We start from the raw sequence: 144179 nt of genomic DNA, 5'->3' as shown, positions 1-144179 counted from the left end.
CTTTAAAACGGTCCCATCATAAACACGCGTAGGCCTATAGTTTGAGAAGCCACAAAGCCATGTTGTGCCTCACTGTTTACAAGGTTGATTATTTCACTCAATCTATCCCTATACATTCTTTAATTATTTTGACGAACTAATTCGACTGGCTCTTTCAGAAGAGAATGAAGATATTTCCCTGTCCCGTCTTCTGGGGTGAGGCAGGTTGTCTGTCAGTGAGGTATAGGCGACAGTCTGTCTGCAAGCCGTAAGCTGATCTCCAGAGTGCTAGAGGAAAACGGGCAAGATTCCTGGCCTGCAAGCCGAGATATTGATCTACCTCAGCCACCTAAACAATGCCTCACCTGTTTCCCTTGTCCATACTTTATTTTATGCAGTCTAATGCTTGTTTTGTTTGACATTTCTTTTATTTCCATGGATCCGAACTTTGATACACTTTTGGGAGTACTACATAAACACTGTTTTGTACCTGAACATCCAGATCTCACCAGCAGCATTAGAGACCACCCTTCTCTCCCGGTGCAGAAAATTACTCCCCGTTGTCTTTACAGTTAGGCCAGAAAAGAAAAGTTTTCATTCAGCGGCGCAGTGTCCAATAACATCCAACGTGAGATAAAACTAATTACTCCATTATGCCTCTAGGGTTAATGTTTCATAAATTGGATCCACTAAAAGCTCCTTTATTATTTATCTGGCTTCGCTTTGGGCTGCTTGTTAAACATATCAAGATTACTTTCTGATCTTGTAACAACTATTGGTCTGCAATGGTGTCGCACAGATTCATTCATACAGCCCTGCGCCCACCTCTTTTATCAGTATGTCTTGAACACGGTGCTGCTGCTGACAGACAGCCAACTTAACCAGAGAGGAAAACGTTGCCTCGGCTAATTTCATCCCTTTGTTAATTTCGGATGCAAATGCAAGCGGATTTGTTAGAGCCATAATATTTTACAACATTTGCGCGAGCGAGAACACATATGCGCACGTGCGTACGTGATGGTGAATAAATATTAACATAAACGTCACACGAATTACAGAGTAATGCAGAGTGTGAGACTTTATCCTGCCTTGTTGTGTATCATTTTAAAATCATAATTTAAAGAGTTTACGATCCGATTCGTGAAATGACGAAAGCGATTGTCGTGACGATCAAAACAGGGCAGATGGTCACCATATAAAATAAATGCTCTCTGTTGATAATTTTCTAACTATTTATTTGACGCTAAAACACGCAAACAGCAAACTTGTGTACTTTTGCACTTGCTGTCATTTATTTTCAGTAAACAGTGTGTGAGCTCCTGATTGAATGCTATGCAAAATGTGGTGGCTGTTACACTGCTCTTGATCGTCCTTACACCTGTGAAATATATGAATGGACAATACTCTAAATGGTGGCTGTGGCATCATTCCAAAGATAGCAGATAGATGTGGGTCATCTGTGCCCATGGAGTATCTTATCAGTGCATCGCTTTCTGAGGAGGGGACTCTTTATACTGATAGAAATGGTGCCTTACAGCCAGACTTTGGCTGCTCAACAAACAAGGCAAACTTCTCTATTGCCAGCCTGACGGAGATTGTATACAGGAAGATGTGTTAAGATGTCTGATTGTTTGAGAATGTTACAGAGACAGGCTCAAAGGATTTGGGCACAAGGACCTGTGAGATGAGGTTGCAAACCAATGGTGCTCTAATTTGTGAGGCATTGTTGACTAAGATCAAAGGGGTATTCCACAGGACGGATTGGGAGGAAAGATGCGGAGATCTGAGGGAGCATGCGTGTCTATATGGGTAGCTAGCTGAGCACACAGTGCTATCAACTACAAACTGGGGGTCTGTGGGTCTGATTCCCCAGTGGGGCACCAAAGAGAATGAATGGGTAACAGAAGGGTCCTAGTGTATAGTACTGCCGTTATGCACCTGAGCAAAGCACTTAACCCCAAGTTGAGTGCTGCATCATGTTACTCTGGTCCCCTTAACCCCTCCTCCATCCAGGGCACCTCCGCAAAAGAGAAACTGTTCTCCAAGAGTTTTCCCAGGTTAAATAAAGGTATAAGGGGGAAATGGGAGTATTGATATTGTGAGAAAATCTGGCTGTTTGCTTTGAGGTGCAAGAGATATTCCTCTGAAGAAACAATAATGCCGGTATTGAGTGGTGTGAGGTTCTTAAACACTGAGTAAATAAGGATTTGTGCTTTTGATTTAATGTTTTACAAAAAAGATGTACTTTATTTTAAGTTTAACTTTACATATAAAATGTGTACAAGTAAACCACATTGTGATGTATAAAGTTATATGAAGTGTTTATATAAATCATGTCCAAATAAAAGTACTTGAGTTTGGGACCCGGAGTCTGGGAGGAAATAAGGGTGTTTAAGGTGCCTCCTATTGACCTAAACTCTGTCCCTCTGATGCTTTGTGCACAAGCCCGTGACCCGTTGAATAGTTTTCACTATTCATCCTCGTCAGAGTGACCGCACTTCAAGGAGGACCAGAGGAAGGGAGGGAGGCAGAGAAAAAGAAGGAAGAGAGATTAAGTCACATATTATTTGGACGTGACTATTATGAAGATGGTGAAGGTGGAATGTTCATCTACATTGAACATAAATATAGAATTTAGTATTAGTATTATGAATTAGAGCAAAATTTCAATATAACCAGACATTAACCATGCACATAATATAAAACATATACACAGTAACTTGTGAAAAATGGTACAAGCTCCTGTATAAATATAAAATATTGGCTATAGAGATATAATGTACATAAAATGTACATTGTGGTCAGAAATAGTGAAGGATGCTTTAACATAGTATCAGGTTAAATATTATTGGTATCCTTGGCAGGAGATCCTCAGAAGTCGCCATCAATTGATGGAGAACAACAATGCTTTATTTGGCAATAAAACTCAGTATTACTAGCTAAATGTTCACTGAGCTGTAACATTTACAATGTTATTTTATTATGCAAGGCAGACTTCTGAAAACAATTAATATCTGTAAAGGTGGTGAGATGCCCATCACATGTTATCTGTTGCTTTCTGACAGAAAACTCATTTTCCATCAAAATAATAAAAAGGAAAGAAAGTGAATGCCCTTTTATTTATTTTAGTTAAAAAATGAATTTACACAGGGACAGAATAATGGCAACATTGAACTAATGTTCTGTTGCTCTTATTTTGCCATTATAACTGTACAATTTCTTTAATTCATCCATCCATCAATCGAACATGAATGTATTTTATTTTTGCTCTTTACAATAACAAAAAAATGTGTTGCATTAATAAAATTTTACTTATAATAGAATATGACTTGGATGTCCTATAAAATGTATGATTCAAAATATTTTGTGTATTTTAATAAATTCCTCATTTAATACAAAATCTGTTTAAAATTGTCCGTACATTTTGATCTTTATTTCAAATTTACAGGTTTTAAAAATGTTTTTCTGTGCTCACCCTGTTTCTATATTGTCAGTATTCTCTCAGTATCATTTTAGCAGCATATGTTTTTCTTTTCTTTTTTTAAAATATAAGGTAAATTTAGCTATATTACTCTTATGATGAATGATCTGGCATCTGTTAGTGTTACTGTGTCACCATTTCTCTTAGTGCCAAATAGGCAGGGAGGGGGGAGGGGGGACAGAGGGATGTGCATAAATTGAAAAGAGAAATAACAGTCTTAAATTTGTCATTGTCTTCCTCTAGATGTCTGGCAGTGTGTGCTGCAGTAGCCTGAATCCACCCTGTGATGCGTTACTCACCCATGCTGAGAATGTTTACAGTTGTAATCAAGGTCCATGTAACTTGTTTGTGAAATGTTTTGCCTTTATGTTTTAGAGGTGCTATACAATTTGCAAATAGTAGGGCATGAAGTCACAGTTTGATTAAATTGCTGTCAGTACAAAAAGGAAAGAAAAAGAAAACAGAAGCATTGTACAAAACCAGGACTATTATTTTGCATCCCCTTTATAGAAGGAGTTCAATTTTTCTGTCTTTAGACAATCTTTATTAAATTAATTTAAATAGAAAAGAAAAACATGGCATTGTGCAACGATTTGCTTTGCTTAAGAAGATCTGTATATTTTCTATTTTACAAGCAATGTTTTGTGATATTTTGTTTGTTGTCAAGACAGTATTCCCCTGTTGCTAATGTTTTTGCTGTAAAGAAGGAAACATGCTGATCTACTGTGACCCAGTAAATTGTTACTTTGGGAGATAAAAACATACCTGTTGTCATTGATTCCTTTGGAGAGAGGAGCCTTTGCATGACCACTCCTATGCATGAAGCTTCTTTCTATTACCTGAAATTCCCCAATATTTGGCAAGTTTACTGACAGAAATGAGAGTGACGCATAAATAATTTCATATTTGTGTGTGGCAGCTTAAGGAAACCTTGAACAAAGGTCTCCTTAGACACACACACACACACACACACACACACACACACACACACACACACACACACACACACACACACACACACACACACACACACACACACACACACACACACACACACACACACACACACACAGACACAGACACAGACAGAGGTTTAAGCTTGCACACTTTCAACACCCAAAGGCTTCACTCACTGCAGACATTACAGGTCTCCGGAGATATCATCTTGAGGGTTTCTTTTATTGTCTACAGTTTTGAAAGTAAACAACACATGTCTCATTCAAAGAAAACTAATACATCATGGAGGAGATAATGAGGGCTTTTCGTTGCTACCTAGGTGAGAAAACATCATAATGGAAAAGTGTGAAAAAAAAACATGCCTCAAAATGTACACACACACACACACACACACACACACACACACACACACACACACACACACACACACACACACACACACACACACACACACACACACACACATATATATATAAAGAGTGCTTAAGGTAGGGGAAGGGTCGTCAGTGTAATTATAGATGTAATAATCGAAAAACACAAGTAGGCCTATATAAATATATAGCACATATAAGTGCATTGTTGCTATCTAATGATTAATTTAGATTTTTTTTAAATAAAATGATGTATTATATATTTTATTATATATAGGGCCTACATTTATTTCCTCACCACAATATCTGATCTGTCCAGATCTGTCCTTATTTCTAATGCATTAACATCAATGCAAATGTCTAGATAATTGAAATAATGGCATCTATCTATCTATCTATCTATCTATCTATCTATCTATCTATCTATCTATCACAAAACAAAGAACAAAGAAAAAACATATTAAAGATCATTTCTAAAAAGGATCTCACTGCAGGTCATGCATGAATAATTAAAACACAATAAATCAACAATTTAACAAACGCTCTCGGAGGAGGGCAGCTATGCATATGTGTTGTTTCTATAAACACTTCGTCACAAAGACTCAACACGGATCAGAGCTCGAGCCTCAGTTTCAACACAACGGCCCGTGCACAGTCCTCTTTCTCGTGCAACAAATAAAAATACCTCTCTCCTCTACTCATGCTGCGATAGTTTCTGATCATCTGAGAAAATAAAGAGATGCAGACTTTCATTCGGCCCTGTAGGTGGGTGGAACACAGAACCCAAGCTGCCCTCGCCACCAATTTTACAGAGCAATTATCTACTTGGATTCATGGGAGTTTACTAAACAAACGGCAGCCCCGCTGCGCCCCTCTCAGGCTACGGCCCAGATCAATTCTGCATCACAAACCGCCATCGATGATCACCCTGCCTACACTCGAATCACCTATATGCATCGATTATTTTTGTCTTAAAACAGGTGTCCGTTTTATAAATGTGCTACCTCCATGCATCTTATTAGCCTTAATTATTCACCCGAACCGTTCTGTGCGCTGATCCATGGCCATGCTGCTGTTGTTTATAGCAATTATGATTCATATTCTTTTGCCTTGCTTTTAAATAAACAACACTAACAGTCTGTCATCCTCAGACCAGTCAATTGCACTTGTGCGACTATTAGAGCAGATATAGCTCCAGAGTCCCAAAAATCAATGCCACCGTGATTAGACCGATGACAGCAAATTCACAGTTTCAGCCGAGAGTGTTCAGGAAGAGACGAGGTGTATGGCAAATAAGTCGCACTTGTCTGCACACAAAGGAAAAATCCCCCCGTCTTTGTTTATAAGGTGTAAAAATCCGGAATGATTGCACACGGTACCGAGGACATTCGGCCTGTTTTGTCGCCAGCATTTTACGAAAAAATATTTTTGACAATTTTCAAAGCAGTTTTAGGTCATTTAGTCACTGAATAGCCCCACAATCGACAGGTTTGGTTTCATCGACCTCAGAGAACAAATAGCCTACAACAAAATAAAGACATGAAAAAAGAAAGGAAAGAAGATTGGACGGCTATTTTATCTCATGACAAAACAGAACATTCATAAAACAAGAATAATGTAAACGAAAACCTATTGAGAAAATACAACCGTCAAGATTCTGGGTAATCGCCAGTCTGCGAAGAATGACCATTTTTATTCACCTGCATTTTTATTCACCAGCCAAGCTACTTTACGCGCTAGACGCGACCTACAATATGACAATATGTCAGACACACGTCATTGTCACTTATTTTTTATTTAGCCTACTGATTTTACTTTTGAACTACTAATAAATAAATAAATAAATTATCTGCGTCATACATAGCTTCTTTGAGTCTACTACACTGTGAAAGATTAATGTTGGTTTAACATAAGTTTAACAAAAAAAGTAGCCTAACCTGGTGGCCTTAACATTTTAAGTTAATTGTTAATTGAATTAATTGAATTGTTAATACAACGAAGGAGATTGGTTTAATCAAAAGAAACTCAAAATATTAGGTTATCTGCACATACATTATCTAAGTTGATTTGACAAAAAAAAAATTGTGATAACAAACCATGAAAATATTTTTTTACAGTGTATGCCTACATCAATTGTGCGTAGCCTATACTGTCTCTTTGTGCAGCACTTCATAAAAACAAAGAAATAGGCTACTAGTGCTCTAAGCCATGACATGCGTTTTTTAGGCCAAAACATTTTTTGTCACATACAGCAAATGGTATGGAGGGAGGGTCTAGCTATAGCCTCCGTTTTGTTTGACAATACTTTAAACGTCAACAAGAAGTGACGTCACCCGACATCGCTCAGAGCACCTTTAACGGCAAAATGACATCCTGGGGGTGACCATGGAATGCACACTAGGCCTACAACGGATTGAAGGCCCCAATTGCGCACTTAATTCGGCTGGAAGGAGCCTCGGAATAGATTCCTCTTCGCGCCGTGCAAAATGCCGTTTGTAATTCACCCACAATCATAAGCATGGTCTAATAACAAATAATTAGGAAATAACGAACAATAATTAACAAATAACATTGCAACAGTCATTGTCAAGTGTTTGATGACGTTGCACTGTAAAAAAAGTTAACTTAAGTAGGCTACAATTAATCAACTTGGATGTTTAAGTTATTTAAACTTAAATTACACTAATCTGACTTAAAAATGAGTTTCATTTTGTAGAATTTATATAAAAAATGTTGAACATGGCTTAACTTAGGCTATTTTGATGAGTTAAAGCAATGTAAAAACATGTGTTGTCAACTTATTGATCATATATTTTTTTACAGGGTGCTGGTGGGCACGCCAAATTATTTTTTTCTATGGTGAACAACCAGATGCAGTGTGCAGGGAGTATAGTGAACACTGCATGAAAGGATCTTGAACTGGAAGGCAGAGAGTGTAGGCCACGTGGGCTAAGCCCTTTTTAAAACCGACAATTGATAATTTCGATCTGAAGTCGACAAAATAAACCGTTCTTGTTACCCCTAATATGTCAAACACAATTGCGGTTTTGCGCAGTTTTCAGCTCGTCACTCTACGCGGTGAAGACACACGCAGTTTTAAAAAAAAACCTTATAATTGTCTGTGCGTTTAAGCGTATAGCGGAGACAGACATTTGTTTACTAATTGCGGCAGCTATGTTTGTTTGGAGAGTTTTGTGGAAAGAAAATGGAAAGTCTCTGACTGCTGATCTTAACCACACAGTCCAAGATCAATCACTTTCTGCGAATGTATATTATTAAACAGCATGGGGTGGCTGAGGCGCGAGGCGCGAGGCACGGGGCCGTCAGGAGTCCAGGGCTCCGAAGCGGCTCCTCTCTGGCGCTGCAACAGGGCAATTGTTGACACGCTTTTTCCTGCCAATCTGCAGCTCTCCTCCGAACGCGGCTGCCATGGCAACCTGCTCTTACCCGTGGCGGCAGCTGGCAGCCCCTCACTTACGAAGTTGTGCACGCTTCCAATGATTGTCGACTCACGAAAACGAGGGAGAGCTGCTCTCCACTGAACTGGATTTTGTCGTGGTCGGCTGAAATAGAAATAGCCTTACACCACTGCTATTTCAGTTGGCGAGACGTACACTGACAAGAGTCGAACTCGGTTGCCGCATTGGGTGTTGCTGCATGGCTGTGGAATTTGTTTTGGGTGTTTCTTTGCGTCAGGTGTGCGTCCATTTTCTTGACTATGGAACATTTAAAATGACAGCAAAAACAGACATTAGTTTTGTAATATTCACGCTTAAAAATAAAGGTTCTTTACTGGCATTGAATGTTCCAGGAAGAACATTTAAGGAGATGGTTCACCCAAAACTGAAAAGTCTGTAAAAATGTACTCACCCTCAAGTTGTTCCAAACCTGTACAAGTTTTTTTTTCTTTTTTCTGTTGAACACAAAAGAAGATATTTTGAAAAATGTTGGTTACCAGACAGTTGAAGGCACACATTGAATTCCATAGTATTTTTCCCCCTGGAAGTCAATGGCTACCATCAACTGTCTGGTTACCAACATTCTTCAAAATATCTTCCTTTGTGTTTAACGGAACACAGAAACTCATACAGGTAATGAACAAAGAGACTGAGTAAATGATGACAGAGTCAGACAGACTTTTCATTTAACTATCCCTTTAAGGTCCGCTGCACAAAATGTTCTTTATTATGGAAAAATGTTCTGTAGATTATAGGCCTGTAATCTTCTTGACAATAAGGGGGGAAAAAATATTTTAAGAACTGTTCACTAAATGGTTCTTTAGGGATCCAAAAATTGTTCTTCTGCTTCATTGCTGCAAAAAATTTTTTTTTAAGAGTAGCCTATATGCATTTTTGAGATGATAAATGAGAATGAGTGTTTTAATGTTTACAAAGATCATGTATTAAACTCAATGTAATATTCATCTTTCCTTCCTTCACAGGGCCATTACCACCATAAACATTGAGGGGGATACATCCCCCAAAATTCATTTTGTGGTCAATCAACATGAGCTATTCTATGACAGCTTCTTGAACTTTTACCTTCGGTTCCATCGTTGGGTCTGAAGACACGCTTTTCCTTTTACAACAAATCTTTCCTGTCTTATTATCTGCCAATGTACACAATGGCCCCTTCCTATGGTACAATCTTTCTAACAGAACAGCTAAACTACATGTACGGTACCACTTTCTCACATGCTGAATGTGTGCAGGGGACACAAAGACTAGCCTCACTCGTCTCATTATCTTAATCTACTGCTTTCACCTGTGCCCAGCTCCAGCAGGAACACTCTCATATATCGACCCGCTGGCCACAAAGAGCCGCCGCTCCACCACTAAAGCCCGGTAAGCGATACCTCAGGGTGTCATACTGAAAATTAGACTTGGATTCAACCAGGGAGTCTTGCTAAGTAAGGGCAAGACCACAGGAGAAGTCTTTATTCAAAACAGATGTGCTGGAATACACAAGACCCATGCAATGTGTGTCTGTTTTCAGACAGCTAATCTGTGAGTAGGAGAGACAAATAATGAATCAAATGCGTTTGGAGTTTTTGTGAGGTCATGAGGGGGAGATCTGTTCAGTGGGGGTGTGGGTTTGGGGCGGATAGAAGACATGTGGCAAGTGGAAAAGAAGCTTTGTTTTAATATAATCCATACTGTATATTATCCATATGTGAACTGATGCCGTGTTGTCCGCAATTATTGCAAAGCCCTAGCTGATCTTTCCTCATGTTGCGAACACACGAGAAGCACCTGCACCGCAGTAACAAAGCACCTGTGCAGCGGTTATCATGCAATGACAATCATTTGGTACATGTAATGGAAGGAGGGACCAGTATGTCAGAAAGACCACTAATGGAATAACATCAGTAAGAATAGTGTACATCTGTCATTCAGCTACTGAAATACGTCTGATTAGAGAGTAATTAAGTGACCTTCAAAGCCCTGTGTGACAGATTAATATATACCTGACATCTCAGAGGTGTAACTGACATCGTGAGGGCAAAAGTTTTTGCATGGGTGTCTATACTGAGGAGAATATTTATGAAAACGGAAGACACCACAGACAGCCACAATTAGGCCTACCATTACCAACAGTATAAGAATATGAACAGACCAAACAAGCAACAATAGCCTGTAATTGAAAAGATTGTGCATCCCACCCGGACAAAACAAATGTTTTGTGCTTTCTTTTCAAAGCATTTTAAATCTCTTAAATCAGTTGAGTCAGGGCTGAGGAAATCTGGAAAACAACTGATATAACAGGCTACTTAAAAATAGCAGGCCTTGTCTGCAGTTTAATTGCTCTGCAGTCCGAGTACTTGAACAGTTGTCCAACATGTTTGAATTTCAAATAACTCACGTAAAAATGAAGGATTGCGAGGGTTCATGCATTGTTAATAACAGCTGTATCCTTTCAACATTTTCATACAACCATAACAGCTATTATTGTAATTTGCAGGGGTTATCAGTAGGTGATTTATCTGAATGAGTTTTGTATATTTGTTGCATACTTGCAGGGCGTACGGATATTAGGTTATCTATTTCCTTTGTAACCCTTTTCTTAATTCAGATTAAATATCAAAGAGCAAAAGCAAAAATAATTTTTAAATTGAACTAATAATTGTTTCAGTGGCTATAAAGCACACAAGGCATAGGCATAAATCAACTACATATCACAAGCCTGTATATTCAGTTAACAACAACAAAACAGATGTTTTAAAACTTACAAAATAAACCACACTCGCATCACCTAAATGCATCGATTATTTTGTGTGTCTTAAAACAGGTGTCCGTTTTATAAATGTGCTACCTCCATGCATCTTATTAGCCTTAATTATTCACCCGAACCGTTCTGTGCGCTGATCCATGGCCATGCTGCTGTTGTTTATAGCAATTATGATTCATATTCTTTTGCCTTGCTTTTAAATAAACAACACTAACAGTCTGTCATCTCAGACCAGTCAATTGCACTTGTGCGACTTTTGGAGCAGATTTAGCTCCAGAGTCCCAAAAATCAATGCCACCGTGAAACAAAAATAAAACTTATAAAACTTACAAATATAAAATTAGTCAAATAAAAATAATTGACCACACCTGCACAACTGTCCTTGTTTTGTTTATTTATTAAATGCATATTTCACCCCAACATCTCTTAAAAGATGTCATCATTTACACACCCTCTTGTTGTGACTTTCTTTTTTCAGTGGAAAATAAATAAAGATATTTTGAGAAATGTCTCGGTGTTGTTTTTTTTGTCCACAGAATGGAAGTCAATGGTAACCAGAACTGTGTTGTTGTAACCAAAACAACATTCTTCAAAATTTCTTCTTTTGTGCTTCACAGAAAAGAAAGCCATACAGGTTTGGAATGACACGATGAGTAAATGATGATATCATTTTTGGTAGCGCTTTATTTTACATTCCTGTTTTGCATATACATACTATGTACTTATTATAGTAATTACAATAATTGGGTAATAAGTAGGTACTAACCCTGAACCTACCCCTAAACCTGACCTTAACCCATGTAGTTACCAGTACTTTCTCAGGTAAGTTCACTGTAAGTACACGTAAGTGCAGCCGATTTACCCCTTTAATGTTCATTATTAGTCAGTATTAATCAAATCAACTCAGTTTACACTGAAGTGCATTGCAGATTAATATTTATTGCCTTTCAACAAACATTGCATGGTAAGAAAAATAATATTTATCCGTTTCAACCTCTGTGGAACTCATCTTGAAAGTATAAGATTCTTTGTAATAAAACAATCTTATGTAACAGCTGAATGTAGTGTTAATTTTCTTTTAATTATTTACATAGTCATACTGTAGTTCATGCACTTATTTTGATTCGTTAAATAAATATTGTGCATGATAACTGAGGAAATGCATTGCTTCAGTGATACCCCATACCTCAAACTGAAAAAGGACACAAAAACAAAAGTGCACACAAACTCTCCTGGCTCACAGATGTGCTTTTGGGTACTTGTCCAAATTCATCTTACACTTTTGCGACAGATAAGGTGGTTGGAAAGGTCGATATTCGAGCCTTATGCAGTTTTAGGGCTCATGTCCTGGGGCTCATGTCCCTTGCAGCGCGAATGAGTGGTGTATCGCTGACCACTCAACTGTGTGCCCTGACTGACCTGGGAACAGCTGTGAGATAAAGATATCACTGACAGATTGCTTTGTCCATTAGTGTAATCCAGCAGGTATCGAAGCAAACAATGCTTGAGAGAGATCGTAGATGAGATTATAGTGTGAGTCCTATTGAAGATTTATAATCTAAGTAAAAATACAAATTATTTGTTTCACAAGATTCTTGTCTTCTGCTTCTGCTTGTTTTACATATTCCAACAGCTCTGAAACATATGAATTTTGCTCCCGGTAGCTCGCTTCCCCTTTTTTATTCCCTGCATGATCCTTAGGAGACAAGAGTCACTTTTTACTTGGAAAAGTGTGATGCGAGGCACTATTCTTAATTCCGGAGAACCGTAAAGATCCTTTGTAAGAGGAATATATTTTGGTATTTTACAGGACTGTTAAAGACATTTTGCTTTGTTACACTCCATTTTACAGGTTTCACACGGTGAAGGAGGGCATACATTAGCATCTTTTAAGCCTTTGAAACTGTCATGAATTGCGGGAGAGTGATGAGAGTTTCTCTCGTGTTGAAAGATGTCATTTTACAATGTTTTAGAAGTCAAAGATCTGAAACGGTGCACTGTTAACCAGAGTGGAAATGAACTTACAAGTATTAGGACAATAGTACAGCTGAACAATCAAACAGTTTGTTAAGTGGAATAGATTTTCTTGCTCTCAAAGTGCCTTAGAATTGTTTGTGGTTGATATAGGCAATATATTTTCCTGGAGGAGATGGATGTGAGCAGTGAAACATACATAACATTATCATGCAGATATGATGTGGAAAGATAAAGTGTTTTGTAATGTTCAGTCGATTGTATAAAAGCATTTGAATCATTTCATATTGCTGTATAAAAAAAGACTGTAGCCATGCAACAGGTAATTTATGACTCTACTATTCAAGTTGTTCTGGTCAAATGATTTTACATTTCTCAAGCTACTCTTAAAGGTGAAATTCCTTCCTGATCAACACCCATATAAAGTGTATCATCGTGAAATGAGTGGTGAATATAAATAAAATAATTGCATGAATGAAATAAATAAATGATTATATTAAGTTACTTGACTGTTATGGTGAACACAAATAGATCTTCCATTGTGTATCCAATGCAAAACTGTTATTGTTACTATTTTGTCCTGAATCTGCGATTGACTCATGGCTAAAAACTGCATTGAAGGTTATGCTACCCAATTTGACATCTAATAGACTGGACCTCAGTGCAATGGATGAATGCAAATTTAGCCTTAGAAACCAGATGTTATATACAAGCCAATGAAGAATGAGGACCTTTTGGATAGGCTGATTGGGGAGGTGAAGAGTGTGAGGGTGACAAAGTCCAGCCAGAACACAGACGAGGCGAAAAATCCCAGCTGGATGACACCTTAATTGTCTTCTTTTTTCGTTGATTTTTTAGCAAAGAAACATATAGAAATCATTTTAGTTACATATTTAGGATGCTATGAGCTCTAATGCTTGGCAGTTGGACGTTTTGGGTTTAAACATCACAGAGAGGCCAGATACAGTGTTGTTAACAATCCTGTCCTCAATATGCACTTTTAGCATAAACACTGATGGAAAAAACACTGAAAGGGCACACCTGGGGCAACACAGGGTTTGGGCTTCAGGCTGACACTGAGCGACAGACTAAGGGAAGAAGTTTTGAAAGAAAGGGGGAGGAAAAGTGAGATATAGCTCTCTAATTATTTGAACAAGTGGCTGTTGATAGAGAAGAGCGGGCTGAGGCCTGGACTGTGCTTGAGAGTATTAGCTTGAAATCCCAGAGGAGGAATTTATCATGCAACAGAAGAAGGATGATACCAAACATTGCAAAACATTGTTACTTGTGATAAAGTATTGCATGAGGAAGACAGGGTCAAGAGAGTTAAGTCGCAGACTATTCTGAGATCAGGAGAAAAATATTTAGGTAATTATTTGTAATTATGATGACACCACTCCACACATATGCTTTAGCTTAATCTAGCTTAAAAATATGTATATGTTAAGAATCCAATCAAGTAATACATGCAATATCTATCTATCTATCTATCTATCTATCTATCTATCTATCTATCTATCTATCTATCTATCTATCTATCTATCTATCTATCTATCTATCTATCTATCTATCTATCTATCTATCTATCTATCTATCTATCTATCGATCAAAAAAAGAGCATAATGATTTCTGAAGGATCATGTGACACTGTAGAATGGAGTAAGGATGCTGAAAATTCAGCTTTGTCACCACAGAAATAATTTACAAGTTAAAATATTAAAATAGAAAACATTTATTTACAATTTAGTAATATTTCACAATGTTACTGCTTTACTGCAGGTTTGATCAAATAAATACAGCCTTGGTGAGCAGAAGACCAAAAACATTAATTTTGAATGGCATAACAACTAAAATGCTTATTAAATATATCTTATATATTATATATTCATAATTACATGCAAATGTGTAATTATATATTGTGCATTTTTGCAAAAATATACATAAATAATAGAAAAATAATTGTTAAAAAAGAAATCCAGCATTATATACGTATACCATATTTATCCTAATGACTAAACTGGCAGAAGAGGAGCAAAGACTGTAACCTGATCTGATAGCAAAACAAACTGTAAATGGACAAATGGCCATAATACTTGTATTAGACAGTGTCTTGGCCTTTTTATCAGGAGCTGAAATATTGCTAATGATTCCTCCTTATGTTTGTTTTCATTGATCAGAGCTCATTGGTCTGAGTGGTTTAATATGAATTCCAGCTCTATTTGCATTGCTTTCTCAGTGGTGGGCTTTGAGACACTGTGTTTATTAGGCTGTAATTAGATTCTCCACTACATTCTAAGAAACTCCTTTTATAAACTCTTTTTTCAAACGGTTTTGCATTGATTTCTCTCCCACTGTTTACCACTCACTGAGCAATCCTCGGGGACAGCTGAACTTGTGTTCTAAAGCAAACCAGTAAATTCATGAAATATGCCTTTATGGAGCCCACAAAACACCTTACGGCATATTATTCATCTCTTTGTATTCCTCTAAGACTGGCGTCTAAATGTAAAACATGGTAGCATACACTTTTAAGAGTATGGAGAATTAAGTCACATGTAATTAATGTTTCTCTGTTGCACTCTGTCTCTTTCCTCACAGCATTTCAGCAGCGTGAATCATCCTAATGAATCGAGGCAACAGAAGCATGGACTGCATAAATTGACACCAGAGTGGTGTGCCCAATATCACCCTGCCCCCGTGGGAGCTGGGAGGATGAGTGTGTGCTATTTTCCATTTTTAATATTTGCACACATTTTTTTATCCTGAAAATAACAATCCCCAGTTTGTGCGCACACATTCGGAATGACAGGGAAGAAACTGTTACCTAGTTGTTCGGAAGGTGATTCCCAGCAGAGTGCTTGAAAAGTTTTAATCACAGTTACGCCAGAATATTCAATTATCAACAATATCACTATTTTCAAGAGGTTTACACTTGTTGTAAAGTAGTATTCCTGATCCAAATGTTCAACATAGTTGCTCCAGGACAAGATAAAGCGGTCTCCAATGATTTATTTAATCAAAAAAAAAAAACTAAAAAACTAGCTACTCTTCATCAACATGTATCGAACTCCACGGGAAAAGTAACATTAATCTGAATGATGTTAATAAATCTAATAATTAGCCTTTTAACTCTTAAAAAGTGAACATTTCAGTTGCATATGCTATATTCAGCCCTGCTGACAGGGGAAACCAGGAGGTAAAAAAATTAATAGCCTCTCTTGAGATGTCCCCTCACCACAACAAGCTGGAGTTCTTTAGTGGTTAGCGTCTGAATATGACAGCAGTGAACTGCCTTCCAGCTTGAGCCAAGAACACATTCACACTTCAAATCTTACAAAATCAGGATCTATGCCTCTCCTCTCTATTTCCCACAGTCCGCACTCTTTCCTTTTGAAGACAAGACATCAGCCTTCAACACATCTTTCCGGTCACTGCATCACATCGCTTGCCTCACTTGTTTGACCTGTCAATCTAGATAGGTGTTTTGGCAACACTCCTGATGCTAGCCAGTATAGATCCCCCTCCTGGGATAGGGGACAAGACAAAAATTGTTCAATTAAAAGACAGTACAAAAAAATAACAAACACATTATACAACTCTGCAAAGAACCTGCAAGACGTGAATATTTATGATGAAAAGTGACAATTTAATTTATCTCAAGTGTCCAAATGTAAAGCAAAGCAAAGTGCGTTGAGAAAGTATGGGCTCTTATTAAATATGTGCATATCATAATCTTGATGTGTCAGTTTTCTCTGATTACATTACATTACATAATTGTTTTTATGATGTAGGCTTTGAAAAAGTAATTAAGTGCAGTTTTTGAAGTGATGTGACTTAATCATTGATGCTAAGGGTCAGGAATTCACCACATCGTCGGAGCTCATCACACACAGAAATGCTTGTGTGCTTTTTTTATGAAGTGAAGTAAAGTGACATGAAGGCCAATTATGGCAACCCATATTCGGAAGTTGTCCTCTGCATTTAAGCAGTCCAAGTAAGTGCTAGGAGCAAAAATGATTGTTATTAAAATAAAATTAGATTGAGAACATAAATCAAATGTAATACATTTGATTTATAACGGGTTTACTATTTTTAAATAGGCTTGTTAAATGACATATGTGTAATCAAAATGCAAGAAAATTTGTTTTTTTTTGTTACGCAGCACATGGCACCTTTACAGACTTAAAGAGCTTTGTATAGCCTGCCTCATTACAGGAGGAATGGGGTGAGAGGTGTTCTGTTGGCTTTTTAAAGCAACCAGGAAAGAGAAAGAGAAATCTAATTTACACTCTTCCACAGCTTGAGGATTCCTTTCTTTTCGGGGAGAGTGAGGGCAACGAGGTGGGATGGCGGCGTGATCCAAACTACCAACCCTTTGCACTTGTATACGACGCTTCCTATATGATCGGTCCATTTTGTTTGTAAATTGGTTCATTTCTAGTTAATTGCTGTTAACACAAGAGGAACGAGTGGCTTAAGAGGGCTTGACCTACGGGGGTAAAGGCTGGCCCGATGAATGTGTGACGTTTTCCTTACCTGCATTGTCTAGGTCAGGAGGGGTGGGAAGGGCAGACGGGAGCTTTGTTGGCTTTGTGCGAGTGAGAGGGACCCTGTCATTCAGGGCCACGGAGCAGCCAAGGTCTGAGCCCATCCACCCCGACTATGGAAGAAAAGGACAGAGAGAGAGCTGAGGATGGATCTACTCCAGTGAGCGCACACACTTCCCTCAAGGAGGCAGTCCCCCCCCCTCTCCATAATGCCTTGAGGGCACTAGTCATATCTATGGCTCTCACTTTTCAATTCCTTCTGTCCTCATTAAAAAAAAAAAGATGGCAAATCCCACAAATCCCTTCTTCAGGCATGTGATAGAATGGACAGCTCTCTCTCCAATATTAAGAATTAAATATATACATATAAGACCAAAGACCTGAGAAGATGCTAAAATAATCGCCATATCTGTGGGGGAACATCAGTGTGTCTGTCCACATACTGTGAGCGGCAGAGAGTGACACAACCTTCTCAGACATCACAAATCAGCACAATGAACACTGCACAGGTAAGATGTTGTACCCTCAGGAGAACATAACTGACGGCTCATTATAATTGTCCCAGTAGAGAGTCAAAGCCTTATTCCCTCAGGCCTCACAGAGAAATACAGTATCTGATCAGAAGAGAGCACCTGGTCCTCTCTGTATCCTCAGAGAAAAGAGTATTGCCCACAAAGTGGCGTTTTATGTTTAAGTGTCATTGTACATATGCTTAAAAGCTTGTATTTGCCGAAAATCTAGAAGAAGTTGCCATGCAATAGTTGAATATTTTTAACATGCATTTTACATAGAAAAGATGACAGTAAAAAGACACCAAAAGGAAATGCAAATGATCTTGAAAGTGCATTATGTGTTTTTGAATTGCTTCAAATCACAGCCAATAAGTGCATGCAAAATACGAGCTGTGGCAAAACACCTCACATTTAGTATTATAAAGATTAAGGGATTGTTCACACCCATCATGTTATCTTAGTTTTTGTTTTGAAAAGGGAAATGGTTTCACAGCTAAGGCTGGATTCAGAGCAGCCCAGATTACCGGCTTGAAATATAAACAAAAAATTCCTTTCAGTATTACTACAGTGTCCAACTGTTTGTGTTGAATACGTCTTAGTACAATTCAGTTTTCAGAAAAAAACACTGCCTCTTCAAGGTACAGACACTCTTGGCGGCACTAATCTTTAGCACCTGCCTTGGCACCACCAACTGAAACAACTTGACCATAGAACTGGCACAGGCACAGTCAATAAGTATAAGTGGCACCTCTATGGGGCCAAACAAGCCACTAATTGAACAGCACCTCTGCGAAATTAAATACCTAAATTGGTATGATTTAAAAAAATAACAGAAATATTTTGGTCTGCAGTTGGACACATGGGATCTAAAGCAATGCAGCATTGTACTGCTGCACTAAACACGAACAGAATTTATCTGAAAACATAGAAGTTTCCTGATGGGTATGTGGGTTATGGGACCTCCTGAATGGCTCCTATAACCTCCAATGGTTCCTGTAATGATAGTGTGCATGCCGTTGATTTTAAGTCCCAGAAAGGCATGTGAGGAAATGGAGTTCCTGGTAGTGACAACAAACACAAACAAACAGTTTTTTTTATGTGCATTAAAAAAGACTATGTGTGGTAATTTACAAAATATTTATTTACCTCAAAAAATGGACTTCCTTTAATTCCCATTCAAATTCTAATTCAGCTTTCTGTGGGGTGTGGCCAATTCAGTTCACATTCAAACTGAGGTATTGAAAGGGAGCCGATTCTTCACTTCTGAATCGTGCAAAATCCTGCAAAATGCTTATTTAGTTGGATTTGTGTAGTTTACACATACATACACGCACACACACACACACACACACACACACACACACACACACACACACACACACACACACACACACACACACACACACACACACGCACGCACGCACGCACGCACGCACGCACGCACGCACACAAACACACACACAAAGACAGTTTCATGAAACACCATCATCTCTGCTTTTGTCAAAAGGTTTCTGTGACGATTCTCAACGCTACACTGTTAATCAGTTAAGCGGATCACTCAAACACTGATATTGTTTCCTTATGTGGGTGGCATTTCAGAGGGTCGTATCAAACCTGATCTTAAAGACAAGCAACTATTTAAAAGATTAGCTGAGAAAGAGACCTTAGAATAACCCCTGCTATTGAATGAAAATAAACACTATGAGATGGTGTGGATGGCGAGACAGCATCTCATTTGCAGCATGTTTAATTTGTCTAGGTGTGATGGAGAGGAGAAGAACTGGGCTGTTGGAAAAACTAGCGAAGGTGAAACGTAATTTTAGAGGCTAATGATCTTTGCCTTTACAAATGGGCGGGAGAGAGAGCGCCGAGTGAAACTGGATACACCTAGAATCACCCTTGAAAGGTACAACAGTCTTTGTCCCCCCCCCCCCCCCCCCCCCAAAAAGACAAGATGGCAGTCAGCAGGGGCCATTTCTCCGACATGGCCATAGGCACTCATGTTGTCATGACAGTGATTTGCAGAGAACATTGGGATTTATTCTAGATTTATGGTATAGAAGCCACCATACTGATCTAACTAGTAGGCATAACACTTTTGACAATGCAATCTGTTTGAAATTCTCTGAGGGAGTGTCACAAATCTATAATAATGCTGTCAATTTAAACACCTTACATGTATTCGTCAACAATCAGTGAACATTATTATTAGCTGTGGCATTGTAATAACTGATTCCAAAAGATTTCCTCTCGGCAGAGGCGCAGCTACGATTCATCAGTTTTCTTATCACGTATGGCTAGTTTGGTGGGTGCGTGTGTTTTAAAACATAGTCTGTTTCTTTCCCAACCTGAGGCAAATTGTGTTTTAACACATCAGGGAGTTGTCACAGGGTAAATGCTATGTGCATATTCTAATGTGCACATTTCCTCCTCACATTCTTTTTGTAGTATTCAACGGATGTCAGTCACTGTGGCTTTTTACCGAGGAGATGCTGAGCAGTGGTTTCCATCACCATGGAAACTTTGCATGCTCTGTGGCATGAGAAAATCCATTTAAGGTTTAGATTAATTGAAAAAATGTCCGAGAGTGTTTGATGAATGCCATGCACCCTGGCGAAAAACACAGCACTAGCACTGATAGTACATCACTGTTAGAAGAAGATTACAAGTTTTGTCTTCCTGTTTTATCTCATTTAAAAAGAACATCACATAACAAACTGGAAGAAGATGAGAAAAGACTCAACTGTGTCTCTTCTAGAGGTCTCAAAAAAAATGTCAAACTCACATTTGTCTGAGCTCAAACATTTCTAATCAAATGCCCCAATGACTAACATTGTATTCATTTTATAACTCTATCTAATTTGTCACATTTGTGTTTATTTTTGTATTTCTCATTCTTAAAAAAGACTTAAATGAGATCTCTATTAACTCTATTAAAAGAGCAACCTCTACGCAGTAACCTTTTCCTCTGGGATATCAGTCAATGGTCAAACTTTAGTTTACTGTGCCTTTGCTACATATGTTACATTCAGTTACTATAGTAGGCTAATACATATAAATTGTGCATAATTACATGCAACTAAACTAAACCAAACCCTAATCCTAACCGTAAGTGCATGTAGTTATTTAATATTACTTCGTAATATTATAATAAATGTATAATTACAGTGTAACAAATACGCCTTAAAATAAAGTGTAACCAAAATCACAATTGGCCCCTGTTTCTGTATAGTTTCATAACATGGATTTTTGGCTCTGGGCTGCTTATGAGTTTGTATCAGACCTGTGTTTTCATCTGCATGCCTGGACAGGTATGGACCACCACAAAGAGTGGTATCAAGTGTGCTGCTTACTTATTAGAGCTTTGTTTTTGGCACTCTTTCCAAGAGGGGTGCAGTTTCACCAGAGACACTATCTCTGACCCCCGACAACCACGTTCTCCGCTATGGTTAACCTCTGGTCTATCTTCTCATAGGATGTGCTGTGCTGCAGAAGCACGAATCTGACCAGTTGCCCCCGCCTGCTGACAACCTCATGGGTTTCCTTAGTAACCAGTGACCCCACTAATGATCCTTATCAGCGGTTGCCACGGATACCAGTAGCCCCCACAGCCAACTGTCCTCCAAAGCACATATTAGAGGTGAGCTCTCACGACCTCAGTTTTTACCTCGACAGCATTTAGAGTCCACACCCCTTCTCTAAAAGAGGGAGACAAACACTCTTTAAAGTAATCCACTCAGTTAAATGTGTCATAGTATTGAGGTAGAATTAAACAAAACCGTCAAACTGTGATTATATTTAGATTGATTCAGAAAAAGAAAAAAAGTGTAAGGTTTCAGTATAAATCCAACTTTTGGTCCAGCAGATTTTTAGAAAATCTCTCTTAAAAACACACTTCTCACACTCTCAGTAGTTTCATTAAAGATGTCCAAATACGTTAAGTGATAATTCTGTCATTTCATTTTTTTTCATTTTGTATCTTCTGGAAGTAATTAAAATGTCCGACACATCTCAAAATATTTAATAATGGGATGGAAATTACATTTTTGGAAAATAATGACAGGCTCCTTTAAATTGCTAATTTCACATGTATCCTATAAATACACATAATTAAATATTTTTGCACAACTACAGGTTGCCTTGAAATTATATACAAAAAAATATTTAAGTGATATATACATTTATTCCTCTTGATAAGTACAATAGCTTTCAATAAAACTTAAGGGAAGCAAAATTGTTCAGTGTGTGGGACAGTTGTAATTAGTGAAACATAAATAATTTTCAGACAAAAAATATTGAAATGCTTTATAATGTTATTTTAAAAATGATATATATTTTTTTATGATTGATGTTCATAGACTATGGCCTGGTTTCACAGACTTGATTTAGATTAATCCAGGATTAGACCTTAGTTCAATTAGGATATTTACGTAGATTTTATAAACGTGTCTTAGAAAAAAAGAAACATTACTAATGTCCATCTTGAGACAAAACAATGGCACTGACATGTTTTAAGATATGCCAGTGCAAGTTGCTTTCAGTTAAAACATCTCAAACATGAATTAAAGTCTGGGACTAGCTTAAGCCTTGTCTATGAAACCAGGGATATGATAGTTACATTAATGAAATATAAACACAAAAACAAATAGTTTTAATGTGTCATTTATATACCAAGATTAAAAAAGATATCTGTCAAAGACATCAAATTGAAATCATCCCATGATTTCAGGCGTAACTGAGATCACGGCTGAACTTCTGACCTTGAGGCCTGTGGTTTGATTTATTCCCCCCAGGAGATGCTTACATGCATTCACAAACAAGACAAACAAAACACACATCTGTACTCACGCTGAAGCTAAAAGACTATGTTTGCACACTGGATAATTACCTTCACAAAAGACAAGCCCTCCTCGCATCAACAAACACACAACCTTTTCCTTTCCTGTAGGGATTTGGCAGCTCTGCCGAGTTCATTTCGAGTAAGCCACGTAGGGCATCCCCTGACATCTAAGATATCTACCCATCGGCACAATGACATGGGTGGGTGTCTGCTGAATGAGCGCCCTGCAAACTCCGGGTCTCTGTGCTTTATTGTGACTTTTAAAGACAAGCTCTCTTTGATGTTTATGAGGAAAAGTGAGACAAGCATTAGGTAGCAACCCTGAGGCCTGACACTAAATCTTTACATGAGGCAATGACTCCACACAGAACAATGGCTCTTTACATTCATTATTAGAAGCCATCAGTCACTTGTTTACATTGTGTTTCTCTAGGTGAAACACGGTTTGTTGGGGATCTTTGTCAGAGGAGGAGAAACAAAGACGATAACAAGGAGTGGGATCAGGTGAATAATGTGTGTGTGTGTGTGTGTGTGTGTGTGATGATACATGTGTTCTGTGGCCACACCCAAACACTTTAATACATCAAAATGATCATTACTGTGACGATTATTTTTATTTCTTTTTGTCGAAAAGTAAATGCCCCATCCTTTGACGTCACATGAAGGGTTCTGACTTTCCAAAACATGACAGGGAGTCTTGAAAACCTGTCAAGTTGAGGTATTAAACGACACCTGAGAGGATATAATTACTCTAAAGGTGCTAATGGGGTTTATTCTTGTGGAGAAAACACGACAGTGGACGAAAGAATGGGTGGTGTCTTTTGCTCGGAGCAGCTTTGTTGTCGTGAAGGTGTTCATAATGGAAAAGAGACGGAATAACAGGTGTGTACACCATGTCCGTGACAATCCTTCATCCGCCAAAACAGGGGCTTTTCATCCGTATCTATGCGCGGAACAAAAAGGTCCGCTCCCTCCCAGGCTGTTTGTTTTTCCTCTATAATTTGCACTGTTGGCTCAAGTCAAAAGGTGTTTTCACTAGAGAGGCAAGGAGGCAAATCTCTCTTTAAAGTGATGAAAACAGTTTACATCCAATTGTCACCAAACTTGGTGAATGAATCCAAAGTTTATTTGTAGTAGCAAATGGAGGGCGATTCCCAGGACGGAGCGGGGGAGGTCTTCCAGAGAAAAAGGTCCAAGATAGCCAAATATTATGACTGACTGCCTCCTAAATCCCAAGCCTAATTCTAAACAGATGGATATCACAGATGCATGGTATATTCAAACTGTTTCCTCTTCTCTTGCATGATCCTGACACGCATTGTTGCTAAACACACGTCCTTGAGATGACTACCAGAACTGATAAAACCGAGTTGTTTGCCATATTCAAGCATGTTCGAGACAATAGATTTCATTCATGCGCATTATGTCGTCTGTTATGAAACAGCTTGGCCTCGGAAATCAGATATTGCTTTTATCTTACTTTCCTTTTCCTCTTATTGTGATCACTACATTGGAACTGATTGAACTTTTGACTTTGTGTCATTATTCTGCACACTGCTCAGATCTGATTGTTGTATAAACAAGAAGGCAACAAGAGCTGTATGTATAATAAGCAACACAGCCTAAAGTTAAATGAAACATCATTGATTGAAAGCAAGGAGACTTTCTGGTATCTATAAACAATCTCCTCCAAGACAGACCGGTACACTGTAAAAAAACAAAAAACAATTGCTGATTTAAATTTTTTAAAGCACAATCAACTTGAATGTTTAAGTAATTTCAATTTAAATGACATTAAACTGACTTAAATGGCGTAACTTATTTTGATGAGTTAAAGCAACTTAAAAACATATGTTGTCAACTTATTTATCAACTTATTTTTTACAGTATTTATGAGAATGATATTTATGAGAGAAGATATCATTCAACATGTTGAGGACTGCAGACACAAACATTATTTTGGTATAATATGGTTTATCATAAAATGATTATTGTCAATACAAACAAACTATTTATTTTTCATTGGATAACAATCATCAGGTCATCATGTAAGTTTGAGTACTTCTGTGACTGTAAAAAACATTAAGTCTGAAAATCATCTAAACAAATGATTGAAAATAAAAAAATCTTAACAACTATTATAATATAATAATAATAGGTTTAAATATAATTTTTTATTTATTTTGTTATAATTATTACTTTATATTTATATATATAATAGCTCAAAGCTGGTTTCATAGAATAGTACATATGCATAAACACACACACACACACACACACACACACACACACACACACACACACACACACACACACACACACACACACACACACACACACACACACACACACACACACACACACACACACACACACACACACACACACACACACACACACATTCAATTATTATTGGTATTTTGTTGCCTGTGTTAGTTTGTTTGTTTTACCAGTATGTACTTCCACTTTTCAACAGAGTCATTAAGTCAGTGACAAACACCTGGAAAGCTGCAATGCTGCTCTGAGCCCTTTCCTCTGTTTAGAAAGAAAAACTCCTGTCCTCGGTAATGAGAGGGCTAATTCATCATGTGTCAGTGAACCGGTTCCTCACCACAAGGTGCAGGTAAGGAATGTGGGAGAGAATGTTCTCTCTCTCCGTCTTATCTCTCTTTTAGCACGTCTTCATTTCTGTTGAGTGCTACATGATAACCTAAACTTTGCCCAAAGTTTGTACACATTCCAAAGAGCTTTTTTGAGCACCATGACACCTCTATTGTACACAATCAGCAAAATAGGTGGTCAAATGTCAAACTGTTCTGATGGGATGTTTTGTAAATACTGTGCGATAATGACTTTAAATACTCGCAGACAACACTTTTACAAGGGGGGGTACTTTTTATGTGTAACGAGAGGCTTTCTGCAGACACCCGGGGGCTAAACTTGTCACAGAGGAGTAATAAGTCTCTTAGTTCAGCTTTGGCACTTGACAATGTTGCTGCTGCATTGAATTACAAACAGCCCATGGACAAGTCCATCTCCTCTTCAGGGATATTTAATCTGGTGATAAATTGTTTTGGAATTTGAGGCCTCATTGAACAGGCAGTTTTTTTTTTCTCAGGTTTTTTTTTTTCCCAGGCAGGTTCGTCTTCTTGTCTGCCCCGGTGGAGTATGCTGAATTGACAGTTTGCTCATCTTTCAACTTTTAACCTATTTAAAACAACAAAGCAGGAACTGAAATGAATTAATCTGGGTTCATAATTGAACGCAAAGAGACACCAGCCAAAAGCCTGGAAGAAAGGACTTAATGTGAAGGCTGTTGTGACAGTTTGCACCAAATGCAGCAAAAACAAAATATCGACAGAAGGGGAGTAAAGGCAAAACAGTTCTAGCTACGGTATATCTATTGTGTGAAGGTATTTCAAATGTACTATACAGTTATCTAAACGATAATATCCTGCTTCTGGAAGCTCATAGGTCAATTCAGCATTCCAGCCATGTCATACTCCGAAACACTGTAACGGGTTTTACCTGTTTACCATTTTTCACAATTTGAATTTGTTCATTTGAATGAAAATGTTAAAATAACATTTAAATTAACATTTATGTACTTAATATTTTTTAGTGCTTTCAAATCGATTAATCACATCTAACATAAGTTTTTGTTCACATAATATAGCTTATATATATATATATATATATATATATATATGCATACATATGTGTGTGTGTGTGTGTCTGTGTCTGTGTGTGTATATATATATATATATATATATATATATATATATATATATATATATATATATATATATACTATATTATTTGAACAAAAACTTATGCTAGATGTGATTAATCGATATATATATATATATATATATATATATATATATATATATGTGTGTGTGTGTGTGTGTGTGTGTGTGTGTGTGTATACAGTGTATATATATATAGTATATATATACTGTATATATATATATATATATATATATATATATATATATATATGTGCATACATATGTGTGTGTGTGTGTGTGTGTGTGTCTGTGTGTGTATAGTGTATATATATATCCTATATTATGTGAACAAAAACTTATGTTAGATGTGATTATTCGTTATATATGTGTGTGTGTGTGTGTGTATAGTGTATATATATATATATATATATGTGTGTGTGTGTATATATATATATATATATATATATATATGTACACTGTACACACACACACACACACACACACACACACACACACACACACACACACACACACACACACACACACACACACACACGCACACACATAGATTTATACATACACATAATATACTGAATATAAATATAACAATATATGCACACATATTATGTAAACAAAAACTTTTATGTTAGATGAGATTAATCACATTTTTTTTATAATGGTGTTGTTAGGCACGAGGCAAAGCAGACTGCATTGCTTAAATATATGCTGCAGAGTGAAATCTACCAATCTACAAATCCACAAATCTTCATGTAAATATGGGGTCAAATATGATAACATCACTATACTCACTACAAAGCTGAGGAAAAGCATTAGAATGTCACTCAGATTAGCTCTGAACAGATGGAATAGAGGAGTGATGCAGAGAGGAATTCATTAGGTGTGAATGGAGGGAGGGTCCTGTGGTTAAGGGTTTTTAATTGTACAGAAACTTATATGGGCTATTTACCAAATGTTAACCTATCTTATGCTTGCATTACAATTGCAGCAGTTTATTAATAATAGTGATCTATAATAATTTTATAAATTTTCAATTTAATAATATACAAAAATATTTAAAAATATAGTTAATTCAAAACGTCTCGGTTACGTATGTAACCCTAGTTCCCTGATAGGGAACGAGACGCTGCGTCAAACGCTGCGGGAACGCCCCTGCGTTGTGCGTCATGAAGCACGTATGGAATCAGCCCAATGGAGAGATGAAACGTCATAGGCGGGTGACGTCATCGACCAGGAAACTATAAAGCACCCCAAAAACACAAGCGCATTAGCTTCTGATAGGCTTGAAGGAAGCGCTAACGGGAGTGCCGGGAGTATGGCGGAGCGACGCAGCGTCTCGTTCCCTATCAGGGAACTAGGGTTACATACGTAACCGAGACGTTCCCTTTCAAGGGAACTTCGAGCTGCGTCAAACGCTGCGGGAACGCGAATACCCACGTCGCCATAGGACCAAATGACCGTCATGTGAGACTAGCGCACAGAGGACGAGAGCACCTGTGCCCCAGGGGTAGAGCTTAAGTCTAGGTCATAGAACTTAATAAAAGTATGCGGTGAAGACCATCCAGCCGCATCACAAACATCACTCAGGGAAACCCCCGACAAAAGAGCTTTAGAAGCAGCCATACTCCTGGTAGAGTGAGCTCGGACAACCAAAGGTGAAGGCTGGCCAGCCGACTCATAAGCAAGTGAGATAGCCTCAACCACCCACTTGCTCATTCTCTGTTTAGACGCCGGACACCCTTTCCTGGGTGGCCCGAAACATACAAAAAGTTGTTCTGATTTCCTCCACAGGGCAGCTCTGTGGACATAAGCGTCTAATGCCCTAACAGGGCAGAGTGAATTAAGTTTCTCCTGGTCCGATGACATAAATGGAGGAGGACAGAAAGCCTGCAGAACCGTAGGTCTAACAATATTAGTAGGAACCTTAGGAACGTAACCTGGTCTAGGATGCAGAAAAGCTTTAACCATGCCAGGTGCAAATTCCAGGCACGAGGGTGAAACCGACAGAGCCTGCAAATCTCCGATTCTTTTTAGTGAAGAGATAGCAAGCAAAAAGATAGTCTTAAAAGTGAGAAACTTCTCGGGAACTTCTTCGATAGGTTCAAAAGGAGCTAGGGAAAGACCTTCTAATACAATGGCCAGATCCCAAGTCGGCACCCTCGTACGAACTGCTGGCCTCAGCCTCAAAGTGCCACGGAGGAAACGAGTTATAAGCGGGTGTCTCCCAAGAGAAACTCCACTGAAAGGGACGTGGTAAGCAGCTAGTGCCGCCACATACACCTTTAGTGTGGAGGGGGATAACCCTGTGGAGAAGCGCTCCTGCAGGAATTCCAGCACTGCACCCACTGGGCAGTTAACTGGGTCCTGCAGGTGTTCTCCACACCAAGAAGTGAAAAGTTTCCACTTCAAGGCATAAAGCTTCCTCGTGGATGGAGCTCTGGAGTTAAGAATGGTCTCAACAACCTCGGTTGAGAGACCGGAGTCTATGAGCTGGGCCCCCTCAGAGGCCAAGCCCACAGTTTCCACAATTCTGGGCGGGGGTGAAGTATCGTGCCCCCCGCCTGGGAGAGTAGATCCCTCCTGACCGGGAGCTCCAAAGGAGAACCGTCCAGGAGAGAAATCAGGTCCGCAAACCATACTCGGGCCGGCCAGAACGGGGCTACTAGTAGTAGACTGACCCCGTCCCGGCGGACCCTCTCCAGAACTCCTGGTAACAGAGCAATCGGGGGAAAGGCGTACAGACGTGACCTCGGCCACGGCTGCACCATAGCATCCAACCCCAGGGGGGCTGGAAGAGTGATGGAGAACCACCGATGACAATGAGTGGTCTCCTTGGAAGCGAATAGGTCCACCTCGGCGCGACCGAAACTCAACCAAAGGAGCTCCACCACCTCGGGGTGGAGTCTCCATTCCCCTGGCCTCGGCCCCTGCCTCGACAGGGAGTCTGCTACCACATTCAAATACCCAGGGAGATACATTGCTCTCAGAGATAGTAGCTTCCCTTGGGACCACAGGAGGATCTGACGGGCCAACTTGTAAAGCCGGCGAGACCGCAGGCCCCCCTGATGATTTATATAAGAGACCACCGACGTGTTGTCTGATTGAACTAACACATGATGGCCTCTCAGGTCTGTTAGGAAGTGTTTCAGAGCCTGAAACACAGCCAACATCTCTAGACAATTTATGTGCCACGAAAGATGATGATCCTGCCACAGACCTTGGGCTGGGCGACCACTCATGACCGCCCCCCACCCTGTGAGGGAAGCATCCGTCGTTAGCGTTATGCGACGACAAAGAGCCCCCAGCACAGGACCTTTGGATAGGAACCAAGTTTCTCTCCACATGACCAGAGCACGAAGGCAGCGCCGCGTGACTTTGAACGTGCGGAGCGGATTTCCCCTCGGGGAGAATCCCTTGGTCCTGAGCCACCACTGTAGCGGTCTCATGTACAACAGGCCGCAAGGTATAACGTTGGACGCTGCTGCCATCAGACCCAACAGTCTCTGAAACTGCTTGACAGTGAGTAGCTGGCCTAGCTTCACTTGTTTCACAGCTGAGAGAATCGAAGCGATGCGGGTCGGAGAGAGTCGCGCCCGCATCGATACCGAATCCCAAACGACACCCAGAAAAGTGGTCTTCTGGGAAGGAGATAATACACTTTTCTTTGCGTTCAGCCTCAACCCCAACTTTCTGATATGAGCGAGGACGACATCTCGATGCCGAACCGCCATCTGCTCGGTCTGAGCTAAAATCAACCAATCGTCGATGTAATTGAGAATACGAATGCCCTGAAGCCTCAGAGGCACTAGTGCTGCATCCATGCATTTCGTGAAAGTGCGGGGAGATAAAGCTAGGCCAAACGGAAGAACCCTGTACTGGTACGCCTCGCCCCCGAAGGCGAACCTCAGGAACTTCCTGTGTTGTGGAAGGATGGACACATGGAAGTATGCGTCCTTCAGATCTATCGTGACAAACCAGTCCTCGGACCTGATTTGAGACACGATCTGCTTGATAGTGAGCATCTTGAATTTTAGCTTCCCTACCGAGCGATTCAATATGCGCAGGTCTAAAATTGGACGCAACCCCCCATCCTTCTTTGGAACGATGAAATATCGGCTGTAATAACCTGACTCCAAACTGGGAGGAGGAACCCGTTCTATAGCCTCTTTTTGAAGGAGCGTTTTCACCTCTTGTTCCAATACCAGAGCCTGCTCGGGGCCCACCACTGTGTGCAGAACCCCTCTGAATTTTGGTGGACGACACCTGAACTGGATAGCATAACCCTTTTCTACTGTCTGCAGGACCCAATGAGATATTTTTGGAAGGCTTTTCCACTCTGCCAGAAATTCTACTAAGGGTACCAGCCTCTCGAGACTGGCCTCTGGTGTAACTTGAGCAGCAGACGCAGCGCCCTGTAACGGCGCACCGGCAGGGAACAACTGGTCTGACCGCTCTGAGACCCTCCTCAGAGGGAGCGAGCGTCCCTCGGGAAAGCGCTCGCTGGGATCGTCTGTGCCCCGGCATAAAGGCGGGGTTGGCAGAACGAGCCCCTGAGGGCACCGAGGAGGAATGGGCACCGTAAAAAGAGGTGAACACCTTTCCGCCTCGGTGGGGACCACCCTCAGCATCCTGAACGGCTTGGCGTCAGGACTTCTTCTTAGCCGAAGCCTTCTTAGCCAATATAACTGTCCTCAGATCAGTTCTACTGGGAGAAGGCTTCGGCTGAGAGTGTCGCGGCTGAGCCCACTGTCCAGCAGGGGGAGCACGAGACGCGACACTCTGCCTCTGCTGCGCTCTATGTGATGAGCTCGAAGACGGCCGGGGCTGCTCCCGCCCAGCAGCCCCAGGGACATGAACTTTAAGGGGAAGAAACTTTTTAAAAGCTGCAGTTTGTTTCTTTTCTTCTTGGAATTTATCGATAACTGAATTCACAGCATCACCAAACAACCCCATGGGAGAAAGAGGAGCATCTAAAAGAAAAGCTTTTTCTCTCTCTTTAATATTAGTCTGATTTAACCACAAATGTCTTTCTGCGGCCACCAGAGCTGCCATAGAACGACCCATTAATTTGGCCGATTCTCTGGTGGCACGCAGGGATAAATCAGCAGCCTGACGCAGTTCGCGAACTACGTCAGTACTGACCTCCTCACTCTCACTCATGTCCCTTAGCAGATCAGCCTGGTATGCCTGCAAGATTGACATAGTATGCAGACATGACGCAGCCTGACCTGCTGCCGAATATGCTTTACCCACCAAAGCCGAAGTGTTTCTTAAAGGCTTGGTGGGTAATGCCGGTGCCTTAAAAGATGATGCTGCTTCGGGGGAGAGATGGCTCGCAAGCGTCTCTTCCACACGAGGCAACGCACCATAACCATGAGCCTTGGCTCCCATAATATTAGCGTATGTTGAAGTCTGGGGACTAAACACTCTATATGACACCGGTTTTCTCCATGATTTCGACACCTCGGTGTGGAGATCATGGAAAAACGGCAGGCACCGGCGTGGAGGCTGCACACGTGACGGCAAAAATCTCTCATCCAACTTTGATTTAGAAACAGACTCCTGTCTAGTCACTGGCCATTCAATATTAAGTTTTTCAACAGCTCTTGTTAACACCTCCATAAGCTCATCACTCTCAGGAGTGTGGGGTGGCGAATCCTCCACATCTCCCTCAACACTAACAACATCAAGTTCCTCAGAACTGGATAGCATTGGTGCCTCAGCCCGAGCGGAAGAAACCGCAGCGCGTGCTTCCGAACCCGGGACTGAGGCACTGGATCTCACAGGTGAAGGGAGAGATAAGGCAGAGCCCGTCTCAAACCCCGCTGTGAGATCCATCTGCGATCCCCACGATAAGCGCCGCCGCTCTGCCTCGGCAGAAGCGGGACCCGAACCGCGGGGAGCGCGCACCGAACCGCTCTCCTCAAAGAGCGACCGGCGGGAGCGGAGCGTCCTTAACGGCAAACGCTCGCAATGCTCACAGTCTGCTCCCTCGAGAGCAAACTGGGCATGCTGAACTCCCAAACAAACAACACAAAGATCATGTGTATCCCCGCTCGTTAAATAACGCGAGCAGGGAGGAACACACTTTCTAAACTGCTGTTCGTCCGCCATAATCTCTCAATATATATATATATAGGGATAAATTGTTTGTGTGGTGCAGGGTATGTAAGACAGACAATATCACACAGGGACAGATTCACATGTAGCGCGACTGAAAGCACAGAAGCTAATGCGCTTGTGTTTTTGGGGTGCTTTATAGTTTCCTGGTCGATGACGTCACCCGCCTATGACGTTTCATCTCTCCATTGGGCTGATTCCATACGTGCTTCATGACGCACAACGCAGGGGCGTTCCCGCAGCGTTTGACGCAGCTCGAAGTTCCCTTGAAAGGGAACCGAAAATCCCTTCATTACTCACTTTAATGTCGTTTCAAACCTGTATGACATTCTTTAAAAGACAAAAGAAGATGTTTTTAAAAGTTCTTAGTGGGTTATTAAAATGTAACATTGGGGTCCAATGTGTTTTTTGTGACAAAAATGTCAATTTTATATGAACAACCACTTTAGTAAAACAATGCTGTAATTTGTTCAAAAGAACAGAAATGTATTTTAGAATAACACTTTATAAAATAATAAAAAAATGTAATTAAATAAACAAGATTGGAGATTTAATTTTTAAATACACATTGCTTTATGAAAGACTGCTGATGGTTAATATGTACAGCAGTTTAACAGTTTGCAACTGAGAATCCGGTTGAAACACACTTGAGGGTCACAGTTTAATGACAGCAATGGAAAGCATATGATATAAAATCCTCTTTAAATGACTGCAGCACATTTTATCTCATTATTGGAGAGGCATCTAAAGACCTTGGCTAATTTACAGTGTGGCTTCTGGTGTATTTTATAATTTGTTATTGGACAAATTGGTAGTCCTTTGTCCTCATTGGCTGCGTGTCAACGTTGTAGCTCCTTGGTTGTGTGGATGAGTAATTCTTTGAGTTTGAAAACAGATGTCAAAACACTAACAATGGCATGACACAGTTTGCTATCCTTTTAAGCCAGCCCGACTGCTTGCACTGAAAGCATTTGGCAAACTTTGCGAAGAGCAGGCACAGGAGAGAGGACGCTGTGCTTTTACAAGCCTACTTTAGCGGCTTTCGAAATACTTGGCATTTACACTGGCATTTAGACTTATATATTTATTTCACTCTTGTGCAATAACATTCTGTGCAGGATGCAAATTTTGTTAGTTCTTGCGAAGCCATGACATTTTAAAATGTGAAATAAATTGATATGGTCCAATTAAATTGTAACTGTTAAAGGAAATATCCAGCCTTCACCGGTGCCCAAATTGCTCTGTGCTTTGCATTTCTATTTAATTACGGTAGCAAGAGTGTTAGGCGATAACAGTGAGATCTCTCTCATGCCTCTTTGTAATGCTTTGAACATAGAAATTGTGTCTGGGGGAAGACGATGCCTCTAAAAAGCCTCGTACCGCTGAGCAGAAAAGCACGCCGGGGCCACCTGGAACGCGAGAGTTCAGGCAAGTGACCGCAAAATGTATTCCATATCGTGTTATGGATCTCAAACACCCGGCTACAAAAAAAAAAGAAAAGAAAAGAAAAGAACACTAAATTGCCAGAAAGTAGAGAGATTTCATACATTCAGAGAGTTTGGAGGTGACCTTGCTTATTTGACGCATGTGTGTACCTGCCTGCACTCACAGACATGCTGACAGGAGGAATAAGACTCGGAGAGAAAAGAAGCGAACCCTCAGACAAACAGCGGCGGCGCTTTCAGAATAGCAACGAAGCATCCAGAAAGTGAGTTCCGCCTAACCGTTCCTTTCCCCTTCGAGACAGGAACCCAGATTCGGAGAGAAATACAGCCCCTAATGTGTGTCACATCATTTCTTTGACACGCAGGTGGATATGATAGAAAAAAAGAAAACTCTTTTGTAAGTGTCAGGGTTCATAATAGCCTGCAGTGGATGCTTTAGATGAAAGATTTGGCTGAATAGGAGTGGCGTTTGAAGAGGATGCTCTTAAAAGGAAAGCCTACAGGGGAATATGTACAGATCTCTTACTAATACCTGTTACCTTTGGGAGAGGGGTTGAAGAGAGGATAGAGAATGAAGGGAGACACACGAGCATTCATCGGAGAATTGACACACATTTCACCTGCAGGAATTGTCACTCTGTCTAATGCACCGTCTCTCCTGCTCAAAAATACAAGAGATTCACTTGCAACTATCTGGCGAGGCTTTCAGAAGCCGGGAAAGCAAGAGATTTGATGTCTGGTGTTAAGAGGCCGGCAGTGCTTCCACATTAGCGGGGAGGGATGTGATAATAACTTCACTTTTTTTGTTGTTGTTTGTTTCAAAGACAAATAAACATTAATCATACTACTTTAGGTTAAAGGGATAGTTGAAGAAAAAATGACAATAGACTCGTTATACTTGTCCTTGTCATTCCAATGCTGTTTAAATTTCGTTGAACACAAAATACTAGGTTTTGAAAATTGCCTCAATGGGTGTCCAAAACAACACTGGATCCCACTGACTTTTATTGTATGTTCAAAAAAATATACATATTTTTATAATATCTTATTTTGTGTTACACAGAACAACGAAAGCCATACAGGTTGATTATACGACGATAACAGAACTATGCCTTTAAGTTATGCAAAATGTAGCATCTCAAAAAGAATATTATGGTAAGCAACAAAACTCAAAGAAAGTTCTGAGAGAAAGCTAAAGCTGCAGTAGCAGCAAATCATCAACAAACAAATTAGATTTCACACAGAAAAAAAAAACATGCCCTTTATCTATGTATACTTTCAGAGTGTAGTTAACAACAAACATACAATGTGCTAATCAAAAGCTTCTAACTTTGTGCCAGAAGTCACAACGATTCTTCATTATTAACATCATTCCCCCAACCGCCTGAAACTCATACCATGTGTTTTTAAACAACTTTAAAATTGAAGCCTAACAATAAAATGCAAGTCAATTAAACAAGTCTGCCTGCAGCAGCTGATATAAACAAGGCAAATGTTTTGTCTCTCTGTAATTACCAGATGTTTATGATACCTGCTGTAGTTGTCTTGTGTCAAATTCATAATCAAATATTGCTGGCACAGTAATATTTAGAAAACAGCTTGACACCTTTTGATTCGTCTTGAAGATAATGGTTGTGATTAATTGCCGTTCTATCTTTTTTCCCCCCCTGCTTCTTTTCCTTTGTTGTTTTGATAGTCTCAGACAGCTGTCCCGATACAATAGGGAATTATTACTTCATTTGTAAAACGCTGTGAGGGTTTGTCATTGGTGGAGTGATACATAACACCGTGTGTTACAGGCTGTTGTAGAGTGTGTCCCCATTAGGGCAAAATGGCCTCTGTGGAAGAATTACACCTTGCTTACACCTGCTGCCAAGACTTTTATTTTGCTTACGACTGACAACATCCTGGTTATGAGTACCATGAATATTTGGGCTCTATCTTACTTTGTTCCCATCAAAACATCATGAGCACTCCCATGCACCTCAGAGAGCTACGGAGAATCAAGAACACCCGCTCAAAGAGACAGACAGACAGACAGGGTGATAGAGAAAAAAAAAAAAGAGGGAAAAAAATTACAGTCTGAGGTGATGCAAATGATATCCTTAGTGTCTCTTCCCCAAAGCTCCTACCAGCACACTGACAGCTGATGCCAGGATTAAACAAAAAGATCAGGAACTTATGACTAATAGCTCAAAGCAATCATCTCTCATTATTTCAATTACATGGGTAAATGCATGCAATCATGGATCAAATTGCTGCTCTAGAGGGTCCTTTCAGCCATGCGTCTGTTAGCAACAACAACAAAAAAAAGACAAAACGTGCAAATATTTGCATTTATTTGCCTTATAAAAATACATCTTTGTTTGAAAAGTGGAACCATTCTGCACCTGCAGTTTTGCGCATTTAAAATAATATGAAAAGCATAACAATGTGAAGCTAGGCGACCAGCGAGGAATTTTTTCGCACCACTGCTGTCTTAAGTGGAGAATTCGTAAAAAGCTGGCCAAACTGCCCCTGTGGCTTTGAATGTATCTGGGCTGGCTGATTCTGGGGTCCTCGCAAAGCTCCTGATTGATGACTCAGTGACTGAGAGAAAATTGTCTCCTATGCATAATTCATGAGGCTATCTATTTGCCCTTAAAGTAACTGACAGGAAAGTTTCAGACTGTCTGCTCACAATCAACTTTCAAATCACTTATAAGCGGAATATCAAAAATAGACGAGTGAGGCCAGGAACGGGGGTTAGGGACCCTTTCTTGTCTGAGATATTCAAAGAGCAAAGATCAGTCTTTTACCTTTATGTGAGTGACAGATGAAATACTTGATGGATGATTCCACACAGCCGTTGAAATCTGGCTTTGTAAATGCAGGGGTATTTATACAATAATGTTTACGCACAAAGGCTATTTTCAGGCAGATGTAAAGGAAAGCAGATGCTATTACCACCCTATGTAAATACTAACATTCACTACTTGCTTTATGTCTGGTAACATGCTACTAAAAAATAGTATATGATATACAACACATAAAGTATATATAATGCGTGTAAACATGCAATAATAACTATAACTATAATTATCCTATATATTATTAGTATTTTCTTTAATATTTAATAATATAATAGTATGTTTTCTATAACTAATTTTGTTTTACACTATACATTTAATTGTACTATATATAGCTATTGGCCTCTCGAAGACCTGCCACTTTAGAGCTAAATATATATCTGGTATTTCTCAGTCATCTTCTGCAGACTTAGTCTTATAAGCATGAACTGCTTTGTCAGAAGTATTTTTCTTTAATTAACACTAGCTATCAAAAGTTTAGAGTCAGTATACATTTTTTTAAATTAAAACTTCTATTCAGCAAGGATGCTGTCAATCAAAGAATCCTGAAAAAGATATCAGGGTTGATAAAATGTATAAAATTGATAATAAGAATATACATTATTATAAAAAAAAAAATTTTCCGCTTACACTATATGTAATTATACTATATATAAATGTATGTACACACTACATTCACTATAGATTATACGCCAATTATATAAATTGTAGAATAAAATAAGTATTACATATTTTTATTATATAAATAATATATATATATATATATATAATTAATATTATATAGTTTACTAAAACATTATAGAATTAAAATACTATTGTAATAGTTCAGTTCAGAACTTTATTTATTTATAAAGCACATTTAAAACAGCCTCAAGATGGACCAAAGTGCTTAACAAGAGCAAAGTAAACAAATACAAACGTTTAAAACATACCAAGGAGCGACATTAACATGGATTAAAAGCTAAGGAATACAGATACGTTTTCAGAAGAGATGTAAAAACTGATAGAAGGTGCTACTCTAAGTTGCACATGCAAGCTATTCCACAATCTAGGCCCACCACCGAAAAGTCTCTGCGTTTTAACCTTGAAAAAGGGACTGTCAGTAAGTTAAAGCTACCAGATCTTAAACTTCTGGGAGGGTTGTAGTGACACAATAGACCAGAGAGGTAGTTAGGAGCAAGGTTATGTACGCATTTGTACACGAATAGGATCATTTTAAAGTCAATTGGACCTAAATTGGACTGGAAGCCAATGAAGTGTTCACAAAATGGTAGTGGTATAATAATTTTTGTGACCATTCTCGAGCATTTTTGAACCAGTTCCAGGTAGCTTGTCTTCAACTGGTTCAAAAAACTTCGAGAATGGTCACAAAAATGATTAACAGCGGTACAATGAATTGCAATCATCCAAACGTGAGGTTATAAAAGCATGAATAGCTATCTCAAGATACTTTTCAGACAGAAAATGATTAATTTTAGCTAGTAAGCAAAGCTGAAAAAAAGCTATTGGAAACAGCAGAGGACACATTTGTCTAAAGTTAACCAACTGTCTAGAAAAACGGCAAACAATAAAATAAAATAAAATAAAATAAAATAGTAAAAAAACCTGGATTCAAAAGCAGATAGCCAATTAAAAAGCAAAAGGTACGTTCTTTACTTGATGGTCAACGTTTCGTAGTTTTTTTTAGACTGTTAGCATGCAAATAGCTGTGCTGTTTGGCCAGTGGTATTTCCCCTTAATGCAAATAGTACTCTGCAATCTAAAAGAAATAGATAGGCATTGTCATAGCACATTATAACAAAAAGTGTATAATATTGTTTTGCAGATCTTGGGCACATGTTAACAAGATAGCAAAAGTCTCATCTTCCCCAAGGCGATTGTGTGAACGAATCTGTGATAATACTCGACACCATGTTTGCAGACAAAGAGGGGACAGAGGAGCCTGTGACATTTCAAAAACTTATGTAAGAGACTCTGTAAATCTATTTTGTATTGACTGGGTGCCACGGCCCTGGCCCCTGTGTAACTGAACTCTGCCTTTGTCCCTCTGTCTCACTGACTCCGGAGGACCAAGTGGCCTGACAGAATTCCTGCCCTGTCCACCGAAATCCCAGAGAGGGGGGTGGTTATAGTGGTCAGACCCGTCCCAGTTCACTCTTCCCATCCTGTGCTTCAGCTCTTCCTGCACAGGCTCCATCGACCTGTCACAGACATCAGTGAGATTGACTGCAGGGGCAGATGCGCAGTTTTAACAGGTAACCTGATCCAGCAGTCCCATCTGGCCGCCAGCCTTCCTCAATTCACACTTCACCCAAAGAACACACCAAAAGATGCACACTCTTTGTGCCGTGCAGAAACATTGTATCATACATTATACATAAAGTATTCAAGTGTACATGTACTTTCCGAGCAAGTTTGCCCTCCGTTTGTGTGAATAAAGCATAATGTAAGCTGATATATGGCATCATAATCACGCTTAAATTGAACCATAGAGGGACGGCCACAGTTATGCAGATCAGCAGCTTATGGATAATCATTAATTAGCTTGATTTTTTTTGTCTACTTTTCTTTTGCAGAGGGGATGTTGAAATGCATGCATTGTGTCTTCAGTGTGGTGCTTGATTTCTAATAAGAATTGCAATTAGAAGAGGCTGTGAATGCTCCAGGAGGACGTAGGCTTCTCAGACAGATGGAGTGTTTAATTGCACAAAGCCTGAGAAGCTTGTCCCCTGCCCTGAAAGGGGGTGGGGGGTGAGCGGAGATGAAGTGATTTTTTTTTTTCGATGATGATGATGATGATTGTTTTTTCACAGGCCACCTCTTGGTTATGGGGACAGTGCTGGGAAATCTGAGAGAGTGGTGCCCTATGGAGTTACTTGCAAGCACGGACAGATCATCACCCCCTCCATTGTCGATCAATGCCAGACTCATCGTCCGCCTGTCATTGGCTCTGGTAATGACTTATTTCCTACCAAAATATTTTGTCAAGCGTCAGTGCAGCGAGTCCCCACTCTCGGCATCGGCACCTTGTAGATCTATCGGCAACCTCACTATCATCTTCCGAGAGAGGGGAGGACATTTTTGTCAAACCTCCCACCTCTTTAACAAACACAGCCACAACCCGTGTTTTCGAGATACTGCTCATACCAAACGCCCAAGTACTCTATCTTCTTAAGAGCATGAATGAGGAAAGAGCTCAAAAGGGAGAAGAAAAAATAGAAAAGCCAAAGAAGAGCTATGTAAATTATAAAACATTGTTCGGATTGTTCATAGTAATGAACTGTCTGAAATAAAAGTGTTAAATTGAATAATTTATTTACTGCAGAGCATTTAATTTTTCATCTAAAAAAACAAAAAACAAAGCACATAAAAAATACATACTGCTGCATATATTTAAATTACTTCTCTTTTTAACTGAATCACATAATCTACATACAATTGAAGATATTGCTCCATTATATCTACTACCGTTCAAAAGTTTGTGGTTAGTATGATTTTTTATTATTATTACTTTTATTCAGCATTAATGCGTTAACTTCTATTCATCAAAGAAATCTGAAAAAAAAAAACTTACCACGGTTCCCATAATAAGAAATGTTTCTTGAGCACCAAAATCAGCATATTAGAATGATTTTTTTAAGGATCATGTCACACTGAAGATTTGAGCAATGACTGCTGAAAGTTCAGCTTTGCCATTACAGGAATAAATTACTTAAAATATATGAACAGAAAACAGTTATTTTGAATTTTAATAATTGTTTACTGTAAGTTTGATCAAATAAATGCAGCTTTGGTGAGCATGAGAGACTTCTTTCAAAAACATTAAATACTTCTTACAGACCACAAACTTTTGAGCTGTATGTAGTTTTGATGTATTTAGCTACTTTGCACAATAGTGTCTATTCAAGATATCAAGATACACCACAAGTCATATTCAATCTTACAAATACAAAAAGTATGAATTTTCCTTTTGCATTTTGCTCAATTTAGGGAATGTCAGTAACATATTTATCCAAAATTAACATTACACACAGTACACTGAAGCGCTTAGCAGATGTGTAATATTTAAGTGCTAATAAATATAGATAACTGCAGATCAAGTTGTTTTCTGCATTTGCAACACACTTACAAATAAGCTTTTGCAGCACACATAATAACCAATGATTGTATCTGTGCATTATCATTTGAATCATAAGATCATAATCAATGGTGATGCTAATTATCTAATCAGTTTCTCTGCCTGCATCCAGTTGAGTGAGATGTGAGCTCAAAACAGACTCATTTCCACTGACAGCAAGCACTCCATCTAATGGTGGAGACGGGACACAGCACAACGAGGCCCAGAGTCCGCCTACCGCCCTCTTAAACATAACCAGGCCTTTGTAGAGCCGGCCGAAGTCCCGCCCAGCCAATCCTCCCTAAGACGACAGGTCACCACCACACTCAAGAGTGTTTGACTGACATCTGCTTTTGTTATTGTTTGTGCTGGGGTAAAATTAATATTTGTTTGCATGTGGGCAGCATGAATGGCAATGCAAGGAGCCAAGGGACCCGAGGCACACTCAACGGCAAGCAGGAAGCCTTTAATGAAGGAGCCGGCTCCATTACGTAACCCCTTGGAACCGAGGCCTCGCTTCCTGAAACACTTAGCCATATCAGTGTTGTTTAGGAGTTAGCGTATGCTGCCAAGGGCCCATCGGATGGATGTGCGGCAGCAGACTCTGACATTTAGCAGGGAAGGGCTAATTATGAAAACAGGGCGGTGGGTGAGAGGGAGCTTCAATCCTGCAGCTAATGGACATACATATGCCACTTAGCTTCTGATCTCAGGTCATGGAGTAAATAGAGATAAAATAGCTTGTTCTAGTTGGCAAAGCATTTGAATAATGCAAGATAATTTCAGGCTCTCTGTTTCCAATTCCTCAGCGGTTCCTGAAAAGCATAACACAAACAAATCAAGATGTGGTGTAGTAACATTGCTGTCTGATCTCAGATTGAAACAGGAGGGAGAGAGAGAGAGAAAGAGAGAGAGAGTGAGGGGAAGAGGGAGAGGGAAGAGGGAGAGCGAGAGGGAGAAAGGGAAACTCTAGATCCAAGCGAGCAAATCAACTTGAGTCAAGTTGAATAGGCGAGTCAGCGATCGTGGTCACCATGTCAGGTCATACAGATACGCCTCCCAAGCGACACTGGAGAACCAGCCGATAACCAAATCCACGGCGCAGCGTTGCATTATAGGATTAAGGAGGGATTGCCGGGCCCCCGGTTTTCATCGTATATCAATATGCCGATTGCCCTAAGCTGCTTGGAGGTGCCTCCGAGAATCACTTTAACACATGGGACTTCCTCAAGTGATCAGCCGAAGCTATCCATGCAATCTCACCTCAGAGACCTGACATTCCTTTGGTCTACTTGAGTGCGAAGGGCAGATTGGGACAAAGCAGCTCTCAGTCCGCTTATTCAGGCGGCGGTGGCTGAAATCTGGCTGTTGACAGACGGTCCACCTCATGTGCCCGCAGCCCAAATGCTTGGACGTTTCTTCTGAATCCAAGGCTGTGACACTAGGAAGACATACTGGAAGAGTTATCCATAGGAACGCATCATCGTAGGCTCAGTGTGAGAAATAGTATAATTTAATAGTATTTATTCCAGCAGTCAGCACAGTTGAAATGTGTACTCGACAAGATGAATATCTCGGGATTCTCAAATATCCTGTATCACTCTTGATCTTGAAATAAGCATTAACAATTTAAGCACAGGGGAAACCAAAGGTGTAGATAGGAAGGAAAACATACGTCCCCCCCTCTACAATACCTCTCTAAAAGGCCTCGAGGCCAGCGATACGGTGTTACTGCAGCCTACTTTAACTCTCTTAGCAATTTCTCCCTATGCCAAACCCGTGAAACCAGTATGGCCACAGGAACTCACGTGAGACCGAATGTTGTCTCTCCATGTAAAAAGGTAGACACTTAAGCTTTAATGTAAACAGTCATCATTTATTTAGGCAGGCCATCTCTTAAACATGAATGGGTAAATGTTTTGAATACCGGGGGCTTTAGTTCTTAGCAGGGGCCAAATGTCTCCCCTTGACCTTGCAAATTCAAGCAGTGGGACACACAAACACTTACATGTCATTCAGCACCCTGATTTTATGCCTGATGGAAAATGGTGGTGATGACAGTTCGTTACGAACAGCCTCCCTCCCATCCGACTTTCAAAAACACACATAGGCAACATTAAAGGGCAACACTGGAAAAAAAAAAACTGACATTCTTCATTGATCTCTCGAGAGCAGGAAAAAAAAAACATGCATTGAAGGAATTGAGATATTTTTCCCGGTCAGACGAGAGAGAGTTGTGTAGAAGCGGGAATGGTGTTTGTCTATGTATGTTTACAACAACTGTCATTAAAGGCACAAGAAACAAGATGGCTAATGTAAGGCGATCCTTCCCCCTAGCTAAATAATTCATACCAGCTGCAAGGAAGAGAGAGCAGCGCATATTCTTCCTTCCTCACCGCTTGCCTCTCTCACCCTTCTCTAAGGGTCTCTTGGGATGGATGAGTTTCGTTCCTGGTCGCGATGAGTAGCCATTTACCGCCTGATCCGTGCTCCTTAGGCCCGTCTCTCTTCCTGTCTCCTGAAACCAAATTTGCTCATTTCAGTCACCTCAAAGCAGACTTGTATGTATATATTTTCAGGGAAATTTGATTGTCGGTATGGATTTTTCAATCGTTCTGCAGATCGGGTTTAGAAATATGTAAACTGTTGTGTTATTTCATCAGGCCCGGCAGAGGAACACATACCTTAGATACTGAACATCCAATACGGTGGAGTGATCTTTAAGCAAGACAACTCGGACATAAGTAGATTAAAAAAGCCATAATGGGGAAACAAGTGCCCATTTCAAGTGCAGCCGAAGGAAATTTAAGACCTGGAAAGTTGCATTATAAATTTTTGATCGAATTGACGATATTTTCACACTGGCTGAAGCCTGAAACCTGAACCTATATTTTCTGTCTTTGGTTTCCTTTCTTGAAGAACCCTTAATGTGCCAAAGATGTACTACTTAAGCTCGGGTTACTGTTGTTGGTTTGTACGTTAATGTCTAAAAAGTTCAGATTGGATTTGAATCGACCAATATGCATTAAAACCACTGTTCTTTAATCAAAATCTTATATGATCTGAAAGGGAATGTAACAAAAGCTTCCCATTCTTTCAACATCCTGCTTTTTTTGGCCTGTCTAATCCAGTTGAGGTCTGAATGTGGTCTTTCTTTTCTTACAGCAGTGGAGGGTTACTGCAGGAGATGGACAAATTAGCCCACACCTCCATTGCTGAGCGGGCTATTGTATATCGCTGCAGTCTGTTCATGGAGTGGAGGGACCTGCACAACGAGCCAAACTTTGTTGCACTGTCTCGCTCACTCCATTTTTAAAGCTGAATTTTAATCTGCGGGTTTATACCAGCTTTCATTTTCTTTATTTAAACATTCTAAGTTCACCTAATAGATATTTGGGTCTGTCGACCTGGGTTTGTTTGACCTTACAAGTCAAATATTATAAAATACTTGGATGGTTTTTTTCCACTGTTCACAAGCATCAACGTTTTTGGTTTGGGGTTGGAAAGATGTTGCTAATGCTCACCAAAGCTATATTTATTTGATAAAAATTACAGTGCACACATTAATATTGTGAAAAATTATTACAATTTAAAATAACAGTTTCTTAATTTATTTCAAAATGTAATTTATTCCTGTGATGGCCAAGCTGAATTTTCAGCAGCCATCATGCCAGTCTTCAGTGTCACGTGATCCTTCAGAAATCATTCAAATATGTTGAAAATTATGTTCAAGAAACATTTTTTATTATTATCAATGTAGAAAAAAAAATTGTGCTGCTTAATAAGCTTTTGTAACATTAAATGTCTTTACAGTCACTTTAATTAATTGAATGCCTTGTTGAATAAAAGTATTAAATTCTCTAAAGAAATTCTTACTGACCCCAAACATTTGAATAGTAGTGTATTTACCAAAAACAATTTACAGAATAAAACTAAATAGCCAAAGATGACAGTATCATTATTCTTAGTCTGATCCAAAAATGAACAGCATTTATGTAAATTGCATTTCCTAATAAAATACTGCAGGCACAATTTTAAACAAAAAGAATATCTAATTAACAATACATCAATGAATTGATGTAAATAGCTCTCTACTCTTAAGATATGGTGGATCAATATTTTAAAATGTTCTCCCTTGGAATCTCCCATCAATTAAGATGCCTCTGAACAGCACTTCATTTTCATAATTCAGCTGCCCCGACTTGAACCGTAGACAATGTTGTCGTCGGTCGGGTCTCCGTTGGAATAAATGTCTCATCCTCCAACAGATGTGACTGAAATCGTATTGGGAACACTTTGTGCATTAAGCTCTGAATTCTAAATGAACTTGGGCCTCAGTGATCCAACCCAAGCAGACACTTAAAAACTGACACACAGGAACCCGGAGAAATTACTTAAAGGATCGGTTACGTCTAAAATGATGGAATCAATAACAATATTTTCCCTCAGACCCCATCGCACTGATAAGCAAAATCCTCACTTAAAAGCCACATTAAACTTTAATCGGGTGCAGTTTGCTCTGGTGACTGGTAATATCTGGACAGCTGTCTTCTGCCGTGTTTAAAGCTTGTTTCCTTTGCCACTTCAGTGTCATCTACTAATTGCCTTTTCTTTGGGATACATGATCCTACTGAATTCAATCATAGAAGTATGAAACAGGGAAAGGCTTTTTAGGGGGTCGGGTCAGAAGAAAACAACAGAGTCTGAGATGCTCTCTGAGCCTTGGCTACATTTGTCGGCTCCATCCCAAGTGACTTCATTTAGCATCTGATTTCAGGCCATCAAGGGATGGCTATTTGTTTATTGGCTTTTTCTGCATGTGTGAAATCTTAACACAACGCATCTTGGAGCAGGTCCTTGCTTCTTCTTGTCTACTGGCCAATTTTCCACCTACACACAGAACATGCTTTACATGTTTTTCCCCTTTTTTCACATTTAACCAATATGAGGAATTTATATTTAATTTATGCTCCAATACATCTTCTACTGAAAAAAGAAAGAAAAAAAAGCTTCATGTATTTGTATTTTCCTCCTCATCCGTGGCTGAACTATGGAAAGCTGCATCATCAGTCACCATACATTTGTATTTCAAGTACAATAAATTACTCCCATTGTTGTTTATGACAGATTGTATGTGAGAATCCCCCTGATGTTTGAAGGGAGAAAGGTGCTAGCTGGCTTATGGAGGCCCCAATCAGTATTTACTTGAAAAGAGAAACTTAGAAGAGGTCGATTTTAGCATCTCCTTCAGGTCTGGGACCAATGCAGGCTGTGATTTCACAAGTGCAACCCAAGCAATCACCGCTATCCCCTGATTGCTTGGCCTACGTCTCTGAGGATGCTAGGAGCGAAAGATTATCTTTCCCCCAAACTTCCTCTGATTGCCGACTTTGAGAGGCATGCCTTCATCAACCAACACGCCGACAGAAACCTCACCGTCATAATGTAGTATTTATTAAAGACAGGGCTATTTATGCCGATCAATACATTTAATTTCTGTCTGTGCCTTTTCCTGTCAAAGGGTAGAAAGGCTTTCACAAAAGATATTATAGATTAGCTCAAGCTTAAACAATTTTAACAAAGCTTTTAAAAAGGGTTTTTTATGCATAGCTGAAACATAAATAATGAGTAAATGTAAAATAAATATAATGTATTTATCACATTACAATAATTTGAATTAAAAATATTTTTATTTTAATATATATTAGGTTATGTAACTGATCAACATTTACACTTACTTTTGACTTAGCTATAGTGCAATTTAAATCTGATATGACCAATTTCTAAACGTTTTTTTATTTTTTTATTTCTAAGAGTGAAAGTATTCAATTCCATTATTAAGAGGATGGGGAAATATAAGCAAAAAAGCATGCATAATACAAATCAAACAAATAGCAAAATACTGTTTAAAAACAGACTTAGGTTAAATAAAGTATCTGACAGCAGGAAATATCACTGTCAGCATTTATACAAATAAAATGTTGATAAATGTTCATCTTGTTGAGTAAATCCTGAGTATTTACATTTTTAGCATACTAGCTAACGTCTTTGGGATAGTAAAATACTGTTGGACCAATGTCCAACATATAATAATAATATAATAAACATAAAACAGAATGTAATAGGAGCTCAAAGCTTTAAAATATGGAAAAATTCTGAACTGTGCTCAGAGGTTGCTATAGAGAAAACATTATTTAGTTAAAAAAAATCACCAGTAAATGGCATCTCAGAGCAAGTAGGTCTAATTGGGCTTCAAAACTTCAAGAGGCACCTTGAGAACCTGCCTATTTATACTTTCTTAACTGTAGCCATGGAGCAGGTTTGATGTATTGCCTTCGCTGCTACTCTTCACTGCCTCTCCAGCTCTAGCCAAGTATGAAGATCTTATCTGCTGCTGGTTCCATTGCCCCTGGCCTTGTCAGACCAGCACAGCTTAGTTTACGGAAATCTCTTTTGATACAAACCAGTGTATCAGTGTGCAAAAGGGAAAATGTTGTTCTGACTACAAGGAAAAGAAGCACAACCTTCCAGATAATGCATTCTAGTAGATACTTATCTTTTAATAAATGGAACAAATACTCATCATTCAGTTTTACCTATTGATTCTTAAGAAGGCATCTGTCGTTAGATGTCATATGTCTGAGTTAAAGACTACAAACAGCTCCCCTGTGGTGAAACTACTTCCTCTTTGACCATACAAGAACTGCTTACAAAAAGCATCTACATAGCTGGTCCCACCTGGTTTAACCCCAACCGGAACTTATCAATTCATCTCTCTCAGAACAGCTCAAGTGGGGGTAATCCTCCCATTGAACTGTTTCTACTTCTCTGCCCATAGACAAAGGATGGGTAAAGGGCTTGTTGGGATTGTCTTGTTTGGGTAGAGGATCTTCAAGAGGCTTAAGGCCAAATGCTTGTAGATGCCATTTGTCTCTCTGCACGTCCAATAATCCTGACTTTTGTCAGGTCATTAGAGCTCATGAGGACCAAACTCAAGCTATGGCCTCTCTGTCCCTCCTTAACCACACTTAAAGTGCGCCTGAATCCAAGTGTCTTGAGGGTGTTTCACTTTCTCCAGCTGTCTGCGTAATAGTGAGTGTAATGGGAGCAGAGGTATGACAAATTTCGGGACCTTCCGAGGTCAAGAAGATTGCTTACGTCACCGATTGCAATTATTTGACAATCAAATGAATAACATCAGCTGTATGTCAACAGTATGGGTTAGATGTTCTCTTTAATTTCTCAGCTAATTTGAAACAGCTCTTAGGGTGCGAGCAAATTAGCATTCATAGTGGTATTAATTTTCAACATACTTAGATTGTATCACCCTTATAGCAAATGCACTATAGAAATCAGAAGAAGCTCTCTGCATGCCAGCTGTGAGATTTTTTTTTTAGGATATATTCCAGTATGTCATCCAGCCAAAGCATTTCAGAGTTAGAGCTGAGAGGCAATAAAGTAATTAAAGCACCAGGGGTTCAAACATTCAATATCATTTTCCAAAATGTGTTTAATTAAAATTAATCATTGGCTGCATTATATCGCTACCTGTGGTGAAAAGTGGTACAGTGGTTCTCACTGTAGTCAATCGTTTCTTTGAAGGTTGGGATTGGAGCTAGCAACGATTTAAGATGTTGCCAAAGAGTCTGAATTACAGCAATCTATTGCAATCTCCTTCATTCCACATTTTCCATTATGATGTGTCTTTTCAGAATCAAATAATTCCTCCCAGTGGGACAACATTAAATCCCCAGCCTTCATCAAATTCATCAAAACGTTTCTGCAGTGCAAATTGAAATTAAAAAATACTTTAAAAAAGGGCTAATGGTTTCTTCAAGTATATTGTACTTTTTTTAAAAAAAATATTTGAATAATTAATTGAACGAGAGCTTGAAAACCTCTTCAGTTGATATCTTAATATTTGTTTGCCCATTGGAATTTTGAGCTTTAGTTGTTAAAAATTAACTTTGATAAATCTCAATCAATGCGTTTTGATCCACAAAAAAATACACTTCCTCTATTGTGTATTATGTGCATTTAAATTGCATTACATTTATTTAGAAAAATAGGTGGAACTGATAATAAAACCTGCATGTGAATCAACCTTCTGCACAAGTAGTAAACAATATTTATGAAATCAGTGCATTTTGGGAAATGTGTGAGATCCCAGGACACAAAATACAGCAGTAAGAGTTTCATTAGCTCAATGTGAATGTGAAAAAGCTTTGAGGAAAACAGTCCAAATATTCTAGACAGAACTTGCTTGATTAAATAATGAAATCCCCCGAAGGCTTCATTTGAATTTCACACGATACTATAATTAAAACCCATATAAGTTAATGCTGGCTACAGACTTGGAACTTTTCTTGCAACAAAAAAAAATCATTATCACAGTGGCTAAAAGATCACGCTTGCCTTGTACTGTAGCACACAACACTAACCAATTCAAAGAGCTATTTCACTATGAATTGAGAATAGTCAGTTTGACCTTCTAATTAGTAACAAAAGTATGCATGACCAAAACAAGCAAATTACTAAACAGCCATGACATATGTGACAATGTGCGCCACAATAGTGTTAAACATATGGATGCAAATCATGCACTGCATTTCATTTCATTATCATCAGGGTGCTAGCTATAATTTTAGATATGTTGCATAAGAGATAAAAACATGCATAACATTGTTATTTTCCCAGCTGCATATTTTAAAAAACACTTAGTGTGACTATACAGGCATTTATTTCCATGGTGACAGGTTAAAGTGCAACCTCCTGACCTGTTCCCCCCCACTTCCTGACTGGCTGAAGATCCAGCACACAGACTGACACAGGAACTCAAGAGGGAGGCGGGCTCAGACCAGGCACGAATAGACACCTGACCTATTAACAGATCATTAAGGAGATTTCAATGACTTTGCCACTTTTGCTACTGACCTCCTGGGACCGGGCACAAAGTTGTTTCCTGCTTGTGGAGGTTGTAAGCATTGAATGCCTCTAAGTAGCCCTGCCCATCCTAATGAGCTGCATTGTTTCCCTCCTGAGGAGGCCTGTGCTATGAGGTGGCTTAGGGCATTACAGACTGGTTCCTCATGTGAGCTGCCAACATGTTAATCATCTTTATATCATTTTTCTATTAAGCGTGTTTCTTCTAAAGCTGCATGAAGTAAAAATACATGTAATTTTCCCACCCTCTCAGATTTGATGCAGCCGCCACATAATGATGCTCAGTGTAGTAGGAGGATTAATTTAATCCACAGTGAAAGATGTTATATTTCGGTTTAGTTCCTGTTGGAACAATATATTTCCAGCTCATTAGCATGAAATTAAATCTCTCATTAACAACTGTAAAGAGTACGGTCCTTAAATTTGTTTTCGTAATCAAGTAAATCCAAGTTACAGCTTGTGTTCCTCACCCTTGTCCTCTATGTCCACTCACTCTCAATTAAGTGTATTTAGTTGCCTCACATTTGAGAGGAAAGCCTGCCTTGTTGCCAAATGAGGCTGCACACGTGTCCCGTTCTCTCTCTGCTCCGCAGTTAGTCATGGTTTACTCTCCAGTCTAGCACTTAAGAGATCATTAGCATGTGTAACTTCCACCGATGAGGACACCGCCAAACGCGCCTGGGTACATGATGCAACCGAGCGCCTCATGAATAAAACTGAAAGAGGCAATGAGCCTCCATTCACTCTTTCAAAACCTCAAGGCCCTATAAGATGTCATGGAAAGGCAATGGCTCTGTAGATTTACCTACTGATTCGCAATAAAACAATATAAGGAATGCCTGGTAAGGGTAATATAACGAATTTCGACGTGAGTGTAACCGCTGAGCCGTGAAGCACCCAACCACCCCGGATAAGCAAGGGAGATCAAAGCAAATGAAAGTCCAATAATTCAAGACTTGCCGAATGTATGAAGACATGAGGTGAATTTGTGTCCGGGGTCCTCAATCAAAGCAAAGACACACCACTGAGCATTCACTTCCCAAGCTGAATTCAGGTTGTTTCAGTCCTACGGAGTGCTGTTTTAAGCAATAAGGTTGTTGTCATTGTCATACTGAGCTCCAACACACAAAGATCATCCGGTAGAGGGGTAAAATCAATGATTTCCCCAATCTAAGAAGTGAATGCAGGAGAGTAGAAAAGGATCGCTGGCCGTTTGACCTTCTCTGTGTATTAAACAAACACCAGATGGTAGACATTCAGCGAGTCCATTATCTGAGGGCCTGGTGTGTTGTTCCTGCTGCTAAGTCCCACAGTGTCCCACTCCATGGCTGCCATTGAACTGCATGCATGGCAGCAACTCTGTCTTAGACCATGAATGCCTGAAGCCCTATTGAAAACCATCTCCAGAACTACATTCTGATCACAAGCTTTGATATTTACATCTCTTTGCCGTCCAAAAAAAAGCAAGATGTCTGTCGGTTCCAGGTGACTTTAAGAACCTTAGATGTGTGCTAAACAACACGCAATAAATTTCCTAAATGCTTTAGTTCATTCTTACAATTACATGTTGTGTGTTGGTTGAATGATCTAAAACATCTTGGGAAAGTATTTTTCATAGACCTACATCAGATTGTTATATCATATCGCTATTTGTCGATCATATATGATTCCTTAAAATACTTATAAATAACTAGACATATGTCATTTCAAAGCACATATGTAAGGACAGTAATGGAAGATTCTAAAGAGGCTAAGCTGAATTGGGGAGAAAACATGCTGGGCCACCATTGTAATGGCCCAAATGTAGCTGGAATGCCCAGTGTGGAAATGAGAATACAGGCCACAATGGTACAGCAGGGTGCTGATGTGTGTGCTGAAGCAGACGCTTGACGAGGAAGTCATAGCTGGAATCAGACACAGGAGTTCATTCAGAAAGCACTTGTGAAAAGGATGCAGGCGTAAAGGCAAACTATGCATCCATACCAATGTCTGAGGCTCAGCTTGCTTTTGGTTTCAAAGCTTTTGCTGCAGAATAAAATGGCAGTTGAAAAAATATATTCTTTATGTTCTAACGTGAAATATCTAGCTTTTAAAATGCAATATTTATTTCTATTATACAGTGGTTTCTAATTATGAAACCATTTTTAGATATTGTGGGAGGTTACAGAGTGAAAATCGTAGTTGGCACTAATGGTGTGTTTAAGATGGCGGTGTACCTTCTCTTAATTAACTACACAAAAAACGGCGAGCTTTTCAACTCCACTTCTAGAAAATGATGAACAAAGAATGCGCATCAGGTGTGTTTTGCTTTTTTATGCTTTTAATTCATTTATGAAGCCACTATTAAGTTTATTGTCAACTTTATTGTTATTATAATAATACAATGCTATCATATTTTGTACAGGCAATTAGCTTCCTATTTACAGTTCCAATTTACAGGCTCCCTACGCAGTGTTCACTGCTCCCTCAGCGCGGCATATCCGTTGAAGTGGTTCACACAGTGGGTCATGCAGATTATGATATAGCATAAATAAATATTTGCAATTCAATTTACTTTCAAATTTAAAATACATATGAAATACATAGCCTATATAAAACACACATTATGTATGCCTATATATAAATATAATCAAAACTCATGATATATGTTTATTATAGCGTGTACTTTTAGCTATGACTAGCTATTAACTGACTATTAACAGATTTGAAGCTGTACTTTAACTGTCATGCTATATGAAAATAAAATCTGATTTTGTTAACTATGTGCATATCTGTTCTTAATCCATGGTCTTAATAATTAAATTGTAGTGGTCTCATCTCGTGCGCTTTCTTTCCCATGTGCAGCCATACTAAACACCTGAGTTAGCCTTAAAGGTGCTCTAAGCGATGTCACGCGTTTTTTAGGCCAAACATTTTTTTGTCACATAAAGCAAACATCTCCTCACTATCCGCTAGCTGCCTGTCCCCTGAACACACTGTAAAAAAACATGGTCTCTGCAGACACCCCAGGCTCCAAAAATGGAAACAAAAACAAACTGGGCTAACCCGCACCACGAAACAAAACAAACTGTTCCAGCCAATAACCGACAAGAAGGATTTGAGGGTTAGTGTGTGGATGAGGAGGAGGGAGGGTCTAGCTGGCTTCCGACAAGTATGACAATACTTTAAACGTCAACAAGAAGTGACGTCACCCGACATCGCTTAGAGCACTTTAAATAGGCAGAGCAGCCAGAAATCTGCATGCTGTAGTTACATTTTTCACCACAGATTTACATTGGAAATTTGTGGGGCGCGGTAGAGCTAGGGAGGGGTCTGAGACCGACTGCCCCACTTAGTATCATGAATACATGCCTGCCGAATTCATGCCCTACATTTTAATATATCCTGCTCACTTTACGACTTATAATAGTATTGAAAATCCGAAATATATTTGTTGGAGAATAATTTTATTAAGTAAGTACATATAGAGGTCTATGTTTGGTTGAATATTTTGTTGGCCATACCATAAGCCTACAGATGAACCGTGGCCTTATAGAAAGAACTGTCTCTCTGCTAAATTAATTTAACAGGACGCCCTTTAGTTTCTTTTTATTTAAATTATTGTTGTGTTTCAATTTATACCTACACAATGTGAAAATGTGTAAAAGAAATGTTTCAAGAACTTTTGCTATTGAATTCTGTAATTTTGAAAGTGAAAATAAAAGTTTTATTTTTACATTTTCATATATTACGATTAAAACCAACGTGTTAAAAATGTAAAATAAAAAGTTTAAAACAAACTAGAAACAACAACACATATTTAATCACTTCCCATGATCCATAGCCTTTGTAAATTCCCCAATGAGGAAGCTTTCTACCTTCGGAATGATTTAAGCTAGAATTATTTAGCGTTTTGCGATATTCTTTTAAAAATCGAAATTGTACCAAAATTACTGGTCTGGAGATGCATTTTTACATGTTGAGACACTTCGAATCACAGTTGACACGCCATTTCGAAAAATGTTGGCGCTAATGTCACCACACGCCAAACTGCAACAGCGACGCCCCAACAGGAAAAGAAACTAACGTTTAAAAATAGCGCAAACATGCTAGATAATTAGTCAATCATTTAATAATTTTTCCTTAGTGTGATTGTTTTTTTTTTAATGAGTTGTGCATATACTGTAATTGTGAGAACTATTAATCATTATATCGTGTAATTAATTCGATTATATTTTTTAACAGTGAAATGCCAGTGTCATTTAAGAATATTCAAAGGATATTCAACGATTTTTAACACGATTGATTGATTTAAAGTAGGTGTTGTTCAGCTAAATTCTGTCTGGAGCTCGCTGACATGAAACCAATACATTTTTGTTTCCATACCATCACGCTGAATAACAAGAATATCTAGTCAAAGTCTAGACAACATTTCATTTATCATTTAAAGAAGTTCCCTGTTTAGCAATTGTGCACTGACCTCTCCAGGTGGCTTTGGGTGTTTGTTACTTTTTGATTATAATGCAGGAACGCTGGACATTTGAAAAGGCATAGTGGTAATTACAGCCATCTAATTACACAGTGCCTGATGCCTGCCTTCAAGAGGTTAGTGTAGAGAGTCCACTGACCCGTCAACTGTTTGCAATTGCAACCGAACCAACGCTGCTTTTGGAATTTGCTGAACCCAAGCACATAAAGGAATTGAATAATCAAATTTTATATAGGCTTAAGTTGCTGACATCTGGGTCAACTCTATAGACTGTATCTATTCCTAATATAATGTAGAATGCTGAAAACTATGTGTTGCCTAAGTGACGCACATTTGAGATTTTGTTTAACAAAAATACCGAAGTTCCATTTGACAGGTTTTTACTGTGAAATGTCAATGCATGGAAAAAATAATCTAGACATGTCTACACAAGTGTAACAGCAAGTAGCAATGCTAACACTTATTTGTCTTGGGTAGGCTGCCGGTGTTGAGAATTATGCCTGTGATTTTAATATGGCATGGTTTCATTACCAAGATTATTTAAATGTAACAACTGTGCATTCACTGTGATCTTGCCATGTTCTTATTAAAATAAAACTGTAGCATAATGGTCAAAATGAAATTATGTCTTAAGAAATAATATATTTTGAATTATATATTTTTTAATGGTTTAATCCGTTAAATCTATTTTATATTTCATTCTGTTGGAGAAATTTGCCTTAACGATAGGCATACAGTTGCAGAGTCTGAATATGAGGGGGAAGAAAATCCTCTCTATGTCTCTCAAGTTTCTCCGTTTGGGGTTTGTCCATCAACAGTGGCCAATTAGACCGGGCCTGACCAGTCTCTGTTAAAACAGAAAGTGTTTACATCAGTTTGGCTGGTGTTTGCACTTGAAGATACTGAGAACCAAACATAAATACCCTCTTTTATGTCCACAAGGCAAGAGCGAGTCCAAAATGTGGTACATTCTGAAATGAAATAGCTGTGAAGTACCACATAGGCCTAGCATTTTGGGTGTATTAGGTTGGGAATTTCACCTTCTTTTTTCCCTCAGTAATACTTACACGTGTTGTTGATTTATTTATATTTTATGAATTTTTTTGTGGTTGTATCAGAACTAGCTCAATTCCTAGTTTCTTTAAAAAAACGAATTCTTGAATTAACAAAGTGTATCTGCTGGCAACTACCGTAGCAAATGTTTTTTCTGTCGTTTCAATGAAGAAAAGCAGCACCTGTGGGATGTACATTTTTCTATTAATTACACATAACATTCAAACACATTGACATCACTGAGGTCTCCAAGCTTGGTGGGTGGCCAATATGAGAAATCATGGTCCTAAACTTCTCTGGTTCTGGTTTCCTTCTCAGTAGTTTTGTGCATATATAATTGAGACCATTGAAGTACATTGCAGGTCCATCTGCTTGGCAGAGAAGTGAATACTAAACCATCTGGGCCTCTACATGCGCCAGAAAAGGGATATGGATAGGTATTGTCTGAGATAGAGCACCTCAGGGGGTACGTTATTCCACAAGGAACACATACACACACACATTCACAAAGATCCATACTGTTCCTTAAAGATAGTAATACTAGCATGTGAAATCTGCTGTTGTTGAACTCCAGATGGAGTGAAATAATTCCGAGTCCCATCACCTCGAGTGATTAGCAAACTCTGATATCAAAGCAAATGATCATCAGTATCCCACTCGGTTAGTACACACAGCCACTGCGCAGCGTAACGTTTGCTCTCAGCCCTTACATTCACAGAATCAACCGTGAATACACATAAATGATAACAGACATTCTGTTCCTGCCATCAGTTGGTAAAATGGAGTGCCATGTTAGAATGTTTTCTGCTTGTAAGTCACCCACCAGCTCTGGGGAGACACACATGCTCGCATTAAGGGCTTCGTCTGTGGTCAACAAGGCGACTAATTTAACAAATTCTTTATTTTCTTTGGGATACATGAGACGTTTGGCAAGGCAAGAGGACTCAAAGAAGCGCAAGGCTGCTGCGCAGAAGGGAACACTTGCCGAGGTTTGTTTATTCACAGGATTATACGCATTAAGCATCAGTCTTGTAGGTTAGCCTTCATCCGCTTGGAAACGGATCGTTTTCTTACCCTCCGAGCGACTCTGTTCCTCCATCTCAGCAGTGCCAATTCTGAAAACCGATCATAGTTTTGACATGATGCTGAACTGCTCTCCTGCGGCCCAGGATACATCTGTAAACATTGGCTAAATGAAGCCGGTGGGGTTCTCACAATGAAACACCCCCCGCTCCCACCCCCTCGATGGCCCTTCCATCATTTCTGAGGGACTTCAGATAACCAATGGATGTGCTAAAAACCCCGCTGTGTCTGGTCCTTTAGCAGCGAACCTGTCACAAAGCCTCACACCTCAGCGGCCCGTCTCTGGCTCCCATCTCTGACATCTGCTCAGGGTTGGGATTTCATTCAAGAGGGGGGCAGAGGGAGTCAATCTGCTCTTTTAAAAGAGCCTCACAGTGCACTGGGTGCTGATGGGGAGGAATGAGGAATCCGCACCATTTCTCTTGCTGGCACCACTGGTGTGCTATTCTCCATCCCTTCCCCATCAACGCCACCACAACTCAAAGCCGTCTTTCATATCCTCCCACGGCTCCAGATTGACAGGCATCAGACAGTTCAGGTGATGAGGAGGAGAGGGTGTGAATGGAGATAGAGAGGTGCCATGTTTGAACACTTCCTAAAGAAGCACGCCCGATACTCGGCAAAAAAAAGGCCCAGCGCTTCCAGCCCTTTTTGGCAAGTCGACCATGATGACTATTTGAAGACTTGACAGATTGTGCTGATGTGTTTATTTAGTTGAGCAAATGTGGACTGGAGCTGTTTTCAAGCTTTATTTATGTTGCGTATTAACTCGGTCACCAACAGAAATGAGGCTGCATCAATCATCCACTTGATAGGAAGAACACTGAAACATTTATTTTAGCATCGGGTAGATAGCGACATCAGTACGCTTTCCTAAGTGGATGGAAAAGAAATGATCTGCTCCTTTGTTCATTACTTTTATAGACGCAAAATAATATCTTGTTTTTCTAGAAATGTTTACAACATTTAATTTGTTTTTAAAAAAATACGACTTTAGACACATTTTAACTGATAGTTCTCTCAAAAACAAAATATTCTGTCATGATTTACTAACCCCTGTGTCATTCCAAAGTTAACAAAACTCTGGACTCGCTTACTTACAAAAAAAAAGACCTTCTTTTGTGTCCACAGAAAAAAGAAAGTCATTCAGGTTTGAAATGAAGTAAAAATTTTAATTTTGTGTGTGAACGATCCCTTTAAATAATAATGATAAAAAACATGTTCATAGAAATAGGATATATGATAAATGGTGCACTATAGCTATGATGTATGATGTGGCATGTAGTCCTTAATCATTGAACATTTGGATGTATTTAAAATGCATTGATTAAATGGCTCCAGTGACAGGCTTTGCCTCTGTGTCACGGTGAGTGGAGAAGCATAGACACAGAGCTGAGGATTGTACACCATGTAATTCCAGTCTCTGTAACTACTTTACCACCTGAACACAAGTGGCATTCTTCTCCTAGATAAAAATCACCTCTGCGGATTTGTAGGACATGTAGCCACTTACTGCTCGTAAAGATTAAGCCTTGGAGCATGACTTTTAAAGGTGGCGGCTATTATCACTCCTTGTATCCGACCGGGAAGGAGATGGGCTGCAAATGAATATTGTCCGAGAGATTTTAACATGAATGAAAGTGTGTTTGTAATCTAAGTGCATGTGTGTTCATTCATTAGACTCACGGTGTAGGAAATGTAATACTGCAGGCTGCACAGAGCAGGTTTGATTGGACAAGCTGTGATTTAGAGCAAGTCTCAGGGCTAAAGCAGGACTCTTTTCTGTGGGGGAGAGGTCGAGGGGTGCCACATGCAAAAGCTGAAGAACCCATGTAACCAGAAAAATCCAATATAATAAGCTATTCCTTTGCTGATTGTTCGCTGATAAATGATTTAAGTAATAAATGCTTACTGCAGGAGCCAGAGCTAATAACCACATCAATTTTAGTCCTCATTTTACTAGTTAGAACAAAAGGGCATATTGAATTAAGGCACAAATTCACACAGATTTGTTGAGAGAATGTGGCAATTATTAGGACCTTATTTTACAGTTCTAAAAATGTTATTTACTATGCCACTGAATAAATGGTTATTAAGCAATCAATTTCCAATTGATTGGAGGTTATTAGAAAACGGAGCTTCAACAAAGAGTCGTAATATTTTTTTCCCTTTTTTTTTTTTTTTTTTTTTTTGTCAGTCATTAGACTGATCATGCTGGGATTTCCAATTGAACTGTCAATTCACCTAGCCTGGTACCACGAGCTTTACCTCTCTTAGAGTAGCACAGTTGTTAATGTAATCTAAATATACATTAATTGCTATGTGATTTTGACAGATTGTGAATGATATTTCTCTCTCTCTCTCTCAAAAAAGCTTTGATTAGTGCTAGGAAATTTAACTGGGTTGAAGGATTCATACAATCACTAAAGGACCCCGAGTTTCAACTGTTGTGACATTTGTTTCTTTAAATACAAAGACTGTAACGCTGTGTGTCCAACATCAGTGATTTGACAGTGCACCTAGAAATACTTTTGGTAAAAGTAATTACTAGTCAAAAAAAAGCTAAACTAAGAAATAAAAATGTATTTTATACTTTAAGCAATTTCAATATCTCATATTTGCACAAATCTACAGAGCATCAGAAGAGTCTTGAAATATATTTTTAATTGAGAGTAAAATTACTATTGTACATATTGTACTGAAAAGGCATTTTAAAAGCTTAATTCATTTGCAGATTCAAATGAATCCATCAAGAATTTAAAACTATACTAATATCTTTACTCTTTAAGATTTAAAATGACCATAGCTTGACATGTCAATTGTGGAGTAGGCCTATTAATATTCTTTATTTTTTAATAAGACAATTTTGTATAATTATTGTTTTTCAGAATCTGTAACTGTCTTATTTTACATTTCAAATTATTTGCATTTTTTCATTTTCATTGGCTGCCAACATCACAATTTTGGCTGGAAAGCCTTTGTTTTGAATTAAGAAATTCTCACAGTCACAGCAACAGCATTGCATTGAGACATAATTGTCTGTTGAATGTTCTTCCGATTGTGTCCAAACCCGTGTTAGAACAAACAGACAAAGCCTAGTATCACAGATAAAGTCTATGTGTGTTTCAACAGAACTGGTGGCAGAAGTATTCCAAGTCTGAATATTTGGCTTCATTTTGTCAAGTTAATTTTTTTATAATAGTTTACTGAGACTCAGTTGGAGTGGTCTGTTTATGAATGTAAAAACAAATTACTTCAACAAGAGTTGTTAAATGCCGTTAACCACATTTCACCCTTTAAAAAAAGCTAGCTTTGAAAATGTTCAACATACTAGCAGATTTGTGTTTCATTCTGCAACTCCATCAACTGTTAAGGTGTGAGACAAATAACAATACCACCCTCTGGACTGTGATTATTTGAAATCTGGAGGTGATATAATAAATCCCTTCCCATTAGCAAGGTTTCACACACGTCACAATTATTATAAAGCCTCACAGTTTATTTTCAATGAAGGTGACATGATTTGCTATAGCTTCATATTGCTATACTAATGTAGATTTAAGGTAGCCTATATATGCTAACACCTGTGTGGTGGTTAACAGAGTTTTCCATATTTAGAGAGGATTTTAAAGAGTATGTCTAATTATAGATCCTAAATAGCGTGATTTACATATTTAGCCCTTGTCACATAGGTAGGGACAGACACATGTAATGCCTGGCGTTGGCTGACTGAGTGGGCTATGGAGCCATTGCCCTCTAGAGGCCGATTGCCACCTAATATACTGTATCCCACTCTCATCAGTGCTTGACCATGCACACAAACCTGTTTGTGTGTGCAAAACAAAAGTATTGCATTGCTTTTCACTGATAATGGTTCACTGATAAAGCACCAAAACTTTATCTGTCAGTATATCAAACTATCAAACCACATTCAAAAATGAATGTAAAGAACTGCGGCACCAGCTATAATGTGTCTGAATATAAAATCACACTTTTGAGACACAGAGTGCCAGTAGAATAAAAATAACCATGATTAGTGTTATTTGTGCTATTAATTCGTGAGCAATTTGTTCCAAAATTCTCAATTCAAGCACCCTAGTCAGAGTGTCTTTTTCTTTGGCTACTTCAAGTTATCCCAAGTATGCTGGAGTGCATTCTCCTCTTGCCCATATTTATAAATCAATAAATGCGTTTGTGGGATATAAGTTCCATTGAACCACGAATAAAAGGTTATGATTGAAGCCGTGTCACTTTTTTTTCTTCTTCGCCACAACATGCTTCGTTACAGATTACAGACGATAATGGGCAGCAGGACAGGAAGGGGAAGAACAAAACGGGGTCTGCGTTTAATTAACTGCGCCTCCTTTGCGATCCGCCAGTGTGAATTTGCCTTGTTTTATGAAGAGAGATCCTGTTTTTCTAATTCGTCCCCCTTTGTTTCTCAGACAGGGAACGGATCTGGCTCTTTGGGACATTAAATAGAGAGCTAATTCAAGTGGAGGGGCTCTTTCTCTGGTGCTCTGCTCACATAGCTGGGCTGGGCTCACTGGGCCCTTTTGTGTGCTGCCCCTCACCGCATGTGTCCTTGCTCTCCCGGCTGGTCAGATTTTTTTGTCTCCGCTGGATAATCAGCTTGGAACGGTCGAGTCAGATGTGGTGGGAACTGGGCCTGCTTGAGGCTCCTCTCTGAAGGTGTTTGTTGTTAAATAGAACAATTCGTCTGTCTCTTTAGAAAGCCTGACAAAAGCAAATACTCCCTGCTGAAAATTTTCTTAGCCCGTCACACAAAGGCTCAAGTTTGTTTAAGAAATTGCTGCTAAAGAAAGCGTCAACCCATTAAGGTAATTATATGGAACCTGTGTCCTATAAAGGCTTAATTGATGTTAATGTTTGTCTAATTGGGGATTCAGGGAGAGCAAAGGACTAAAGGTCTTCATAGCACTTTCAGGCGAGCCTCTGAAAAGGGTCCTTCTGGTTTTCACACTTCCCACAATGGCTGCCCGTCTTTCTCACATTACTGCCTGTTTTCAGCTCCTTCCAGCATTCTGCAGCACTACTTAGAGCACAAAATAAGGGTGAAGAGCCATTGTCTGGTGCAAGCACTTCTCAAAGAGTGTTCCTGACAGGGATTGTTAGAGGACTCATGTTGAAGACAAGGGGGAGTGAGGGTGAAAGCCACTGTCATGCACTCTTGTCATGTCTCCGGTGTGCGGCAATGGGGCTCCTAATTGCTGCATCTGTTTTTTCATAGCGCCGATTCATTTAAACAAATACTTCAGTCAGCACCTCCTGTTCCTACACTGAGTCCGAGTTATCCATTGTGAGCGTCAAAGCATTTGCATGTGTTTGTGTGTGCAATCAAGGGGAAGTATTTGTTTAAATAGTACATTCTCCTTGTACATCTTTTAATAGCAGACTCAGTCGTTTGGGCTCCCGCGTGAATCCCCCGTTGACGCGAGCGAGACGCACGTATCGTCTCCTCAAAGACGCCCCCGGTCGCATCGCTTATTTTTTGCAGAGGCTTCGTCGCCGAACTCGACGGAAACAATGGCGGTGTCTGGGTGAAAACAAACATGGTGTTTCCCTTCCTTAAATGCTTAACTGATCTGTCTTTAAAACACTCGCGAGGCTCCGTTCGAAACTCTTCAAATATTTCTCTTGGCTCTAATTGCCAAGGTCTGAGTTAACAATCAATGCCATTTCCACATATACAAGTTAAAATAGGGGCAGCGCAGCGGTGAATGGCAAACTGATTGTAGCGCTGTCAGCCTCCTGCTTGGGCTCTTTCTGCAGATGGGGAGTGAGAGGAGAGGGATGGAGGTGGAGGGGCAAAGGCACTTCATTTAACTTGCACCAAGCTGATTGGAGTGGAGAAGGCAATTCAAATCTTGAGTGTAGTTCCCATTGCAATGCCTTTCCCCCAATCTCACCCCGTTTCCGCAGGCCTCCTGTCAGTCAAAAAGCACACAAGGCAACCTTGGCAGATCTCTCGATGGTGCCCTCCATCTCCACATAATAGCGCAGTGAAAGACATGGCCTCTGCAAGACCCCCGAGTATGTAGTCTATATGAAGCCAGCGTAATTAATGTCACGCTCTAACGCAATACGCTAAATAGAGCTTCAAACGAAAGTTTGGGAGGAGTATGTTCATAAAGATAAACAGCTGCTTACCCCTTCGAATGGACATTTTAACTGAGATGTCTGCACTCCGTTTTTATAATGGGCGTTGAAGCTAGAACATGACTAAAGCATTCTCAAAGTCCCTCTAGGAATAACTAGTCTAAAAACAAAGTTTCTTTTTTATCACTTTTTATGACTATTCATTCACATGAACTCATCAGTTGCCCATAAATACATTGTGTGCTGCCACTGTAACACATTATTGTTGGTTTAACTCAAAAAAGTAACCTGGTTGCCTTAATTTCTAATTTAATTGAAATAAAAAAAAATTGTTAATTCAGTGGAGATTGATTTAATCAACAGAAACTCAAAATATGGTTATCTGAACCTCATAGGCTAAATTATCTAAGTTGATTTGACAAAAGAAAACATTTTGTGATAACAAATCATGAAAATCATTTTTACAATGTGTTGAATCGACACACAAAATTATTTGAGCAAATAAAATACAGATTGTTCATAAAACGTCACTATCAAGGAATGTCATGCTGTCAAAGAGCAACTTAATCATCATATTTTGTTTGTCTGAAAACCATGTCGACACTCCACATTTACTTTATAATTAGTCTTGATGGTGGAATCCGTGGCCAGTGCATTCTCGAAGTCCCTCAAGACGAATAACAAACTTATTCCGTTTGTACCGGTGTTTAACGGGCCGGTTGCATAAACTGTTTAGACTAGTCTTACAAGTAAGTCATCTATTTTTTTCTTCTAGAGTGGGGCCAGTTGCATTAAGTTAAGACTGTATCTTAAGAACTAGTATCCCCAACTATCAGTTAGTTAGGGTTAATCAGTCTTACTCTTCGGTATCAAATTAGACTAATTTACATTTTTATGTTACTGACTGAAAAAAAGTTATGAAGAAAAACATTTTATGACTTACTTTTAAGACTAGTCTTAGCAGTTTATCCAACTGGCCCTTGGTCATAACTTTTTAAGTAAGTTACTTAAAAAGGTAGATTGGACTATTTTGATTTAAAAAAAGTAAGACTGATTAGCCCTAACTAATTGATAGATGGTCAGACTAGTTCTTAAGACACACTCTTAACTTACCGGCTATGTTTATGCAACGGCCCCTGGCGGTGAACTTCTCAATTGTTAATTTATAAATAGATTGTGTGTCGTTGTGAAATGGACACACAAAATTAAAATGCTGTCCAAGAGTAACTCAGTCATTTTGTTGGGACAATTATCTGAAAATCTTGTAAACCGTACACATTTATTTTATAAGTAATCTTGTCTCTCAATACAAACAAGAAGTTAAACCTGTTTCTTTTTATCACTCTTGACAACTATTTCTGCATGTGAACTCCTTCAGTTGGCCATAAATCAATAGGTGCCCTGCACTGAAATGGACACACGCAAAATAAAAATTCAGATTCATGTTCATAACAACATCTCTATCAAAATGTTGTGCCTTCCGAGAGTAACTCAATCACGGTATTTTGTTGGGACAATTATCTGAAAACCTTGTCGACAAAGTGTCACATTACTCATCAAAGTACTTTATGGGTGAATAATGACCGCAGGTTGCGACCTCTGACCCCGCTAGACGACCTCTGGAGATATATAGAGTCAATTTCACGAAGGTTTACTGCCACGCTACTCCCTAGCCCTGCTGCTTCGGAGCAGAAATTTGACTCCGCAGCCATAATCACTTTAGTACTGTTTTTGCTCTTGGTAAGTGGACAAAATATTTGGATGATCTTAAGCAAGCACAATAATTGAATATGTGATTTGGTGGTAGCAGGTGTTTGGAATCTTGAGCTTGTCTTTACATAATGAAGCATTCTGTAAACAAAAGCAAGTTGTTATGTTTCTTCGGCATGCTGGGGATATACTTAAATGAAACAACTAATTTTCTTGATAGCATACTGTAATCATGCTGTTCCTCTACCACGCACTGTGCTGAGTGGTGTGATGCCTATTAATTCATTCTTCCACTCTCCGGTGGGAGAGAGAGCCCTCCCCTCCTCTAGTAAACTGCTATTATTCATTACACCTCTATAAGTACAAATAATCGCCAGCATTTGAAAGAGAGAAATAATTGTTGTTATTTGCTTTGATGTGGTTGAAGTGTGGCTCACACATCTTAAATGGCTCGAACATGCCTGTTTTAACATGCACTCGTTCATTTCTCTCACCGAAGGGGGACGGAGCCTTTGAAATCACCACTTGAGCAGGTAAGCGACGCCTTGATTGAGTACTGACAAATACTGTACAAAACCAAATTTTCCAAAAACCCGCCTACCGATCTGGCTAAACTCGAGCGACAATCACTTTAAATATATTCAATCATCCAATTTGGCATTTCACATGTGTTACCAATTCAAAGTTGTGAAGAAATAACCTTACCCTGAGAATTAATTATTGAATTGTCAGAACAAGCAGCTGCACTATTACTTGGCTATCGACCTCCAAGTTGCCAAGCTACCTGTTTCAGTTGAGTCTGAATGAACAACACATGTTAAACAACAAGCTACCATCTAGTGGTGATTTTACTGCATATATGTTGCATTTATGTTTGTTTACCTGTCCAACACAGGGAAGGACTTATTATTTATTAGGTTTGAAATGCAGTGGGAAACGCTTTTGTTTTTCAGGTTCATGTTGTGGTATAAAATAGATCCATTTAATGTACAGATAAGTCATGAGATGCATATCAGCTTAGTGTTGGCAGTTTGGACACGAGGAATTCGACAATGTGTCTTAAGTGCCTCGACTTGACTGTGTGAATGCAGGCATGCTTGAGCGAATGTGCAAGTGGGTGAGCGAGAGAGTAAGTAGATGTATGAATTAGTACACAGGCTAGCATAAGAAACTGCACAGATAAGGGAGGAGAGTAATAAATGCCGTAAAATTAAAAGCACATTAAGCTAACATTTGAAATTAAATCATCCTGCAGATTATGGGCGGTAATTATCTGCAACGCTAAATCGTGGTGGAACTGTGTTTGTTTATTTCTTTAAATAGGTTCTTACGATTTCACCTTTTGCTTTAGTGTGACAATTGCTTGCTTGGGCTCGGAATGTGCTGTTTCCTCCTTGTAGTCATTCAATATCATCATCTTTCTTTCTCACAATGACATGGAGCAGGAACAAAGCCCATGGGTCAGGTCCCCGTTGCTCTCTGCTTGTTTGGGAGGGGCATCAATTGGTGGTCACTTGCTACACACTCTGTGACCTCTTGGTCCTGCACCTGTAGAGAATCCCCTCTGTGAGCTAAGAAAACAGAACAAGAGTCAGGTCAGGGGTCAAGGGTCAGAGGGTCATGAAGAGGAAGTTGTTGTTTTTTTCAAAATGGCCAGGCACTTATCACTCTCATCTGATTTGACAGCCATCTGTCAGTCATGGCATTAAGATACTTGTTTTGCCCTGATCCATGTTTATCACTGCTAACGTGATGCCATTTGACAGTATCAACTCTTGCTTTCAGCCGTACTCTGCAACTTATTAGCATATCAATATAATTAATAATATTATTATAATAATATAAGCATATTTAAAATATATCAGATGAGATTAAATGAAATATGACAATGTAGGAAGATTTTTTTATTAGGCTAAAGTTTAGAAAGAAAAAGCATCCTGCTTAATTTTGCACATTAAAGGCAGATTTGCTTTTTTTTATTATGCTGGTTGAAAGTCTTTTTATATCCCGATAACAATCACTATTATATTTTGAAATGGATGGAAACCCGTGACATTGTACTCTGAGAGGGTCATGACTATGCGTTTCAAATGCAACACTATCAATGCCGAAATGAATCTGCAGCAGTAAGGTCATTATTATTTTAATGTTATGTGCTTTGAGACATGAGGTAGTTTAACGCCGTCTCTCATGATGCTTGTTTGCTCCTTTCTGTACGTGTTCATGTGTTTTGAAGGAGGCGTGGCTTTGGAGACGCTCTGAATGGTGGGATAAAATGTTTTCAAAGCTAGCTCGCTATTGCTCGTCTCTCAGAAAATCACCTACCCTACCTTTAAAGGTAAAGTAGTAAGTTGTTGTTTTTCTCTCTCAAAAAGATTAAAGTTGTTAATGTTTTTAAGGCCATTGGTTTTATACCTGGATACCTGTAACTGTCGCATACTGGCTTAACTTGAAAATTCAGATTCAAGATGCTTGATGCAGATGAACGGTGAAATAACATTTAATAAACACAAGGAACAATAATAAGATACGCCTACAGGAAACGTTGAACAGAGGATGACTGAGGGTTTAAATACACTAGCTAAATGAGGGACAGGAGTAGGTTATATTTGACATGGTAACAAACAAGGGTAACTATGGAAACTAACAAGATAACAATGGAGACAAGGTTAACTGGAACTTAAAACACAGGAACTGAACATAGGCACGACAACACAAAAAGAAATCAAAATAAGAGTCAATGAAACCGAGACAAGTGCTGCGTCTCAATTCGCCTATATTACACCCTAAAAGTATGTACTTGTTTTGTGAAGAGAAAGTAAATATTTTTGAGTGTGTAGCAAAAGAGTAGACAAGCTTTGGGACATACTATCACGTCATAAAATAGCGTCTTTAATGGTTGCTCTCTGTCGCATCCAGTCACAGTAAACTGGCCTGTCAATCATCTAAAATCCTCCACATTTAATTTCTTTTCATTTCCTACCGTATCGAAGAGAAATGCAGAAGCACGTTGATCTGCAGTCGCTGGTCATACATGCGGAGACTCTCCTCATTTTCATGCATAAAGATGCATTTAAAAGTTAATGGCCGAACGGATCTTTATAAAAGTCCAAATTGTTATTGCAGATGAAATGTAACACGGATAACATTAAATAAATATTTTTTTATCAGGTTAAACTTTGATTAGTCACTCAAACCTTTATCTAAACCTCTCACAGTCGGTTGCGCATATCTGCCATGTTTTGTCGTTTTTTTTTTTAACACTCTTTACTCATGTTTGTAATTCCTCCTCCAAAGCTCAGTGAGTTGTGGGCAATATTAGCCTTTAGAGTGTGCACGGATCCACACTACAATGGTAGACCATCCGGGGACTTTTGACATTACTCTTTTCAACTTATTATGCTTTGGGACACACTTAATCTAATATCACATGCTATTTAGGATGGATAGTATGGACATTGGGATGCAGGGAAGGTAATCGTAACAGTAACATGTAAGCAGCTGGCTCAAACACATCAACAGTCCACTCTGTGGAGGTCAGATCCCCTGAGACCACTAGACCCTGAGAAGTGAGTGTTTAACAGTAGCATGACGACTTCATCAGATGGCTTATTCACGGTAATTAATGGCATAATAACGTGATGAGAGATTGTAATCAGCAAACTCTGAGTTGTCCTCTTTTTAGAGGTTTGGCTGATTTGAGCAATGTGTGTGTATACCTAAATGTGAAAAATATATTAGATATATATTGAATATAATAAATTTGCCAAATTTAGGTAATGGTTAACTTGCTACGAAAATGATGGGGGAAAAAAACCTTACTGTATATAAAATGTAGTTCTGCACTTCTGGGTTATTGATCAGCATTTTCTTGAGGTTTAGCACCTATATTCGTCATTTATTGAAAGAGAACACATTTAATTTCAGGCCTTTTTTACCTGTTTGTGGAGAGTCATTTCCAATAAATGTAATAGAATCGTGTGGGTTTATTCCTGGATATTTGATTTATCTTAAGTGTTGTCTTTCATGACCAGTGCAGACATTAGAGAGGGAGCTTAAGTGAACTTTCTAAACAGCACTCAAGGGAGTGTTGGACTGGATCAGTGAGGGCCTGGGAAAGTCAAGCATGCCTTCGTGTCAGGTGAAGTGACAAAGTATAGGTAGAGGCTGCTGAAGACAATGAGTGGTGACCGTGCAGGTAAACTCGGCTTTGGAACAGAAGACATTGGATTAGCGGCAGCTGCAAAACCCACACATTTACTCAGCTGGCACGCCGGTATCGAGTTTCACCCGAACAATGCCATGTGTTTGGAAACAAACATGACTCCCAAGCATCTCAAATGCATCTCTGGTGAATCTGTGACGAACACAGAATATAGAGCCCATGAGTACTGTTTTTATAAATTAAGGTTACATTTCTAACAGTCTTCGCTTGAAATGTTTTTAAATTGTCCTGAAGTCATAAAGTGTCATTTTAGTTTGCTGATTATCTATTCTGATTGTTGATACTCTGTTTGCATGGTAACATACATTAGAGGCATGTTTGTTTGTGCACAAATGGATAGTTAATTGCAAGCACACATGTAATTGTTATTGCAACTTCCTCTTTTGTGAATAGATTCAAAAAAGAAGGCCAGGAGCCACAGCAGTTTGATAAGACACATCTGTATTTTTTCCTTAAGCCATTAAAGAGGACGTGCATGTTCCAAATAAAGCTAATTAAAAAGCAAAAGCAAGCAGGTCCTTCAGCCCTCCTGCCATCTGTCACTGATCCTAGGAAAATTACCTAGTGAATCATTTCCTAATTCCTATTAAACAAATTTTTTCCCCGCTTTTGCTCCTTATTAACAGTTAAAGCCAGTTTTAGACTTTGTCATTGAATTTGAATACAAACTTTGAAAAACGCTTTGGAGCGTTAGGCAACAAGTTAAAAAGCAAATAGGCTTCCTTTGAGGTAGGAAGAGGATTTTTTTTAAAGACATTACATTTGGCTATGCTATGACAGTCATCCTTGCCTTGGGAAACATCCTTGGGAAAAAAAGCCTAATTGGTAGAGTGCCGTTTAACCCAAACTCTCCCACCAATATCAGTATCTCGAAATTGTGGGAATATAAATTCTCATGAGGGAATATGTGTGAGTGAGGCAAACACTTACCGCACCATTATTCCAGACTCTCCTATCGGCCTCTTTCGTGACAGCACATGTGAGGGGAGGGGTTCTGCTGATGGATTCTGGGATGGTGACACCTGCAGCGCCTTTGAAAGGCATGCTGTTTCTGTTCACCCTTGAGTCTGTGGATGTTGTATGGAGGTGGAGAAAGGAGCCAGGCCCCTTACCTGTGCAAGACCAGGGACTCTGGCCGTGCCGGGCCTCGGTTGGCAGATTGGTAATGAGCGGCTGTATGTGGTGAGGCTCAGGCACAGTACCGACCCCCTGGGGAAAATGTGGTGCAGGATAATGAGAGGGCTGAAACTCTTAATGTGGCGGTGATTCATGGAGACCATCCGTCCGGATTACCTTTCTCACTGTGTGCACAATGTGGACAAGGATTCCCAGGGTTAGGAACAACACCACCAGATTGGCCCAGCAAGCCCTCGGGGAGATGGGCCTTTCCCAGGGTACAAACACTGTGGTGCACGTTGGGTTAATATGAACTGTAAATACCTGTTTGTTCCCAAATGCAGCTGCAGAAAGGTATGGAACACAAACACAAATAACTGCAAAAGGCCACATAGCAGTCTGTCGAACAGTTAAAAGAGAAATGATGAGTGCCACTTTGACACTTCAGATCTATCTATCTATCTATCTATCTATCTATCTATCTATCTATCTATCTATCTATCTATCTATCTATCTATCTATCTATCTATCTATCTATCTATCTATCTATCTATCTATCTATCTATCTATCTATCTATCTATCTATCTATCTATCTATCTATCTATCTATCTGTCTGTCTGTCTGTCTGTCTGTCTATCTATCTATCTATCTATCTATCTATCTATCTATCTATCTATCTATCTATCTGTCTGTCTGTCTGTCTGTCTATCTATCTATCTATCTATCTATCTATCTATCTATCTATCATTTAGTTATGACCTTTTTTTATTTTAGTTTATTTTAAATCTACCATAAATTAGAATTTATTTTCTGAATGGTACGTAAGCAGGAACAATTTAAATTACTAATATGATAAGACTTAAATGACAGATTTATGTTTGGAGGAGGCTTTTGAAGTTGGGCTAAGTCATGTTTTTCTCTGAAGTTATTAGTAGGGTAACATTTAATATGTGTTAATAAAGCTGAGAATGAGAAGGCATCATCATCATCATTCATAATAAACTTTGACATGTTACCCTTGCTTGCATCCATACACGCCCATTGCTGTGCTTAAAATTTTTTTTTTTTTGTGTGTTTTTTTTTGTTAAGGTGCTAACAGTAACAATTGGTTTTATACTTGTTTTGTGTTTGGACTGTGGTTAACTTAACACCTAAACCATTCACAAGAGGACTTTCATGACTACAGCACATACTTTAGTTAACTGATTGGATTAGTGCTCCTTTAGAGCCAAAAATGATTGTAAAAAAAGGTTATTTGGCTAATGAAAGTGGTTTTAACTGCTTATCAAAAGCATACTTTTTATTTGTTTAAGCAAACAGACCTTCTGATGGGTTAATTGCAAACAGAAAATTCTCAGAGAAATAGTTGATTTGCTGTTTTTAAATTGCAAGTATTATGAGGTCATCTGATTGTGTCCTCCTACCTTAAAAAAATATGCATGAAGGACCAATTTGTAAATACATTTAAAGAAATGTATAAAGAATTGAGAGGGTGGACACACTATTAGTCTTTTTTGTTGTGTATTATTGTTGCAGATCAGGCATCAATCTAAGATGTGTTGCCATTTTCTCTTTCAATCAGAATTTAAAGGGAAACTGTTAGCTTGTGGAGTGAGATACGAACGAATGCACCAGACACTTGTATTTTAGAAAAATAGCTTGCTAGTTCTGTTGCTTGTTACATGGCTAACATTTGATGTTCATGGGTATATGGTTTCTGAATACAGAGGAAAAAGGGATTAGGCAAAAAGAGGAATTGAAGAAAAGATATTTGCCTATATGCACAGGTTTAATCATGAATACTGGACCAAATGTAGAGAATGCTCAAAATACCGATACAGTGAAAAGAAAATGCCTGAATTGTTTCATCCTGCCTTTTGAGTCCTATTTATACTATGTATACTATATATAGACATATTTAAATGAAATGACAAACATGTTTGATTTTTTTTAAAGTGGTTAACAGAAAAATTTAAGTTAGTTGAGCTCCCATGAAGGCAGGCACACACACACACACACACACACACACACACACACACACACACACACACACACACACACACACACACACACACACACACACACACACACACACACACACACACACACACACACACACACACACACACTTGTCTTGTAAGAGTGTAATCACTGGTCAGTCTCTCTGAAGCACTACATTGATGAGCTATGATTGTTCCTGATTGGCTGAAACCCCAAAGACAAAGAGACAGTGAAATATTGAAAATGGCAGTTAACCAGTCGCAATCATTTCAAATGTCTACATACTTTGTGAAAGTCCTGAAATTCCATGCTGCTTGTTTCTTTTGTTCTGTTAAATTTGAAGAAAGGCAACTAAAGCTCTAACAGGATTTACCAAGTAGAAATTTTGACAGATTCTTTTAAAACTTTTATGTTGTATTTTGGGGGAACCACTAGACCCTTGAGCTGTATTGTTTTATAATGTTTTAGAGGGATGTGAAGAGTTTATAAAAGATAATTATTAAATGTAAAACATCCTTATAAATGTTGCAAATTGGTTTGTTGCAATGTTGCATAAATGGTTGCATAAAAACCGAGATGCATTAAATTGTTAAAAAGTTACAGCAAGTACATTTCTGTTTCATATGTATCACAGTTAACACAAAGATATGAATCTGCACATCTGTTTTCAAATAAGATATTAGTTATAAGAAATGTATATTGAGCAGCAAATCAGCATATTAGATTGATTTCTGATTCTGAAGGATCATGAGACACTTAAGACTGGAGTAATGATGCTGAAAAATGGTAGTGTGTACATATGTAAACATAACAGGGGTTATAACAGATTTACATAACACATACAAACTAGTGATTTTGGCATAGAGGTTTCAGAGAATGTGATAACATTTCCAGTACTGGGGACTGTGTCAGCAGATAGTGTTCTGACAGCTCTTGTCCTCAGGACTTATTGTAAAAGCATGAGGCCACTGTGATTTGTTTATGCTTTCTTCCATGCAAGCTGTCTGTTTAGATTCCTTTCAGTGAGCAGAGATTAATACAGTTGGATCTCTAGTGTAAACAACTCTGAGCAAGGCAACCTTAGCTATTGGGATATTTGTAAACAGGCAGTAAATGCATGACATGTCACATGTTGTTCGATGGCAGATATTATATGAATTGTCAGATAGGATTTGCTTCAGGTTAAAGGACCTAGGTATGGATATATGGAGATGCTTGTATGTTAAGACTGTGTTCACATTAATGTACACACCTTTAAAAAAAAAAAAAAAAATGGGCCAAGCCCAAAATGGCTTTTAATTGTCTTAACCACAAATTATTGTTCTGGAATTTTACAAAAAATTAAGCAAATGCATTACATAAAAAGCAATTGCGGTCTCAGAAAAAACACAGAATATGGGAAGTTTGATTCAGAGTGGTTCAGCAGAATTGTGTGGAGTGATGAATCACAATGAAATACGAGTTGTCTTTGAAAATCTGCTGAGAAATATAATAATAAATGCATCTCTAACCCAGTGAAGCATGGAGGAAGAGATGTCATTGTGTCGGGAGCCTTTTTAGCTCCTGGTATTGGTGAACTGCTTTACTGTGAAAAGTAATTTAATGCTTTGGAGTACAGGAGCATATTGCAGATTGGCTAGCTTCCCACAAATGAAAAGTTGTTATCTAAATAAGAATGATCAGATGTTATTTTTCAACAAGATAACGCTCCTGCCCAAATTCCAAAGTCAACAAAGAAGTGGCTTGAGAACAAGTCCATCAGACTCATGTTTCGGATTTGTACCTTATACTGAATATTTGCTCTCATATTAAACTCAAACGAACTGGGAGACATTTGACAATTGCTCATGAGTCTTCTACCTGTAAAAAACTGTGTGCAAGTTTGGGAAGGCTATTCCCTGCTAAGTTACTTTATCTACAGCATTTGTGCAATTCTTGCTCATTTTCTGACCATTAAACGACCACTAAATGCCACTTTTGGCTTGGCTCGGCTCATTTAATAAAAAAAAGCCCAGGAGTGTACATATTCATTGTATCCTTAATCATATTATTAACTATTATTCTATTTTTATTAAGCCTTTTAGCATCCGAGTCTCAGATTTAAATGTGCAGTGAGACAAATGTTTACTAACCAAAGAATCCTGTTTATACACCACGGTCACTTCAGCCAGGGCGACAGTCAAGAAACTTGTCAAAGCAGCAGTTTGAAAAGGTGTTTGATATGCTGAAATACAGGTAAAATCCCTCCAGTCACACTGAGCAAACAGCAGCTATTTTTGAGCCACGTGACAGTGCTTAAAGCTGGAAGCCAGTGGCTCACTTCATGTGACTTTCTAATTAGAGTCTTTATGTTAACACTGATGTCAGGAAGGCAAAGTATATGTGACGCGTGGTGGAAAAAATTTAAATATATACTTAGCATAGCATAGATGATTTTGAATGAATTGGGGTACATTTATACTAAATAGAGCAAAAAAGAAATTGTAATGCATAACCAAGTCAAAAATATTGTATAGTCAAATCGATTAATAATTTTTACAAATCTGTTCATTTACATGAACCTTCCAAACAAACCGATTCACTGGAATAAATCGAACTTTCCAAAACTAGATATGTGAGAGAGAGGACCATTGAATGAAAATGAATATGAGTTTTCGAAATTATTTAGGCCGAACTGATTTATTAGAATGAATCTGATTTTACAACATTCTGTGTTTGCATTTTGATTTTTACTTCAGCGTTAAAAACAGCGTTTTAGTACCGTTTGGTCACGCTACACTACTACTCGTTGGATAAAGAAGTTAATCACTGGCAAGTATAAAAAATAACAAAATGTAGTTAATTTAGTAGTGTTCTACTTTTAGCACGTCCTACGTATGTACGATGGATGGACGGACAGATGGACGGACGGACAGATAGATAGATAAATAGATAGATACAGTGGTGAGATGGATAGATAGATACAGTGGTGGTCAGAATTAATGACACCCCTGGTAAATATGATCAAAAATGGCTGAAAAAAATAAATCTACATTGTTTATCCTTTTGATCTTTAATTCAACAAATTCGCAAAAATCTAACCTTTCATTGAAGTAAAAGAATTGAAAGTGGGGGGTAAATCACATTATGAAATAAATGCTTTTCTCCAAAACACGCTGGCCATAATTATTGGCTCCCTGTTATTAAATAACCTCCTTTTGCCAAGATAACTTAGTTTTCTTCTATAATGCCTGATGAGTTTGGAGAACAACTGACAAGAGATCAGAGACCATTCCTCCATACAGAATCTCTCCAGATCCTTCAGATTCACAAGTTCAGGTTGGTGCTTCTTCTCTTCAGTTCACCCCACTCATCTTCTATATGGTTCAGTTTAGGGGACTGGGATGGTCATGGCAGAAGCTTCATTTTGTGCCCAGTTACCCATTGTTGTATTGATTATGATGTTTGTTTTGGAGCGTTGTCCTGATGGAAGATCCAACCACGGCCCGTTGTAAGATTTATAGCAGAGGCAGTCAGGTTTTGATTTTTTATCTGTTGGTATTTGCTAGAATCCATAATACCATATGGATCTGAACAAGTTGTCAGTTGCCCACAACATATAAGATCCAGCAGTATATTTAACCGTAGGCATGGGGTACTTTTTATCCCTGTTTGCACAAAACACATCTGATGGGTTTGCTGCCAAAAGGCCCTTTTTAAGTTTCATCTGACCATAGAACCTCATCCCTTTTAAAGTTCCAGTCATGTCTGACAACTGAATATGCTGGAGTTTGTTTTTGGAGGAGCGAGGAGGATTTTTCTTGAAACCCTCCCAAACAACATGTGGTGATATAGGGATTGTTTGATATATTTTTTTAGGCTTTCTGACCCCCGAGACTCAAGTAATCTCTGCAATTCTCCATCTGCGATCCTTGGAGAATCTTTGCCTAGTCAAACTTAATGCATTAAGACAATATAGACACACGTCCTCTTCCTGGCAGATTCATAACATCTTTAGTTGATTGGAACTTCTTAATTATTGCCCTGATGGTCAAAATGGGGATTTTCAATTCTTTAGCTATTTTCTTACAGCCACTTTCTATTTTGTAATGCTCAACAATCTTTTGATGCACATCAGAACTATATTCTTTGGTTTTATTCATTGTGATGGATGATTACGGGAATTTGTCGTTTGCGTTTCCTCATATTTAAACTCCAGTGAAACAAGAAGTCATAGCTAGACAACATTAATGGGAATATACTTCAGAGATATTTTACTCGTAAAAAATTCTAGGGGTGCCAATAATTGTGGCCAACGTGTTTTGTTGGAAAACATTTATTTCATAATTTGACACCCCCCCCCCCCCCCCACTTTCAATTCGTTTACTTCAATAAAAGGTTAGATTTTTGCTAATTTTTTAAATGAAAGATCAAAAGGATAAACCAATGCAGATTACTTTTTTTACAGCCATTTTTGATTATATTTACCAGGGGTGTCATTTATTTTTACATTCCCTTAACTATTGTTTAGTGTAGCCTATTTATTACAAATAAAGATGTCCCATTAAAACAAGTGTAGAACTATATGCAGGGAAGTTTATTCATTGCAGAATCAGAGTTCAGTTTCTCGCACAAACCAAATAGCACCTTCCATCTTCAGCCCTTTATAGAGCTACTGAAGTGGAAGGTAAACTTTGCTCTCTTCTCCCTCCTTTCGCAACTCGCTCAACTTTCTTGGCGAGTACTTGGCTTTTTCTTAATGCCACAGAGAGGATAAAGTTAGTGAATACATTACATGGGTGACAGTGCTGGTTGATTTTCAGAGGAGCTCCTCACACATTGACCTGCACAACCAAATGACAGTCTCATCAGCTAGAGAACAGTTGGAAAGACAATTAAAGAAAGAATGTATGGGCGCTGACAGCAATGGTATTTAGTAACCAAAAATAATTTCTTCATTTCAATTAACCTTTGCTGTGGTTGCTCGGCTCCGTATCTGTAGGCTGATGACCTTTTGAAAAATATCAAAACAAGACACACTTTCAGCATTACAGAGGATACTTGTGGAGGGGGGGGGGGGGGGGGGGGGGGGGGTCCTTAAAACACCTTTAAATACATAATAGAGACAATGCCATTTTCTGCTGAAAATAAAAAAGCGTATAGAACTTCACCAGCCAACGTTAGCTTAAAATGTCTAATTCTCACATCTTTTCGAATATGGTGGTGAACACAGATATTCCCCACCACGGTTCTGCCAGATTACTTTCCTCTGCTCGTCAGGTGTATTAATTAATGAAATCATCTTCTTTCAAATTATAAATTTAGCATAAAATTGTTTACAGGAGGAACAGGCTACAACCAGAGAGAGGGAGGAAAACAATCAACAGACTCCTTATTTTCTTTTCCTATCAAATCCGAGCTATCCTTGAATCTCACAAATGGACAGTTATTGAATTTCTCACACTAGCATTGAAATGACGTTAATATCTGCAGAGAGAGAGAGGGGGGGGGGGGGGGGTGTCCTCATTTTATCCCTTAGAACATTGGTTTATCATAAGACCCCTTATTAAATCTTGGACTCTAATTTTCTCCTTCGCACTTAGGGGGGCTTTTATGATTATGGTTACCAAGGTGATGTAAGGCACAGCCTCAGCTAAACAAAGCCAGTGTCACTACAGCGAATAACCAAGAGCAAGGTGAGCACCACCACGGGAAATTGCATGCCATTACTGTTAATATTTACTCATTAAAACAGCCAGTGGCTGAAGAGATGCTTGCACAATTACTAATTTTTCCAATCAACTACTGGACATATCCTTCATTATGACCTCCAAGTTCTTTGTCCTTTTGAGAAGATACGCTAAATGAAAATGAGTGCAGTCATGTTGTTCGTTGCAGGAAAGAAATGAGGCTTATGTGTTGTATATTAGGCGGATTTGATAGCTGTTTGCTGTTTGCATTCTGCCGCAACATTCAGATTATTGTGGGAATTAATACATAATGGAACTTTTTTCTTTACAGTGATAGGAGGTTAATGCAGAACGACTTTATACGGAAAACGGTTTTATATATACAATGTCAGACTATTTATTTGTGAGAGCAGCCTTCACGCAAAGACTTTTGTGCTTTTTAGATGGGGAAGGACACTGACCAAATCGTCGAAAACTAAACAATGAGAGACATTTTGAGCCTAGAAAGGCTTTTTTTTTTTGTCTCTGTGAGAAATTATGTCTAATTTGGTCCGGGTGGTTGGATTGCTTGTCAGGTGCGTTATTTTAACTGTGGACAGTGAATGACAAAACAATAGGGCACTGAGAGAAAATTGTACAGAGCGTAGAAAGAAAAACGAAATACTGCCTCAAACCCAACTCCTTTATGTGCCGAATTGATCAAATAAAGGTTTTAGAGGTTTTAGAACTTTTAGACCGTAGAGAAAACTGACAGAAAAAAAAGACGAGCTGTCAGTTGTCACCAAAAAAAAAAAGAGAAAAAAAATCCTGCACATATGCTAGTGTAGGCTGAGCAAATATGGGCAGAACTCTTTACTGCCCTAGTACTTCAAAAAGCCTTTTAAAGGTATACATGTGAATTAAACGTGACACACTGGCCTTCATCATCACAGTATGCTAATGCCTATGTAGTGCAAGGGATTTCATCAATATTGAGGACTGTTGGGACACTCCAGGCACGGGATGGTTCTGTCTGAAGAGACAGAGTCATTTGCACCTCAATGACACGTCTGTACCATTTGCTTCACAGGACATATGCTTTCAACTACATACTGTTTATTTACTAGTGTGTTCTAATATGTAACTATGCCATGTTTGGTCTCATCTGACAGCTTATAAACTGAAATGGCGAATGAACTTAATAGAGATATGTACAACTATTGGTTAAACATTCATTGAAGAGGATATGTTAATGTTCTTGATCACTATACCCGTTTGCCTCGTCTTTTGGTTTCCTGTCGGTCGGTTTCGGTGTTGGTATTCCACTCATGTTTAACAATGCTTATAAGAAGGAAAGGTAACTGCTGATCTGGGAGAAAGGCTTTAATCCCGCCACTCACGCACATCGGTGCGTAACTTCATACTACAAGAAAGGCTTTTACGGCCTCTTCTGCACAACAGTGCATTATTTGTTACAAAAAAAGTTTTCTATACAGTATGTTGTTCCATTCTACTGTCTGTATATTTGAACATGTTATTAATAAATAACTTTGCCTGCTTTAAAGGCTTTGAGAATCTTTCCTTTTATCACTGATTATGTTGAAAGCTAAAGTGATTATATCTTTCGTTATCTAAACGTTCAGGTTAAATCCTACATTTTCCTATCAGTTCTAAGACAGAGCTTTACCTTTAAAGAATAAGAGAGTCAGATATATATTTTAATTCTACACGTCATCCTTCAACTGCCCTTTGATCCAATTATTGGTCAAAATAGCAGCGCAAGCTTCCAGACTTACACTAGTAACATGATGTAAAATGGCAATTTGTCACATACCTGCAAAAATAATGCTGTTCAAAAGGTTTATCATAATACACCAGGTATTTAATCAATGCCTTTTTGCTTTTTTTTTATTTTATCAGTGTGCAAAGAACAAAAATTTTGTATGCAACTGATACAATTTCATCACTAAAGACTTTTTGGACATAGTAGCAAGTTTTGCTGAAGATGCTTTCATCATTTGTTTTTTTATTAACTTGCTTGCACCTTCTGTTTTATTTTTCAAATTTAGTTAAAAATGTCTCAAACGAAAATTGCACAACTGCTGAGTGTTATGAAGTGTAATAATTAGTGTCAAAATACAAGTTTTAGGATTTTTTTAAAATTTGTTTACTATTATTTTATAAAGCCTAGCTTCACCGCAGCCTACATTAACAGTAATTAGCTTAGAAACTGAGCACATTAAGAGCCACACGCTATTTAACAAAGTTTTTAAATCATAATTGCTTCACTCTGTTTAAAAAGATTAATTTCATCTTCAAATAGTTGGTGATAAATTGTACTTTGTTTTTTGCAACTCTATCATAAACCATTGAAAGCCTGCTGTTGATTAAACTTTTTTGGGGTATAATATCTCAAAACTTTGTAGGGAATGTTTCCTTACGTAACTGTTACACATTATTTTAAGGTGTCCTTGTTACAGTGTAATTATACAATGAAGTACTAAGTAATAGTAACTAACTACTTACTATATAAATATGATTAATATTTGGTTTAGGGTTAGCTTCATGTAACTATGCATAATTGACTATATTTCTATAACATGTAAAATGTATAACAGGGACAGTGTCAAATAAACTCTTTTCACCTTTAATGTTTTATTTTTCCCCCAAAATGTGTCTATAGATATCAAGTATGAAATTTTGTTGATAATTGTTGTCCTTTGCATTATTATCTTAAAACTATGTTTACTTATTGTCGAGTTAGATTCTTTAGAATTCGCTGATAAAATGCTCATATAATGCTACATATAATTGATTATATATTTTTTAAAGTCATGGATCTGACGACTAGTGTCATACTTCCGCCTAATGTTAAGGAGTATAAGTCTAGTCTAAAGCTTGTCACTAATAAGAAAAGGGGTCAGGTGCAAATTTTTAAGTGAAGGAACGCATTCAAAGGTCTCTTTAAAAGTGCTCAGCTGCAGGATTGCATTGTTAGAATCCGTTTAGAGTGAATGAACTTATGGCTGAACGTGAGAAAAAGAACACATTGAAATTAGGTTATACTCAACAATGAATGGCCTACATTGACATGTAGGCCTACATGTTGTGATATAACTTTTAATCTTTAATCGTTTTTGTTTAATGTCAAACGCAAGCTTTGCATGAGGTTTCTGTACAGTCAGTTCTACAGGAGCAGAGCAATAATCTATACACCAAAGATATTTCATGTTGCAGTTAAGACTGTCCTGCTGAAGCCGTACTAAAATTGCCCTGCTGTGCAGAGGAAGGCCTTTAATCTCCCACCATCACCCTCTGCCAAGACCGTAATCCCACTAATCTCCACCACACAGCACGCAAACACGTAGAGAATCCCTTGGCATCCATTCTGCTCAATCCCTGCAGAAAGGGCCCTATCCTACAGCTTTGGCCTCTGTTAGTATGAAGGGGTGGTCATTTGTTTGGGGGATGGGTTTCATTGGGCGGAAACGGACCCGACCACCGCTCCACTTCCGCTATGAGCCCTTTGCGTGCAAGGCAAGAGTATGCGAGCCAGTGCCAACTATTGAATTCCCACCACAGAGGGACTTCTCAGTGGTCCAGGCAGTGGGTTCTGTCAACCCAGAATAACCTCATTTAGCAACACGTTGGGTGTGGTGGAATAACAGGGCTATTTTTGTTTCTTCGCTTCGCGAGAGAAAACGCTTTAGCCGATCTGCACGGAAATTTGCATGAGCCTCTTATCCGCACTGTTGCCCAAACAACTCCGAACTGATAAACAAAAACATAAAAGCTGGGTTTAAATGAAATCTTCACCCGGCTCAGGATTTTTGAGTAGGTGATCTGTGCAGACATTGGTCGTGCGGCATTTCGGGCACTGTGAATGGTAAAATTCGGGAGTTAACATTAAGGGTTTGCGGAAATGAATACTGACCCCTCGACTCCCACCCCGAAAACTCCACGTTCCCCTTCACTGACTTCCTGACATTTCTCTGAACCATGCACTTGAAATGTTGTACTGTAATTGATGTTGATCCTAGCATGTGTGCAGGCTGCACTACAAATTAGGATGGAAAAGGTTATCATAATATTTAGCTAGTCTAATTTGTCAGCTGAACAACTTCCCAATGGAGAAATCTAGAACAGGAGGATATGTTTTAAGTGAAAAGGAAAGTTTTGAGGTGCACACTAATGTGGTTTTAACAGGCAGTCCATGGGAGCTTTAGTTCTCTGACTAAAGTTTCATGAACCTTTGGGTTTACCTTGTTTCACAGGATCTATTAATTTAGATACTCCAATACCCAGTTTACATATTGCTCCGTTCCATAACTAGATGTAGGCTACAGTAGATTAATAATTATGCAATATGGTCATACACTATAAAGAATTTCAACCCACTCAAATGTATAACTTTCATTTAGTTGCTACCATTTGAAGTAAATTAAAGTGGTGTCAAAGTGGTAACCTGCAGTGATGAGTTCATTGAATCTTTTAACCACTTTGAATTAATGAAGAAAATGAATTTGAAACTCTGAAAACATGACACATGAAAATGAATTGATTGTGACAAGTAATGGATGGACACAAAAGTGTTTCTAAATCAAAAAGAACGAAAACGTGGTTGCAATATTTCAAATTGTATGAATAATTGACTACAATCATTTTATTATTATTATTTAACAGTTTTCTTTTTATTTTTTATTTGCTTACATATTTACTTGAATATACCCTTTCTTTAGCCTATTTTCTCTTGGTTTGTTGAATCTGATCTTTATCAGTTTCTGTTTTGGCGTCCCCTAGCGCACCACCTAAACACTGTAATCATTGTTATATGACAAAAACCTGCATTAAAAATGTATTGAACTTAAAAGTTAATTGGCCACGTTACTTAAAAACTAATTTATAAAATATTTGACATGATCAAAATGATTTTTTTTGTTTTAGTTTTTTAATGAGGCTAAAACCAAGCATTACAATAGATGTTTTGTTGTACAACTTAGGTAATTTATCCTGTCTCAGCATTTGATTTCATATTACGTGTATTTTATCCTTATTTTTAATTGTCATCTTTATTTTAGTAGGCTATTATAGTTAGCAAAATTTGGAGTGAGTTTTTTTTTTTTTTTTTTTGTGGAGAATTTGGAGATAGCTATTCTTCGATCCATTCTATGTTAACACCAACATTCATCTCAGTGCAACATCATTATGTTTTTCTAACTGGCAGAATTTGACATCAAATTGACTATAGACCTAAAAGTAAACCTCTTTTTTCGAACATGTTTAATCTTTCTTTGAATATTCTCCGTTGCAGGAGCAGAGGATAACTGGGGGTTGATGAAGCTGTCGCGCGCGTAGCAGCACACAACTAAATGCACGTGCACATTTTGCAGATAGATGCCTTCCACGCGCAACTTGTTTTCACATAATCAAGATTTCAATTGATAGGCTACTCGTTTATGGCAGTCCAGAAGCGAGACATGCCTGATTCAAGGTACAAGCGATAGGCCTACATTATATCATGGATAACTAAAACATTGCTGACTAAATAGCCTAAGTCAATTAAAAACAAATAGACCTAATATTAAATTGCCTACTTTTCGCCAACGAATAATAACACAATGGCCGCTATTTATATTTAGACTTTAACATTTATGATTTAAAAAACTATCGTTTGAAATGAATTGAAAGATAAATCAACCAAATGTTTTATTCGTGAACTGAAAAGTCATTTATTCGGCAAATCTTTTTTCTTTTCTTTTTTTTTGCACCGTCTGGTTTCATGTTTGCTGCTCAACACGGAATCGGGGAAAATATTTGCGTGTTTTGTCTGACAGAACCAAATAATTCAGACTTGCGAAACTATTTGTTTTCCTTTTGGTGAAATTGTCTGTGCCAACGCAGCTAGGATGAAGAAAAACGGAGTTACTACGGCAACAATCCTTTCAGGATATATCTCTGTCTCTCTCCTTTTTTTCTTTCTTTTTTTTTTTAAATATGCAATTGCAGAACATATGGTTACTCACTGTCAAAGCTGTGATTCTTCATTTGCATACTAACTATTTTCCGAGTACACATTCCCTAGAAAACATGTGCAACTCCAGCAGATACATCGTATATGGGAGAAAAAAGACAAATGTGTTAATAAGAAATCTTTTAAGGCATAATTTAATTTATTGCATTTATATTAGGCCTATTTGATTATTGTCCCTTTTTGTTCGAGGCAACTCAGAGATATTAAATAGCTGTTTTAGCGCTCTGTTATGGCTTGTAGTTTCTTTTTTATTCATGAAACATTAATGCAATTAATAGCGCATGGTTAAAAGTTATTGTAGTTTTTAATTTTAAAGATGGCAATTAAATCTCCCGATTGTGGACATTCTGTTGAAAGACTTAATAAAATATTCGTTTAATGTAATAGTGCCTATCACGTAAATTAATATTCATTATCATAAAAATTGTTTATAGCTTACATGACAGGCTTGAACTGCACGGTTTGAGCAAAAGAATTAAAAAAATATATGCTATAGGCTATATAAATAATCTTACCCATATACTTTTTACAATGTTTGATTTTACTTTTTTTTATTTTGTTGATTTATGCTTCACAATTAGCTGTTTTCATGTTCACAACATTTTAAAATCATGTTTTCAATCGAATTAGATATGAGTTACAGCCTACAGTAGCGTTGGTTGTGTAACACCTGCACTATTGGCTCTATTCTCCATCTATTGTGGGGAGGAGTTTGGATGAGAAAGAGAAAAAAACAGACTCAAATGATGCGTAACTCGATAGACAGCCCATCTGTAAGATTCTTCCCTTTCTTTCAGTCGCTACACGAGCTCGTCATCTCTTGTCCAGGAATAGGCTTCTGCTGGTGTGGTTGTGTAAATGATTCATAAACACCGACTGCTGTTTCAGAATGGGATATTTTCTAATTAAACAGGAAAAGGGAGGAAAAACGCATTTTGCGTTTTCTTGACAAAATACATTTTGAGATGAGTTGGATAGCCTATAGGCCTATGTAGGCTAGCTTTATAGCCCATGCAGGATGGGGGAAATAGAAATTAGTGGGACAGCTATTGATAACAGACATATGTCGCTCAAAATAAGACTATTTGATGTTGTTTACATTAGCCTACTAAACAGACGAATGAATAAAAAAAAAATCCGTGTAGACCTCATAAGAGATTTAAGTCATAATGGACTTTTAAAAACTGCCATATTTCATTTTTTCGCGACCAGTTTGTTGGTTGCAAATGAGAGCTAATAATTTTAACTTTGCTGACGATGATTAATGACGACAACAACAACACAAACTCAACGTGTTGTTGAAAATCATGACATTTAAAATAAGGCTGGTCCCCTCACGGCCTCTTTTTCAAACGCGAAATAATTATATATATATATATATATATATATATATATATATATATATATATATATATATATATATATATATATATATATATATATATATACAGGCACATGGCGTCTATCCCGACTAAAAGTCTTTTCTAAATCACCCTCCTTAGGCCTACTTATTACAACTTTCGTACTTATACAAACATTTGTTAAATAGCCTATGCCATGCCAAACCCAGTACATTCCTTGATTTGTTTTTACTATTCTTATTATTGTTTTCAACGGTCTGTCCATCTAGTCGGCTAAAATGTTGAGAGAGGTTTGTACTGTCCCAACGAGCCAACTTTTTAGGCTTGCATGCTGCATAAGCATACAGCGCCATCTGTCGATTAGGAAGCACCTTCCCTGTGGGCAAATAACTCCTACTTGATTTGAAGATGAAGCAGCAGCGTGCCAAAAACACTACACCACAGTATATGATCCTTTTTAAGCACTATGGCTTTATCACTCACCTTTGGCCAGTTATCGTCCAAACTGCCATTCTGTGACTTGCTCTCATTCCAACCCATAATTATAAAGACATGTTAACATTTAATCGGCCTTTTGGACAGAACAGCTGATGAGTACATTAGTGTTGCACTTCTTCTTCACTTAAAGGGAAAACTGAAAGAAACACACTGAAAATCTGTCATGAGCACATAATACTTTATACATACACAACCAGCTGCACTTTATTATCCCAACATATCCAAAGAAAGCAAAAGGAAAAACATCTCCAGTCCACAGGCAGTGTTGCTTTGCTGTCTTACACTTGCACAGAACACTAACATAACCAACCTCCAAAGTACCACACAGGCACACATGCACACACACACACACACACACACACACACACACACACACACACACACACACACACACACACACACACACACACACACACACACACACACACACACACACACACACACACACACACACACACACAGGTGCACATACACACACACACACACACACACACACACACACACACACACACACACACACACACACGCACACACACAGGTGCACACACACACACACACACACACGTGCACACACACACACACACACAACATGATCACACACACAACATGATCACACACAAAACATGGTCACACACACACACACACACACACACACACACACACACACACACACACACACACACACACACACACACACACACACACACACACACACACACACACACACACACACACACACACAACATGATCACACACACAACATGATCACACACACAACATGGTCACACACACACACACACACACACACACACACGCACATAAACACAAAACTACAAAAGCTATAAATGCCCTCCGCTATACATTTGTCAAGTTATCACTGATGCAACAGGTCACCACAAAATCTGTGGTTTTAACTGACTTTTCATAGCAGAATAATTTAATATTAATAAGTTAATAAAAGGCTTTATAAGTTCATTTTATACTTATTTTGTGATTTATACAAACAAATACTGTTGATAGTTTTTTTTCAACTGTGTCATGCCAGTTAATGCAAAAAAATAATCATAATAATAAATAATTTTATTCTCAGGTTAAGAACAATTTTTTTGATCGTAGCACTTTAAGTGCAGTTGTTTTGTTTGATGTTTTTGTTGTTGTTGTAGTAATAATGTGTTATTTTTATATATTTGTCTATGATTGTTTTTGTCTATGTAATGTATGACTAGGTTGGCTTTTGTGGTTTAGGCACTGTGTGTTTCATGAAATTTGTGCTTGATCTGTAGTGTACTGTTAAATGAAATTGTGCAGTACTTCTGTTAGGAATTGTCAAGTCATTTACTGTTGACTTAAGTGGTGATTTTGTAGTATATAGTTGGCTTGAGTTCCGTTGTTGTGCCCTTAAAGGGGTAGGCAGCGATTTACAGAACACTGACTCTGTCGCTGAGCAGGCCCATCACAAGCTCGTCAGACTCCGCCTCTTCACGGACATCAGCGTGAGGGTTGATTAAGTGGGCTGGGTACTGAAGGCCATTTTGTTCTGCAAAATGCTCCCAGCGCAAATCATCGCTTTCGTGGGTGATATATCGCTCCTGCATTTTACACTCCAGAGTTCGCAGGTCCAGCCACATCTGGTAGTCCTGACATAAAGATATATTTTTTAGGTATCAAAAAGGTTTGACACTGCACAAAAAAAGTAAAAAGAAAAAAAAGAAATAATATTTGGAAAAAGAATACTTTCTGTCAATATCCACCCTTGTGAAAAAACTACTGCAGCTAATAAAACATCAATGGAATAAAAGGTCACTTAATTGTACTTAAGAGTACAATTTCATTACTATTTAACTCGCTTAAATACATTTTTAAACCGTGCACTTTATAATAATGTCAAATTAAAAAGTGAATTTGAAATAATTGTTTTAATCATTTTTTGTACTAAAGCACATGTAAGGTACTTGATTATAAAATTCATCATTACACTTAAAGTCAATATCTGAAATGTACTAAATTGCAACTTCTCCATTATAATTATAGTTCTATGCATGACATTCAAGTTTCAATAGAAATGTTATTAGTATATTTAATTTGACCTTAAATGCTTGTCAGCACATTCGCTAGAGCACTTTAATCAAATTTAAAAGACAATACAAGTAATTACAAAATTACATATAAAGATATACTATTATTGAATATGTCAAAAAGCACTCTAAAGTTCAGCTAATTGCATTTAATATTAATTTAAACTATCATGCACTTTAATTTAATTGCACAATTTAAATTTACATTATTAACATTAACAATTAACATTTTGGACATTAACTGCAATTGCAATTAATGTCCGAAAACCTTACACTCAGTTTTATATATTTATGTCTTTATTTCATTTCAAAGGTTCATTTTAACATGTAAAAATGACAGAAATTATTTTGACAATTTAAATGGGGTGGAAATGAGATATAGTAACATGATGAAAAAAAAATTCATGCACTTGAACAACAGTATAACAGGATATATTTTTCTGATTATAAATAGATTTTATACAAATTTCTGAACTTCTTTTGCAAGTTCCCTACTGTGTGCGAATATCTATCACATGCTCATCTATGCATGTAAGAACTGATTACGACTCAATTAATCATTGGCACTGGAAGAGTTATTATCGCCTTGTTAAGATGTTAATATTCTCTAACACAGACATGAGGGGGTAACTCCATTCCTATTTTAGTTGCCTAATGTGTCTGTGAGGGGGAAAACAGAAAGTCTTTTTCTGTGTGTATATCATAGTTTTTGTTTTGTTTTGTTTTTACACAGGGCATTATCTACTAACCTGTAACCAGGGATGGCTGAGAGACTTGTCCACGCTGTAGCGCTTCCTCATTTTGACTTGCAGCAGGTTATTAATGAGGTCAATTGCTGTAACAACAAAGCAGGTTGTCAGTGACCAGACTTTGGTGGAAAACCTGAAGGATTTTGTGTCCAGAGGGATAATGAGCAAAACCAACATCACGTTAACATTATTTCAGGGGTCACAAATTTCCGAGACACTCCAAAGTTTCTTAACCTTGAGGCCTCTGCGCTTTAGTCTGAGGGATCGTTTGGCATTATACACATGAATGGGTCGTAACAAAAATTGAGCACGCTCGCACCAGTCTCTTTCTTTAACCCTTGCCCTCTCTTCTCTTCATCTTTTCTTTTCCCCTTCCTTCTCTTCCAACTCTCTCTCTTACACATTTACACAGTTTACCAACAGCTTGGAAGCAGGGTAGTCACGCAGAGTTACTACACATTCATTTAAAAAACAACAACAACAACAATTGATAGATTTAATACATTATGAAAATGATCTATATTTAAATAATAATATTCTAATTTAAAAAAATATATATACATTGAAAATTACAGAGAAAATGTACATGCAAGTAAATGCATTCCAGTAAAATCTAACTTCTAATTTGTTCTGTAATTTCTCCCTTTGTTTTGCAGCTTGTTTTATAAAGCGTTTTGAGATACTCTTTATGCCACTTAATTATTTTCATTTCACAGTAAACAGGAACAAATTCAATTAAAACAGTTAAAAAACAGAAAGTAATTGTTAAAATGGCCATACTTGATACCAGCCAAACTATATAAATAAATAAATAAAGTCTATGTGAATAATTTGTTCCAATTGCCAGTGTTCGAAAGTAAGTAAAGTGTGGTCTCTGGTTCTCTTGCTATTTTAATGAGGAAGAAAGAGGGCATTAGTAAATAAACAGGGTCAAGGGTGAGGGCATCAAAAATCTAGTTAAGGTAATGAGATGAAGGTCAATTCTATTCATACAGATTTTGCACAGATTGCATATGACTTAAACGTAAATATTACCTAATCAATATTATCTCAATTATCTGTTATTTTTTTCCTCTGGCCTTTACTCTGAATTAATCCTGACCATATCTACCTGGATCATGAACCATGAGCCAACTAGGTGAGTTGAGGTCATCTTTGCGTACAGTCACAGGGCGGAGATAATTAGAAAAACAGGAGCTCAAACAAGAACATCAAGCTGAAGTATGACTTTAAAATAGAGTTTAACATCTGGGCGAATATCAGTAGGAGGCCGACTAGAAATAGTAGTACATAGGTCATATTTGTACAATAGCAGGGATATTAGCTAATGGAAGTTAATTCATAATAACTATCCAAATAAGGTCATTCGCATGTGAGATGGGATTCGTGAAAATAGCTCTGTGACTGGATTACCGCTTCCATTTTTAAGGATTAACACTCACATAACGGACTCTAAATCGCTTCCAGCTTAGAGAGGTTAATACAGTTAGCTTCTGACTTGTTTTAAATGGTTATCGCAGTATTTCACAACCTTTCGAAATCTATGTACTGCTAAATCTAATTTTGCGACTTTCTTCTGTGGAACGCAAACTAAGATTTTTTTTGTCTATACAATGAAAGTCAACAGGGTCCAGGACAGCATCTCACCCGAATGGCTTCATTGTTTTGACCAAAAATGACTGAAATGTTTTATTTTAGAATATACTCTTTTGTTTTCCTCATGCAGTAAATGATGACAGATTTTAAATTTTCGGGTAAACTATCCCTTTAAACGTTGATTCCACATTCATTGATGGTTTTGTTCCAAAGTTCAGCCCAAAACTTACCCTCTGGGGTCACTGTTTTCCAGGGGTTGGGTGGGTACATGAAAGCAGCATTGTGGATTTGATCGTGAATGTCTTCATCCTCATTAAAGGGGAAAGTTCCACTGAGACTGACATAGACGATAACACCCACGGACCACATGTCCAGCGAGCGGTTGTAGCCCTTGTTCCGAAGCACCTCCGGGGCGAGGTACGCCGGCGTGCCTACCACTGAACGCCTAAAAGACTTCTCACCAATAATACGTGCAAAGCCGAAATCACACAGCTTCACCTGCAAGACAAACCAAGGAATAATAAGCTTTACAATAAGCATACACCAGGAGGAACTGGCTATTTTACTCGACTAGGACTGAGATGCGCAAAAGACCAAAAAAAAAACCCATCCTTTTGTTCTGGAGCTAGATTTTAACACCACAGACGTCGTAATGATCAGTTGTCACGGTCTGAACGAAAGTCAAGTGAAATTATCACCCAGTTGGATGTGGTTACAATGCATCTCCTGCTGATCTACACTTTCTACCTTTAAAACATTTGCTTAAGCACAGCAAAAGCACCTGAGGAAACGGGAACGAGCTCAGATGCTGACAGCTCTAGTTCTGCTTCCACCTTTGCAAAATATTTGTAAATGACACGCAGTGATTTGTTTAGTATTCTTCCAAAATGTTTGCCTGCTCTCAAACAGTGAGTCATGTTTCTGCTTGAGAGCTTCCAGAGACAAGCTTGTGCAGTAGACAGAAGAAACAATGGGAGAATAATTTAGAAATCTTTCATTAGAATGTAGACACACACAACCCTGTGCCTCGAACACACCACGAGAACGCTATAATTACCATCTTTTATTCTTGCACATTTACAAAAACAGATCCATTTATGTTAATTTCAGTGTGGCCTCACTTCATTCAGATATTTCCTTTCTTTTTGTTGTCGCTTTTCGCTCTGTTCGGATTTTACTCACTTGTGGAAAAGAGTCAGCGGAGGCTAACAAAACATTCTCAGGTTTGAGATCACAGTGAACGATGTTTTTGAAGTGAAGGTGGCGGAGAGCGACGAGAATCTGGGAAAAGAGCGTGGACAGCATTATAACTACAATACGGTGTAAAACAAAAAAAATGTATAAATAAAAATGCAAAACTTTAAAAGATATTTATATGGGATTGAGTGTATACTGACTGTTACGTTGTGCGGTGCCTGTGAGATGTACCTGCGTAACGAGAAACTTGGTGATGCGTTCTGGCAGCCTTCCCTTCTCACTTGACAGTATCATCTCCAACATGTCGCCATGGAGCTTTTCCATGACAACAAAGACACGCTCTGGTGTCTCAAACATGCACTCGAGGTTGACAATGCCAGGATGGTGGAGGTTCTGCAGAAGACAGACATGACATCTACATTTAATTATAAAATTACAAAATTGCCAATATTGTAATATAGATGTTTAATCTAAATAAATTTGTACAAATTTGAATTTAATATGCATTTAATAATAATATTATTAATATATTATATTCATTTGTTATTAGTAGTAGTAGTATTAAATGCACATTGCACATATTAAATACACACACACACACACATACAGTACATATATATTTATATTCTGACTATTAACTAGTTTTTTATTAGCATGCATATTGTTAGGATATTGGCTGTTTATTAGTACTTATAAAGCACATATTAATGCCTTATTCTGCATGACCATATTCGAGTCCATATTCACACACAGCCGTCTTTGTATTGTGTATGTTATTTCTGTGTTTACCTGAAGAATGGCAACTTCATTGCGCAGTTGACTTTCCTGCTTGGTTGGAAATCGCAGCTTATCTATGATCTTGATGGCAACATCTCTTCCCGTTTTCCTGTGTTTCCCTGCATTATATCAGAAAGGATGATGTGCATTTTTATCATTTATTTAGTGGATGTGAACTGTGAAGTATGGCTATATGTAAATGGATATTTACTGTAAATATTCAAATAAATGTTATTCTCGTTATACATTCATTGATCATTGAACTAGATTGTACCACATTTGTTCTGAAAATCTGCTCTGTATTTAAATATTAAAATATTTGAATACAGTAAAATATGCATTAAAGATTCTCCTAGTTTACAGATTCCAAAACATTTCCTCACTGGGTGCCCATGTCAAAGAACTCCCTGTAAATAGACTGATACATTACCTCCATAGACAATGCCAAATTGCCCAGAGCCAAGTACTTCATCAGGGAAAATCTGATACACTGTGCTAATATCCTGTAAGAAAAACAGAAACAAAATGTAAGCGTATGTGCCAAAATGGGCTGTTCCAAAAGCTCGGAAGCAATGTTTGATACATCAGATTTCTGTGGATCTACTATTTTTTTTTTTTTTGTACTGTAACAATGGCTGAATTCAAACCAGTAGCCTAAAGAGCTACAGTATTTCCACATCTCACTTGGACTCTGTTAGAAAGACTTGCGTAACCATGGCAACCCCAATGGCCAAGCAGGTAATCAAAATAATCTCCAAGAGGCATTGTGTGTTTATATCACACTGGAACTCAAGGTTGCACTTATAGGCAAACCGACAAGAACGGTGAGCTCTTGCATGCAGAAACAAAGCTTGATAGATAAAGAATATGAGATATTATTATATGTCTTCAAATATAAAAAAAGCATAAATGTTTACCACATTCTCCTGGATCTGGCAGTTGGATACAGAGATGCTAATGGAGACCTCTTCTGTTTGTGTGAAAAAAAAAAAAAAAAAAAAATTCATTATGTATCTTTTGTATTGAATGCCATAGCCTCAAATGTACACCTTTACTAATTCATTCTACCTGAAAAAGAAACACTTGACAATAAATAATTAGTTAAAATCAGGACATTCAAAATACGGCTTGTCGCCTCACAGCCTCGTTTTTAAAATCATCTCAAAGAAAACTCGAAACAAATTAGAAATTAAACCTGCACGATACAGGTTGTATCGTGTGATGTGAGGGGGCCGGCCGTGTTTTTGTTAATTGAAATAAAGCTGAAATAAAATAAAATATAAATATTCGATGAAAAAGTCAAACTTTAACGAAAATTAGAAATGATGATTTAGCAAATAACTGAAATAAAATAAGAACCAAAATTACTATAACTGAATTAAAAATTAAATTAAAGCCATATATATATATATATATATATATATATAAATAACTAATAAATGACAAAACATAACAAAAATACAAAAAATTTAACTAAAAATGAAAATTTACAAATAAAATAAAATTCAAAATATTAATGAATACTATAATACTACATAAATAATACTAAAATAACACGGAGAGGCAAGCACACTTTTCAATATATCGCTATATAATATTTCATTTTTGTGTACAAAAAATACATTTAAGGTGCTCATTTTGCTGTATAACGCCATAAAATAGTGAATTAACCCCAATGTCTGGATGTGATTTTATAGACATTGTTTCCAAAAAAAAGTCAGTGTTCAGATATTTTCCTAATACTGTATCCCAAAACAGTGCATGAAAGGAGTAGTATGTCCGAATACGCAACATTCATGAAAATGCTGCCAGTGGACATTTTACTAAGAGGAGTTGTCATATTTGCAAATAGCTGAAAATTGCAGCACAGTTAATTTTGCATGTCTCATGGCAATGCCAATATGCCATATGTAGTATGCATGGGTTGTATGAATGTATTTTAATAATGAGCAAGAAGGTATGTTTCAAATGCACAACATACTCGTAGACAAATTTGGACACAGCTATAGTTGCCCTGCAGTATTCTAGCAGAAGCAAAGTGTAAAATCATACGAAGCCTAGAAAACTTGAAAGGGAATATTACAACTGCACTGCATTTCTGTATTCGTAGCGTTTTCCCCCTTGAGGACAAGCCCTTAAATGTTTCACCATGAAGTTCATACTGTGGTAGCTGTGATGTCCGCAGTGAGATATGCCCTTGGCGATGACAGGCATAAGTGCATGCTGGATGGCCATCTCCCACATGCGGGCCACGTCCTGTCCCAAGCCGCTAACAAGCACACTGCTTCCGTAGCCCGACGTAGCCAGGTTCTCTCCTACATAGTACACTAGAGTTGTTGTGGCAATCTCAAAGCAATGTGGGTTGGCACCCTCAGGGAGAAGGTTGAATGTTTTCGCTGGTTCCAGAGACAGCACCTCAGATAGAGGAATTTCCTGTTGAAGAGAGTCAAGAAAGCTGAAACCTCAATGAGATTGCAGAGACATGCATGTGGATCTGATGTGTGCAGTGATCCATGAAACCTATCAAGACAAACTATCAATGTTCTCTAAAGAAATTATGAAAGCCCTCAAGGTACTTCCTAGATTCATTTGTTACTGTGAGTTTCAAATGTCAAACTTTATTTTTTGACCTAATAGTTGAAGTCACCTTATAGTATTTGCTCCCAGTGTCATTCTGGAACAGGGTAATGCACTTGCTGTCAAGTCGCCAGTAATGTCTCTTACGCTAGTGTGAAAAAAAACACAGATACTGGAAATGATCAGGTACAGAATGGAAAGTTCACTTGGTAATTCACACATGAATTCATAAGGTTTATAATGGAAACCCAGAGCACTTACCAATGTGTCTTTGCTGGTGAAATGCACAAGCCAGCCTTCTTTCATAACACTGCTGCTTTTCCTCTTGGTGTGTTTGACAGACTGAACCACCCGCATAAGTGGGATGTTGTTGCTGGTGGAAGGGCTTACAAACACGGTGACATGTCAAAACCTTCTAGAAAATGTCAATTGCAGGTCAGGATTCATAGCATTCAAATACCTTTGCTTTTTAGTTACTATTTTTATTTTCTCCTTGACCTCAAAGAAACAACGATAACAACAATTTGTTTTAACTCAAGCAAGACTACTCGTAAGTTAATTTTTTTATTAGTTTTGTTATATTTTTCCTGTTTGGGAATGTATTTTATGTATTTGTCCTTAATATTAGGTACTTTTATTTTATAAAATCTCTGTTATACTGTAATAGTTACCCTACCGTTAAAAAAAACAACTTTTATTCAGCAAGGATACATTACATTAGTTTTTCTTTTTTACTTTCAATTCATCAAAATCCAGAAACAATTTATCACAGTTTCCACATAAATATTAAGCAATACAACGGTTTTCAATATTGATGATAAGAAATGCTAGAATGATATTAGATATATTAGAATGATTTCTGAAAGATCATGTGACACTGAAGACTGAAATAATGGCTGCTGAAAATTCAGTTTTACGATCAGAGGAATAGTTTTAATTTTAAAATATATTAAATAGAAAAAATTTTACTGTAATTTTGATCAAATAAATGCAGCCTTGGTGAGCATAAGAGCATCTTACCAACCCTAGACTTTTGAACGGTAGTGTATATTTGCAGTCATTTGTTAATTTATTTAGCATTTACTAGTTTTAGTCACTGACAGAGACAAGTTTTTGGACAAAAGTCAAGTATTTGTGGCGTTTGTTTTGTTTATAGGGATTCTAGAGGTGTGGAGGAGCTACCTGATGATTCTGTTGGATTCATCTGGGTCTTGGTCTTGGAAATCTCCAAGCTCACCATGTCCAGCTTCCAAAAGAGCAGCAGAGTCTGCCACCAGAGACTCTTCCATGTCATCGTTTAGTGGACTATGTCTGTCCCCGTCATGGTCATCACAACCCTCCTCCATGACCACATCTGATTCAGCACCAGGACTTAACAGATCTATGAGCAATAATAAGAAGGGGATTGGAGTGAACAGGAAAGTAAAGCATGTCAAGACAATGTAAGTCACGTGATGTATGTGTGTAAAAAAAGCTGTCAGTTTAACACCACCAACACTAGAAAGCTGAACTTGAAAATTAGTATTTTGAATTTCCATTCAGAAAAGTACAGATTAATAATATTATATTAATATAAATAAGGGATATTACAATAGAGTCACTTTTGCAGTTATATCACTGTTCTTTAGCCTTTACATAAAATGTTGTGCTCACTATAAATTTGCAGAAAGAAATTGCTTCTTTTGTTTTTGCTCTGGTATTATAACTAATTACTAATTATTATAAAATATGATAATATCAATTTTAGGTTAATCAGTTTCAGTGATATAAACAAACAGGTTCAGTCTTACAACATTACCTTACATTTTTTTCATCTGAGCACACTGTTATGTATGGAGTATGAGATTCACGTAGCATTTAATGTTTAGTGAGATAAATATTGTTGTTTTTGTCGTGAAAATACAGTGTTGATCATTGATTGGCATGAAGACTAAAGTTAGACTTGCCTCCGTTTCTTGACACCTCTCCGAGGCAGTTGTTTGGCACTTTGGGTGCACATCTTTTATGGCAGTTAAATTTGCAATCTGAGACGGTGTGAGGGAAAAGAGAGTAGAGAAGAATGACAGAGAGGGAGAAAGAGTTAAGGGGGTGAGTGGAGGAGAGAGTTTACTACCAATCTGGCACATAAACATATGAGTTCCTGTTGTGCCGGTGGCTGACAGGCTGAGACCTCGCACATTGAACACATGAACATTAAAGCTGTTTGTAACAGCCCAGCCGATTGCACTCTTTACTGCTTGGCACATGGCATATATCCCCCTTACACAAACACATCGTATATTAAAGCAGCTGTTGTGTCACTGTATATGTATGTTCTGTTCTAGATGACACAAAAGGATCAACAAATTCTATGATCTGTTAAGCTGTACGGTGTTATCAGAATGTAGGATCAGTAAAGCAAGCATAAATATATTAAATATTGGCACCTAATAGACTAAGGATAGGCTATGTTTGGAATACTACACCTACTATTTTTGCAACATGTATTATGTACTACTGTGCCATATGCAAATGTTATTTATGCATGGAATGCTACATTTGATCTACTATGTTTGCCAGAATGGTAAACACAATCATAGCGCACCATTTTAACATCTCTCTATTGCTATTGACTATTTAATAGTATTGCCAAAGGATATACTTTTTTTTACGCTAAACTGGATTAAAAATAAACAGAAAATAACCTATTTATGCCAGAAATAGTAAGTTGTATGCTAATATGCTATTTTTAATTAGCCCAATATTTGCATAATAATACAGTTTCATATTTTATGTTGAAAAAAAATACTATGCACTAAACGAAACATTCAACATGAAGCATTTTGCTATTTCAAATTAAGCTAGAGCTTCACAATTAATTGTTAAAAGATCGCGATCTCGATTCAAACACACATGCGATCTTATTCCTAAATGACAACAATTCGTAGCCTGGGAAAACCCTGAAGAACTTACGGCAAATTTGAGATTTGCTCTGCAAGTTCGTCTGGCTTATAGCCCATTCAAGCCCATTTCCAATTTTTCCAAATCGAGGCACCAATCACAAACGTTGAGGCGGGCTTTAGACGATGACGATAGCGCAGCGACGTTGAAGCGCCATCTCCTTCATCGCTCTGATTGGTTTAAAGTCTATCCAATTGCGCCCAGAGGCATTTGAGCGACGTCCGTTGGTGACGCCCCTTTGGAAATGGGCTGTGAATGAAACTTCCCCAGACCCACTGTCAGTTACAACTGGGAAGGGTCTGGTGTCAACCAGGCTAAACGAATCTGCTATGTCTATTAAACCTTTGACAAGTCTGATCATAGCAATTCAAATCTGTGTTCGTGCTGCCGCTGAGTCAGAGAGCAGTTGACATGTTGCAGTATGAAACAGCTTCACAAACAGTGTTTTCAACCTCAAAGTATTTCTGTGTTAGAATAATTTAAATTATCACAGAAGTACTGGGATTAAAGGTTGTAGTTTGGATATAAACACTGATGTCTATGGTAGTGATCCAAAGTAAGTAGACACTTCAAATAAGGATTATGATAGGATAGGATATAGGATTATCATTACACCAGTAGGTGGTGACAAGTGACTGTTAAAAACTGTATTTGTCATTGAATAATTCAAGAGATTCGTTCAATTTTGTTCAACATTTTGTCAGAACCTCTAGTAAATTACATGTTTTGTTGTTGTTGTTTGTTTAGTGGTCTATTCAGAATCGTGGGAGAATCATGATCTCTTTTTTAAACAAACAAGAAAAGTTATGATTCTCAATTTATTCAGAATCATCCAGGTCTAAATTCAACCAATATTTGCATAGTCAAATTGTTTCATATTATAGTAAAAAAAAAAAAAAGTAGTCAGTATACATTTCATTCCATTTTGAACACAGCCTTATACTGAGCTTCATTCTCTACCTAATACAATGCACCATGCACGTAATAGCAAAATGTCATATCTGCTGTAGATATTATAGTGAATATTATATTAAACACATTTGTGTACTTGTTGTAATTTGTGTAATTAGTTTTATGAATTTTGTGAATAAACTGCAATGTTAATTTGAGGAAGTAATGAGTCACAGCAATTAGTGACAATTATCCAATGTAAGCTCAGACGAGTTAATAAAAATTTTATTACAAAGAATTCAAATTACATGGAGATATCAGGATCAGAGGGGATTTAGTCGAGGCACATTAATATGCAAAGCAATAAGACACTAAAACAATTACTGTGTGACAATAAAGACAATAATTTCACTTAAAAATGTTAAGGATAAGCTCCTACCTTTGCACTGTAGACCCTGACGGAAGAGGCCCTTGAGGAGCTTCTTGCAGTGCTGGCAAACGGTGGGGCGTGTGTATGAATGAATGACTAATGTGTGTGGCACCTTCACTTTAGACAGCAGGATCTTGTCTAGCTCTATGGGCCGACCTATATAGGACTGAGAGTTGGAGCGGCCTCTTCCAGGAAAGATATCTGATGGTGTTTTTTGCTGTGGACAAATAATATAGATTGTAATGTAGAAATTCTATGTAAGAAATATAGGACATCCGCACAACATTGGGGCAAGTTGTCACATTATGAATTTGTGAAGGTAGTAGCACTTTAGTATATGGTCCAATTCTCACTATTAACTAGGCTTAGTTGCTTATTTGCATGCATATTACTATAATATTGGCTGTTTATTATTACTTATAAAGCACATATTAATGCCTTATTCTGCATGACCATATTCTACACTCCTTAATCCTACCCAACACCTAAACTTAACAACTACCTTACAAGCAGTAATTAGGAGTTTTTTAAGGCAAAAGTCATATTTAATAGTGAGAATTGGACCCTAAACTAAAGTGTGACCATAATGAATTATACAATTATTTACATTTTTGTTCATCAGACCAATTGCTTGATATTTTTGTGCAGTACCTTTGACATTTTTGCGAATAGTTTTAGGTTTTATAATAGTTTTACTGTGTGCATTTTGCTGAAAAGGCTATAATACAGTATAACAGTAGCAGCTTCCCCTGTGACAACTTACCCCCAAATAGTGTGACAATTGGGGCATGTTCTTGGGCAATATTTAAATGTTTAACAGATTTTAGCCAATATTTTAAGTTATCTATTCATACAGAAATTAACTTTCAAAAATACACAGTGTAGCCTGGTCTATTAAAATAAATAATAATAATAATAATAATAATAATAATTTTTAGATCAAACCTATGACTGCTTTTTAGTGATATATCATGCAAAGGTTAAATAACAAAGGTAAATAAAAAGGATTACTTTGTCACACAGGTTCTCTGGTATTATTAACACGAGCCAAGTCAGCACCGCCCCGCTCTCGATTAGGTGAACAAAAACACAAAGGCCCTACGAGGTTCATGCTGAGGGAGATTGTTGTATACGCTGAGCTTTGATGAATTTGCATCATCTCAGAACAACAACTTTCTCATCAAGCTGATCTTTAATGTGCTGCTGATTGGCAAAGATGCAGATGTCTTACCACCTGTTGTGAATAGATCTGACATCACGCAGGTGTGCATAATCAACTATTCAATGTGCTCTAAAGAAAGAAAATGATCAATAGCTTCCTGTTGCCATGTTGTACACTTCACCAAAGGCCTTAAGAAGATTCATGTGAAAGGTAAGGTAATCGTACAGATGCAGATCATTTGCTGTAACCTGTCTTAGGTGTAGGGAACAGATTAGAGAGCAGCTAACAGATGTTTGATTCTGCCGTCAACAGCCGATTAACAGTTTTCTTCAAACAAACTCTACATGTGTACCACAACATTTATGGTGTCAGGTTAAAATGTCTTAACCTCTTAGAGAAAAGAACGGAATGTCTGGCTCACTAAATTTAAAAGGAGCAAACACGCAGAACTCAGGTTCACTGTAAATGCGGCAGCTTAAGATAATTAGACAGCTTAATATAGAAACTGGATATATATTTTTATATATGCATATCAAACAATTTTATTCATCAAGGATGCATTTAATAAAGTAACAGTGATGGTACAAACATTTATATTGTCACAAAAGATTTCATTTTCAAATAAATGCTGTTCTTTTGAACTTTCTACTCATCAGAGAGTCCTGAAAAAAATGTATCATGGTTTCCACAAAAATATTACGCAGCACAACAGTCTTCAACATTGATAGTAGTTAATAAATATTTCTTGAGTACCAAATCAGCATATCAGAATGACTTCTGAAGAATCGTGTGGTTGCAAGGTTGCTGAAAATTTAGCTTTGCTATCAAAAAAAATAAATTACATTTTAAAACAGATTTAAATAGAAAATGGTTATTTTACATTTTTAATAATATTTAATAATTATTTTACAATATTACTGTTTTTACTGTATTTTTGATCAAATTAATGCAGCCTTGGTGAGCATAAGAGATTTTCTTTAGATTGTGTGGTAGTGTGTTTTTATATATTTATATATAAAATATACAGTATAGTCAAAGATATTCAAACAGTAAATATTAATAGTAGATGCTTTTCTCTATCACCCCTTTATCAAACAGATTTCATTTTTTCATATTGCATTAAAACAGGGGGTGTATGACAGACAAAATATCACAAGGTTAGTCAAAGCTGAATTAGTTAGTGCCTACCTCCATGCTAGGACTGACAGGAGACTGGGCAGGAATGAAAGGATGTGTGGGGAGAGGTAGAGAGAGACAGACAGAGATTGAGTAGTGTTAATAAACAGGACACACATGAAGTAGTAGCATAGGGTCAACAAACGGGCCAAATCTACAATCTATCTCAATAACATCTGAGATTATTAGGGCAAAACCAGTTGTATTTGTAAGATTCATATGGTCTGTATTTTATATTTGGACACTTATATTTGAGTATTCTATATTTTGTGACTAAGGGAGGGATCATCTGATATAATGTGCTGTGGATCTGATTTTGACATCAAACTCACCAGTAAAGCTTCATCAGAGGTGCTGGGTGACCGTTCAGCAGACACAGAGCGAGTGTTGGTCAGGCCGGTGAGGGACACATTAGATAGTCGACGTTTACGGATGCCACTGCAGTTGTTTGGGATTTTAAAGGCACAACGTTTGTGGTAGTTCAGCCCACAGCCTAACACAAAGATAGTGACAAACGATGATCACATTGTGGTCTGTTTCCTCCCCTAATGTAATGCTGACACAAGTTTAGTGGAATGTTTAGACCTTTACCTTCACACTTAAGCCCCTGCCTCACTAAACCCCACAGCATCTCTCCACAGTGATCACAGAATGCTGGAGCTCGATATGAGTGAACGAACAGAGCGTGAGGTCTGATCTGAAAATCCTCCACAGTAGCTGAAGCTGAAAGTTTAAAACAACATGCACAAAAGCAAAATGTAAATTGGTTTTACATTTTCATTTTATTTTTTATGTCCAAAAAATTATTTTGTGTCCACCCCTGTTAGTATTTTTTAAATATCCCTTTAAAAAAGCCAGGTTCCTTAATGACATCATCCTCAGGGAAGTGACATCATCACTTCATTACATTAACAGTGGATTTGATTAATTCTGTGACGTTTTGTTCTGCTGGTTTGTCTCACTTTAAAACATTCCATCCTGTTCAGGGTTATTATCGTTAACTAAAACCATAAAAAAAACTACTTGAAATAAAATATATATTTTTAAAAAGTAGGCAATATTTCTATAAACATAATAATAATCATGAACACAGCAACAAAATTAGTTCAACTTTAACTAAAAGTAAAATGAATTCAAATTATATGAATGGATTCTAATTTAAAATATTAGCAAAAACTATAATTGTATATCAATGATACTAAAATAACACAACCTGTATATAAAATTACACAAAAGCAAATGATGGTTAAATATACTGTATAAAAAATGACTTGAGTTTAAAATAGGTTGGCATTCTCATATAAGCTCTAAATTCTAACTTTAGCTCTTTATTTTCACCCTTTAAGGCACACAGCTAATAAGCAAATAACCAAGCTGTAATTAATTAAGTGCCTGAGCTTGACCACAGCATATTTATGTGCTGTAGACTTTCATAAAAATATGTCCTTAAATTACAACACGGGCATTATTAAAAACAAAACAAACAAAAAAACTGTTTAAAGGGTACTGAATAGCATGAATGACCCCTGTGCATCGCTCAAGACCACAGTAATATTATTTAAAACATATTTTATGTTATTATATATTTTTTTATATTAATTATGGAAAAACATAAATTGTGCAGAAAGCAATGCTGAAAGATACTTAAAGCTTGAGAGAGGTTTGAGACACAATTAAGTAACATAATTATTCAAAATAACTACTGTATGTCACTTTAATCTCCAACAGCAAGCTTTTACCCCAAGTACTTTCCTTTCAGTTATTTCAACATTTACTATGATTGACATTCAACCAAAGAGAAAATCATGAGTCTTTTGTCTGGAAATATGTGATAGTTTCAGGTATTCTCATTAGCTGCGCAAATCTGCAACATTTGAAGATCAATGATTCACTTCACTTTAACAACCGCAACTGCACATCACAATTACGAAATTAAAATTGATGATCTTTTTCATTATGCTCCGCTAACATTCCTAATACTTGCAATTAACATGATTTGTGCATTTTATTTGAAGTGGCTTTGGTAAAACTGTATCTGCTAAAAACATCTATGTAAATCCTTGGCAATTCATTAAAGAATATGCGATACCTGATGAGAGACTTCAAGTTTTGACAACCTTAAACTCCGAGACATCTGTTATTTGTGTGTAATTGTGGTTGTTCAAGTGAAGTGAGTCATAGATCATCCCAAGTACTTAAATTTCAATTTACATCTTAAAATCATAATTAATGTTTGTTTTCCCATAACAACTGACATAAATAACCACATTTTTTGTTTGCATTATTTGGACTTTCGACTTCATGAGGGAATTTGTTTCGCTCTTAATCCCAGCAACACAGAGTAAACATGTCATGATTAAAAAGGCAAACAAATGTTGCAAAGGGAGTTATATCTTTATTTTATGAACCATCCTCTTTCGAGCTCCCACAAGGCATGTGTATCTTTGGGGTGCAGATGGATGAGAGGGTGGGCCAAATCCAATCTATCAATGGCCAGTCTGGCACGCTCTGGCCGTCTCCACAAAACTGCCACAAGGCCTGGGCAGCAGGCTCTCTGGCCTTGCCGAATTCTAATCAGATGGGCAGACTGTGTGTCTGTCAGGGTTAATGGGCTAGAGATGGTGGTCCCTTTAGAGGGGGTCGTGGTCAAGCACTAATTAATTGAGGAGCCGGTTTAGTTGAGCTTTAAAATACGACAAAGAAGCTGATTCAGAGCCACAGATATTTTCACTTTAAAGCATGAACTCGAAAAATAATTACTTGCTCGAAAAACCTATACACCGCAGCATAATCTTACAGAACAGAGCGAAATCCAGAGATATGACAATTTTTTAATTGCCATCCAAACTCTTCCAAACAAACCCAGCTTTATTTATATTTGCAAATTGTACTATGAAAGGGAAGCTTTTGGGGTGGTTGGAGTGTTTTGATTGGCTCTTGTTGGCTGCATGTTGACAGGACCAATAGCGGCTGAGTGGCGAGCGCAGCGGGAGAACTGCCTGACTCAACGCACGCATGTTGCCTCCTCTCCAACATGGCTTCCCCTAGTACGCTCAAGTAGAATACATTTTGATTAGCCATTCTGCAGCTAATTTACCTCAATTCATTCAAATTATTGTTTTGCCTTTTGTTTAAAGGCCAAGATATGTTTGCAAGTTGAACTACCTGTAAACTGTCATTAAATGCTTCAGGGAAATGAGTATGATGCTGAAAAGGCATCCTGAGTTGACTTAATGCAAATACTTGTTTTTCCCGTTGTTTTTTTTCTTCCTTTTTTTTCTGGCCCTACACACTCTGGGCTCCGATTCCTCTTTGAGACATTAAAGGCAACAAGAAAGGTACAATGATTAGGAATCAATATCACTTTGTCACACTAAAGTTTATGCATACTTCTTAATATCCACGTACGGTTATTAATCCCACACATTCTGTCTAGCGCCTGTATTTTCATGCACTTTCTATGTTGCAATTATGTTGATCTAGGCACAGCCAAACATCCTGTCAGCGCGCTTCACTGGAGCCAACCCGTGGTTACTCTAAATTTATCCAGCAGAAAATAGATTTCAAGCAGACTTTAAGAACCACAACAGACTGGGTAGAGACCCAGCAGAGAAAGCGTAGGTCATATTTTCATGAAATGCTGCTCTTTTTAATTACCGTAGTAGATATTGTCAAAGTGATAATCCGAGAGAACAGCATTTATTGGCCCGCTCGTTGCACCTTTTTTCAGATTCAGGCCGATTACAAAGTGTACAACTTGTGCTTTGAAAACCATATGGTGAGCAAAATCAGGTTTTACTCTAATACAATTGAAAAATTAATTTGGGCTTTAGAGTGCTGTAAAATAAGTTTACTTAATTAGTTAAGGAAAACTATGAGCTTGACCATTACCTATTTTTCCATCCACCTATTTTTATGCACATTTTGGGATATCGCATAAAAACGCTGGATGGAAATGCCAAGATGCGCATACAAAAACGTATACATTCAATTGAGTCGGGTCCATTTTTTATTAGACAAGAAAACATGTACATACTGTAAACTACGATGAAAACCCATTTACCGAATAAATTCCTCGATTCGCATAAAAAAAAGGTCATGTGACTTTGCCATGACTGGACTAACCAGCAGATCGATCTTGTTGCAGAGCATTTGAAATGCTATTTTTGTCATTCTGAAATGCCTGAAGTCTGTCAAAGTGGTTCGGTATCATTAGCTGCTAGAACTGTCTTACAGCAGGCATGCAGAAACAAGATAACATATTGCATTTCGTCTACACGCTCTGAGGTGCAAGTAATTTATTATATATGAAAATTATTTACAGTGGCTTCTCCTCCTGCAGCAACTTCCATTTTTCTTATTGATACTTAGCACCAGTGTATCAGTAAGTGACAGTTTTGCTCTCTTCGGCTCACTGGATGTAAATGGTGCTTTATTCACAAATGTTTTATGCGATATTCCCATTTTGCATACAAGTTAAATTCGCAACTTTGGATGGAAACATAGCAATTGATTCGCTAAGACGTAATTTACTTTTGCGTCAGTAACTGGTGAAATTATAATAATAATAATAATTCGTTACATTTATATAGCGCTTTTCTGGGAACTCAAATCACTTTACATGGAAGGGGGAATCTCCTCAACCACCACCAATGTGCAGCATCCACCTGGATGATGTGACGGCGGCCATATTGCACCAGAACACCCACCACACACCAGCTTACTGGTGGAGAGGAAACAATGATGAAGCCAATCATTATATGGGGATTATTAGGAGGCCATGATGGACAGAGGCCAAGGGGCAAATTTGGCCAGGATGCCGGGGTTACACCCCTACTCTTTTTCGAAGGACATCCTGGGATATTTAATGACCACAGAGAGTCAGGGCCTCGGTTTACCGTCTCATCCGAAGGACGGTGTTCTTTGACAATATAGTGTCCCCATCACTATACTGGGGCGTTAGGACCCACACAGACCACAGGATGAGCACCCTCTACTGGCCTCACTAACACCTCTTCCAGCAGCAACCTGGTTTTCTCAGGAGGTCTCCCATCCAGGAACTGACCAGGCTCAGCCCTGCTTAGCTTCAGTGGGCAACCAGTCTTGAGCTACAGGGTGATATGGCTGCTGGCGAAAATTATACCCTCCGAGAAAAGTGTCGAGACAATCACACAGGGTCCATCTGGGGGTGTCATAATTAATAAACGTTGACCTTACTTTTCTGACAGTTATAAAACTCTTCTATGTTACTTTACAGTGAAAGCAGCTGTCAAGTGTGTCATTGAGAAGTGTTACTCCAGGCTCCCAAAGGCTCGTCTATGAGAATGTGTGCATCTGGGTGTGTTAATCACCTGATTCATTTTGTCACAGACACGCACTTGTACAGAGAAACACACCAGACCTGGTAGAGAGGCTGGGGGGTGGAGGAGGTGTCAGTCCCCGCTTTATCTCGTCAGAATAGACTTCACTCAATTACCTGACATAGCACAGGGAGGAGAGGGGGAGGAAGGGAGGGGAAGGCCTGCCAAGTGTTTGGAGAAACACTTTAGCAGTGTCAAATGCGATACCTCCATCGCTTCCTCAGCAAAGCAACTCCGGTTTTCACACCGGGTGCGGCATCAAAACTTGGATGCGCATCAACTTTTCCAGAGTGGGAAATGGAAGGACTAAGAGACAAAAAACAGCCAGAAATGGCACAGGAATCGCACTACGGTGTGTGGCAGACTGCAAAAACTTTGGCGGCGTTTTACTAAAAGTCACATTGTCTTGTCTAACTGATCTATAAATCTATGTTACACCACAAATAAGAAGACGATGGATGTACATCTGTGTCTAGGGGCATGACTACATGCTGAGCAAAAACTATTGAACACGACACTTACCTGACAGGATGACTTCCACCAGGTCTCCCTCCATAATTTCAGCCGCGCACCTCACCAACTGCAGAATGTTCTCCGAGTTTGGATCATGACGGAAAAGAAGAATCTTTTCATACATCCCATAGAAGCCACATTCTGGGAACTGTGATGGAAGAAAAATTATGTCTGTCAGGTTTTTTTACTGAGTAAGGACTACATTGAGTGGGTGGTGTGTAGTTTATGATGGTTAGCTTACATGAAATGCTTGTCTACTGATGCCAGACATATAATGCATCTAAAAGCCCTCCACACACATTCAAATTGCAGACACCATTTCTCATATCTGAAGCTTTTCATTCAGTTATAAAAAAAAAAGTACCGGTACTCAGAAAATGATCGCTCATGGGACAAACCTTAATGACCAAAACAGATTTACAGCATTAATTAATTTATTTTATTTTTTTGACTGCTCCTAAACAGTTTTACAAACAGCAGCCTCGCAATCAATCCAATGTCAAAAGAAGAGAGCAACATATTGACTGACCCATGTAGACCGCTGGGGAAATGGCTCACTAGCCTCATTCCCTATTGATCCCTGCTGGGTTGAGTTGCAGCAACACTGCAGAGAAGGCCTGCAGGTAATGGCAATTCAAACCTACACAATTCACAAAGGGTACTCGCTTCTAAGCTATTTGACTTTTATTGCACCACAAACAAAGAGATCACAAATCAAAACTTCTCTTGCTGTCACTATGAACTTGTATTTGGACTTTGTATCTGCTTTGACATTATTCTGTAAGTTCATACATACAAAATATGCTGGTATTGAATGCTCTGTGTTGAGTATCAGTTACTGAAATACCACACATAAAGAAACATTAAAGGAGCTGTATGTAAGAAATTTATTTTAATTAATCATAAAATGGCCCTGATATGTCACTAGACATTAAGAAATCATGTTAATTTCAAATACTTATATCACTGACAACAATAATCCGGCCAGGATATTGTCATTTAAAAAGTGAAGTTGCAGCCTTCAACTGATGTTGATGTTGTCATGTTGTGTTTTGGTCTGATGCGCCACCCTCCACCTATCGACCAATCACGAAGTCAGTAGTGTTGCGGATTGCCAGCTCTGCTCTAGCACAGCTGCAGCTACAAATGTGTCGGAATCGGATTAAAAAATGTCTAACGTTGCGAAACCAAAAAAAACTTGTTATGAATCCGAAATACTTCCTGACAAAGTCCGAAATAAAACAAGGATCTGTATAATAGATGCCTTTGAAAGATGGAGACGGCTGAAAACGGAGAAGAATTTCTGGACAGGTAAATAAGATTCATCTATGTTTGGCTAACTTGTACTTGATGTAAATGGACATTTCAAATATTCATGACAGTCGAACAAAGTTATGCATGTTCGTGCAAAGTAACGTTACGTTAGCTCATATGGAGGAGGTGGGTCATCGAATTGAAAAGGTAAGGAATTGTTTGTGTAATAAAAACGGCGAGTCGTCATTACTAACATTAGCAATGCATTATCAGAGCCCGTTTCTCTGTCATTATGATGAGACGCTGAGGAAAACAACATTAGCACGCCCATTATTGTTTATCATGCAAGTTCTACAGCCAAAAATAATAGAATCACATGTAATCTTTCACATCACATATTTTAGCGTTATAGACGTGTACTGCAGGGTAAGTTAAAAAATACAGCTGGACGCTTTCACTTATAGCGTCAGCTAAATGAATAGCTGTATCTTTGATATCTGTTACACACAGTGACAGAGGTTTGTGCTTGTACTTACGTTAATGAAAGATACCTACCATTACAGGTTAGACTAACAGCTACTGTTCTAACAATGTACTGTCACATACAAGCGTACATCTTTACGATTATATTTGGCTAATCGCCATTAGTACATTTTTGCGATATATAATTACTTTGCAAAACATCTCTCATTTGAAGCATAAACATAATTAACAGAAAAAGCTTCTTGTAGCAGCCTACGTTCCTGCTGGATCCTGCAGCCTATCTGGCAACCTCGAGTCAGTCAACCTCCAGCCACAATCTTACGTACGGCTCCTTTAATGCATATGAACAATATAATATCTAAGCCAGTAGTATGCAAATTGCGGGACGTAATTGCCCAATTTTACAACAGAATAGGTTCAAACCACAAGCACTCTCAAAGTCGTTTACGCTAATTATCTTTCGGCGCTACATTCTCTAATATTTTTATCTAGAGCAAAACGCGATTCATTCAAGCACTTTCCGTTTCGTGTGCGTTGCTTCTCTCGCTCGCTAAAGACGTGAAGTGCCACATTTAAGTTTTTTTTAAATTATTATCCCATAATTTACTCACCCTCAAGCCATCCTAGGTGTATATGATTTTCTTCTTTCACCCAAACTATAGTTTTAATAGTTAATAGAGTTACTACTACCCTCCAGGGGGTTACTAAATGCCTTCTGAAGCGAATCGATGTGTCTTCGTAATAAAAATATCTATATTTATAACTTTATAATCACTGGCTTCCGGTAACGGCCATACGCGAGTCTGGTTCCGGCAGAAGAGTGGCCTCTGACCCGACGCATATCTTTGTCTTTGTCCTTTTAACAGTTAAGGTGATTTCCCATGACAGCGCTAGTCAATGCATTTGTAAGTTGCGTCTTATTGTTTACCCAGTTTCCTTTTCAATATAAAAGTCATTGCTACTGACCCACTCATAAAGACGGTCTTTGCAGGATTTCAGTTAAATAAAAATAAGGTTATGAAAACGTAACTTTGCCCTTAGCGATATGATCTGGAACAAGTAATGTATTATTAAGACCAAAGATTGTCTGCTTGATATTCCCAAAATGAATTAGGCTATACCTCATGTTTAAACACTAGATCCAGCGGCAAATTTCTTAAGGACTGGCCAAGATAAAGCTGTTCTCGGCGGGTACATGAACGCTGAATGGCAGCTGACAGTCTGGAGCTCACAGCTCCGAAAACGTTTAAATAAATTGTCAAATAGGCGCTATGTTTATATCGCATATTTGAGGTCTAAATAACAAAACAAAAAAAATAACTAAAAAACTCTTAATACTACATTCCCAGACGAAACAACAGTAGTATTTGTAAAATAATGGTGGTTTGCTCGTCTGCCATGACACTCTCTGTGAGAAATGCTGCAAGCGGAATGATATAAATGGTGAAATGGTTCCTGTGGTGATACTGGTAGAATATCGCATTGCTGGAAAAGCTCTCCGCCAATCAGAATCGAGAACCAGAACGAACTGTAATATAATATAATATAATATAATATAATATAATATAATATAATATAATATAATATAATATAATATAATATAATATAATATAATATAATATAATATAATAATTTTCAGGCATAGGATGTATTAAAAGCGGACAATGCTGTAGTAAAACCAGAAATAATCTTTAATAATAAATCCAACAACAGAAAACTCAAGAAATAGCAGGAGAATAATAATACAACAACTTAATATTAATGAGATCGGACAAAACAAAACACAAAAAATAAAAAATAAATGTAAAAAAAAAGTATTTCTGTCATTCTAATTCTGTGAGTTGTGGCCAATTTATTTCAAATTCCAAATTATGAATTTAAAGTCATCCAGTGGCCAGTTGCATAAACTGCTTAGACTGGTCTTAAATGTTAGGCATCTAAATGTTGTCTTCAAAGCTAGTCATAACTTTTTTTACTTTAAGTCAGTTACATAAATTTCCATTTTAATTGGAAAAGTAAGACTGATTACCCCTTAGTTAACTGCTAGTTGGTTAAAATAGTTCTTAAGACACAGGCTGCGTCTGAAATAGCATACTCTATTGAGTAGGTACTTATTTTGAATAAGTACTTACATTGCGAGCTAAAACATTGCTTTTCTATATAGTATGAATGTAGTAGGGCTGTGTACCTTAAGTTTATGCAACTGGTCTCAGTTCTTAAATTGCTCAATTTTGCTTTAGTCTTTATAGCAGCTGAGAGTATGTATGTGCCTGATATTCCTGTATGCATTTAAATGTAAAAAAAATCAGGAAGCTGCTTCAAATGAGATTTCTAAAGAGGCATCTACAGAAAGCAAAGTATGGCACAGAGCTGAATAGGAAGTGAACGAATGTGGAAAAAATCCAATTTCTAAATAGAGACACCGAGCAGCAATGACTAACATTGAGAAAGCAACTGTGGGATTATAAAGCGTCTCCATCCAAGATATCTGGATGCTAACAGGCTGTGAAAGCATATGATGATTATCAGACTACAGGTTAACAGATTGAACACTAATCATTCGCCTTGTTCCCAATCCAGTTGAATAGCCGTGTCACATTTATTCACAATTCCAAATGTGCCATTTTAGAGTAAGATCGTCTAAAGAACATTTGATCAGAGCTAATGCTTCTAGTGCACTGGTTTGGAGAAAATAGAGATGACACTATTATTGTTTAGCAACCCGGCAGAGGAGCTCACCTCCGAACGCCCACACAAGAAGTACACTGCACCAAAACGCGCTGTTAGCATATCATACGGTTACAGAGTAAGGCGGTCGACTCGCCTTTTAAAAGCATACCACCGCAAGCACACATTCCAAACCAAAGCATGGAAATTAGATTCAAGCACCACACACCGACTCACACAACATTACAGCGTTTATTAGATTCAATTCGACACCACTTGCGGGACGGACTATCTGCTGTCCTTTTCCTTCTTTTCGTGGTTTAATTGTGCAGATTCCTTCCCCTCTTGTCTAGCTCTAATGAGTGCTACACAATGAAGATACACTGAGGCAAGTGTGCTTTTGAGGTCACCATGACAGCAGCCTCACTGTAACAGTGTGGGTTGTCATGGCAGCGGACACCCAAGGCTCTTTCCTGATTGAGCACTATTCATTTGTTTGGCACAAATGGATGCACATATATCTGCTGCATGTCTGAGCCATCAAAGCCAAAGACACACCGATCCTTGTCATTAACCCCTTGGGAGATGTCTGGCTCCGATCGGTGGAATCCTCTGACAATAACTCTGTTATTGCCTCTAAGAGAGCTGCCCAGACCCCCTCGCTTGATGGTCTTTCATGACTGTCATTTTCTGCCATCTCTCTGTATGTGTTTTATAGATGACAGGCTAGAGCAGCGAGAAGAACATCAATTTGGATGTTGTCTTCCCTTTAAACAACTGGTTGCTGAAGCTGGTTGTCAGGGTGGAGCGAGCACTTGTGTGTGTCGAAAAAGGCAGGTATGTTGGGGGAAAAAAGGGTAGGAGAAAGATGGACGGGCTGAGAGAGAGCAAGCGAGCGCTCTGAAAGCTGGTAAGGAGTGAATCATCTGTTCTAACTGTCAACCTCCTCTCGCCTACGCCATAACAGGCTCAATGCCCTGCTCTTAGCGCTAAACCGCAGTTCCTTCCTCTCAGCGAAGCTTTGACATCCTAAAGAACCATAGCCCTTTAATTACTCAAACTAATGATATCAACCTGTTGTCATATTGTGATACGTGGATTATATTACATATAAAATACATAATGGATTACAGCTATTACAATTAAGCTTTAGCATGTATAAATACATTTTCATATCTTGGTGGATCTGCATATGGATATGTTAGATGATTTGCAATCAATTAACCTTTGCATTGATATATATTAACCTAATGTTAGCCTAGCATGCACATAAAATGCCAGAAATCGCATAAGGGATTTTCACACTCCGCTTAACCCCGGGTTATCATCGTTCTAAACACCGATTTTATCCCTGGGTAGGAGCATTTCACACTTGTAACTTAGAAGAGGGGTTAGCAACGCTTTTTATCCAGGGTTGAAAGTTGAAACGATATGGTGTTTAGATGAGATGCTTAGCAAACAACAACCAATCGCATGCCTTATATTCACGCGCTTTGGGCAGTCATGGAAAGAGTGGTTTCTGCGTATGATAGGAAAAATGTGATGGAAAACGCGACTATAGAAGTGAAGAAAAGACCGTTTCATTTTTACCTTTATAAAAAACTTGATATTACAGTCAACAATGTGTAATATGAGGATGCGCAATGCTAGAACCTTTATGTAAACAGGTCATGTGCTGTGTTACAGTCAGTAACAGTGACACATCAAATATGCAAATAAGGACGTTGGGAATGTGCAGAGTGAAACGACAGCTTATGAATACCCAGGATTAACTGTTAACCCCGGGTTTAGTATGAGCAGTGTGAAGCGTGAATAAAGATAACCCAGGATTCCATTTACTATGGGTTTAGAACGACCCAGGGTTCATTTTTTTATGATTTTAGTTTTAGTTAACTATAATAACCCTCATTAGAACTTGCTTGCCCACTTTGTATGTTCTATATAGTATGAATGTAATGAAAATCCAGATGTATGTGGCCCAATGAGACAGTGAAGTGTCGATCGGATGCGCACTTCAAAATCTCTGCAAAAGCAGTAGGCCATCCAAGTACATTTTGCTTACTGGTTTATAAATACTATGAATTCGGAAATAATATGTTTTCCGCATATCCACCATATTTTGCAAAGTGGATGTAGGCTGTTTTCTGTGAATCTGTGAAACGTTCGATTCACTTGCAAATAACTAGAAGTATAACAATGTGCACTAAACGTTAATACTATTTGCACTACAAGCAGGGCTGTGAAGTAACGAATTACAAATACTCACGTTACTGTAATTAAGTAGTTTTTTTCAGAAATTGTACTTTTTTGAGTAGTTTAAATTTTTTGTAATTTTACTTTTACTTGAGTACATTTTAAGTGATGTATCGGTACTTTTTCTCCGCTATTTTCCTTCGGTTTGTGGTCGTTACTCGTTACTCGCTTGTTTTAAATGTATTTTATTTTTATCCATCAACGTGATTGGATTGAGTAAGCGGTCTCGTGACTGTCATCAAATCAAATTAAGCATAGACAACTTTAACCGCCTATTCCTGCTGTTACTTGTGACTGCTGTGGAAGTGCATTCTTCAAGCATCAATCCAGATATCAATCCTCTAATAAGGTACAGTTCACATTTCTGCTTAATATGATATTTATATAGGCTGGCCTGTCTACAGGGCCTAGCATTTGGTCTGAGGCTGGGAGTATTGCGTGACGAGTACATAATGCGGTGAATTCCCGCTCTCATTTACTTCAAAATCACATTATAGAGAGACGCGCGTCGCGATCTGTGCACTGGCGCGTCTCGCGCTCGCCATGCCGCCAGATTCAGAATCAGTGTACTCTATGAACCATGGCGTTAACTTGAACTGCATTTCTGTCAGTGCGTGACTACAGCTCGTTAATAAACAACGTTTTTTGATTGATCCATTACAATCCGTCTTCATTTGGCAAGTGCACTTGCGCAAAAACATTTTTCATGTTGAACTTTTTTTTGTGTGTGTGTGTGGATGCTGCTGATAAAACAGCTTCACCCAGACTACAAAGAGACATGCATTTGTGTGTGTGTGTGTGTGTGTGTGTGTGTGTGTTTGTTTCTTTTGTAAAAGTTTCCTGGATATAACTTCCCTATTTAATGCACAATTTTCCTTACAAATTATATTATCAGCATTACAATGTGAGTAAATGTAGCCGTGTAAAATGTAAGGGATGATGCCACCCTTCTAGAACAATGTGCATTTACATTTAAATTGTAACATATTTAATATCATGGAATTAAAGTGTGTAATTAGTGTTAGCTCACTATCTTAGCCTTTTTCAGTGCATTATGTGAGGTAATCTGATAATATTAGTGATTCTCATTTATCAAAACACTAACATTGATACCGTTTTGGAGAGAAATTGGGTATTTTTTAATCTCTCTATTTGATGCATTTTAAAAAGATGGATGATAGATATTCTTCAATCTTTCTAACAAAGAACAAAATATAATGTGAATTACAGTATGTACAATTTTTTTAATTTTATAAATTGTAGTGCACAGTGTTTATTGTAAGGGGTAGAATCCGCAGCTCTGTACTCACTACTCACTACTCATGAGTACTTTTAAATAAGCTACTTTTTTACTCTTACTCAAGTAGTTTTTTGGACTAGTACTTTTTACTCTACTCACACTACATTTTTTGGAATGTAATGCTACTTTTACTTGAGTATGTTTTTTCAGTACTCTTTCCACCACTGACTACAAGCCAGCATGTTTATAATTACAACAATACATTAAAGTAAAATTATAAGATATAAATACTAGGGCTGGGTAAAAAATATAGATTTTTCAATATTAATTGATTCTCATTTTTAGGAACCAATATCAATTCTTAAATCTCAAGAATCGATAAGTCATCCTGTTCTTATTTGATGAATGAATCCCATCCAATAAATCGCAATAATCTTTGTGCTTTGTTACTATTGATATGCTACTATTGAAATTTGAAGTCTCAAATTTCAAATTACGTCCATTTTATTACCAAATTCAAAAACATAAATCCCGTTTTGGCACTGTGGCACAGGGGCGGATCTACGGGGTGGCAAAGGGTGCCACCCCGTAGATCCCCGTGGAGTTCTACCCCGTAGAACTCTCCCACCCCTGGGATACAGTCTTGCCACCCCTGTTGCCACCCCATTTATAAATCAGATAATATTTTTTAAGTATATTTTATGTTCATAGCCTACACGTTGAAGGCCAAGGAGACGCGCACCAACCTCCTCTCAAACAGAAATCGCTGATTTAGAATCCCCTCCTCCTCACAATGGTTTCACCCATCACCAGCATGGCAGCAACCCCCGTGAAATTTCACCAGTCACGCTAGCAGGGCAGCCTGGACAGTGCCTCGGAGAAGAGAGGCTGATAAGCAGTGAGTTTAGCTTTTAGAGGCAAGTTTGACACCAAGTCGAAAAAGTCCATTGCAGACAGTTAACCCTGCAACAACCACATTGTTACGTTATTTACATCCGCAATACTTTGTTGTCTCATCGAATTTTTCTATGATCGTCAGGTCAGATAAGGGTCTAACGTTAGTCTAGTTCTTTGTGTGTGTTTAAACTATTGCTGTCACAAAATTGGCATGTATCCACTTTCCCAGCATCTATGACTATCCCATTTTGAAAAATGGTCGACAAACCCAATTACTTTTGACTCACATGGACACCTGTTATCAACAACGTGACGGTTTTCTCTCTTGTTGACCGTGCATTCTGCAGTTAAGTTAGCCCTACATGACTGAAATTCTACTCAATCACAACAAATAGGGGAACGGTACATGTATTCGTATTGAACCGAAACGGTACGGGCGCCACGTTTCGGTGCACAAATTTACACGGAGAATACACGGTATAAAAATGAATAAAACTCTAAATAACGATAAATTTCGCTCTGTTCGCGTTTGGTGTGAACGCAGCATAATGAACAGGCTACGATGTCAATATTGCAATGCTGGAGTGTGTGTGTGTGAGAGAGAGAGGCGCGTGGGCGCGATCGAACTGTGTGTGTGTGAGAGAGAGAGAGGCGCGGGCGAACTGTGTGTGTGTGTGTGTGTGTGTGTGTGTGAGAGAGAGAGAGAGAGAGAGAGAGAGAGAGAGAGAGAGAGAGAGAGAGAGAGAGAGACGCGGGCACGATCGAACAGTGGAAACATAAAAACATACTCCGTCATTTTGTTCATACAGGACATCTTTCAAACTGCAAATTGTTTACTTATATTTGTGTACACTCGCAATAAAACGCAACATTGTGCTTTTGTCACACTATAAACTCTTGTCAAACTGTAACCTACAAAACTCACTAGAAGACATCGTTTGAGGGGTCTTTTTTTCTTTCTTTTTTTTTATCTCCTGGGGAACATACCCCCAAACCCCCCAAGAATTGCTTTTTCACAAAGTACAATTTAAGTATAGACTACACAGACTGTTGATAGTGATTACACAGAGAAAGGGTCCACAATTCACAAATTAAGACCCACACCATCCAAAAACCCAGCTACATCTCTGATTTGACTCCCACTCCGTGAAATGTAATGTCAATGAAACCTCATGCCACCCCTTTGCCAGCCCAGGAAAAAATCTCTAGATCCGCCACTGCTGTGGCGTGAGATCGCTCTGGCGCAGCTCAAGAGAAGCAGCAGCGCGGAGCGCACATGATCTTGTCTTCCGCCTTAATAATGCAGTTACAGCGCAAAATAAACATGAATGAGCATCTAAAAGTGAGTTAAAAGATAGAGAACAAGAACAACTTATCGAAATCCGTATCATGTCACATGAAATCGCTCAATCAGTGTTTCAACCGTGGAAAGACGTCAGTTAAACAACTTGTAAACAATGTCATGTACAGGGGCGGAGTGGCAATCGGGAGAGTCGGGACTTTTCCCGGTGGGCCGGTAGTGTTTTTCGAGGCCACGATGGCCGGTCTGATAATAGTTATACATTGCAGGTTTTGAGCAACACCATCAGGCGGCCTGGTGTGCGGCCGCTACCCGCTTCTTAAATGGTCTAGTGGTAGAACTTTTGCCAAGCGTGTCAGAGGTTACCGGTTCTAATCCACACTCGTATAGTTTTTTTTTTCTTTCACCAAAACTGAATATGTTAATCAGTGGTTATAGACAGTCTATATCAAGCAGGGACACGTTTGTGTGCATTTTATTTTGTGATTTCACCGGAATGAATGGAGAGTCCCCGCAACGGCGATAGATTGAAGCGCACGTCCGACTGAAGACCTCATACAAGAGAACACTGTATCCATGCAACCGATCGCCGCGGCAACGAGCGCTCAGCTCGAGTTCAAAAACAACACATTTTAACGCTAGATCTCTTATTTAATAGTATATTAAATAATATCGATCCTGAGAAAAAGTCGTGGGACACTTCACTGGATCTAAACAAATCAATCTAACCATAGATGTGACCAGTAGTGGTGGCTTTCTTAGTCTATTGAAAATATTTTTGCAAGGGTTCTTGCAAATTAATTTTTTTCCCAGAAAATACCGGCCGGTGGTCTGCGAAATTTCCCGGTAGATTTTTTGGTCCCACTCCGCCCCTGGTCATGTAAGTCACATTTACCTCAGAAAAAAACATATGTGACCATAAACTCGTTAGTCAGCTAGAAAAAATTACTCTAGAGAGGACAATATATTAATTATAATTTTTATAATTATATTTGTTCTGATTATATTAATTATAATTTTTAATGTTCTTCAATATTTAATGCACGTAAACATGTAAAATGTTTATAATTCATATTACTTTCTTATTATAAAAATAAATAAAAGTGTAATTTAAGTGTTTCTATAGCTACAAATCAGTTAATTTTTACCTTCAATACTATAGTAGGCCAATAAACTGACTCCATAGTTTACAGCATTAGTTAAGAGATTTGTTTTCCTTGAGAAAATTTGTCATGTATAGTACCTGATATCCTAAACAATCAATATTGAATCGAATCGAAATCGAATCGAATTGCAAGCCTGTGAATCAAAATCGAATCGAATTGTGAAATTTGTGTCAATACCCAGCCCTAATACATACTAATATAACAAGCTGTGTTGTATAGAAAAAAATAACTAGGAGTGGATGACAATGGATGCCCATTCAAGAAAAAATGGCTGTGCTCTCTCTTACGTTAAAAATAAAGTGGATGTTGGGAAGTAGACATATTCGACACAGGGTATATATGAAGCTAAAGCTAACACTGGGATGTACGAGGGCGGCCCTGTGACATCAGAACCATGCCTCACACATGTTCCATCATGGAAGACGTATGGGATGTGAAGGGAAAACAACACAAAATATTAACTTGATGCAAAATCAGGGTGGTTTATGTGACACTTCACTTCAAAACAAGCACAAATTGCAGGGAGGATTGCAGGCTAAAGATGTGGGTTATCAACAACAAAGATGACAACCACAGTAGCGCATATGCGGTGATGATGTCTAACTATATTAGGCTACGAAATCTATGCCAGTGGAAGAACAGACACCCGTGACGCACAGACCTTCGTCTTGTAATCAGTTTTGAGGATGACAAATAACCAAGAGGCTATGAGAAGAAGAGAAATAGCTGTTCACACTGTGCCAAAGTCAGTAGAACAGGGTGGTTTGTGTCCTTGCAATATTGCAAGCCATTTTGTGCATTCAAAGCATGAGTGAGTCAAACGTTGCACCTCAAGGAAAAGGAATTCAGTACCTTTGGCTGACATTCTCTCATATTTGGCACACATACGTATATAAATGGTAAGCAGATGCAATACCATATAACTTTTTCTTTTTAACATTTTCTTTTCACAGTGAAACTGATTTCATCATTGGCGTTTTCAACCATTTGACTCATCACAATAATTCCTGGCACTTCTAGAGGAGTTCTCAGAGTTTCATCTTGATTTATTCCATTAGTTTCACCATAAGTAAATTCAGAGTGGTTGGGTGAAGTTTAATGAACTTAACACTGTTGTAACTTTGGCAGTGCAGTTTGTTGTGAGAAACTGTATGAATGTGCCAGAAGGGAGAACGCTTTGTACTGAGAAATATCATTTGCAATATTATGCTTTCCAAAACATGTCTTAAAGATGCAGCTGAAGACTTGTAGCTATTTAATATTTAAGAAGGCTGTAACTGAAGCACCAATAGAGGACTGTGCACACAGTTGTGTTGTTTAAGGGATAGTTGTATTATCTTTTCTTTTTTTTCTTTTTTAAATCTAGATGCTTTGTTATGACACAGTTAGCTCTTATTGTTCCTGTCATACTCACATCACCACACATCGTGCATGATACCTTAAATGTAAAGCAAATGTGTTAACTTAAATGTATTATTAAAAATATTTAAATACATTTTACACCTATTTAGTGCAAAGAAACAAAAGTGTGCATTCAGTTAACTCACGTATAGCAGCAATGTGAAAAAACTATATACATTAACATTACCAGTCAGACTACTACATTGTTACAAAATAAATGCTGTTCTTTTGAACTTTTGAAGAATCCTGAAAATAAGATATCAGTGTTTCCAGAAATATATTAAGCAGCACAAATGTTTTCAACGTTGATAATAAAAAGAAATGTTTCTTGAGCACAAAATCAACAGATTTCTGAAGGATTGTGTGTTTTGTACATCTACACCAAACATACTAGATTTCACAGAGCCAGTCAATGAGCCTAGACAGCATGAACCATAACCACCATCAGTCAATTGGTCTGCCCGAGCCATGTGTAGTCTGCAGGTTAGAAGCTGCTGGCTGTGCTGTAACAACCACTGATCAATACTATTGGAGCACTGTTCCTCTATTTATTCACCCTATACGCACACACGCACACACACACACACACACACACACACACACAGACAATAAAACGACCAGGTGTTCTGCCAAAGACATGGCTGCTGGATCAAGATGTTATAGACAAGGTTCATCATATGAGGTATCATATCGTATTAATATCTCAAGCAAGTTTCTAACAGTTAATCCACAAAAGCTGTCACCGGGAAGGTCACGTTACCCTCGAAAAGGTTGTACCATGTAGCATTTAGGTAATGTACACTTTTGGTACCAATATGTATCCGACTAATATCCGATCTTTAGGTGCAAAGGTGTACCTTTTGAAAGGGTACCACCCCAGTGAACGCTTTTGTACCTTTTTTTCTGAGAGTGCAAAAAATCTGTCATTTACTGTCATTCCAAAGCTGTATTACTTTCTTTCTTCTGTGGAACATAAAAGGTGTGTGTGTGTGTGTGTGTGTGTGTGTGTGTGTGTGTGTGTGTGTGTGTGTGTGTGTGTGTGTGTGTGTGTGTGTGTGTGTGTGTGTGTGTGTGTGTGTGTGTGTGTGTGTGTGTGTGTGTGTGTGTGTGTGTGTGTCTGTCTGTGTGTGTGTGTTTGTATAAGTCAGTGTTCTTTTGGCTATACAATAAAAGTCAATATTTTGCTTTGGATCCAAGTGATTTCACTGTATATATCAGAAATCGTCTTTTATGTTTCACGGAAGAAAAAAGAAATATAGGTTTGTAACAACATTAGGGGGAGTAAGTAATGACAGAGTTTTCTTTTTTGGGGGGGTCAACTATGCCTTTAAATCTTTACTGATGATTTAAAATGACTAATTTTATTAGAATTTGCACGAGATGGGCCAAAAAGGAGTAGAGCATTGATTTTAAAAAATCAAGCCCCTAAACATTGAGATGGTAAAGATGTTTAGGTCACAATTACTGTACATACACTCACATACTGTACATTTCCATGCGCTTAATCCTGTGGAGAATCATCTGGATGAGCGACACTATAAGATGAGTCTGCACACTGTATCTAATTACAGCTCTCTTTTAGGGCTGCTAAGATTCTCATTGTCACCTTAATAGCTGTTATGTTCACACTTTATTAGTGAGTATTTTACAGCTCCCTTCCTCAGTGCAGACATGCCCACTAACTAACCCTTGGCAAAGTGCACTCGGCTGGAGACAGCACAAGTTCTGTTGGGCTTTGAGGTGCTACAGCAGATCATTAAAATAGCATGACAGGCTTAGCGGGTGGTACACCTCTAAATTGACTTTATCATTTCGATATTTTGCCTATGATAAGGTGAACTGGACTCCCTCACACAGCATGAGGTGCAACAATCATGAAACCATACGTAAGCCAAGCTTTCGTGTGCTTCTGCAATCACTTTAACACTTTCAGTAGTTTTATATGAGATTAAAGAACAATTAAAGTCGTAAGCAGTTAATGTGACATTTTTATTGAAGTTGGCACTCATTTCAGTTTGTTTAAACATGTAGAGACCCCTAAGGGAGCTTATCAAGGCTGTTTCTATTTATAAATTGTTGCATGTGCCGCTCTCGTACATGTTTTATTAAGCAATTGCATAAAAGGAAAAATATAAGAAAAAATATTTTAACAATGATCATTTAAAAATGATCCTTTAGAAATCATTCTGATACTGTATGCTGATTTGGTGCTCAATAAACATTTCTAATTATTATCAATGTTAAAAACAGTAGTGCTGCTAATATTTTTGTCAAAACTATGATACGTTTTTAGTTGTTGTTTTTTTGTCATTGATGAATAGAAAGTTTAAAAGAACAGCATTTATTTGAAATAGATTTTTTTTGTCTATCACTTTTGATACTGCTGAATAACAGTATTAGTTTTAATGGGGTTGGTCCTGTAACAATTACAGTAAAATGGACATTATATAGAATAAAAATAAAATAAATTCCCAAACAGGAAAATTTTTATTTAAATTAAAAAAGATTACACTTTATTTTGATGGGGTTTTTTTTGACAATACGTTGCACCTATGTCAACTAACTAGTATTTGTTAAGTTCGTTAAGTTTAAGTAGGCTAACGGCTTAGGGCCCTATCTTGCACCCAGCGGAATTGACTTTGTACACCGACGCATTTATCATTCCTATTTTGCACCCGACACACAGCGGACTTTTCCCTCCACAGACGCACGTCGACAAATTAGGGGATGAACTTGCGCTCCCGGGGGCGGTTTAGCGAAAAGAGGAGGCGTGTTCCGGCGCAAACGTTCCCTGGTGCTATTTTGCAGTTTCAGAAAACAATTCCGCCACAGACCAGGAAAACCCTAGTCTAAAGTCAGTGGCGCGTTATTTAGATGCTATTTTAAGGGCGCATGCTTGACCATAATGTAGCGTGTGCACAACGCGCATACACTTTGCTTCTCTCATTTAGTTCCCATTTTTGCAAACCATACATAATTACAAGGAAAAATATAACCACACGAGGGACATCATTGTGGTGTCCATGAAGATGTGAAAAAATAGGCATAAATAGCTTACAAATTTACCCAAATTATCATACGCCTGTTTAACCGAAGCTAATTTAGGTGGGTTTCTCCCATCCCCATACAATATCACTTCTCTGTCTTTTAACGGGCCTGACGAGAAAGCGGTCTTCTCGGCTGTGAACCGCTCCTTGGGTGCTTCTCATTTCTTATTTGTGCATCCTCGTTTCCTTTCCTCGCTTCCTGTCCTAGCGCCTCAGCTCCTCCCCCTGTAGGATACGAGGGAAGGACGCAAGGAAAGAAAATGAGGACGGTGGAATCGAATGAAAGCTTTTTTTATACAGTGGAATACTTGATCACTCGAGCGTCACTTCACAGCGTCATCAGCAGCGCTCAAAGGATCTGCCCTTATGTTGTTGAAGTTTGTTTATTCATGAAATTCATATTGAATAATAATAAAGCAAGATACCCTGTTGAAATATGTAAGATGTGTAGTTTATATAAACTGCAAGGGTAAAGTGTAAATTCAAATTATTGTGACCGATGTGGAGGGGGAGGAGAATGTATACGTGCGTCACGTTTAGTCAATAAAACACTTCCGCATAGGATACACCTGTGTGTCCTCGCTCATGACTCCTCTGAAAGCCTCCTCACTCCTCGATCCTCGACTCCTCGCGGTGCAATTAGAGAATTGAGGTGTCCTTCAAGATGGCTGTGCTTGATTGGTTTCCGGGTCATAGGATGGAGGACAGAGGAGCGAGGAGACGAGGAGGGATATTGAGAAGCACCCCTGGTGTGCGCCTGGCAAATCTGCCATCATAATAGCAATCCACCATGGAACAAGCGCGCCTGCTTTTAAAGGGAATGTGAGATGACGCTCTGATTGGTTTATTTCACGTTACGCCCAAACCACATATATGAGTATTGTAGCTACTTCAGACCAACCCATTTTAGATTTGCGTCGGGCGCAAGAGTCATTTATCCCGCCAGTATAATACGCTTATTTCACGCAGCCGTTATTTTGAAATCGAAAGCGAGGCTACGGTTGGAAGAACCCCGCAAGTAAAGATAAACAACTATGCCTTGGACTGAAGTTGCTGCCGCGATTTACACTATTGGATGTTAATATCCAATATAGGATATGTAGATATAGTTCGTTCCTGCTTATTTTTTTACTTTCTGAAAAAAAATTTGATACATGAATTTCACTGTATATAGTTCTAAAGTATGAAAGAAATGTATGTACATTTTTAGGATAACTAATTTCTACATTAAACACAACAATACGCCATCGCATTCGCGACTATCCTATGATTAAAGGCGACACTTCCGGTTTTCTTCCCACCTGAGCCTCGCTTTCGATTTCAAAATAAGGGCTGCGTGAAATAAGCGTATACCAACAGTGCCCGAGATCCGCCCACAAAGTTACTTGCGTTTTGTGTTTGATACTTGCGTTTCAGATCGTTAAAATAGGGCCCTAAGTGTGTTAGTAGAATAAGCTGACATGTATTTGCAAAGCTAGTTATAGACAGTAGAATGTCTGTTGGGAGAGCATCGAAATATAGTGTTAGCAGATATTAAGCAGACAGTACACTAATATTCTAAGAGTTAGTTGACATGTAGTGAAATGTTACTTACCTACTCTATTTTATTTCAGTAATTAAAAACATGCTCATCATTGAAGAGGTGTATTAAATACATTGTATGAATTGCATTTTTTTTATATGTACTATCTATACTGATAGATTGGACAAAAACAAGCATCACATCACTGACCCACAAATTCCAAAGATGCTAAATGCTTTAATAAATCAGACACTTGGTCTGTGACTCAAGTATACCTTTTTGTAAGAGCTTTTACAGAGACTGGATGTAAAAAAAATAAAACTATACATGACCATGTTTGTGCTTGGTTATCCTGAAGAGATAATTGTGTTTTCCAATCCTGCCTGAACACCCATGAAAACAACATAACCTCCCAGTAAACTGCATTGACACTGAGACAAACACTACATATTTTTAGTCATTTCAATTACTGCAATATGTGTTTACTTCATTACTGAAAGCAATTAACAAGTTTCTTAGTTAACTTTCCCATGTTGGACAGCACGATAATCCATATCTCAATAATGCTATTAAATGAAAGAGCAAAACTGAAAATCCATCGGTCCACCTTACCCAGGAAACATTTCATGACTATTTGGCAAGAGCCACATCATTATATACGACAGCAAGAATCCATTCAGGCACCTGACTGGTTTAAAGACCAAAGAGTGTTTTGCAGCACCGCTACACATTGTTGAAACAAAGAAAAAAACAAGATGAATGAGACGCTATGAAGCCACGGTCCTCAAAAACAGGCGTACACACATGCACACCGTCATGTATCTCATGATAATGAAAGCTCTTTGAATACTCTCCAAAACAGCTGCTTAACAATGGGCTATGTGCAGCTCTCATCTCTTACCCCAGTGTGGGAGTGTGTGTGTGTGTGTGTGTGTGTGTGTGTGTGTGTGTGTGTGTGTGTGTGTGTGTGTGTGTGTGTGTGTGTGTGTGTGTGTGTGTGTGTGTGTGTGTGTGTGTGTGTGTGTGTGTGTGTGCGTGCGCTTGTGAGTGCGTGACCCCACCACACATGGCTCTCGTCATCATAATGGCACTCAGATAAGTACTTCACAGGCAATCATAATCAGTTGCCAAGCAACTAGAAAGACTCACATAGAAAGACCAGTGCTGGTGAGATGACCATATAAGCTAATATCGATAATTCAAATATAATGTCTTAGGCAATGTAAATGTATAATTGAGATAAAATCTACGTTTTGGAGGCTATTTCATTGTTACAATGTGCAAAATACACATCAGGTCTTTTATGCGCATTTACAGTAAGACTCTATTACACTTAGCTCCACGAATACAGGGATCTTTTTTTAACTTGTATTAGACCTCTGATGGATGCATTAGGCTGACATGAAATCACTCGTCAAACACAAGTAGCTGTTCCACACAGCCGTCATCAGCTATGCTCATCTGCCAGCCACGTCTATGCTATGGACTGAGCAATGGATCGGTTAGCGCTTAGCATGAAGAGTGCGGCAGCCCCGCTGATTAATAAGAACACTTTGAGGAGCGGTAATGCAAAAAGGTGCAAACTTCAAACAAAGGCGCTATCACTTTAATTAAGCCTGATAATCCAGAGCACTAATGGATTCACAGTCTATTAAGCAGGCCCTTGATAGCACTAAGGACTTTTGTCAATGTGAGAAAGAAGAGGAGATGGTAAAGAGAGTTTTTATTTTTGCCTAAGATCAGGTCATATTGCTGCCCTTTGTTGCTAGTTTTGTTGTATATTTCTTGGTAAAGGGATAAAGTGATTTTTTTTTTCAAATATTGTTTTGTTATAAGTGTTTTTTCTTTCCCATTCCAAGATTGAATGACTGTCATTTCATCAAAGACAATTCTGAATAATCATAGAAAATCTACCAGAATGTGATTGAATCACTGAGTAATACAATAAAATAATAATAATAATACAAAAAAGACATTTTTACTCAATCCTAAATAATTGGATAATTGGATAATTAAGAGTCCATCTGACTCTTCTGTGAAGAAAGTTTCGATGCAGCAAATACCCTCATGTTCCGCTCATAAAATGACAATATAAGCAGTCTTCAACTATAGATCTGTTTATATTTACATAAATATCAGCACTGACAAGCTTATAACCACATTAGTTTGTTAGAACGGTTTGCACACTATATTATGACAGAAATGCTATTACACTCTTTCTTGGCATGTTGTGGTCTGACCAAGGATGGTTCTTGATCCTTACAGCTCAAAAGACATTTGTTGTCCTCTGCTGTACAGCACTGGCTCAGATAATAAATGAACAAAGTAGTAACTGAAGTTGATTTCCAAGGCCAACTTAAGTGTGGAACATCTTGTCCATTAAGGAAAGGTTTAGGTTAAGCTAAATGATATTATTACTCTCCTTCATGTCGTTCAAAAGATGTTTGACTATTTTTATTGAACACAAAAGGTGATTTAAAAAAAAAAAATCAATGTAATGAAAGTAAGTGAGGACTGAAAACTACCAAAAACAACATAAAATTAAAAAATTAGCCATACTACTCATGCTAAACTATTCATATGACTTTAGAAGACCTTGAATATAATGCATGAGGAACAGACCAGACCAGTCAATATCAACTGAAAATCTTGGCATTCGCCAAACCCCAAAAAGGTGGTTTTCACAGCAGTGCCATAGAAGAACCATTTTAGGTTCTCCAAATAACTTTTCAGTGAATAGTTCTTAAAGGGGTCCTATTATGCCAATTTTAAGTCTTGATTTTGTTATTGGGGAGTACTTGCTTGATTATTCAAAAAACACATTATTTTTCACATATTTTACATGATTACAGCACATCTCTCTCCAGTCTGGCTCTAATTCGTCTTTAGTTCCAGTTTCGATGAAGCCACTCCTTCCGAAATATGAAATGTGCTGTGATTGGTTAGCTGGCCCAGTGTGTTGTGATTTGCACAGCGTGTTCGGGAAATGTCACGCTCATTACAATAACCGCGAGTTTCATCTGCTCAGGTGTAAATATTAAGGATGGGGTAAATTTCAAACCAATTCAAGCCTGATTCAGACTTAAGAATGTTAACAAACAAGAGGATCGTGCAGAACAGATTTCAAGCACGGACTTTGCAAGCACGGATTTCACAGGATGTTTCAGAGAGGTATTTTTTTTTAATTTTCTTATCAATTTTAGATATGTTATACACCATTTAATCATGATAATTGTAGGAAAACTATGGTAATATGAACTGTAATCACAAAGATTCTGGAAACTTTTTTCCATAAAATGTGCATCATACAGATAAACGTTGGGTTATAATGTTCAGGAACAGTGTTCAAAATCAGACATAGGAAGGTCAAACTAATGAATTTTAGAAACGGGGTGGAAAAACAGTATCTTTGCATAGAAACAACACTGTCTACTCTAAGGCAGCTCAACCAGGACTCGTCCCCTTTTTTGCGTATTCGGAGGGCAGGGATTATTTAAATGAGTAGCATTATGACTTCACAAAGCCCGGAAAAAACGTGTTGTAGTCCAAACGAGTTGCTTGTTGTAGTTCTTGGAAAGTCTATTCTTTTAAATAAAATATCTCCCTTTGGAGTGGACTTTGAGCTTTGTAACCTTACAGATTTTTTTGTATGCTAAAACAGCAACATTACAGACTAACTAAAGTTGAAAAAATGAAAAAGCATAATAGGACCCCTTTAAAATATATATATTTTTTCATATCTACAGTTCATCTTCAATCTACAGAACCTTTTCAACTTTAAAGAACATTTTGTGGAATGGAAAGGTTTCAGGAATGTTAAAGGTACTTCATGGAACCAATAGCCACTTTTCCACCGTCGGGCCTAGCGGTTCTTAGAACGGTAAGGAAGGGTTCCCGTTATATTTCCACTAGAGCTTGGTTCAGCATGCCACAATTATTCGTGCTGGAATTCTCAGTATGGTTAACCAACCATGCTGGTAGAATGCGTGTAGTGACGTCGCCACTCAGGATAGGTCACTTGTCTGTTGCCTGGCTACCAGTTTCTTGGTACCTGGCCAAGCGTGCTATTTTAGCGAAGTAAACACAAGTTAATAATAAAATTAAAATTAATATCTGATCATTCTCCATAAAGCAGTCGCTATATACATCTCATACTGCATTGCCAAGGCAAGGACTGACGCATTTGTATTACATTCTAAAGCGTTCTGTTATCAGCTCCACAGAGGAAAAGGAAACCACATCAGTACCGGCTGGACCGGAATGTAACTGAATGGAGCGGTTCAGCAACGAGAAAGGTTTGGCCCGATGATGGAAAAGCAGCTAATGATGTCAATAAAGAACCTTTAATTCAAAGCTTTTCTTGCTGGATAACAGTAAAGAGAGAAGCGGTGATGTCAGATTCGTGAATGAATCTTTCTTTTGATTCTGATCTCTTTGAATCATTTGATCCATTTCACAAAAACAATTTGACCAAGTTCTCATTGACTCAATTATTCCAAGTCATCTGAAGCTATCAAATGGAATATAGCACGCAAGTTGCATGGTCTACATTTAGAATATTTTATGAAATTTTATGGTACTTTTGTGTCCTTCTTGAAGATTGAAAGCTTCAATCCCCATTCCTTGTTATTACATGGGAAAAACATTTGAGTACATTATTAAAATGTCTCCTATTGTGTTCCACGGAAGAGAGAAAACCATTTAAGTTTGGAAGAACATGAGGATGAGTAAATGGTGATGATGTCACTATTCCTTTAAAGACAAAATCTGCCTATAATATGACAGGTAATTGAACATATGAACAAACTCAACAGTTCTAGTGTTATAGGATTGTCACATGTGCTGTCACGCATCAGACTTTCCCTAAATGTAACAATAAAAGATAAAAGAAAGAAGGGAAGTGTGACATCTTTGGGTTGTCTGAACTATTTGTAAGTGTTCTTTTCCATGTGAACACCTGTACAACAGCACAGTGCTGCAGGTATATAAAACCGAAACAAACTCCCCCCATCCCACTAACACATTCCAACGCATACAACCAAACATTACAAGCACAGCATTGTTTGAGACTGTCTGCACAACAATGTCACCTTTTCCTCATACACACTTATTCAACATCTCACATCGAACTATTTAAAGTGTTAAATGCTTTGAGTGCTTATGCTCAAGAGAGCAAGAGAACGTGTACAAGGCGTTGAAGGCACCCAGGTTGCAGATCTGTTGTTCTTATTCACGTTTTTGTCGTACTAAATATATTTAAACAAGTAATTCTATTTTCCTAAACTCATCCTGACAATGTCAGACCTAAAAAAAAAGGTGTTTCTTGTAAAGCATCACATGATGATTGTTGCTTGTTGTTGCTTATCAAAATACTGCTCTGTATTTTAACACCTGTATGTCTTAAAACACAGACTGCAACCTCCACACTTTGTGTCACAGAATAAACTAGGAAGCTGTAAGGGAGAGAAAGAGATTTAGGAAGAAACCAATGTTTGATAATGGTGGGAAATTATGTTGTTGCCAACACCTCGCGTCTCATCACAAGCTTTGTACGATGCACACAATGTGTAATATTTATGGAGCTAGTATCATTCTGGTGATGTGTCACAGCACAGGTGCTTACAAAACAGAAAACACTTTTTGCCAAAAGATATTAATAACTGTGCAGATGTCATCTTATGTGCATTTTAAGGGGTGGTGACAATCTGACTGCTGTGCTATGCGATTCCTGAGAATGTGAATCTACACAGAAGACTTGAACTTTATTACTACTGTAAGCACTTGTGAGTTCGCATGCTCTTGTACTGTCAGGTGTGGCTTTCGCCTTCATATCATTCTATGTCATTACACAAAAAAACATATAACCACAAACCCTATTTATCAGAATGAAAAGCATTTAAGGTATTTATCAGAATGCTCATTTCCATACAAGAGTGGATGGTAACAAATCAAATTCCACATGATTTGCCCGCTATATTCTAAGTCTTCTAAATCCACACAGTTAGTTCTGTGTGAGGAAAAAATTGAATATAAGTAGTTATTCAATGAAAACCATAGTTCAAACCCGATGCCTTCATGATACACATGAGAACTTCTTTGCTTGCAGCCAGATGCAAAATGCACTTGACACTATATAAGGAGGGTAATTGTACAGAATCTTCACTTCAGTTCTTCTGTATCAAAAATGCATTGTGTTTGACTGGGAGAATGAAAGGATGGAAAAGAGCAACTTAGATATGGGTGTTGCTAAAGAACTTTTTTCTGTTCCAGAAAAAAGAAAGCATAATTTTCACTCCTGTTACCCTAAGGCCTGGTTTCACAGAGAGGGCTTAGACTAAGCCAGGATTAGTTCAATTAGGACATTTAAGTATCTTTTATAAACTTTCCTTATAAAAAAAAAACATTACTGGTATGGATTTTGAGACAAAACAATGGCAAGTTGCTTTCAGTTAAAACAGCTCAAACATGCATTTTATTCTGAGACTATCTTAAGCCTGTCCTCTGTGAAACTGAGGATAAGAGCTCAATTTCATGTTAAAATTCACAATTTACTTAAGCTATAAATATTTGTCTTATATTCAATCTATTGCTAAATTGAATGCCATTTACACTTATATTTATAAATTGATTGTGTCATTTTGTCGAAGCAGTATATCTATCTCATGGCACAAAGCATAGTAGGCTACAACTCCATAACAACAATGCTGGTAGTAGCCTATGTTTTGTTTAGCAATTTTGATTCCTTTAATCTGATAATTTCTCACGTTGGGCTTAAACAAACAAAGGAAAAATCTCCTGGACACAATCCACTGAATAGTTTTGAAAGAATGTACTTCAGTAGGAGAGACAGGCCTGCAGTACTCTGATGAGTGCTAGTGCAAGCCCTTCACTGGTTCAATAAGTACCCAACGTCACCATGTCGTCATCACTGTCAATGGAAAATACAATGCAGAACAACCAGTGTGATTCTGCTGCTTCAGGTTATGAAGTAAACTCATAGTCTGACAAGAATTCATTTTACTGCCATTTTCTATCATTTTTTTCTCATTGACTACTTTGAAAGTTATTTGTAAGCCTATGTTCTGCCTAACAGAAAGATTCACGGATAAAACCCAATGCAAATCATATTAATATCAACACAAAAGCTAATATTTAAATAAAGATTTCAAGTTCGTCGTAACTTAAAATTTGGAAAGAAAATAAGCGACAAACCCCCATTTCCAACAAACGTGCAAGTAGGCTAACAAGTAAAAGTTATTTCTAAACTCCAGACAGTCATTTCTACAAATGGTAGGATATTTAGGATGACATCTAGCCTATGATATTTTTTACGGGAAGGGCAATGAATGAGACATGATGGAAAATGGAAAGTGCTACCTTCTGGTCTACGATGGAGCATGCCATCTCTCGGACCTGCGCCAGGCTGAACTCGCCGGAATCCAGCAGGACGGGTTCCCGGCTCAACCCGATCTGGATTTGGAAGGAAATGCCTTGCGACCCCGGGAGGGGGCTCGGCGGTCGGATCACCGGAGGCACGCTCATATGAATCCCGTGGTGTCTCCCCTGGACAGCGATCAAATAGTGCTGTTTGATCGAGTTCACACACCGGTTGCGCAAACTGAGGCAAACTTCAGATCTCCAAAGACGTTCAGAGAGTTAACAGACGGAAAACGCGAATTTGAAGGAAAATCTATTGCACACAAATGCAAAGAGTTATTTTGACATAGAGAGGCGACGATGATGATGGAGATATAGACGTCAGATATGTTTAATGTTGGGCTCTGATCAGACACCGCCTCCTGGTTGGTTCCTTCATCACGGAGGTTCAGACGATGCTGCAATGGCGAACGGGGATGTGAATGTCAAACTTTCTGTTCCATGGATTAATTCTTTCCGCTCTAAAACATAGATGCGATTATTTTCGTTTACAGGTCATATGGAATAGAGTCGGTTCTCTGATAATAAAAAATTGCCATGGTAACCATATTTTCCTCCAAAATACTTCCGCAAAACCATATGGGGCATATCCAACAGTGTAAGAAGAATATTTCGCTTATTGTTTTATTTAACAGCTGTTATGCCACGTTACGAGTTGTAATTTAAACAACCAGATACTTTTCTATAGAAAATCTCTTGTTATTCGGTTGCCAAAGTTTTTGTTTGTTTTGTGTGTATGTGTTTTGTGTGTGTGTGTGTGTGTGTGTGTGTGTGTGTGTGTGCGTGTGTGTGTTCACATAGCAAGTGCCAAAACCTTTACTAAGAAAACACATTAGAAACCACACAGCAACGTGCTAAACTGCTTGGAACACCTTAGCAATGTCATTGTAACCACAAACCAGGCACCCACAAGCTTTGCAGTGTAAGTTTAGAACTTAAAGAAAATAACAATATGTAAAATCTAGAATAGAATAAAACAAAATCTAAAATACCCTCAAGCACCACTAAAAAAATATTTTAAAAAATACTATAAAGAATGTCATGTCGACTTTAAACCTGCCTAGAAAATATTGTCCTATATATCAATTGTAATAAAACAAATACACTAAAGCATGTGATGTCAGTTTAATGTTGTACATCTTTATTTGTAAGTGTTTTTTTAGCATTTTTAGTTAAGATTTAGAGAATCTCCAGGCCTCCAGGAACTGAGTTTTGCACTCCTGCTCTAAAGGGACATGATGATGGAAAAAAAAAATGGATGGGAGGGGAAAAAATATTTCAATGCTTTTGTGTTCTCTCAAAAGTTTTGCGTTCCCCCGAGAAACTTTATGTCTGCTCGCAAAACCTTTGCATTCCCTCACAAAACCTTTTGCGTTGCCCCGACTACCTGGGTTCGCTCGCAAAGAACTCAAAAGGTTTGCGAGTGAGCGCAAAGTTTCTTGTGGGAATGCAAACATTTTGAAAGCTAATGCAAAATTTCTTTGGGGATTTTTCCTTCCATTTAAAAAAAATTTTCACACCACCATGTCCTTTAAGGGGCATCTACTCATCCTTTGGCCCCCCTGGATGTTTGCTGAGGCCCCCTAGTGGGCTCCGGTCCCCTGGTGGAGAACCACTGCTATAAAGTGCATTGGCACCTGCCCCATTTTTCAGCGGCACTGGTTCCGTAAGTATTTTTTCCATAGGGATTTACAAAAAACGTTGTTAAAGAGTTATAGGCCATGAACCAATCATCTATGAAGTGAATCACAACATTACAAACTTTGATTTAAACCAAAAAAATATTTGAAAATCAGACAAGAATACAAGGTTACAAGTTAATGAGGGAAAGAAATACAATCCCATGAAGCATTGCAAACAGCATCACAGGTATAGTTTTTCACCAGGAATTTTGCTGTTAAACGTTTATTTTGAAAGTAAGCTTAAATAATGCGGGCTGACGCCTTCAACAGAAGCAGATATCATCATTTATCAACCTCGTAGCTCACAGTAGGTCTGTTTTTAAAAGTGTATTTATTTTTTATTATTTTTATTATCATAGCACAAATACAGAAACTATACAAAATATACACATCGACCAAAACAAAACACAGATAAACAACAATATAAGAACAGATGAGGAGAGAGAGAAAACGGATAAAGAAGAAAAGAAAAGAAAGATCCTATCATTTAAAATATATATCCTTTGGGGGTCTTGAGTGTTTTAAGGTATTCAGTAATTTAACATCTTTAACCCTTTCTCTCGTCCCCCCACTCTCTTCTCTTCCCAGTCCTCCAAACAATAACTATAATAATCAAGTAATACGACTTTATGATTAAAATGGCTATCTGTGCACATCCCCGGGTGAAGGACGGTGCTCCCACAGAGGCCTTTTTTAAAGGTTTATAAGTTATCCTTCAAAATAAATTTCCAGAAGTTGTATTTCAAGCTCCATTGACTTCAATAGTATTTTTTTCCCCCTACTATGGAAGTCATTGGGGCCCATCAACTGTTAGGTTACCGATATTCTTCAAAATATCTTTTGTGTTCAGCATACAGGTTAGGAACAAATTGAGAGTGAGTACAGAATTGAAAAAATTTGGGTGAACTATCCCTTTAAGCGTTTTTGAATTACTTGAGTCTGTGCGCGTCTCTCAACAGTGTTTGGGAGCAGTGTCACAACTAATACCAAACCTGTAAGTTTATCTGCATCAACACCGCCGTTAGTAAGAAATGTCATGTAAGTTGCTAAACTATTTTACTGATAGAATCATGGAATAATTTTTCGTTTGTATCCTATTGCTATATATATTTGCCTGGTCAGTGTCATTGTGGGTTTTGGTTATTTTGCTGTTGTAGGCTGTAAAGGACCTTTGAAATAATTGAAATACGGTAATTTGGCAAAGTGATATAGACATGAAATGCAGTCAAGACCTGCCTATACTCTAGCCATGAGTTTTCCTGAAAATAATTGCACACCGTTCGTCAACCAATAAGATTCAAGCATTTACCTGCCTGGAAGTATAAATATAATATAATATTATTAAGTATATTTTATACAGTGTTCAAATTTGTAAGGGCACACAGCTTTTTCTCAGACAGAGTTGAGTGTCTTATTAAATGCCTTTTATTTAGATAGAAACTTGTTAGGATCCAAATAACTCAGACCAGGCTTGAGTGGGCCAACTCTGTTCATGCACGTCCGTGTGTGCCGGCATTTTGTAAACAGAAGGGCTCAAGGACTTGTAGTTGCTAGGAGAGAGGCCAGCTGATGCTCGCCTCCCACGCATAGAGCAACTGTGTTCATCACTGCTGTAGTACGATACAGAAGGCCACCAATAGCACTCGATTCAATTAGAGAGATCACTAACAGGACTGCTTGTTTTAGGTCAAATTAGACCCACACAGATCTACCGCTTTTTTCAGAGAGCAGACAAATTTCCACAAACAAATGATGTGTTGATCGTGGCAACATTTGTTTCACAACAGGAAGTGTTATTTGAAGCTATATTGTTGGCTGTTTGTCATAAGTAGTTTTTTTAATAGAAAAAAATGAATGACTAGTGGAGTCAGGAGCATTTTTTGTCTAAGATATAATGTTTTGAATGGGTAACACACTGTGAATCAAATTTCTAAGTCAACTGTACTGTTCCACATTGACGGATTCATCATAATCACTTTGCAATAAAAAAAAAATCCATATCCTTTTTTAAATAACTATAGCTGCGTGAACACAAACACTTTTCCCTAGAGGTTATTTATTATATGTAATTAAATAGATACAGTAGTTCACACCAAAAAACGAAAATTCTGTTATCAGTATTTACTCAATTTACTCAGTATTTACAGAATTTACTCACCCTCATGCCATTCTAAACCTTTATGACTCTGTTTTGTCTATAAATTTAAAGTCAGTCAGGTCCAAAACAACGTTGAACCCCATTAATGTTTATTGTATGGAAAGAAAGAAAAAAACGGCTTTTGTGTTCCACAAAAGAACGAATGTGATACAGGTTTGGAATGATGAACGAATTAAAAAAATTTGTGTAGACCAAGTAATCTTTCTTCATCACCTCATGCATGTTTCTTTGTGGTTTTGTTGGTTCTGTAAAATACAACGTGAGGATCGACTGCGGCATTTTTTTTAAGGTGACGCAAACATCTCGCATGCTGCTTCTATTCCAGGTGGCTAACCTTTCCATGTGCACCGATTCTTGTTTGACTTCGTAAACTCTTCATGACACCGAATTTCTTATTTGACAAAAAGAACTCAAATTATTCCACTCATAAGCCTGTAAAATAATCTTCCTTAAATAAGTCTAAATTACAGAAGACAGGAAGTCAAAAGATTATCGGAGCATGTCACACAGAAAGACCGAGAAAACGCTGGCATATGCCAAAGCACCTCTTGACAGATAATAAGGTTTCTCTGTGTTAGGAGCCATTACAGGTCAGGACCCCCAGCAGCATGTCATGATGACTTCTAATTGCAATTTATGTAATAAGTGGGAAAGAGATTTAGTAACATGGTCGAAAAAGGAGAATAAATGATTAGGGGCTCGGCAGAAATGACAGTTTTCAGTTTAGTACCCCGCTCACTCTCTCTCTCTTTCTCTAGCTGTGGCTCACTCAGCAATTAACTCAACGCCCATTACATCCTCAGTGCTGATCTGACTGACAGGGAAAATGTCTATATTTATAATTATGGAGAGTGGAGTGACTGCTCCATCAAGCCTTTTTGTGACATGCAGGTTTTGACTGATACGGTTGATGTCAGGTGTGGCATATTGGGGCAGTGCAGGTTGTGCTTTGGTTAAAGATGTATTTCACGCAATCCAACTCTAAATAAGAGTCCATTTCCAGATAATATTTTTTCCATATAGTAGGGGGAAAAAAACATGGTCAATCAGTGGCAAAGAGGAAATCAAATTTTCAAAGTTCTACAATATTTTGATATCGATATTTTTTGTTATTTCACATGAATATTGGGGGAAAGGAAATTCAGAGCAGTTTGTGTGAATGTGATATACAGGGTTATTGTTAACTAAAACGGAAATAAAAAGAAATAATAGTCATACAAAAATTAACAAAAATGCCAAAAATTCAACTGAAAAATATAAAATAAAATCTAATAAAAAAACTATAACAATTTGTACATTATGCTAAAATATGCTGTAAAATTACTGTGCCTAAACACAATTCAAACAAAGATTGAGCCATGCGTACAGTATAACTGAGTGATACACCAAAGTTCAAGAAACAAGTGAAAGATCCTAATATACTTGGTTCTTCTGTGGATACAGTCTAGTGAATTCCAAGGAATTGCAAATATTAATAATTCTTTTTTTTTTTTTTGTATTACCTATCTCATATTGTTGTCCAAATATCGCTATCACTTTATCATCTGGATATATGTTTTTATCATTCGGTAATATTTAGGTAATTTGATTTAAAAACAACGTTTTTTTTTTGTTCTTTCTCGAATCTCAGAATCAAATGTTTATCTCTATAATATACAATACAAAATCACCAGTCATCAAATATAGGGTGCACACAGAACTGAAATAAACTCGTTATGGAAATCAAAGGGTTAAAGTGGATGCATGCATCAAAGTAAAATAAGCATGTCTGATGTGAAACCATTGTTTGACAAGACCCACTTATCAATCTTTTGTGGGCCTCTTCAGCCACTGTGCCCTCTCTGCAAGCTCAATCTCATTCAGTCCTTCATTCACTGACCTTTTGTTACCATTCATTATCTTTTCTGCAGACATTTTCAAAGCTAACAAAACTTACAATTCAAATGATTTGCAATTTGGCGCCTGCTTTCCCATGCACTGTTTGCTAATGCTCAGGTTCATGATGTGGGTAATGCAAAAGTTTCGTTTCATATGATAAACTATATATCCATATGGGTCCCACTTTATATTAAGTGGCTTTAAGTACCATGTACTTACATTGAAACTAATAATTTGATACAATGGACTTATTGTGTATTTACATGTTTTTACGTTGTACTTATATTTTAAAAATAGCTGCATGTAATTAATATGTAATTACATTTGTAATTACACTGTTGACCCTTCCCTTACACCTTAACCCACCCTTAAACCTACCCATACCACCACACCTGACCCTAACCTTACCCGTATCACACCTCAATAGCAGTAAAAGTGTTTTCCAATACAACATATTGGTCAGATACAACATGGGTAAGACTGCCTCTGACAGCTCATCTTTCCAACACAAACTTCATTGTGCAAGGCTTGTTTATTTAGTATGTGGTCAGCAGGGATGCATATTAAATATCTGGAGAAAAAGTCTTCATTTTGTTGGCTAATTCTGTTTGTTTTATATTCATTGTGATTGTGACTTTGGCAGCGATTTAAATCCCCACAGCGAAGACGCCTTTTCTGTAATGACACTTCTGAGGACTCTGCAAAAAGGTCCTGTTTAGAATGTTGTAGTTTTGCTGGGTGAAATTCAAATAACAATAGGAAGCATATATAACAGGGTATGTAAATGCCAATACCCCGATAGAAGTGTGAAGTAAAGTGTTTTGGGTTGGGCCTGCACATCTATTCTGTTTGTGCAGCATTTAACTGCATCATATTGATTGGTGGAAAGGATATCGAGGGTGAAAGAAAATGTAGGGCCTTAAATGCTGTTATTTTCTGTTTGATCAACCAAAATGCATTAGTTAAAGGCACTATCACTTTATTTAATAAAATAACAGTTAAAATATTAGTTCACAGGTCCTTCTAAGCCTGTGTGATTTTCTTTTATGCGAAAGAAAAATGGTATTTTGAAAAATGCTTCAATTTGTGTTCATACAATGAAAGTCATCGGGGTCCAAAACAATTTGTTTTGTCAATGGATCATATTGACTTAAATTTTTGGACAAAAAAAGTACACCTTTCCCAAACAGAAGAAAGAAATGCAAAACAGATTTAGAATAGCATGAGGGTGAGTAAATGAAGACAGCATATCCATAACTATATCCCTTTAAGGCCTTGTAAACTTGTTTGTGGGCTGGTGATAGATAACTCCAATGATTCTTGATCAAATTTGTTTTAGGCTGTTGATGAAATGATGTGGAAAGTTGTTTGTGATTTATGTATGTTTGTTTACAGGTGTGTGTATATATTGTGTATCTTTTGCATGCTCTGTCTCTTGTCTGGAACCTACGAGACATTTAATTTGAGGCCTTGGGAATCCTCTAGTGACAATGTGCTCACAAAACAGATGAAGAGTCACAGAGCCCTCTGCAGAGCATTTATAAATCTATAAGAATTATAATTCATGCCTAGAACTTGCATTTGAAATAGAAGGTAAAGTCTGTGCCTTCAAACAAACAACATAAGTTCTATTGATTTTCTATTTCTATTTTTTCTTATTTCTTACAATATCTTTTATATATATATATATATATACATACATATATAATTTGTGTGTACGTATATATATATATATATATATATATATATATATATATAATACTAAAAATTTGTTTTAACAGTTGTATTTCACACCTTTATGTATAAATACACTATATATATAATACACACACACATATATATATATATATATATATATATATATATATACATACATATATAATGTGTGTGTATGTATATATATATATATATATATATAATACTAAAAATTTGTTTTAACAGTTGTATTTCACACCTTTATGTATAAATACACTATGTATATATAATACACACACACACACACACACACATATATATATATATATATATATATATATATAATATGCACACAACAATTAATGTATAATATATATACTGTATTTATACATGAATGTGTGAAATGCAACTGTTAAAACAAAGTTTTACTCTCCGTGGATTAATCTGCACATATGTGTTTACAGAAAAGGTGTTTTAGACAGAAAGCATTGCTACACCTCATTTTTGCATAGATGTTTATCAACAAGTGGCATGTTTAGTCTTTATAACATCATGACGAAGCACGATCATGGCAGTATGTAAATAGTTGACATGATTACAACACCCTCGCATGAGAAATTGCTTCTTCGTTATGCCGGCCAGGGCTTATTTTTGATACTTAACTGGGAAATTGAAAAGCAAACATCAGAAAACATATTGCAACTCTGCCAGGGGCGGTCCCTCAGCACCCCAAATAAAAAACAACAAAGTGCACCTTTAATTATTTTGTGTCTCCCAATAACAACTTTAATTGGCTTGTTGAGGCAGGCAGGGACTGTGGAAGCATAGCCTGTGTTCAGTTGGGACTTGATGAGGACGGATACTGTCCCCTAATGGCTCACATCACTAGTTCTACAGTCACAGGCCGCTAATGACTCGCTTGTAACCCGTCTCGTTAGCACAGGGCAGACCTCGGCAGGCCCTCCCCTTGCCCAGTCGCCAGGGACAGGCCTAATTGGGTACTGGGTGTGGCTGGATTTAGGGCGGATGGTGGTCACTGTTGCATGTATGAGTACACTTGATAATAGATTCCTGGGAGACTACATTAATCTACAGTTTCAAACCTGTAAATTGAACACCCGTGGTCTGGCCTTTCTCTCGCCGCCCCATAACAATTTGTGCTCTTTTGTTCAAATGTATGGAGTTATTTGTTTTGGACACAAGTTGGTTAGTTCTTTCAGCTGGCATCACACAACAACTCTGCTGACTGATGTTTAGGCTATAGATTTTATAATTCTTTTCATAAAACATATTCAGTCCTCTACCCAATAACTTCCAGGCGCCCCTCATAAAAATGCATGAATATGAATTAAGTATATATTAAATGTGTTTCATTTGTACCTGCTCTCCATAGGACTTTCTGTCACAATATTATGTCAAGGAATGTCTATAGGCCACCAAAGTATGCTAAGTACAATTCTGTCATTTTACACAATTTAAATCCTATATTGAATTTTCTGACCCCTGAAATTTTTCTTTCAAAAAGCACTATTGAAAAATCTGTTATTTTAATGTGAAATTGACATCAGAGTACATTCTTGGGGGAAAAAAATGGAAATAAGCTAAATGACCAAAAATAGCTTAATTTTAATATTTTGTAAAACAAAATTTTCCATTAAAAATTCTTTTGGGAATATGTACCCGTCTCAAACACTTTTTTTTTTTTTTTTTTTAGCTCACTTACAGACAGATTTTCTACATATTCAAATCTGGACCATTTAGCTCTTGATCTATTTGAGGTTTGTGACATCATTCATTTGAAGGTATCGATTGTGTAGTGGTTACAAGATCTATCTTGGTCTCATCTTACCATTTTTTTCTTACAATATAGGTCAACAACATGCATTTCTGTTTTCACATTTGTAGAAATGGTTACTACACTGCACTGCTTTACTCCATTCTTCGCTACTGAACATTTCCTCTCTGAAATGATTACTGGCCTCACTGTGCCTTCTGTGCAAAACATTTTTATAGGTACAAAACCTTTTCTATTTAGTCTCTCTAGCTTCCTGATAATTAACCCAACTGTGTCTGGGACATCCAAACACTTACTTGCAAAGTATATTTATCTAATTTATGCATTTGTTATAATGCAACTCTAACTTCTTTGGAATGACCATTTGTCTCTAAGGATGCCTTAATGATGGGACCTTTACCAAATAAAAATAATTTTCAGGTTTCATGAATAGAAAATTCTGTAAAATACGGAATACTTTAACAGGCCACTGTATGTGTGTGAGAGAAAATCCTCTGATGAACTGGGTCAAATGATACAGTTAAACTATGAAGAAAATATTTCTTCCCTCTGTAGCCTACTCATCAATGTCTCACAATAAGTGAAATGTTTGAATTTATATTAAAGATATTTCCTTTCATTATGAACTGAACTGCTAGAATGAAACAGCTAATGTCACAGTCACACACTACAGACTATGTGTATGAGGGTTTACATGACCTGTTTTGAATCTGTGGCAGTGGTATTTTGGTGTGTGTTTTTGTGATATAAATTAGCTGTTTACGTGTGAGTTCTGTGAAACAAAATGCTGCAAAAGATAGTTTTTGGAAGAATGTCCGGTTGTGGGGCGTTGGAAAAATAGGTCCACAGTTTTACAACGAATGGTAAAACACCTGTTGGAAAGCATCTTTTGCAGCGATTTTTGCGTGAGCATATCAGTGAACACCCCAGACCACTCGGTGAGTTTCACGTCTTTGTAAACTAAAGTTTAATGCGTTTATATCAATGATTGTTCGAGTGCACCTAAACCATTTTGGGGGGGGGGGGGGGGCTAACACAAAAACCTAAAATTCTCGGGACAGCAGCATGTGTCCAAATTTTAATCTTAACCATTCGATTCAATCAGAAACGATCTTAAAACAGGACTTTACTTGTAAAACGCCAAACTTAACCTTTAAAGGCTCATTCATTATTTATTTTATTTCACGTTCTTACTGTGACAACATGCCCCTATTGAATGAACAGCTGTTTAATGAACAATTTCTTTTAGCACAATAATGCTTGAAGTGTTCAGCATTTTTTTTTTGTAGCCCAGAGTAAGTGCGGAAAAATAACGCTTTATTCTCAGTAGAAATTCACTGGAGAAAAAGCGTGACTTGTCCTAGTCTCCTCTACATTACACCTCTTTAAAATCCCATTTTGAAATATTTATTTGGCTCTCCATCATGGCTCTGTCTGCAGTACACATCTTTCAGTGTCATATTTGGTGGTCTAATTAATATCCACAAGGGACAAATTTGCCAAAGAGTCTGTCACCCGGTGGCCATTTTGACAGGTCCTGTCAGGGAGATACAAAGCCGTATCAGAATCCACGAGTTTCAGTTTTTGCTCTCCTCTGCCCCAGCAGGCAAATAAACAGAGACATGTGTGTCTCTATCAGAAACCAGAATAAAACCTGAAGCTTAGCCTTGAGAGACACACAGTACATACAAACATATTTTTCACTTAATAAACATCTTAGTGAAAAAAAAGAGTTATTTATGACTTTAATCACCTGACCTTCTCAGTGTCTCAGTTCGCTCCTGAGCTATATAGAGGAAACCATGAAGTAAATAAGAAAATAAATGCAGTGTTCAGAACAGATTACATTCAAGCTTATAAATGAAACTTCATGAGGTCAGATCACAGCAGAACGTGGTATAAACATGGCAACGACAATTCACTCCATGCCTCAAAAATAGCTAGCGAAACTGAAAATGTATGTTACACACTTGTAGCAATTCCCATCCGGACAACCAAACCGGCCTCAGAGAAGTCCGCTGGTATAAATAAATGCAAATGATTTTTTGTTGCTGTATTTTTCCTAATGCATTCATGTTTTAAGGTTTGAACTTTAGCAGCTAAAAGGTGTCAACGTTGCTGTTATCCTGGAGTGTAACAACAATGAAATAATCCACACACACACACAGCCATCTGGCGTGTCTGTCAGAGGACCTGACAGTCTTACCAGATATCACAGAGGGTGCTGTATGATGTCATGCAAGAAACAGCCTCCAAAGTGATTTCCCGCCCCCTCCTATGCATGGCACTATTATAAACCATGAACACACTGGCTCTTTTGAAATATGCACTCCTTTATGAGACCGAATACATCTCCATGTTTTATCACCATACAAGTAAGCAGGCTATGGATATAGATTTTACTTTGTGCCTTTGAAGGCATTTTTCTTCTTTCAGAATGATGGCGATTATAATGGCCGAACTATAAGAGCAGCATTATTAGCATCTGATAACACCTTTCCAGCATACGTGCGACACTATTATATCTCCCTTCGCTTCGTAGGCCTCGCATTGCAGCACAACTACAAATAATTTTTGTGTCTGAAACAGACCATTAAGCCAATTAACATAATGTAAAGCGGAATAAAGGGGGAGGGGCCTAATCCCTTCAAGCACAGGTCTCCCATGAGTAATAGGTGTGAATATTCACTAGCATCTCCTCCTGTACCCCCTTCATCCCTGTATACAGCTTTCTCCACTGCCAATCGACCCCCCCCCCCCCCCCCCCCACCTTCCAACAAATACACACTAAAGCGCCCAGCGCACTCCTGGCATAGTGTATATAATATGTAGCTAGCTAATTGCAAATCATCTGTGATGTACACGACTGCTTCACTAATTGCCGCTGGAAGCTGTGCTCATTAACTGTTCTCATCTGGCTCGGTACACAAGCTAAACAACCTGCAAACGATCCAGCAATTACTGTTATTTTACATCGACGACGCCAGGCGTGCATGAAAATAGCTGCTGTAAATAACAAAGACATTTGGCTGCAAATGTCTGAAAACGCGTCGCCGCCAAGAAAGAGGCTCATTAAAGAGTAGTTATTTATTGAAGAATATTATAACAAAAGACGCGAAAGCAGCAGGGCTCTCCTGAGGGACTCCTGAGTTCGGTGGCACGCCCACTGATCATTTATTGACCAAACTGAGTTTTGTTGTTTACCAATAAAATGGTGGTACGCTGACAATGTTTGTGTAACACATGTCTCACGAATACTGTATGCCACCAGAAAGCAGCCTTACAACTGAGTGAGACAGTGTTTGCGTGTGTGTGTGTGATGCAACGAGAGGGCTAAGGTGAGGGAGAGAGAATGTTAGACGGTCTGTATGCCCTCTTACATTCATGCATAAATTCACAGCTCCTCCAGATGCCTTTACATAAATTCATGTATA

The 144179-nt window shown here is 38.0% G+C and overlaps 2 protein-coding genes across 2 annotated transcripts in view; one reads left to right on the top strand and one right to left on the bottom strand.

Annotated features, from left to right (window-relative positions):
* foxg1a (forkhead box G1a) overlaps positions 1–4222 on the top strand; it is a 12251-nt gene extending 8029 nt beyond the window's left edge. Inside the window, exon 2 of the mRNA XM_077239746.1 lies at positions 3704–4222. The gene's annotated coding sequence lies outside the window, so the exon portion shown is untranslated. The remainder of the gene's footprint in view (positions 1–3703) is intronic.
* An 82250-nt stretch (positions 4223–86472) lies between these two features.
* prkd1 (protein kinase D1) lies at positions 86473–131872 on the bottom strand. Its single transcript, XM_077239745.1, has 19 exons — positions 131478–131872; positions 106880–107018; positions 101589–101720; positions 101330–101490; positions 101010–101033; positions 98669–98876; positions 96345–96422; positions 95581–95779; positions 94660–94783; positions 94469–94546; positions 93984–94254; positions 92739–92791; positions 92252–92324; positions 91834–91940; positions 91276–91437; positions 91030–91128; positions 90078–90345; positions 88252–88337; positions 86473–87064 (listed from the first exon to the last, which is right to left on the bottom strand). The coding sequence occupies exons 1-19, from the start codon at positions 131640–131642 to the stop codon at positions 86846–86848; spliced, it is 2646 nt and encodes an 881-aa protein (XP_077095860.1). The 5' UTR covers positions 131643–131872; the 3' UTR covers positions 86473–86845.
* Between the last annotated feature and the right edge of the window lie 12307 nt (positions 131873–144179).

This window comes from Siphateles boraxobius, unplaced genomic scaffold, assembly GCF_051911475.1.
Source record: "Siphateles boraxobius isolate OS27281-9 unplaced genomic scaffold, OSU_SipBor_1 22, whole genome shotgun sequence".
NCBI lineage: Eukaryota > Metazoa > Chordata > Actinopteri > Cypriniformes > Leuciscidae > Siphateles > Siphateles boraxobius.
The sequence above is the reverse complement of the archived record's forward strand: the minus strand, read 5'-3'. Positions and strand labels throughout refer to the sequence as shown.

Coding starts and splice junctions, on each gene's coding strand:
- prkd1 (XM_077239745.1), bottom strand. CDS start 131,642: ATGAGCGTGCCTCCGGTGATCCGACCGCCGAGCCCCCTCCCGGGGTCG. Junction 101,721..106,879: donor GGTGGAAGTCATCCTGTCAG/GTAAGTGTCGTG, acceptor TTAAACTTTCAG/CTTCAGCTACTGTGGAGGAT. Junction 94,784..95,580: donor GAATCCAACAGAATCATCAG/GTAGCTCCTCCA, acceptor CGTGTTTGTAAG/CCCTTCCACCAGCAACAACA.